Source organism: Stigmatopora nigra, chromosome 5 (genome assembly GCF_051989575.1).
Source record: "Stigmatopora nigra isolate UIUO_SnigA chromosome 5, RoL_Snig_1.1, whole genome shotgun sequence".
Taxonomy (NCBI): Eukaryota; Metazoa; Chordata; class Actinopteri; order Syngnathiformes; family Syngnathidae; genus Stigmatopora; species Stigmatopora nigra.
The window spans coordinates 592,393-729,739 of record NC_135512.1 but is presented as its reverse complement, the minus strand read 5'-3'; the positions used below and the strand labels follow the sequence as shown (position 1 = coordinate 729,739).

At 43.3% G+C, this 137,347-nt stretch overlaps 11 protein-coding genes and 2 long non-coding RNA genes across 19 annotated transcripts; 4 read left to right on the top strand and 9 right to left on the bottom strand.

Annotated features, from left to right (window-relative positions):
* Positions 1-22,280: 22,280 nt before the first annotated feature.
* LOC144197284 (uncharacterized) lies at positions 22,281-26,092 on the bottom strand. Its single transcript, XM_077717981.1, has 5 exons — positions 26,000-26,092; positions 25,804-25,843; positions 24,281-24,469; positions 24,047-24,164; positions 22,281-22,368 (listed from the first exon to the last, which is right to left on the bottom strand). The coding sequence occupies exons 1-5, from the start codon at positions 26,008-26,010 to the stop codon at positions 22,304-22,306; spliced, it is 423 nt and encodes a 140-aa protein (XP_077574107.1). The 5' UTR covers positions 26,011-26,092; the 3' UTR covers positions 22,281-22,303.
* An 86-nt stretch (positions 26,093-26,178) lies between these two features.
* On the bottom strand, positions 26,179-31,454 carry LOC144197195 (AP-1 complex subunit sigma-2-like). Of its 3 annotated transcripts, none has more exons than XR_013326486.1 (6): positions 31,332-31,454; positions 30,514-30,692; positions 29,909-30,017; positions 29,692-29,829; positions 27,189-28,010; positions 26,179-26,581 (listed from the first exon to the last, which is right to left on the bottom strand). XR_013326486.1 is itself a non-coding variant. In XM_077717844.1 (6 exons), the coding sequence occupies exons 2-6, from the start codon at positions 30,690-30,692 to the stop codon at positions 28,885-28,887; spliced, it is 519 nt and encodes a 172-aa protein (XP_077573970.1). In that variant the 5' UTR covers positions 31,332-31,454; the 3' UTR covers positions 28,017-28,884. The 3 variants fall into 3 exon arrangements, 2 of the variants coding, with proteins under 2 accessions (XP_077573971.1, XP_077573970.1); XM_077717844.1 differs by lacking the exons at positions 26,179-26,581; positions 27,189-28,010 and adding exons at positions 28,017-28,946; positions 29,474-29,504; XM_077717845.1 differs by lacking the exon at positions 27,189-28,010.
* Positions 31,455-32,027: 573 nt separating this feature from the next.
* LOC144196700 (retinoschisin-like) lies at positions 32,028-33,763 on the top strand. Its single transcript, XM_077717084.1, has 5 exons — positions 32,028-32,188; positions 32,533-32,558; positions 32,632-32,996; positions 33,245-33,440; positions 33,512-33,763. Exons 1-5 carry the CDS (start codon positions 32,146-32,148, stop codon positions 33,662-33,664), a joined length of 783 nt encoding a protein of 260 aa, XP_077573210.1. The 5' UTR covers positions 32,028-32,145; the 3' UTR covers positions 33,665-33,763.
* Positions 33,764-34,008: 245 nt separating this feature from the next.
* Positions 34,009-42,566, bottom strand: LOC144196699 (cyclin-dependent kinase-like 5). 2 transcript variants are annotated; one of them, XM_077717082.1, is made up of 15 exons: positions 42,525-42,566; positions 42,175-42,311; positions 41,410-41,530; positions 41,051-41,110; positions 39,573-39,663; positions 38,992-39,181; positions 38,847-38,927; positions 38,605-38,774; positions 37,193-38,162; positions 36,797-36,880; positions 36,450-36,564; positions 36,274-36,370; positions 36,105-36,213; positions 35,658-35,786; positions 34,009-35,584 (listed from the first exon to the last, which is right to left on the bottom strand). In XM_077717082.1, exons 2-15 carry the CDS (start codon positions 42,268-42,270, stop codon positions 35,252-35,254), a joined length of 2,646 nt encoding a protein of 881 aa, XP_077573208.1. In that variant the 5' UTR covers positions 42,271-42,311; positions 42,525-42,566; the 3' UTR covers positions 34,009-35,251. The 2 variants fall into 2 exon arrangements, with proteins under 2 accessions (XP_077573208.1, XP_077573209.1); XM_077717083.1 differs by lacking the exon at positions 36,797-36,880.
* Positions 42,567-51,895: 9,329 nt separating this feature from the next.
* LOC144196467 (uncharacterized) lies at positions 51,896-56,545 on the bottom strand. The gene is made up of 4 exons (XR_013326331.1): positions 56,481-56,545; positions 53,161-53,298; positions 52,745-52,918; positions 51,896-52,271 (listed from the first exon to the last, which is right to left on the bottom strand). It is a non-coding gene; the product is annotated as an uncharacterized LOC144196467 (long non-coding RNA).
* Positions 51,945-56,337, top strand: LOC144196465 (sex comb on midleg-like protein 2). The gene is made up of 12 exons (XM_077716658.1): positions 51,945-52,015; positions 52,075-52,309; positions 52,519-52,607; positions 52,670-52,913; positions 53,056-53,309; positions 53,596-53,695; positions 53,761-53,964; positions 54,035-54,199; positions 54,602-54,730; positions 54,810-55,004; positions 55,075-55,235; positions 55,844-56,337. Exons 2-12 carry the CDS (start codon positions 52,111-52,113, stop codon positions 55,973-55,975), a joined length of 1,872 nt encoding a protein of 623 aa, XP_077572784.1. The 5' UTR covers positions 51,945-52,015; positions 52,075-52,110; the 3' UTR covers positions 55,976-56,337.
* Positions 56,546-56,773: 228 nt separating the features above from the next.
* On the bottom strand, positions 56,774-59,771 carry rai2 (retinoic acid induced 2). The gene is made up of 2 exons (XM_077716659.1): positions 59,560-59,771; positions 56,774-58,886 (listed from the first exon to the last, which is right to left on the bottom strand). Exon 2 carries the CDS (start codon positions 58,823-58,825, stop codon positions 57,515-57,517), a length of 1,311 nt encoding a protein of 436 aa, XP_077572785.1. The 5' UTR covers positions 58,826-58,886; positions 59,560-59,771; the 3' UTR covers positions 56,774-57,514.
* A 1,341-nt stretch (positions 59,772-61,112) lies between these two features.
* nhsa (Nance-Horan syndrome a (congenital cataracts and dental anomalies)) lies at positions 61,113-85,904 on the bottom strand. Of its 2 annotated transcripts, XM_077716655.1 has the most exons (9): positions 85,313-85,904; positions 69,110-69,256; positions 68,589-68,707; positions 68,277-68,339; positions 67,011-67,182; positions 65,850-65,987; positions 63,482-65,299; positions 63,314-63,416; positions 61,113-63,111 (listed from the first exon to the last, which is right to left on the bottom strand). In XM_077716655.1, exons 1-9 carry the CDS (start codon positions 85,614-85,616, stop codon positions 62,583-62,585), a joined length of 3,393 nt encoding a protein of 1,130 aa, XP_077572781.1. In that variant the 5' UTR covers positions 85,617-85,904; the 3' UTR covers positions 61,113-62,582. The 2 variants fall into 2 exon arrangements, with proteins under 2 accessions (XP_077572781.1, XP_077572782.1); XM_077716656.1 differs by lacking the exon at positions 68,277-68,339.
* A 1,676-nt stretch (positions 85,905-87,580) lies between these two features.
* Positions 87,581-95,125, bottom strand: reps2 (RALBP1 associated Eps domain containing 2). Its single transcript, XM_077716944.1, has 18 exons — positions 94,975-95,125; positions 93,991-94,340; positions 92,966-93,089; positions 92,701-92,786; positions 92,353-92,455; positions 92,074-92,208; positions 91,944-92,007; positions 91,557-91,707; positions 91,084-91,159; positions 90,549-90,623; positions 90,368-90,419; positions 90,153-90,289; positions 90,018-90,076; positions 89,899-89,949; positions 89,762-89,836; positions 89,561-89,682; positions 89,083-89,176; positions 87,581-88,069 (listed from the first exon to the last, which is right to left on the bottom strand). Exons 2-18 carry the CDS (start codon positions 94,198-94,200, stop codon positions 87,953-87,955), a joined length of 1,731 nt encoding a protein of 576 aa, XP_077573070.1. The 5' UTR covers positions 94,201-94,340; positions 94,975-95,125; the 3' UTR covers positions 87,581-87,952.
* Positions 95,126-96,697: 1,572 nt separating this feature from the next.
* Positions 96,698-100,370, top strand: cltrn (collectrin, amino acid transport regulator). Its single transcript, XM_077716654.1, has 6 exons — positions 96,698-97,079; positions 97,893-97,951; positions 98,040-98,125; positions 98,224-98,340; positions 98,761-98,955; positions 99,343-100,370. The coding sequence occupies exons 1-6, from the start codon at positions 97,013-97,015 to the stop codon at positions 99,509-99,511; spliced, it is 693 nt and encodes a 230-aa protein (XP_077572780.1). The 5' UTR covers positions 96,698-97,012; the 3' UTR covers positions 99,512-100,370.
* Positions 100,174-124,191, bottom strand: LOC144196459 (cadherin-24-like). 3 transcript variants are annotated; one of them, XM_077716651.1, is made up of 16 exons: positions 124,100-124,191; positions 122,400-122,491; positions 116,807-116,901; positions 111,393-111,660; positions 108,729-109,023; positions 108,542-108,661; positions 107,868-108,035; positions 106,598-106,779; positions 104,961-105,217; positions 104,755-104,891; positions 104,383-104,504; positions 104,199-104,316; positions 103,366-103,677; positions 103,115-103,301; positions 102,219-102,564; positions 100,174-101,580 (listed from the first exon to the last, which is right to left on the bottom strand). In XM_077716651.1, the coding sequence occupies exons 4-16, from the start codon at positions 111,609-111,611 to the stop codon at positions 100,966-100,968; spliced, it is 3,078 nt and encodes a 1,025-aa protein (XP_077572777.1). In that variant the 5' UTR covers positions 111,612-111,660; positions 116,807-116,901; positions 122,400-122,491; positions 124,100-124,191; the 3' UTR covers positions 100,174-100,965. The 3 variants fall into 3 exon arrangements, with proteins under 3 accessions (XP_077572777.1, XP_077572776.1, XP_077572778.1); XM_077716650.1 differs by lacking the exon at positions 124,100-124,191 and adding an exon at positions 122,585-122,955; XM_077716652.1 differs by lacking the exons at positions 116,807-116,901; positions 122,400-122,491; positions 124,100-124,191 and adding an exon at positions 114,969-115,202.
* LOC144196463 (uncharacterized) lies at positions 122,352-133,942 on the top strand. Its single transcript, XR_013326330.1, has 4 exons — positions 122,352-122,494; positions 124,367-124,424; positions 133,360-133,719; positions 133,801-133,942. It is a non-coding gene; the product is annotated as an uncharacterized LOC144196463 (long non-coding RNA).
* Positions 128,986-135,459, bottom strand: LOC144196460 (sodium-dependent phosphate transport protein 2B-like). Its single transcript, XM_077716653.1, has 13 exons — positions 135,153-135,459; positions 134,418-134,471; positions 134,212-134,343; positions 133,564-133,692; positions 133,354-133,497; positions 133,065-133,176; positions 132,792-132,987; positions 132,282-132,377; positions 131,938-132,049; positions 131,257-131,424; positions 130,655-130,771; positions 130,228-130,352; positions 128,986-130,094 (listed from the first exon to the last, which is right to left on the bottom strand). Exons 2-13 carry the CDS (start codon positions 134,461-134,463, stop codon positions 129,558-129,560), a joined length of 1,914 nt encoding a protein of 637 aa, XP_077572779.1. The 5' UTR covers positions 134,464-134,471; positions 135,153-135,459; the 3' UTR covers positions 128,986-129,557.
* Between the last annotated feature and the right edge of the window lie 1,888 nt (positions 135,460-137,347).

Sequence of the window (137,347 nt, the reverse complement as noted above, 5' to 3'; positions counted from 1 at the left end):
TATGGGAAAAAATTAGTGATTATGGGAAAAAAATTGGGTGAATATGGGAAAAAAATTGGGGAATATGGGAAAAAATTAGGCGAATATGGGAAAAAATAAAAGTGAATATAGGAAAAAAATTAAAGTGAATATGGGAAAAACATTAAAGTAAATATGGGAAAAAATAAGTGAAAATGGGAAAAAATAAAAGTGAATATGGTAAAAATAATAATAATAAAAACTACCCTAAGGGTTACATTTTTTTCCTGATACATTACAATGAAATTGCTTTGGTGACTCACATCCAATCAGAACAAATTCAACATCTAAGAGCATCAATGGCGGACAATGAGTAGGAACAGCCCCGCCCACTTTTATGTCCCCTGACAAAACACATTGTCAATATTTGCCTGAGTGTGTAAACTCATCTAAAACACACACACACACACACAGAGTCAATACACCCCCCCCTTAAGTGTGGGTTTTGGGGGGGGTGTTAACAAAACCCCCCATTAGCAACTGGTGCTTGATGCTAAAGAGAGATTTATGCGTGGAAATGATTTATTTATTCAAGCAGAGGCGGAGAGATCATTAACCTCCGTCGGGGGCCCCGGGGACAAAGCGGGGACCCCCGCCGCACCCCCCACGCGTCAGTCGGTGGGGAGAGAGGGGGGAGTCGGCGTGTCCACGCCGTCGTCTGATTGGTTGTCATGTTTTATTTGGAGAAAAAATGGATTGATGTCTGTTATGGGTGGAGAAAGATGAGGATTTGCCTATTGTAGAAGTTTTTAAAATTAATTTAACTAATATTTAAGGTAATGTTAAATATTGTAGCACCATTTAAGCAAATTTGGAAACATTAGCTTATTTTAAACAATACATTTAGCTGATTCTAAATATTGTAATAGCACCTTAGCCAATAGTAAACATTTTAGCATGACTTTAGCTTAGTTTTAAACATTGTAGCACCACTTTGGCTATTTCTTTCAAACATTGTAGTACTGGTTTAGCTAATTGTAAATATTGTAGCACTGCTTTAGCTAGTTTTAAACATTGTAGCATCAATTAGGCTAGTTTTAAACATTGTAGCAACACGTTAGCTCATTTTAAACATTGTAGTTCCACTTTAGCTAGTTTTTAAAAACATTGTAGTACTGCTTTAGCTAGTTTTAAACAATGTAGCATCAATAGAGATCATTTTATACATTGGAGGACCATGCTAGCTATATTGTACACTTTATAGCTCATTTTAAACATTGTAGAAACACCAATTTAAAACATTATAGCACCACTTTACCCATTTCTAAACATTGTAGCATCACTTTAGCCAATTTTAAACCTCGTAGCACCACTTTAGCTAACATTAGCACCACTTTATCCGGCACCCCACCAGACGTATAAACCGTTCCGGTAAAAATTCCCACAACTATTAGCTTAAACTCCAAAAACACGGTGTCTCAAGTCCCCGAAATTGAACAGGAAGTGGCCCGTATTTCCCAGAAGCCTCGGGGGAATTGACCCAAATCAGCCCCAATCAGGAACGGGTACCCTCCACAGATGGGCCACGCTAAACGGCCACGGGAAAAAAAAGGGCGGGGCGGGGGTGCCGGGGGCCCGTTCGGCACCGCTGACAGCTTTAATTTCATTTGACGTGCCGCTTCGCCGCACGGGTTGGCGAGGGGGGGGGCGGGGGTGGCGTCGGGGGAGGTCTTTAGCGACGACGGCGGCGGCGTTCCGACCTTATCAAGCAAACACTTGAGAGCGCAACAAATCAAGGCTTTTATTGAGGGTAATAAACTTGAGCTTGCAATTGGAGATGAAGAGTTGAGATTTACGAGCGGGTGTCACATAATGGCCGACCCAAAACAACCCCCACAGACATCCCCTCCCCAGATGGCGGCTTATATTAACATCTAAATATGTGCTTACAACAACTATTTACGCGGTGGCAACGACGGCGGCGCATGATGATGAGCGCTGGCCAAAAATATCAAAATAGTCGTTTCCAGTTGATTAAAATGGAAGCGGAGGGAAGAAAATGGCTATTGATGATGGCGGATGTTTTGTCTTGTTGAGGGAAAAATGCTCGATTGGGTTTGAGTTGGGGATGAAATAGTGTGTGGGGGTTGTAGGTTTTGGGTGACTTTATGGTGTTTTGGGTCACTTATTGGGTATTTTTGGGGGGGCTTCCAGGTCACTTTTGGGAAAATTTGGGGCATTTGTGGTAAAATTTGGGTCATTTTTGGGTTGAATTTGGGTCACTTTTGGGTTAAATTTGGGTGACTTCCGGTAAAATTTGGGTCACCTCTGGTAAAATTTGGGTGACTTCTGGGTCAAAAAATGTGGGTAAATTTTGCGGGTCTTCTGGGATGCTTTTTGACCATTTTTTTTTGTTTTGGGTGATTTTTCAGGCTACTCCAAGTGACTTCTTGTTAGTTTTGGGTCATTTCCTGGTCATTTCCTGTTGGTTTGGGGGCATTTTTGGGTGATTTCCTGTTAATTTTGGGTCATTTCCTGGTTGTCATTTCCAATTGGTTTTGGGACATTTCCAGGTCATTTCCTGTTGTTTTTTGGGGCCTTTTCAGGTGACTCTTGTTGGTTTTGGGTCATTTTCAGTTGAATTCTTGTTGTTTTCGGGGCATTTTGCAGGTGACTTCTCGTTGGTTTTGGGTAATTTCCTGGTCGTCATTTGCTGTTGTTTTTGGAACATTTACAGGTGACTGTTTTGGGACAGATCTGGTTGACATCACGCAAAGCCAAGCCCCCCTGCCCCTCCCGAAAAACCCGCCCATTCTCCCAAAAACGGTCCACAAAATCCACTCCATGTTGGCATTATATCCTCACGTGAACTTTTTGGACGGTTGCCACCTGTCGGCCGACAAAGAACCCTTTCAACGGCGACCAGTGGTCTCCCGCCTGGAGGCGTAACCTTTCTCCCGCCTCTCCAAAAAAAAGAAAAAGCCTCGTCGCCCTTCCGATTGAGCCGTCGCCGCCCGTCGTCGCCGCCCGCCGCCGCCACCCGCCCGCCGTCGGCTTCCGCCGCTTTATCGGCCAGCCGAGGAAAAAAATGTCGCCGGCTTCTGCGCCGGCCCTGATTGCGCTATCGGAGGCGTCAGGGAGGCTCTTCATAAAAGGCCAGAGCGCCGGGGGCCCCGAAGGGGGGGGCACGGGGCGGCGTTTAACGGGACGGTCGCCGCCGCCGCCGCTCCCCCTTGCCGTCGCAGTTCAGGGTCGCCGCTTGGCACGCCGCCGCCTCTTTCCGACAAGGGGAAGGGGGTTGCCCCCCCCTCGTCGAGGTTTGTTTGTTCATCCTCGACCCGGCGCCCCCGTTGCCCCCGTTGGCCCCCCCCCACCGCCATCGCCGCCATCCCACCTCTGTGCCCTGGCCACGCCATATTGCTCCCGCATGGTGCCAAAGCGGTTCTGAATGCGCCCCAACTTCATTTAGGAAATGACAAAACTGTTTGGCTGTGACCTGCGCCCCCCCACCCCCGTTTTTGAGGGGGCGGGGCTTTGTTAACCTCCGCCAAGGCCAGATGTCAGACTCCTCTGATTCGCCTACTTTTCTGGATTTGGGCCAAAATAAAACGGGGAAGCGAAAACTGTTGTTTTTACGTTTGGGAGATATTATTTGCATATGTATAAACCCGCATTTTAGCCGGGTGCGCGGCGAATTTGATGGGGCGCCATTTTGACGTGGGATGAAAGTTTGTTTTGTTTTGTTGAAAGTGGCAATAAAAATATAAAATAGACAAGAAAAGGTTCCAAATGTAAAGATATTCATTCATTTTCTGAACAAGAGTTGCAAAGGGGTGCTGGAGCCTTTCTCAACGAACTACTTTGGGGGCAAGAGTGGCCGGCCAATCACAGGGCTCAAGTAAACAAACTAATAATCACTTGTAGTAAGGGACAATTTAGCATAAAATTAGCCTAGCATGTTTTGAGGATGAGGGGAGGAAAACCAGACTACCCGGAGAAAACCCACACAGGCCCAGCAGGAACATGCAAACTTCAAAAAATTAATTGGAAAAAATGAATTCCAATCACAAGCCCTAAGAAGACAAACAACCAATCACTTTAGCATCTAATTAGCCTAGCATTCACATTTTTGGCATGTGTTAGGAAACCAAAGTACCCAGAAAATACCTACAGAAGCCCAAAGCAAACATGATAACCCCACATACTAAGGTCCGAACCCCATAACTGTGAGGCCGACTTATTCTATAGAGTTGCAGGGGGTGCTGGAGCCTATCCCAACCAACTACTGGCACCAGGCCTTCAGGACTTTGTAGATAGCACCAAATTAGCATACAATTAGCATCCATGTTTGTGGGGAAAAGTACCCGGAGAAAAGCCATGGAAGCCTAGCGCGGACATGCAAGAAAGATCGAACACGGCACCCCTTTTTAACCCCCGTGTGATCAGGCACCATTTTTTTTGGAATCACATGATCCATCTGAAGATGGCGGCGGCGGCGGCGGCTTTGATGGACTTGAGGGGTGTCAAGGTCGCCGCAGCACGCAATTCCCAGGCGGAAATCCCGGGGTGTTATCGGCGTGACCTTCGGGGGGCGCCGATAAGTTTGTGAGGCAACAAACGCCAATCTTTTTTTTTCTTTTTTTCCGTTTGTTGGAATTGTTTGAAAGGCGTCGCCTTTGATGCTTTTTTTTTTGTATTTTTCCGCTATGTTGACCAGATAAAAAAAAATAATAATAATAATAATAAAAGAATGTGTGGCCAGTGGGAATTTGCGGGTTAAACTATGGATTGCAGGCAGGTTATGATTTGATAACATTTTTTTTTTATCTTGGTTCCGCACGCAAGGTTATTTGCTACTCCACAAATTCCATTACAATTCTATTTCTGTTAGATACATTTTTTATATCATTTATCTATTTTATTCATATTATTTTTTCTAAGATTTTTTGGCTTTATTTTTTAATTTAATGTCTTATAATGTTTTTATTAAGATTTTTTAGAATTAATAGATATAAAATACTAGTACTATAAATTATAGTATTTACACTAGTGAGAAAATTTAATATTCAAATTAAGAACATTTTAGTATACATAATAATAATAATAATAATAATAATAATAATCATAATAATAATAATCAAAATCAAGTAACAAGATGGTATACATAATAATAGTCTACTAAATAATCCATAATAAAATAAAAGATTTTTGGGGGTTTAAAAACATTCATTTTCTGAACCATTTATCCTCACAAGGGCCACGGGGGTGCTGGATCCTATCTCAGCCAACTATAAGCAGCAGGTAGGACACACCCTAAAATTAGAGCTAGGAACAAGTTAGCAGAAACTGGAGCACCTGAAGAAAACCGGAGTACCCAAACAAAACTGGAGTACCCAAAGAAAACCCACACAATCTTGCAGGAGATACAAGGGAGGAAACTGGAGTACCCAGATAAAACCCACACAATCTCAGAGGAGAACGTGCAAGGGAGGAAAGCAGAATACCCAAAGAAAACCGAAGTACCCGGAGAAAACCCACACAATATCAGAGACGATGCAAGGGAGGAAACCGGACTACTCGGAAAAAACCCACACAACCACGGGCAGAACAGGCAAATTTCCAACTCCAAATTCCACACAGGTGAACCGACTTGGATTTGAATCCAGGACCCCAAAGCTTCGAGACCAAAACACTAACCACTTAACCACTGTGCCACCTTAAAAAAAAATTAAACAAATATGAGTCTTGATAGCGCGCGTGTAAGCGTGGGATTTAAATATAAAGCAAAAAATGGGAGGCGGGGCTGCCGCAAAGAGAAGCGAGGGAGGGGGGTATGTGGGGGGTGGGCGGGGTCTTTGAGCAGAATGTCAAGGAGGTGCGACGGTGACAGCTGATTTATCCAATTCATTTGGGCCATTACTTTTCATTAAAGATCAAATGCAATGGGTACTTAGTGGCTAAGAGGCCTTTGGGGAGCTCAATGGCGGCAAAGAAAGAAGATTAAACTTTACATTCACAGCCCAAATTTCATTCCAAAGTCATCAAAAGGCTGCTGAATGGGGACGCCGCCGCCGCCGCCGCCGCCACCGCCGACACACGCGCCCCTTGATTGAAACGGAATTACCATATTTTTAATCTTAATTTTCCACACTGTTTATCTGACAGTGTCAATATAAAACACAAACAGATCATGAAAGGCGGCTATATTGACACCACAATCACCGGCGCCGCAGCCCGCCGTGATTAAAGCGCTGGAACCTTTGATTACATTTTCTTGGCTGACATTACAAATGACACGCCGACGCCGCCCGGACTCCGCCACCGCGCTCGCCAAATGAGCCCATCCATCACCGGCCGGGGTGGCCGCCCGGGCCACGGCTCCGCCCACCCCGCGCTTTCTACGGGTGATTCACGACGGCCACCGCCGCCGCCGCTAATGATGCCGAAAATGGGTGGGGTTTTAGCTTTAGGGGAAAAAATGGCGTCCCCTGCTTCGTAAGGAAGCGGCGGCGTAACCGTCGGCGATGGAGTCTGGACAAATATCGCCCGTGCAGGGTGTTCTGAAAAGGGCACCGTAACTTAAGAATGCAAGGGGGCGGAGCTAAAGTCATGAAGTTGAAGATAGTAAGGGTTTCCTTACTCTAGGGGGAGGAGCCTGGACAAGTCGACGGGGTGTTTCGAAAAGGGAACCAAAACTTAAGGTCTACTACGTAAGCGTCTCCAAAACAAACAGGAAATGTCCCAACTTTGTCTCAAAATGAACAGGAAGTGACCCAAAAATGCTCTAAAACCAGTAAAACATTATCCATAATTTACAAAAACTCAGCCTGGAATGTTCAGAAACATACTACATATGATATCAAATCAGTTATTGGCTTGTAAGTCCGCAAAACAAACAAAAAGTCACCTAAAATAAACAGGAAAAAACACAAAACGCTAACGCCTAACCCTCAAACCAGTATTACAAAAAGTCACTCCACAATGTCCTCCAGAATCAACATTAAGTTTCCCGTATTTCCTCTCTAAAATGATTACCCCAAAATTCACTGTTCAAAACCAACTCTTAAGTGACTCAGCAGTTACCCAAAAACACATAGGAAGTGACCTAAAAACCAAAAATAGCTCATTACTAGTCTTAGTCCCATTTTCATGTTCCTATTTTTGAAAACAAACAAACTTCCCACTCAAAATGGATTCAACCAATCACTTTACAGGAGAAAGTTTGACCCAAAATGGCTACTCAAGGACCCCTCTCTATCAAAAGTATTAGCTTTTTGGATTTGGAGTTTCCCCAAGCCTCCATTCCCCACCCCAAAAAAAGCGTAGAAGAAGAAGGAATCTCTTCTTTGTGAGTCCCATTGAGCGCCATTTGTCGTCCTTTTGTGGTCTTAATTATGTGGCGGAGTCGGATAACACAAGTTCTCCACTCGGCCATTATTCCACCGCACAAAAAAAAGGAGCGAGAAACGGCGCGCGCACACAAGAAAGCTGATCACTTTGGAATTAGCAAACATGATACCGACTAAGAAGAAGAAGAAGGAGAAGAAGAAAAAGAAAAAAGAAAGAGGAGGAGGAGGAGGAGAGGGAATCATTAATACCGTCAGGGATTAGAGGCGGTGATTAAAGGCGAGCTCGCAGCGTATGCAAATGAGCGATAGGCATTTATCAGCGGCGGCGAGCACAGCTGTCTTAGCGCGCGTGCTTTTCGCCTGATTACAAACCGCTTCAACTTGACGCCTTTTCTCAACAGGCACGTTGGGGGGCAGCCGTGGAGGGAGACCACGTCAAGGAGGGCCAGAAGGGCCTTGAGGGCCGTCAGGGCCCGCCCCCTACACTAAGATTTTTCTCTATTGCGTCGTGTCAACCACTTCATGTCAAAAGAGACATGAAGCCGCCGCGCTACAAAACAATAAAGAAAGGAATATGGATACAGTCGGCCCTCCATTATTGCGGTTATTGTAGAGTACAAATGGCCGTGATGAATGAAAAATTGCAAAGTTGGGTCACTGCTACTCAAAAAAAAATTTAAATCTTTTTTTTACTTTTTAGTCCCAGTGGAGGAAGGGGGTGTGGCTTCCGCTTAATAATAAATATTTATATGTATATATATTATTTTACTTTTTAGTCCTGAGTCCTAGTGGAGGAAGGGCGTGGCTTCCGCTTAATAATAATAATATATATATATATTTATTTTTTAATTCATTGCCGAGTTCTAGTAGCAAGGGGGCGTGGCTTCCACCTGCAAGTTTCAGCGTGGATTTTCACATTTTTATGAACTTACTTTTTTAAAAAAATAATCGTGAAGATATATAAGTTTTTCTATAAGCTATTTGGATGCTAAACTGTTCCTAGATGGATTGTTTGTCTGAATGAAGGATTTTTTAAATAATCAATATTGATAGAAAAATATAATTCGGCCAATTTAGAAAATTTTAAGGGTTTTTCCGAGAGTAAAAACGATTTTAAAGAAATATTTTGCCTTTTTTTTAACGAGGTAAAATTAAAATACACCAACAAATTACCCTTAGCCATGAACTAATGATCATTTTTCTCCTTGTGCCCTGTGATTGGCTGAGCTGGGATAGGCTCCAGCACCCCCCTACAACGAAGATGAATATATATTCATATCCGGACTCATTATAGCCACCTTTAAATCAATATTCTTTGCTTTTCAATTTCTTCTTCTTAAAAAAATCGTTTTTTGTTCCATTTTTCGCCTTGAAAAGGCTTTCCATTCAATTCAATAGTTTGTGGACATTTTTTGAATATTTCTATCGCACTTTTTTTTTGAAGCGTGCGCCCACACAGCCCATAATATTGTAAAGAGCGGTTTGTGTGTGGTGGGGGGGGGGGGGGGGGGGGGGCATTAATGATCCAAAGCGGCGATTGAATAGAGTGCATTGTGCCAAAGAAGGCATGTAATTGAAATATCCATAGCCCAGATAACATTGACTCTAAACGATAGCAAAAAAAGAGAAAAAGAGAAAAAAGTAGGAGAGTCGGCAGGCAGGCAGTGGGTCGCCTTGAACGCGGCGGTGGCGCAGCGTCTGAATGGAACGGCAAGAGAAAAACCCTGAAAAGGACTATTGTTGCTGCCGCAGGCGACCAATCTCTCAAGGACATCTAATTAATAGACAACAGCTGAGGCCGAGCCAGCGCATGCCCGCCAATCAAAATTCATTCCACTCTTGGACGCAATGTCTGCTTGATTTACGTACAAATTTCCACTTTAAGGGCTTTTTTTAAAGGAAGGCAGGGTTTTCTTGTGTTTGGTTGTTTTGTGGATTCATTGTTTTTTTGGTAAGTATGTTTTTGGAATTTATTTGTTTTTGGGAAATTATTTTTTGAATGAATTTGTTTTTTTGGGTTGTTTTAGGCGTTTTTTGGTTGTTTTTTAGTAAATTTTTCGGGGGTTGTATTTTTAGTTGATTTTTTTGGGGTTGTGTTTTTTTATTTTTATTTTTTTGGTTTTTTTTTACAAATTCATTTATTTTTGGGGTTGTTTTTAAGTCATTATTTTTGGCAAATGTTGGTTAAATACATTTATTTTCTGTTTTTTTTAATGATTTTCATTTTTTTTTTGTCTGGGTTGTTTTTTGAATTAATATCCTTGTTTTGTTTTACAAATTCATTTATTTTTGGGGTTGTTTTTTTTTTTAATTCATTATTTATGAACATTTTCCAGGCATTTTTTAAAAATTCCTTGGTTTTTTTTGGAGTTTTTTTTTTCTTAGTCGTTTTTAAAATAAATACATTTTTTTGGGGTTGTTTTTTGAGCAAACTATTTTGAAAACTACTTTTCAAATTGTGATTACTTTGTCTCCTCCTCCTGCCCTGCGATTAGCTGGCCACCAATTTTCCTAAGATAGGCTCTAGCACCCCCCGGGACCCTTATGAGAATAATCTGTTCAGAAAACGAATGAATTTTCCTAGGGACAATTTTCCACTAGAATCCCCCCCACAACGACCCTCATTCGACCCCTTTTGGTGAAAAAGTACAAGTTGATGGCGTCGGTGTTCGTATTGGCCGAGATTTGCCCCCGCCATCTTTCCCGCCTTGATTTTTTCCTTAATATCCCTTCATAGAGACGCCCGCCCGCCCGCCCGCCCGTCCATCGATCGGGTGGATCCGAAAATATCGACGCGGCGATGCTATGATAGCCGCATTTAGCCGCGGCGAATCGATGGCGCTGTTTAAACATGTCAAATTTGCGGCCCCGCCCCCCTGGCCGCCCTCCGACGGCCCGAGGTGTCCCCGGGCGCCGTCTCCGGATTCCCGCCGCCGTTTGGCCCGATCGATGAAGGGGCGCCGTGGAGTTAATGAGCGCGGGGGTCCCGCAGGGGCAGTCCATATTAAAGCTATTTGGGTGGTTGACAGCGCCCCCGCTGATTGATACCAAAAACGCCGCCTCGTCGTGAATAACAAAACATGGCGGTCAAAGGCAAAGGAAGTTGACCCTTGGGTCTTTTTTGGTGGCTTTTGTCGGGGTAGACGGTATTGACGTTAAGCTAACAATGTTGCGCCTTTTCAAAATAAAACTACCATCTTATTATTTGCCTATCTGTAATCATTTTTTCTATTGAGTTTATTATTTATTGCATTTATTTTAGCATATGCTAATTATTAATTACTATATTTATTTACAATTCCCAATAAAATGTATTTTTTAAGTTATTTAAATTGACTGAATTTTATTATTTTATCATTTTTTGCCCAATTTTATTTTTTCAATTTATTTATTTTGACTCTAATAAAACCAATAATTTTATCAATATGTTATACTAAATGATCTATCATAATTATTAAGATAAGAATTGAAAAAAGCAACCATGACTCAACTTTCCCATCATGCATCAGTGACAAAGGTCACCTCCCCCATTTTTTTGCGCCAAATAACAACAACAATTTGCTCTTCCATTTTTTTTTTTCATTTTAACAACCGACGGCGTCCATTGGCGTGGCGACTGACAAGGCCGCAGATTAAAAGGCCGCCGCCGTGGTGGTGGTGGTGGTGGTGGGGGGGGGCGCGGCCTCGTCTTTACGAGCCTTCCCCGGAGACCAATCGCTTCTTTTCCCCGGGGTGTCGTGAGCCTTTAACGACCGCCAGCCGTCGTTAAACAAACTTTGGCCTTTTCTTGTCGTTATTATGAGCAAATTCACACTTGTGAATACACATTTATTTACCAACGCCTGTCAGTCAAGTGCAGAAGTGGCTCAGTGGTTAAGTGGTTTGCGCGTGTCGGCCTCGCTGTTTTGGGGTCGTGGGTTCGATCCCAGATTCGGACCTTCCTGTGCATGTTTTCCCTGGGCTCGCGTGGTTTCGTCCCACTTTGCCAAATGAACAAACATGCTAAGCTAATTGGATGCTAACTTAGTCCTTTATTAAATATCAGATTAAACTTCACCAAAATGGAACATTCATTAATTCATTCATTTTCTGAACCTCTTATCCTCGCAAGGGTTGCAGGGGTGCCGCAGCATATCCCAGCCAACGACTCAAAGCTAGAGACACTAGCCTAGAATTAGCCTAGCAATAGCCTAGCATTAGCATAACAGTAGACTAACATTAGACTAGCATTAGATTAGTATTAGACTAGCATTAGACTAGCATTAGACTAGCATTAGACTAGCATTAGACTAGCATTAGACTAGAATTAGCATAGCATTAGCATAGCATGCATTTTTTGGTGAGGGATAGTCGGAACCCACGGGGAATCGAACCCTCGACCTCAGAATGTGAGACGACCTTTTCAACCACCATTTTTTTAATTTTATCCGCTTTCTTTTGTCCCCGCGACTTCCCGCACCCGAATATTTTCCACCGTGACATCGTAAATGGCATACGGGGCAAAAATTGGGTCTTTTTAAAGAAATAAATAAACACGGGCGGGCTGACGAATGACAAAATGAACTCCGACGTCTTGGCCTGGCGCGACCCGCTCGCTTTTCGCCTCCCGAGAGTTTTTTCCCCCTTTTTTTTTTGCGCGTGCATGCGGGAATCTTCTTAAAAGCGCCCTCTTAATCTGATGTGCTCCGTGCGAGGAGGAGGAGAGGGTGAAAGGATTTCCGGGGCTAAGAAAGCATTCATTGGCGTTTTTTTTACCCCCGTTGTCGACTAGCGCTTTGCATTTTGACACTTGCTGTCTCAGGAAGATGACAAACTTGCTGCTTTCACTTTTCTCGCTTTTTTTAGAGCCGGCTGTTTGGCGGCGAACGGGAAAATGAACGAATACGGGACTTTTACGATGAGTAGATGTCGCGAGTGCGGCGATCGACTGCTGCCGACTAGTGGGCGGGAGTGGAAGTGCAGCCGACTGTTGTTTATTTGTGGCAAAAAGACGTATAAAGGGAGAATGATCTAATTGAATATTTCAATATATTGCGGAATCCTAGCCCTTCACTTCCATTTTGGAAACATAACACTATTTTTTAACCCTTTTTCATGAAGGGAATATAAAATATGTATTTGGATATAACAAACACGATAGCGACAATTGTTAGGATGAGCCAAAATGGCCGCATTTTCACGATAATAACAATAAGAATGACTCACGATTCAGACGGAGATTTCCCGATTCCGATTTCCAGACATCTGATCCAATCCGATACGTTTTTCCGATTCTGATCAGATTTTCGACCTGTAAAAAAGAGTAAATATAAATCACTCTGTTTGACTTAGTCAATAAACGCATGACTTTTCAATCTTCAACTGTAAAATAAAAAAAATAGGTGACCGCACTCCCCCTCCCATCCACTAGTTGGCAGCACCCTCGACTAAACCCCATCCAACAAAATGAGTCTTTCACCACACCAAAAATAAAAGAAATAATTGGAACTTTTACGTATACATTGATTATATATTGTTATGTAACATTTTTTATTTGTTTGTTTTTGTTATTTGTGGACTTCGGACTATTTTTCGATGAAGTATGTGAATTATTAATAGCGTAAACACGACGCAATCATCGAGGGATTATTGTACTTATTATTTATTACCAATTTATTGATTGTTTATTGTTATTTCTTGATTAGTTTCTTGGTCTACTTTCTTCATTGTTGTTATTCGTTCAGCTTTAAATGTCCTTACATTTCATTCAATTTAATTCAATATGGCAAGATTTTGTCACCTGAAACATTCCCACCGAGAGGAATTTGTAAGTAGAGGTACCACCGTAGCGTAGCCTAGCATAGCTTAGCTTGTCCTACTTTGCGACCAGTTAAGAGGCGGATCTTATTTTGACGGTGCCTTTTGTGTCCCGCCTTCTCGTCTGGAGAGCAAAGCAGATTTTAATTGTAAGAAGAAGAAGAAGATGAGGAAGAGGAAGATGAGGAGGGCTCGCTCTTCTTGTTTTGGCGGCTGACAAAAAAAAAAGTGAAGAGTGGCTTTGCATGGCAAACGTGTTTAATGAAGGACTAATCCGGCGGCCCCGGCGCATTACGGCGAGCTGTCACCCGCACATTTCTACCAATATTAACTTGCCTTTACATTATCATCCGCTGCTAATTCCGCAATATTTAGATTTGCCGTTAACGACGGGAATTTTTTGTTTTGTTTAAAAAGTGCCACGGGAAGCCATTGGCTCTTTTATTTTAGCATCCAATTAAAAAAGACCTTACATTTTTTTGTTTTATTTTCAATGAAAAAAAATATATATACAAAAAAAATAGATATAATAAAGGAAAGGTTTTCCTATTATGGAGGACGCTGGAAACTCCACATTAAAAAGTTTAAAAACAGAATATTAATGATTTTTTTGATTTTTTTTTTGCAGATATAAAAAAATTTAAATTAATACCGAATGCTCCCACAAGTCTATATTTATATATTAGGTTTCCTTTTTTTATTATGAAATATAAGCAAAATTTAAAAATAAATACATAATTATTAAAAAAATACGAAAGATAACCATTTTTCCCCAAAAAAAAATTTGATGGAAAAAATATTAAAATCTAAAAATGAGAATAAATAAAGCTGAGAATTCAAAATATAAATCTAAAATGCAAAATGGAATGTTTCCCCTTTGTAATGGCTAAGAAAATATTCAATATTTTACCCTACAAGAAACCCATGAAAACCCACGTTGTGGCCAAAGTAGGAAGTGCGGCGTTATCGCTTTTTTTTTCCGAGAGAGCGAGAGAAAGAGAGATCATAATATTGCCATCCGTCTTTAACCTTTCTAGCCCAGCGGATTATGCGTCAAAGTCTCCGTCGTCGGCGGTAATAACCGTTATTATCGTCATTGTGGCCGAGAGGATTAGCCGCTGCTTTGAAAATCATTCCCGAAAAGAAAAAAGAAAAAAAGGAAAAAGGAAGGAGAAACTTTTACCTACTAAGCCACAGACGTCCGTCCATTGATGTTCACTGGCGCACTTCCCCATTGGTCCACTCGTCGTTTGCCTGAATAAAATCAAGGGGAAACCTCATTAAACAACGGGAAGTGACCCAAAATTAACAGGGAGTGACCTAAAATGAGTAATAAGGACACAGGTGTCAAAGAGGCGGCCCGGGGGCCAAATTTGGCACGCCGCATCATTTTGTGCGGCCCAGGAAAGTCTATCATGAGTGCCTACTTTCTGTTTTAGGATCAAATTCAAATGAAGAGTAATCATTTCTATTAAATTTCGTGATTTTCCCCCTTTTGTATCAATCTTTGTCATTTTTTAATCATTTTTTCCTGTGTTTTTAGTTCAAAATGGACTGCCATTGACGCTGACACGAGTCCAATTTGTGGGAGAAGGACGGTGGTCGGCTCCGCCCCTTTGGGCTACCGTGGCTGGGTCGAAGATGAGGAGGGTAGATGAAGAGGCCCAGATGGCATCTGTATTGTGGCTACGTCCAATCATCCGCTTCTTTTGTGGCCGCGCCTTTTTAAGAGCGCGGCAGCTGGCGCAACCGCCGCAAATGCCGCAAATGCCGACCTGCCCGCTCCACTCCAAAAAAAAAAAAAAAAAAAAAACCTGGATGCAAATTGTTGTTTTGTCTGCGCGGGATTTCATCAAAAAGCTTCGTCACCAACGGCGGGATAAAACACGCAAACAAACAAAAAACGCGATTTCAAGAAAAGGATAAAAAAATGCACAATTGTTTTTTTTTTTTGTATTGAGTCAATGATTCAGTGAGTAAGTGGTTTGAGCAGCGGGCTCGCACCTTTGGGGTCGAGGGTTCCATAACAATTTTATTTGAGTTTTGTTTACGTTTTGTATACGTTTTGTTTACGCTTAGTTTAGTTTGCGTCTAGTTTACGTCTGGTTTACGTTTGGTTTACGTTGTTTTCCATTGTTTTTCCATTGTTTTCGCACTGTTTACATTGTTTACATTTTACTTATGTTATTGTTTATATTATGTTTACCTTTTGTTCACGCTTTGTTAACCATTTTGTTTACCATTTTGTTTACCATTTTGTTTACCTTTTGTTTACCTTTTGTTTACCTTTTGTTTACCATTTTGTTTACCATTTTGTTTACCATTTTGTTTACCATTTTGTTAACCATTTTGTTTACCATTTTGTTTACCTTTTGTTTACCTTTTGTTTACCTTTTGTTTACCTTTTGTTTACCTTTTGTTTACCTTTTGTTTACCTTTTGTTTACCTTTTGTTTACCTTTTGTTTACCTGTTTTTACCTGTTGTTTACCTTTTGTTTACCTTTTGTTTAACTTTTGTTTACCTTTTTTAAACCTTTTGTTTAAGTTTTGATTATGTTTATGTCATTGTTTCCCTTTTGTTAACCTTTTACTAACCTTTGATAACCTTTTGTTTACATTTTGTTTACCTATTTGTTTACCTTTTTGTTTACCTTTTTGTTTACCTTTTTGTTTACCTTTTGTTTACCTCTTTAAGTCAGTCAATCATCCAATGACAGGAAAAGGAGACAAAACTTTTGCCCCATTTTTTTTTTGTCCCGGGGGGAGGTCTGGCCTCCCCTGCGGGTATAAAGTCGAGGAGATGCTATCTCGGGCTAGCGGCTAAAAGAGGGACGCTTCACGCGGCGTAATGACGGCCGGCCGATGCGTATCGGGCCGGAGAGAGAGAAACAAAAAGGACGTTTATCGGGCACGAGGCCCCACATGGGGGCCCTATCGCGGGAGGAAATCGGCCGAGGGGGGTGGGGGAATGCCGGAGGGGGGTTCTTCTTCTTCTTCTTCCTTTATCTGGAGGAACGACACGTGGCATTCCGGCACGGCAACAGATGCGACACAAAAGACAAGTTTGTTTAGAAGATGGCTTCGCCTGTTTGGAAAAGGACCGGTCCACCCACCGCCACTCAACCATGATTGGTCGCCCGTGTCAACTCCAGAAAGGGGAGGGGACTTGGGGGGGATGCTAGTTTTCAGGCAAGCTACGTAGGCTAATGAAGTGACGGCATTTATAAGCATTTAAGTAAAAATTTAGGGTTTTGGCAAATATGGATTTGGACTTTTGTCTCCATTTTCTTTTTTTTATCAGAAACTAAGAATATATATTAAAGTATAAGGACAATATATGTTAAAGTATCGATAAAAAAAGTTTTTCAGCCTAAAGAACAAGTCAAAAATGTCAAACCATTAATAAAAAGTGCGACTTATAGTCCAGAACATAGGGTAATTTAGTTATTGGTTTCTGCTGTGGGTAAATAGGCCACGCCCACATTTTTGTCCCAGCATGGGAATGCAGTTACATTTATTTTTCTCTTTTTTGACATTGCTCCACGTTGACACATTTGTCCCCGCAGAAAAAGCCGAGACAGGAACCCGCCTCCCTATCAAGATGGCCGCCGCATCGGCCCGGACGGAACGCGGGGCGATAAAGGGCGTCTTTCGCGCCGTAGACGACACGTAGAGCGGCGCTTATCGCCGCCCGGGGAGGACCGGGCTCAGGTTGTTACATTTGCCAGTTTCTTGTTTTCTTCTTCTTCTTCTTCGGGGGCCGCGATAAGGCGGCTGGGGGGCGGAGCTAAGTGCGGGTCGGTGGGTGCGGGTCGGCCACAAGACGGGCCGTGATCAACCCGCGTTTTAAAAAGAAAAACAAACACGGGAAACATCTGATATGCTTTTGCCACGACCAAAAAGAACCAAAACAAAAAAAAGGAAATAAAAGAAAGGAAAATAAACGGGGCGCTCAAGCGTGACCAATTTGGACATTTTTGGAGGGGAGGGGCTTCACTTCCATTTTGGAAACATAACACTATCTTTTTTTAACCCTTTTTCATGATGGTAATATAAAATATGTATTTGGATATAACAAACACGATAACGACAATTGTTTGGTTGAGCCAAAATGGCCGCATTTTCAGGATAATAACAATAAAAATGACTCACGATTCAGACGGAGATTTCCCGATTCCGATTTCCAGACATCCGATCCAATCCGATTCGTTTTTCCGATTCCGATCCAATTTTCAACCTGTAAAAAAAAAGCAAATATAAATCACTCTGTTTGTGTTAAAGTCAATAAACGCATTACTTTTCCATCTTCAACGGTCAAACAATAAATCGGTTCCCGCACTTCCCCTCCCATCCACTAGGCGGCAGCACCCACCACCAAACCAAATCCTCCAAAATGAGTCGTACACCAAAACAAATGAAATAATTGGAACAATTAAACACATTCCGCATAAAATAAAACACAAGTGCCCGCACTTCCCCTCCCATCCACTAGTTTGCAGCACCCTGGACCAAACCCAATCCACCAAAATGAGTCGTACACCAAAACAAAAGAAATAAATGGAACAATGAGACGCATGGCGTGTTTAAGAAGGAGTGCGAGTGATCCCAGCGTCAAAGACCCCCCCCCCCCCCCCCCCCTCCTCAAAGCGCCATCCTTGTCTTTTGAGCACGGCGGCTCTTGTTTAATTGTGACAGTAAACTGCTGGCTGTTACGGGCTGTTAAGCGGGATTTAAAACTTGTCAGACAAGACATGTTTGAAATTGCTTTAAATAAGTGCACTGTGTTGCTGTCAAGCGCCAGGCTTAGAGCGGCGAAATATCCCCGCAATTGAAGCACTCACGGCGACGACGCTTCGGAGAGGGGGGGGGGGGCCCGGCCCTGGCCCCGGCCTGGCGAGGCAGCAGCACCCCCTGCCTGGCGTCGCCGGGATTGCAGCGCTTGGACTTTTCCCAGAATGCCCTCTGAAAACGATCCAAGCTCAAAGTAAATGTATTATGTACTTGTATTTTTCAAGGTTAGGCAACCATATTGACTTGAGGGTGCCGTAGACAATACATATTTTTAAATGTTATTCCTGTGAGGGCCATGCTTGGGGGCCAAATGTGGGACGCCGCAACATTTTGTGCGGCCCGAGAAAGTCAATCATTTCTGTTTTAGGATCAAATTCAAATGAAGAGTAGAAATGTATTTTATATTTCCTGATTTTCACCCTTGTCATTTTTTAACCTATTTTTCTGTGTTTTTACTTCAAAAATCATTTAGTAAAATCTAAAAATATATTTAAAAAAAGCTCAAATAAACATTATTTTAGATCGATACAAAAACTGGATATTTAGGTCTTTTAATCCATTTATTTAAAAAAAAAAAAATCAAAATATTCTATTTAAAATGGTCCAGCCCAATTGACATGTATATTCAGTCAATTAGCAATAAAGAAAGCAAATTCCAATGATAAAGCACGGCACCAAATGAAGACGATGAACGAGAACAATAACCCTTGAAATCCCTTAAAGTCGTCGAGGAGTGTCGTTGGCTCTCAATCCCTTTGCCCCCCCCGGGGATTACATCAATTCTCCAAAAGCCCGTCAAAAAAGGGCAGAGTCTGATCTACCTCTCTTTCTTTCTTTCTTATTTTCAAGGAGAGGGTGCAAACCAAAACCCCCCCCATCCCTCCCCCCCCCCAAACCCCAGACGCTTATCGGGATTAGACGGTCCGGCGTTTTCGGGGAGCCCGGCGGTTATTAGCACCTTCTTACGGTGGGCGAGAGAAGACTTCCAATATGATTTGCTTATAGCTATTAATATGTATGCCTTAAATAGAAGCACACCGCTAAGCAGCTTATGATATTATGAGGAGAATGTTCCCTCAGGGGCACGCCGTGGCACGCCGTGGCACGCCGTGGCAACGCCGTGGCGGCGCTGACAGCCGCCGCGCACACATTTAGTCGGGATGGGCCGTACTTATGTCGAGCACCCCCCCCCCCAAAAAAGAAGCAAAAATGGGGCAAAACGCTAAGAGGAGGGGAAAGATGGCGCCCCCGTGGCGCCTGCTCTTCGATAAGCGCCCGACGGACGTCAATGAAAGACTTCTTTGGGCGGATTTTACCCGCCAGATAGGACCTCTTTTTTTTTGCCCAGACAATGTCCGAGCTTGTCCGGGTGGGGGACCTGTCATGGCGAGACGCCGGGCTTAAGGCGGCGTTACGTGTTGACGGCGGTGGGGGAAAGAAAGATTAGGGACGCGGGGAAGGTGTCTGGGTGCGTGCTTTGCTTTCTTGGGGTGCTGCTGGGTAATGCCCAAAAGGCTTCAGTAGGCCTTGACCACGACAACAACAACAACAACAACAACAACAACAACAACAACGTGGCTTTTCATTAGTGTGGAGATGTCGCAAGTGGGGAAAAAAAACTAAGGGTTGCTTGAGGGTAAGGGACAAGTCGGGTTGCTTCGGAGGTCACGTAAACCTTGATTTGGACTATTTTAGATAGTATATTTAGGTTGTTTTTTTTATAAATGGATGAAATGAAAAGCCCTGAATATTCCGTTTTGTTGTAGATCCAAAACAATGTTTATTTGAGGTTTCTTTAGATATATTTTTCGGTTTTACAAATGATTTTTGAACTAAAAACACTATTTATTAACATTATTGTTTGGAAAAATAGGAAAATCAGGAAATGTAATATACATTTATACTCTTCATTTGAATTTGATTGACTTTCCCGGGCCACACAAACTGACACAGTAGGCCACATTTGGCCCCCGGGCCGCCACTTTGACACTATGGTTTACGCGGTGGCGTCGGGGACGAGCTTCGGTGGGGATGACACGCAAAAGCATGGCTGATCGAGACGATCGTCTGGGCTCATTTGAGATAAAAGCGGCGGTGGCGAGTGAGTGAGTGAAAGAGTGTCCACGGCAGGGAGGCAGGCAGGCCGGCAGGCATTATGATCGCATTTAGCCCCAATTGGGAAGTAATGAAGAATGATGAAAGGTGGGGAGCGCAAATGGACAAGCGGCACGGCGAGGCACGGCGAGGCACGGCGCCTGGCCGCCAATTATTATTAGCGCCATTACGGCAGGTGCGCACCAGACAAGGCCGTTTCAAGTGGCGGCACAAAAAGAGGCTTTTAGCTTTTGCCTCACGTCTCGGCGGGTGGGCAAGCGGGGGGTCGCGACCTTTAAGCAAACCATGGGGAGACGTCATAGACCTATGCGTGCGAGTCGGCCGGCTCTGAGAATGACTGAGTGTGTGAGAGAACAAGTGACTGTGTGAGAGTGAGAGAGAATGTGTGTGAGAGAAAAAGAGTGTGTGAGAGTGTTTGTGAAAATGTGAGAGAGAGTGTGTGTGTGTTAGAGTGTGTGTGAGAGTGCGTGAGAGTGTGTGAGTGTGTGGGCGAGAGTGTTTGTGGGAGAGTGTGCAAGAGTGTTTGTGAGAGTTTGTGAGAGAGTTTGTGAGAGAGTTTGTGAGAGAGTTTGTGAGAGAGTTTGTGAGAGAGTTTGTGAGAGAGTTTGTGAGAGACTTTGTGAGAGAGTTTGTGAGAGAGTTGGTGAGAGAGTTGGTGAGAGAGTTGGTGAGAGAGTTGGTGAGAGAGTTGGTGAGAGAGTTGGTGAGAGAGTTGGTGAGAGAGTTGGTGAGAGTTGGTGAGAGAGTTGGTGAGAGAGTTGGTGAGAGAGTTGGTGAGAGAGTTGGTGAGAGAGTTGGTGAGAGAGTTGGTGAGAGAGTTGGTGAGAGAGTTGGTGAGAGAGTTGGTGAGAGAGTTGGTGAGAGAGTTGGTGAGAGAGTTGGTGAGAGAGTTGGTGAGAGAGTTGGTGAGAGACTTTGTGAGAGACTTTGTGAGAGACTTTGTGAGAGACTTTGTGAGAGACTTGTGAGAGACTTTGTGAGAGACTTTGTGAGAGACTTTGTGAGAGACTGTGAGAGACTTTGTGAGAGACTTTGTGAGAGACTTTGTGAGAGACTTTGTGAGAGACTTTGTGAGAGACTTTGTGAGAGACTTTGTGAGAGACTTTGTGAGAGACTTTGTGAGAGACTTTGTGAGAGACTTTGTGAGAGACTTTGTGAGAGACTTTGTGAGAGACTTTGTGAGAGACTTTGTGAGAGACTTTGTGAGAGAGTTGTGAGAGAGTTGTGAGAGAGTTGTGAGAGAGTTGTGAGAGAGTTTGTGAGAGAGTTTGTAAGAGAGTTTGTAAGGGAGTTTGTGAGAGAGTTGTGAGAGAGTTGTGAGAGAGTTTGTGAGAGAGTTCGTGAGAGCCCATCCGTCCCATCTGTCAAATTTTCAATTGTCAATGTGGCCCCCGGTCCCAAAAGTTTGCTCACCCCTGTACTAATTCATTAGCGCAATCATTTTTCTTAGCAGGGCTAACTCTAAAAAGGTATTTATCCGACCACATTTTCACCCAAAAAAGCAGCGTGTACACCACGGAAAGACTTTTTTTTCCCGTCCTAAGCCGCCGCGTAAATACAAACAAGCGTCCGGCGGAATTCCCGTCACGAGCGATTGGGCGGCTAAGAGGGCGGGAAATCCTCGGCCGCAATATTCCCGGGCCCGCTAAATCTGGAACGCCAAATAACGCCGGCCGAGCAATTTGCGCCGGAAGGTCATAGCAAAGTAAAAAACGCCGCCGCCGCCGCCGGATTGCCGGGGAAAAAGAAATAAATAAAGAAAAATAGAACGAAAAAAAAAGAAAGAAAAATGCTTTTTCTGAGAGAGAGATGAGATATGACGGGAGATGACTTGACGGCAGAAAAAAAAAAAAAAAAGTAATGAATATCCCCGGCGCGCAATGCCGCCACGCCGCCACGCCGCCGCCACTTTCGCCAAACTGTCAAGCGATAAAAATTATATTTCCGACGGGCGATAACTGAGAAAAAGGCGCACAAAAGCAAGAAAGGACACTTCTTAATCCTGTTTGACATCCAAACAAACAAACAAAAATAAAAAATATGAAAAATTGGGTGGATAAGGTTCATTAAGATCACTTTTTTTTGGAATGGGGAGGTCGGCAGGAATTGATTAGTTTGGATTTAATAGGAAAGTTATCACTATTTTTGTTAATAAAAATTATTGTTGATGATTTAATGACAAAAAAGCACTGAAATTGTTTGAATTTTTGATTGACAGTCCGCAAACAATTAATATATTAGATTAAAAAAAAACATTGAATTACCTGTAAAGTGTAGTTCTTTGGTTTCCCATTTCAGGTTGGTCTGTTTTCTTCTTCTGTGGTGTTTTTTTTCTGTTTTTGTTTTTGTTGGCGGCCATCTTGGAAAGGAAAACAAAAAGTTGAATTAACTTAGCATCTTATATAAGAGTAGTAAACAATTTTCAGCTATTTTTCTCCCATTATGAGCTTTTCATTTTCTTCTTCTGTGGTTTGTTTTGTTTTGTAACAGCGGCCATCTTGGAAAAAACAATAAACATTTGCACGCTTAATTAACTTACCATTTTACATAATCATATTAAACAATTTTCAGCAAATTTATGAACTTTTAATTTCTTTGACTGTTTTTTTTAATTGGCGGCCATCTTGGGAAAACAGCCATCTCACTTAAAATGACTTAAAATGACTTTTAACTATTTAAAAACAAATTTTTTTACCTGTAATGCACTCTTTGTTGGCATCCTTTTCACATTTGTCTTTGTTTTCTTGAAACAAATGACGACTCAAATTTTCCGAGTTTAAACGCCAACAAATAACGGCGACCAATCAAAAAGGAGAATCCCGACTATTGACTCTATTGACTGTGTTCCTAACAAAAAAAATAAATAATGAAATAACTCAAAATAGCGGAAGGAATGGACGTTTGCGCGGCGGGAATTGAGGACGGTTTGCCAACGTTGCAGATGAGAAAAGGTGGATAATAAAAGCGCGGTTGTGGAGGCCACCTGGCCGGGGAATAACGCCACAATGGACGCCGAACAATCCCCCCCCATTCAAGCCGACTTGAGGGACCTTGGCGACAAAGTGCGTGAAAGCGCCTCCTCCGCGTATTGGCTGCCCGAATCTTTTGTCTGTGACAATATCAGCCCCCCTCCACCCCCCCGCTTTGGTGAAGAAAAAGTTCCTTCCCAAAGTTTGACGCGTGACTCGCGGGGAGGAGGATGCCGTCAAGGGCCATCATTTCAAAGATGGCCGTCGACCAGCAGGTTTTTGGGTTTCAGCGACTTTTGGGGTGTTGCCCGAATTTATTATTATTTTTCTTACATTTTTACGTCATCCAATATGGGAGTGGTTTTCACATTGGCATGACGGTTTGGGGTCGAGGGTTTGATCCCAGGTGGGACTCATTTATTAATGTATTACTTATTTATCATAATTATTTATTTCTTATTAAAATTATTCATTCGTTATTTACTAATATTATCTAATGATTATTTATGGTAATTATTTATTGATTATAAGCATGTACTAATTATTTATTAAGATTATCTAGTGATTATTTATTAAGATTATCTAGTGATTATTTATTAAAATTATCGATTGATTTATTAAAATTATGTTGACTATTTATTAAAATTATCAATTATTTATTAGATCTATCTATTGATTATTTCCGATAATTATTTATTGACCATTTACCACAGATACATATTGATTATTTATGATAATTATTTAAATTTTTTATTATAATTATTTATCGATTATTTATTAGAATTTTTATCTATTATTTATTGGTTATTTATCTGTTTGTTGTTGTTATTTGTGCAGTTTCCTAGTTATTTATGTTGTTAACTACTTATTGATGACTTATTTATTTATTGTTATTTATTTGTTTTTTTATATCTGGTGCATTTTGTTGTGATGTTTTAAAACTCATTCTACTTGTATAATGACTATAAAAGAATTCAATTCAATTATTGGATGAATAGTGGTGAAATTACACCGTCAACCACGAGAGGGTGCAAAAGAGCAACCGACAAATGTAACACTAACACTCACCTGAGTGACATTGTCGCCCTTTCAGTCCCGGCAGCAGATAAGACTTGTTATCGTCGTCCAAGCCGGAGATTCGGCCTCCATTCGGCATCGCCAAAGTACCGCCGAGACGCCGGATTTCCTACCGGGCAACAGCAGAGGGCGACGTGTCAACAAAGTAGGCAAATCCAATATAATGCCGCTCTACCATAAATACTAAATATATATAAAATAGATAAGTGGTGCCTTTTGACTGACCTTTGACATTCCAGCCTGAAGGTCAAATGGGATTTGGACGTCTAGGGGCGTCCGTGGTGAATGATTTGAGGCTCCCGGAATGAGAGAAGATGAGGTCAAGATGATTATTGACTCGGATTTAAAAGGCTTGAAATTCGGGGCTTCGTTGGAGGGAGGACACTGGGAGGATTCTTGGTCTGTCACTGCCTTCTGGTGGACAAAAAGAAAAGTGACATTCGTTATACCTACTCTCGTACACTTTTTGACTGAATTATTTTTAGATGTTTCTTTTCGTGTATATTTTTTAAAATGCCTTTTAAAATTATTTGGTGAAATCTTCATTAATATATTATTTAAATGAAATATATGCAGTTATTATTTAGTGTAAAATTTTACACAAACGTTTTTAAAGAAATGTAGCATTTTATATATGCACATTTTATAAAAAATATGGTCTTACATATTACATATAATGCTATATTTTTGAAAAGTTTTAAAATCGATGAATATTTAATTTTTTCCTAAAATAAAAAAGCATATTTGTCAGTATTTTAAATAATTTTTGATAAACTAAATTTCTGATTTCGAGTTTTTAATTATAAATAATGTTGGGGTATTATATTTATCCAAAACATTTCTATTGTGGTATTGTGTATAGTTTTGTCAAGTTTGTGTATTTTTGACGGAAAACATGCAAACATTACATTTTTTTACCAATTACTTTGGATTTTTCGGGTATTATAATTATTATTATCATAACATTTAGTTTTTTTCCACATTTTTTTATTTTCTGTCCATTAAGATTGAATTATTTACTCCAGTTTTTCAATTCATGCGTTTTTAATGCATATTTTCTTCCTCTAAATCCCATTAAAAGTATTTTTAAAAAGTTTACGTGGCCTCAAAAGTCAAGTGCATCTTGTTCTTTGGGGGAGGGGCTTAAAAAAGGGAGCCCGGGGACCCCCCAGATTTTCTCTTAATGCTCAGCCGAGCCGAAAGGAGACAAAGGAGCGACATGGGCGACACAAAATGGCGAGAATGGCGTCTTTTATCTTCATCTGACAGGCGCGCGTGTCACGTTCCAAATGACGGTGGCAGCAAATTGCTTTTGTCGCCAGCAGCCGTCGTCGGGCAAATTATCTTAATTGTGTCACGGAGAGTTCCGACGCGTGGAAACACACACGTCGTGGCCGTCGGGCTGCTCCACGGCGCTCTTATTTTATTTTATCTTCTCACTACCACCACATTTCAAACTCCAGAAACCTTTTTTATTATTTTTCTTTCATTTTTCCTATCAAAAAACTTGTTTAACGGCCTCAAAATAAACCTTTGGTGAGCTAAAAATGCCTCAAACTCAAAAGGAAACGACTCAATAATGCCAGGAATTGAAAAAGTGGAAAGGAAGTGATGTCATTGTAGCCCAAATTCAACAGGAAGTCACCCAAATATGATAGAGATACCCAAGAATACCCTAAAGTGAAAGAGAGGAATGCAGGAAATGCTTTAAAATTTGAGAAAATATAAAAATAATGTCAAAAACTTACCAGGAAGTCTTTGAGGAACAGGAAGTGACCCGGAATTGACCTAAAATTATCAAAATATGATCAAAAATATACGGTAAGGAACCTTGGATTGCACCACATTCATCAGGAAGTGACCCAGAAATGACCTAAAATCACCAGGAAAGAGAAAACAACCCACATTCACCAGGAAGTGACCCAAAAAAATCTGCTAACTCACCAGGAAGTCATCGAGGAACAGGAAGTGACCCGGAATTGCCCTAAAAATTATCAGAATATGATGAAAAATGCTATATACTCAACAAGAAGTGACCCGGAAACGCCCTAAAATCACAAAGAAACTGTCAAAAATGTACAGGAAGTGACCTCAGAACAGGAAGTGAAAATATAGACCAAATGTCCAATGTCATATTTTAATGGCCAGAGTGTGGCGACATTGTACAGCAGTGCTTTCCAGTGTAAACAAAAGTCGATATGAAAACATAAGAAATGAATTCTTTGGCTATGTTCTTGTAACATCTTTGATTTCCCTTTCAACATTATTAATAATTATTAATATTGATAATAATAATACAGTAGCCAGCTTTGGTTTTGCGTGACAATTCCCTGCTCGAACGAACGCGTAATTGCATATAAAAAAGTGCTACAATGTTTTCGAAGAGAAAACAAACAAACAATAGATACCTAATATTTGGAGGGGGCGTGGCAAGTTAGGCGGGAAGGGGCGGGGCTTGTGCCTGGAGATGTTTTTCTTTTATGTGAGTCCAATTTCCTCCAAGACGCTGCGTGGCGGTTCGCCATCCTGACATACAAAAAAATAAAGAAAATTGGCCATTGGGGTTTGATGATGTCATCATTATGGGACAGACGTACGGTGTAGTTTTTGCAGGCACATGCCACATGGAATTTTGACCGTTTTTTTTAAACACGGCAAAGATGAATTTAGAAATCATGCCCTTGTTAGAAAAAGTAAATACTATTCATTTGAAAAAAAAACATTAAAAATGTATATTAAATATGTTTTGCAATACACTTTTTTCGGCCATTGTAAGTTTAAAAGATAGATAATTTTGTTATGTTAGCATAGTTGGCATTACAGATTGACTTATTGTTAAATGTAGCATTAAAAGACAAAATAAATAATATTAAAATCAAAATGAAGTCAGTTCAATAAAAACTATATTTTTTATAAATAAAATGAATAGATCAAAAATTGTTGAAACTTTTGGAATTAAAATATAAATAAACACTCATTTTAATTAGCTTCATGCCTTTTTGGTTGTAATGCATATTTCAAGCTAATAATTTAAAAACTATTAATAATAAAATATTAAATATTAATAATAAAAATAAATAATAATAATCATAATCATTGATGGCAGCCATTTTAAGAGAAATCTGGCACTTACTTTGGCATCCTAATTGCAGCATGAACAGAAAAATTCAAGAAAAAAACATTTGATTAGCATATGGACATTGCTAGCGCATTACAAAAAAAAAGCCACAATAAGAACCAGAAAACATTTATTTTTCATAAAACTACAATTCATGAAATATGCTCCTATGGCACCAAGTGCTTATTAAAAAAGCTTTGGCTTTAATATGCCATCAATTCTACTCTGTTAGACAAAATATTTAAAATTGGAATCACATTTTTTTCATATTCATCGGTGCAAAAATCGCAAAGTTAATTATTTCATAAACGCCACGTGAAAAATATTAAGATTAAGATTTGCAATATAATATAGAAATATAAGATGATAGGAGAACTTGCCAAAATAAAACAATGGAATGAATCACGGAGATTATATATAAAGTACTTTTCTACTAACCAAAAATTCAAAATATGAAAAAAGTTCTGGAATCAATTCTTTTTCTAAGTAGCGATACGACCGTACATCCCAAAATACTACAAACAGTCGCTATGGATGTAAAAATGTCTCAAATCAAATAACTATCCCCCCAAAACTAAAGTAGACGATGCAAACGTCAACTCGCGAGTACTAACGAGATGTATAAATGGACATGTCATGCCTGTGGTGGGCAGCGGGAGGCGCTACGTCCACAAACAAATGCCAAGAGCAAAGGGGGGTAGGGTGCGGAGGGGGGAGTTGGCGGGCGGGCGGGCATTCGGGTTTTCGGGCGGCATGCAGCATGCGTGGCGCGGGCAGCGGCACCAACGGCAAACCAGCCGGTCAGTACACGGGTACGTTAAAGTACTCGTTACGGGGCTGAGGGAGACAGAAAGACAGTTTTTTGGCCATTTTGACAGTACTGAACGAGAATGTTTTTTTGGGGGAATGGGAGACCAAAAGTCTGGGCGACCAAACGTCCGGGCGGCCAAACGTCCGGGCGACCAAACGTCCGGGCGACCAAACGTCCGGGCGACCAAACGTCCGGGCGACCAAACGTCCGGGCGGCCAAACGTCCGGGCGGCCAAACGTCCGGGCGGCCAAACGTCCGGGCGGCCAAACGTCCGGGCGACCAAACTTGGATACTAAAGGATGCAGAAGTTTGCCAGACTGGGGAAAAACTGGTCCAAGAACAAGATGAAAAGCAAAGGGGCGATAGCACTAAGAAACGGGGCGCTGGATCCGAAAAATCAGATAGCTGGATCAGGAAAGAAGAACCAATGAGAAGGTAGAACTAGAACTAGGTAGAAAACCAGACGGGAACCATAGAAGCAAGGGACTAAGAAGTAGACAGTACTAAATGTAAACCAGACTAGGAGTTAGTTTTGTACACTGGAAACCGGTCTTAGTTCCAAGTCTTGCTAGGCTAGGAGACGGAATTTCAAGAAGAATTGGTCTCTGTTTTGGAGTTGGACTAGTTTCGTAGTTTAGTCTTGATTTTAGTCCTGACTACCAAGTCTCAGATTCATGTAGACTGGACTGCCAAAAATGGTGATCTTGATGGGGTCTGAGTCTGGTATTAGACTTCGAGAACTACTGCTATCTAAAGGGGTACTTTGGACTTGACTAAAAACTGACTACACAGACACGGACACACAGAAACCTAGTCATGGTTTTTGGGTACAAGAGGGACGTACGAAACGCGCTACAGGCTACTTCCAGCTAAAACTAGCACCCTCAGTCGGCGTTCACCTCAACGCTTCAAGTTCTGGAACAATCCGGAAGTCTCCGAGGCGACGTTAGCCACGGCCATACCTGGGAGTCAAAAAGTTTCAGAAGCCAAACGGGGTGGGGGGTGACGTAGCTACTGACTTTTACCCCGCTAGCTCGACGCCAGGAAGCGTTTTTCCAGACGAAAATGTCGTGTGTTAACGACCGGCGAGCGTTTCAAAGTTAAAAAAACGGCAAAAGATGCGAGCGGCGTGGTTAGCTAGCGTCCATCCGGCATGCCGTGCGGCCATTTACCCGCATTACAGGAGCTCGTCGTCGGGCGAGCCGCCCCAGTCTTGGCTCTGGCTCTACGGGCAAGACAGGCCGGCCAATCAGAGAGCTGGCGTAAAGCCAACGCCGGCACTCGTTGAAATGTGTGTTTCACTAACAGTATTTTATAAGCCTGGTGGGCCGCTAAGCGTGTCATTTTTTTGTGGAATGAAAACCCCATAATATGAAAATATTTTCTAGATATCTACCACATTTGCACATATACTGTCACATGACTACTACTAGTTACTGGCTAGTTATCTAATATTAACTAGTAAGTACGAGGACTAAAGAAAGTGTACCTGCAAACAAGCGTGTCTGAGAGTCTATGTTCTGCATATTAAAAAAGGTGAAAGGAATATAAAAGGAATTATAAAAAGGAAGAAGCTAGAGTGCGATTCAGTATGAGAGAAACAGCTCCCCTACAGTACGGGAGTGGAATTGCAGTTTTTTTTTTAATCTAAAATTTTCTTCTACACTTAAGTGTGGCAACGTAAAATGGCCACTAAAGATCACCCACCTCCTGGAGCAGGTCAGCCTGCTCGATGGCCTTGAGGACGTTCTTCTTGGACGTCTCCTGGGCTTCACCACCCAATAGGAACTCGTCCAGGATGAAGTAGGCTTTCTCAAAATTGAAGATGATGTCCAGCTCGCACACCTTTGTGGGGGACAACCAGAGCCGAGGGTTAAGATGGGAGGGGCGTCGCCGATTGTTCCCCGGGGGGTGCCGCACTCACGCTTCCAAAGTATTTGTCCAGCAGCTCCACGTATCTGTGGATGATCTCCAGTGTGATCAATTCGTTGTCTTGTTCCTCGATGGCGCAGCAAAAGTACAAGCTGGCGTATCTGCGGGTTATCAAAACAGAATTTTTACATTTTTGGAGAAAAAAAATGTTGGAATAGCATTTGGATGTTCTAACGCTAGCTGTCAATCAATTTTGGTATTTTTATTACTACTTTACACATTTAAAAAAACAAAAATCAACACTACGGGTGCGACTTGTAGTACTGACACAGCACTTTATTTTTGGTTTTTTTTGCAGGTGACTATTTGGCCAGTGCGCTCTCAGGTTAAGCCTCTCTCTTCCTGCCACCCGGTAGGGAACTCCGTAATCCGGGATAATCCCTCACGCGCTCGCAAAGCATGTGACGAGTAGCTAATAAAAACAGGAAGCCTTAACGGATATTACACCACGCATCACAAAAGAAATAGACACCGCTAATAAAGGCACTTTCTGCCATTAAAACCTGGAAATGACGTACGTTGCACCCATGACTGGTCACCGGTCAATCATTTCTGGAATATTTTTAACAATATAGCACTTTGGTGGCTTTCGCTGACCTTTTGTAGACGATTTTGATGTCTCTCCACTCCAAGAAACTGCACATTTTGGCTTTACGGGCTAAAATGGTTTGAACCAGTTCCCGCGTGATCTTTTTCTTCTCCTTATCCGAAATTGGAACGTACCACTTTTGCAGGCGTAGTTTGCCCTGCCGGCTGAAAAGAAGCATGAACCGCATCTGAAATAAAAAATACAAATTTCTTATTATAATCAAAATAAAGATGAAAAATCAACAGAATTCCGTGTATATATTTTTGTTGCAAAAATATTATAATATATAGATATAAAAATATTAATACAAGTTGCCACACAATGGTACGGTCCGAATTCATTATCACGTTAACATGTGACTCGGTTTAAGCCTTTTTAATTCCGAAATATGATATTTTAATGAAAGTTTTATAAATTGGTATAGACTCGTACCATTAACACGTAAACCAGTGACTCCGTTTAAAGCCTTTTTGTGCCAAAAATGTGATATTTTAATTCAAATGTCCAGGTAATAACGGTACGGACTAGGAGCATTAACACTGTTTAAGCATTTTTCTTTCCAAACTATGACATTTGAATTAAAGTTAATATACAAAGGTATGGACCCGGAACATTAATACGTTAATACACTACGACGACTATTTATAAACAACATTTAAAAGTAGCTTTGGGACGAAACAAGCTAACGGGGAAGTGTTGAGGCTCGAGTAGTGCCTCATAAACGCCGTTATTCGACGACCACCAGGGCAGAAACAACAAAAACATACTTAAAGATATAAAACATTCACTTTATAAGCCTCCGAATGACATTTTGTTGGTTTATTACCTCGAATTAGGACGCCGTTTTCTTCAAAGGGGACGAAGAAATCAGACGGGCGTCCGCAGCTGGGGAGACCCTTACTCATCAACAACCGGTAGCTAGGAAGCTTGTGATTGGGTGAGAAACTCCATGCTTAATTCTCATTGGTTCATACATTCTTCCGTGTATATCATGTGGTATGGGTTGCTAACCAACGTTGCATGGTTATTTTGGATGTCGATCAAACTCCTGAGAAGCTGATTGGTTCACGCAGTACGGTACTAAAAAAACGTAAACATTTTCATTTATCATCAAAAGAGTCCATTTAACAAAATAACAAAAATGCCAATATACATTAATTAAATTATTTTATAGTCATTATTGATTTTTTGATTATTGTCATTATATTTTCACCACGTAGTTGGTTTTAAAAACCTATTTATTATCTAGTATTATTAATTTACCGCTCTCCAATGAAAAAAAATGAACTACTTTTATCAAATTTCAATCTCATTTATTGTTCTAAAATGATGTTCTTTCCTCCCAACACAATTGCATTCATTTTACATAAATGACATTTAAAAAAAAGAACCCAGGCATAAAATCCCATGACATAATTGACCATATAATCCATCATTACACCCAGAAAAGGCCATTTGATCTTGAAATTAGGCTTCTGTGCTGCCTGTACACACAGAAAGCAGGATGTGTCGCTTATTTAGCCAGTCAGAGAGCCAATAAAGCGAATTACATCAAACCCTCACGCTAGCGGATTAGCGTAATCTCAATCCCAATCCGACACTCCGCTCGCATTCCATTCCTAGTCCGGCCGAGCAGCGACATGGAGGCCAGAGTCGTCCTCTTCCTTCTCGTGTTCACTCACGGTAAGTCCATATGCTTCATTTTGACAGCCATAAAAATGTTTTAAAAATTAGCAAATTCGTCAAAATCGTATTTTTTATGGGACGGAAACAAGTGTAAATTGAGTTAATTTGAATGCTTTTATTGTCATTATACAAGTATAATAAGGTTTAAAATGCATGAACAACAACAAATAAATAATCAATAAATGATAACAATGAATAAAATCCAATCCATCTTGACTCCGCCCCTTTCCTAATGGCATACACCCCTACGACTCGCTACCTATATCCATCCACCTCGTTTAACCGCCTTCCAAAACCCTTTCAAAACATCTTTTTTCCATCGCACGCTCACTCGGACACAGCCTTGACCGCGGTCCACTCGCAGGAGGTAAACTCCTCCCCCCTCAACGCCGACATGGCACCACCCACGGGTGTCAAACATCCCCTTGCTCTACCTTCAGGAGGAAGAGATCCTACAGGTGGAGGAGGAGGAGCTACAGGAGGAGGATCAGCGGATTCTGGACTCCTGGACTCCCGCCAGTGTTCAGGCGTGCACGTGCGATTGCGAGACCGGCGCGGCGTCCACTCTTTTTCCCACCGCCCCGGCGCCCACTCGCTACGCCCTGGCCACGCCCCCACCCAAGCCCGAGCCGCCTCGATTCCGGCCGGCCGCCTGCATGCCGGAGTGCCCGTATCACCGAGCCCTGGGGTTCGAGTCCGGCTCGGTGACAGCGGAGCAGATCACTTGCTCCCATCAGGACCAGTACAGTAGCTGGTACACGTCTTGGGTACCGCATAAGGCCAGGCTTAATAACCAGGGATTTGGGTGAGTCGCCCCAAAATGACCGTCAACTAAGCTAACGCGCTAAATGCTAAACTCTCATCCACCAGTCCTTCATTTTATTGCATTTTTTTGTTTCAAAATCAGTTTTCAGAACTCCAATTAAAGAAATAACTACCTTTGGGCAATATGGGCGATTGCCTAGGGTGCTACCCATTTTGGGGGGTGCATGAGCACCTCTTTTGGAACCCCCATCCACCATTTAAAAAGCAACAATACCTTCTCCTCACCAGGTGCGCTTGGCTATCCAAGTACAACGACCTCCGCCAGTGGCTCCAGATCGACCTGCGGGAAGTGGGCGTGGTCTCGGGCATCCTGACGCAAGGGCGCTGCGACTCGGACGAGTGGATCACCAAGTACAGCGTCCAATACCGAAGCGTGGAAACGCTCAACTGGGTCTACTACAAAGACCAAACGGGAAATAACAGAGTACGTCAGACTGTCATAGGTCAAGAGTCAAAGTGGGCGTTGCCATAACTGAACTTGCTCCGCCCCCACAGGTGTTCTACGGGAATTCGGACCGCTCGTCCACGGTGCAGAATCTCCTGCGACCGCCAATCGTGGCACGCTACATTCGGCTCCTCCCCTTGGGCTGGCACACCCGCATCGCCGTGCGTATGGAGTTGCTGATGTGCATGAACAAGTGCGCCTGAACGCAACACGGACGGGAAAAAATGACGCACTTTTGTAGCCAGAAAATCGCATTATTTTAGTTTTTCAGGCTGTTTTTGGGGGAAAACATATTTTCATGTTAAACAACATTTCCTGATATTTTAGGCCTAAATAAAATATAACAAGTGAATACATTGTCAATAAAAACAACATTAATAAACTTACCAAAGCAGTCAAATTCAAAATGCGGCCATATTTTTGACCTTTAGACCCCAAGTTATCACAAAATTCGCTTCAGTGACCTTTGACCTCAAAATTTAATGATCATAAAAATCATTATGGGACATTCCTAAAATAAAAAAACATGACATCAGCACTTTTTTTCATAAGTTTCCTCTTTATTTGAGCTCAAGTGTTCCACATATAAACATTAAATGTGTTTTTAAACGGGAAAAATTCAAATAAACTACCAGTGTGAAAGTAAAACAATTTAAAAAATGTAACACCTTTATTTGTTATGTTTCCTTAAAAATAATAAAGTGTGAAAATAACAAGCGACAAAGGCTCCTCCCATTAGTAGTATTAATATAATACAGGGATTCTTGTCGCCGGGCAGAATTCATGACCACTTGAAGTTTTTAGACCAATAGTAATTAACAATTGTACAATTAAAAGGGCCAAATCATAAATTAAGATAATTAACCAGGCATTTTGGAAGATTATCAACTCGCTAAAGTGTATTATGACGACGTGAGGTGGCGTTACCGCGGTAACCAATGACCACTAATTCTACTCCAACTAAAAATACATTGCATCTACCATTTATCTAACCATTTGCATTATATATATATTATATATATCTTTTATGATACAAATTAAAGTCATTATACAAAGTCTATCAAACATTGGAAGCCTTTTAAAAAAAAAACATTGACTTTTGACCTCCATTTTGTAAGCGTTGAGTTGTTTTTACCCGATGAACCCTCGTTTTTAACCGTTTATGCTGTTTTTTTGGTGTGTACACGTTTTTTTAGGGCTGCCACTATTTGATTAATTCACTATTTTAATCGTATCAATTGTATAATGACAATAAAAGTGTTCAATTCAAAGAATAATGCCCGGTGTGTTTTGTCAAAAAATAAATACAAGTAAAAAAGGAACACTGTGGTTTTCCCATGAATAATAAATAAAATCACTTAAAAATATTCTGGGTTTTTTCTACTATCAAAATGGCAAACACTAGTAATGGATGATTATTCTACGATAAAATCATAATTTCTGGCAGCCCTAAAATGTGTATTCCTATATTTGTGAACGATATATGAAACACATGAATCTGTAAATTTGTTTTTGTGGCGCTCGAATGACTCGATATTAAATGAATGTTCTCTAATATAATAATAATACCATATTTTCACAACTATAAAAGTCTTAAAATTTCTCCAAATTAGAGAGTGCGCCTTATAATCCAGTGCGTCTTATATATGGAAAAAAAATAAAATGTGGCATTCATTGAGGGTGCGCCTTATAGTCGTGAAGATACAGTAATAATAATAATAATAATATAGCATGGCATCGTGTAGAAACATAAGAAATAATTTGAGTTCAAAGACGGGGGTGACTTGCCTTCACAGCGCCGTCTCTTTCAGATCGTTGAGATTGGCCATGCGGGAGCGGGAGGGGCGTCCGAAACCACCGTGGCCGTTTTGCCCCGCCCCCTTGACGCCCATCTGCTCCGGATACGGGTTGCCAGATCCAGAGCCGTGCCAGCCGGCCTCGGGCGGCGGGTAGGCCGACTGCCGGCTCTTTGACTGCGGCGTGTTGAGGCCCGGGTGGCCACGCCCCTCCGAGAAAGCCCCCTGGGGGGCGGGGCCGGGCGGGTAGCGCACGTCCGGCGCCGTGGTGTGATTGGAAGACGACGACAGGTGGAGGAGTTTGCGGAGGGATTTCAGCGGTTGGCTCTGGACGGGACGGGAAAAGGAAATGCGTTACCTTGGCTTTTCAAAATAAAAGCTGGCCAAAAACGGTACGCACCGGAGAGTGGGCGTCGGCCATCTTGTCGGCCCACTCCTTGTCGCGATCGCGGCTTTTGTCGCGGCTGCGGTGGCGACCGCTCGGGTGGGAGCGTGACGACTTTTGAAGGACCGCCTCCTCGCTGGGAACCTGTTGAGAAATGGTGCATTGTGGGAACTTTTGGAAAAAAACAATGTTTCTGCATGTTTATATTGATGAAAAATTCATTCTTTCAATTTCAGAACCGTTTATCCTCAAAAGGGTCACAGGTGGTGCTTGATCCTATCTGGGACAATTGGGGTTTAGGCTCAAGCACCCCCCGCGACCCTAAATGAGGTTAAAGCGATTGGAAAAAATGAATGAACCAATGGAAGGAGCCATATTGAACTTATTGAACACTTATATGAACTTGGTGCTTTTTGTAAGTGGAGCACATCTTTTTTGTGGGCGGAGTTTCTTTCCACTGACCATCTGAGGCTGCTTCTTCTTCTTCTTCTTGATGGATCGAAAGAAGCCCTGCTTCTCTTTCTCCTTGGACGGCTCTACCGCGTTCAGCACCACCGTGTCCGGGCCCGTCCTCAAAGAAGAGAGTCCACGTTTTAAAAGAGGCGGAGCCAAACCCAGCGACTCGGCCTACCAGGGATCGAAGGTGGGTTGGCGTTTGCCGTCACCCGTGGCCCCTCGACCTTGAGGTCGCCCGTCGTGGAAGGAGTTGTCTGGCCGAGGAGAAGGAACTGTTCAACGAGAAAACACCGCTAGCATTTTAGCTAACGAACCACACAAAACAATCCATCAAAATGCGATTGCTCGTACCTCTGTAGAAGCTCCCCACTTTCCGAGGCATGGACTCGCTGTAGATGTTGCGGTTCTCCTTGGACGAGGCCCCGCCCCCTCCATCATCGGACTTGGTTTCGTGGTACAACCCCACCTGGGTCACAAATGCTAGCACGTTAGCGCCTGGTAGCCATGTGGTGCTAAAATGTAAACAAAATCTAATTTATGAGAATTTTCTTTCAATTGTGCTTTGAATTTCAATAACATTTATTTGTACGTCATCCAACTTTGAATGGATTGGATGTGGCGGCCATTTTGAGGGGAAAATGTGCAAAATAGCAAGCGGAGAATGAGGAGTTGAAAAAGGACGCGAGAGAACCAACAACCTCGCTTTTTTGTCTCTGCGGGTGAAAGTTGTCTCTGGTGGAGAGTCTGCCGTGGGGAGTGGTCTCGCTGGGGGATTGGTCGCTCTAATAAACATACACACCCACACAAAATGGCTGTATATTAAAAGCAGAAGCGCATGCCACACAACTTCAAATCACGTCCATGTTAAGCGAAAAGCCACAAAAGCAGCAAAATAAATTAAAAAAGCCAAGATTGTATAAAAATTAAAATCTAAATATTATTCATGTATTTTTTTGTTATTGGTATTGCTTCTACTCAGCAAAAGCTGCTGTTATGGATACCTCGCATCACCCTCCTGCAATTACCTTCAGACAGCCACTAGGAGGCAGACCACCACCCAAACATCTATTCATAACGCCTCCCACGTGACTTACCCGGCTCATGTCGTCCTCCCTGGACACGGAGTGGCGAGGCAGGGTCCGGTGCTGGAGCTGAGGGGACAACAGCTGCAGGCTGCTAGCGCGGGTGGGCACCCCCTGTCCCACCATCAGCCCATCGTCGCCCCCGTGTGTCCGCTGGTGGTCCCTCCGCACGTACATGGAATGCCGGTGCGGCCTCTGCTGGGACGAGAAGGGACTGCTGTACCCCTGGGCGTAGATTTCACGGGGCGCCGACAGGGAGTGGGCGTGGATCCGCTGCTCCCCGCCCTCTTTGGGGTCCGGGCCATCCGGCGAGTCCTTTCGCCGTGTGGATGAACGTCGGTAGGAGGAGTCTAAGGTGTTGCTCTCTCGTTCGGCGCGCGTGCTCCCTCGTCGGTCGGAACGGCGAACCGCCGGGCTGCCGGGCGCCGTCAGGTCCAGGCAGCTGGACGGGAAGTAGCGGGGGGCGGGCTCGTCGGCGTACAGGTGGACGTCGTTCAGGTTGCCCACCGACTTGGCGTCGCTCAGAGTCCCGTGGCTTTTAGACGGGTTTAGGTAGGAGAACCTGGGAGTGAGGTTGTCCGGGTAGACGCCGCCCCCGCCGCCACCACGGCGCCCGTGTTTGTCTCCTGACTGGAGGGTGCTGGTTTTCCCCTCCACGAAGGAATGGCGGTGCTGTTGTGAGCGGAAGTTGGGTTTGGGGTACTTGGCGCCGGGGCCGTCCGAGGCCTTTGGCCCCGCCTCCAAGTCGGCCTTGCCGGCGTCCAGTAGGTGTGGGAGTTCGGCGCCGTGGTTGAACATGGGCGCGCCGTAGTTCTTGGGGTGGAGGGTGGGGCTAAGGTTGATGGGCGCCGGCAGGTTGCCGTTGAGGAAGCTAACGCCAACGCCCTCGCCGCTGTTGCCGTGCGGGTCGTCGTGGCGAGGGAGGCTGGAGCAGTCGCGGGTGCTGGAGCGGTGGCCGCTGGAAGATTTCAGACCGTGGCTCCTGATTGGTCAGGAGACAAGTCAACAAATGGGTTGTTATACTCTAGGTTGGTTGTCACTATGGTAGAGTTTGCATGTTGTCCCTCGGTCTGTGTGGGTTTAACCGGGGTACTCAGGGGAATCCTTTCCAAAGACATGCATGCTAAGCTAATTGGGATGCTAATGTGTTGCTAGTTATGAGTGATTGGTTGTTTGTTTCATCGTGCCATGTGATTGGCTGGATAGCAATTCAGGGTGTCGCCCAACTCTGGCCCGTAGTCAGCTGGGATAAGCTCCAGCACCCCCCGCAAGCCTAGTGTGGAAAATTATTATTTTTAATTTTTACAAATTATTTATTACCTACTTATTAATGTCCATATAACTGCTAAATAGGGCAATTTATAGTTCAGAAAATACGGTAATCGGGTTTGTCGACACATGACCAAAAATCCCAGAGGACCGACCTGGTGGTGGCGCCGTCGCCGTGGTGGGGCTTCCTCTTGGAGGAGCGTACCGGCGTGGGGGTGGGCGTGGGGGGTCCGGAGCGCTCCACCATTCGGAGAGTCTGAAAAGTGTGGTGGTTGAGGCTCTGCTCCGTCAAGAAACGTTCGGCGGGGTTCAGTAGGAGAAGGCTCTAAAAAACAAAACAAAATAAACAAAAAAAGAAGTTCCATGGCCGCCATTGGCATGTGATGGTGTCCACTACCTTGAGAAGGTCCAGCAAAGCCCCGCCCATGATTCCCAGGTATCGGCGTTCCAGCGTTTGCGGGTGGTTTACGGCGGGGAACTGGAAAGATGGACAACAGGGAATTGGCACTCCGGGATTGGCTGACATTTAGATTTTTCCTTACCCGGAGTCCGTGAAAGCGAGGGTTACTGTAGAAGAGCTTCATCTGCTCGGGTGGGAGGGGCCCCAGGACTTTTTGGATGGTGAAGAGCTGGTCGATTTCACTCTCGCCCGGGAACAGGGGTTGACCGTCGCTCAGCTCGCCCAGGATGCAACCCACAGACCACATGTCCACCGCCTTGCCGTAGGGTGCCCTGAAAAATTGAAACAATTGTCAAAAAAATAAAAAATGAAATCAAAAAATTGGACTGAAATGTTGTTTATGACCAAAGGTCAAAAGGTCACTTTTTGGGCTAACCTAGCCCAAGCTAATAGCACTAATTTGCGTTTTAGCCAGCTAGTTTAAAAAAATTAGCAAGATTAGCATTATTTCTAATGGATTATTTTTAATTTCAGACCCCATAATTAAAACGACTTTGAGACCCTTGACGTACATTCGAATAAAAAAAAACAAATATCAAATTGCTACTATTACTTTGTTTGGGTTTTAGCTAACGCACGTCAACACAGCTTCAAACAAGTGTCATTCAAAAGGAAGTGAGGTCGTTACTTTCAAAATAAAGCAACGTGAAGCGTATGACTTACCCGAGAAGGAGTTCCGGCGAACGGTACCACCTGGTGGCCACATATTCCGTGTAGTTGGCGTCCGTTCCTTCCGAGAGATTCCGAGCGAAGCCTGTCGAGAGAAGACAAAATGAGCGACGACAGGATAGACGGATAGACGAACGGTGGCCACCCGGGCGGGCCGGGACATTGCGTCCTCATTAAAAGGATAAAATGGGTCAAACCATGGGGGAAATAAAAGCCCCGGCCACCATTGCGTTTGGAGATGTGCTTTTCAGAAAATGAATGGTGCCTATTCTTTAGGATTATAATTATGATTTTTGATGTTTATTTGACAAGTAAATCTTTTTGTTGTTGTTGCAAATACCTTTTATTTGTTCAATGTAACATTTCCCAATGAATAAAAATAGAAAATATTGCTAACCTGTCATTTTATTTCACATTGAATCTATTTAACAAGGTTGCCAGTTCATTTTAACTCATATTTTGCCTTTTTATATCATCATGTATTAGGAACACACTACATTTTTACTCAAATAAAAAACATTTCTTGAAAAAAATTCTTTTAAAAATATATAATTAAACATTTTTTATTTTATAATGAGTACAAACGACTTTAAAAAAGGAGTTGGTGTCACATTTTTGCTGGAAAAAGAGAAATTGAAGATAAGAGGATGCAGAACTAGCAGGTCCTTAGCCTATATGTAGCATATCTCCCGTGGCCAACAACCCCCTAGTATCTGGCAACCGAAATCTGGCAACAGATTGCCCGCATGATGTTTTCCATCGCCTATCCCCTCTCGTTCGGTTGCCAGATTGGCCATGAGCTCCATCTTTGCAAACTCAGGCGTACGGTAAGCCAGCTCCAGAGAAAGAAAGCCCACCCCACATGGCGTGCAATTTATAGTCCAAGAACCATCTAAATATGCATCCAAGATTTCCAGAAATATCAATTATGGCGGTTAATAAGTGAATACAGTAATCCCTCAAATATCGCTGTTAGTGTAGACTGGGTCACCTCTATTAGAAAAAAAATTATAATAATTCATCATAATTCTGCCTAAATTTCAGTGTGGATTTTCATTTTTAATGATCTTTATAAAAATACTTTCTTTTTAAATAATTAAAAGTGTGTAGTAGTGAATTCATGAAAAGTGAAGATGCTTTAATTAAGGGATTACACTGTTTTTATATTGTTTAATTTAATATTTGGGCTTTTATAACCCTCTTTGTGCTATTATGAGGTAGACAGCGCCGCCCTAGTGGCCAGGGGCAAAATTAGGAAATGTAATATACATCTATATCTATCATTTTAATTTGATCCTAAAACAGAAAGTCGCCACTTCACATTTACTTTCCTGGGCCGCAAAAAATGATGCAGCGGGCCAGATTTGGCCCCCGGCCGGGTGCTTTGAAACCACTCTAATGGATCAGATATAGATTGGAAGCAAAATCCAGGACGGGACCTCAATGGACATTCCGATTGGACGGCGACTTACCGAAATCGCACAACTTGAGGACGTCGTCGGAGCTGATGAGCAGGTTTTCCGGCTTGATGTCTGAAAAAAAGAAAAAAAAGACGAGAAGACGTCCAAACGTCATCGGCTAAAAGGCTCCAATTTAAAGAAACACGAATGTTGACAGATTGCGCCGCAGGGAAAAAAGGAAAGAAAAAAAAACCCTGACTTATTCATCAAGGACAAACCGTGGGGAGATCCCGGCGGCCATTTGGACCGCCCAACGCCATCTGGCTCGCCGCACTTCCTCGAAAAGTGTCGGAATGGGTTGGAATGGGCCAAAGTGGCTTAAAACAAAAAATGATGTGAAATTCCAACGAGTGGAGACGACCCGGATTTACCTCGGTGGACGATGTCGTGCTTGTGGCACCAGTGGATGGCCTTGATCAGCTGGTAGATGTAGCTTCGCGCTTTGTCCGCCGGCACGCCGTTGGGCAGCTCCTCCAGGAGCTCCAGCATGTTCTACACAAGGAGGTTTTAGGATGGAAAGAAACTATTGAGCAACGCTTTTCGGACCATTTTAGTTAGAATATTTTAATAAATGGATTAAAAGCCCTGAATGTTCATCTTTTTATAGATCTAAAACAATGTTTATTTGAGCTTTTTTTTACATATATTTTTAGATTTTACTAAATGATTTTTGAACTAAAAACACGGAAAAAAAATGGATTAAAAAATGACAATTATTGATTTAAAAAGGGGGAAAATCAGGAAATTTAATATAAATTTATATTAATATATTTTTAGATTTTACTAAATGATTTTGAACTAAAAACAGAAAAAAAATGGATTAAAAATGACAATGATTGATTTAAAAGGGGGGAAAATCAAGAAATGTAACATATACATTAAAATATATTTTTAGATTTTACAAAATGATTTTTGAACTAAAAAAAATGATTAAAAATTGACAATGATTGATTTAAAAGAGGCAAATGAGGAAATTTAAGATCCATCTATACTCTTCATTTGAAATTGATCCTAAAACAAAAAGTCGCCCCCCATGATTGACTTTCCCAGGCCGCACAAAATGATGCAACGGACCAGATTTAGCCCCCGAGCCACCACTTTGACACAGAAAAACAATTCTTAACTCAAGAGCTCACCTTCTCCACGTACTCAAAGACCAGGTAGAGTTTCCCTCTCCGCCGGAAGGCTTCTTTGAGCTCCACGATGTTCTCCTGCTTGAGCGTGCGGAGCATTTTGAGCTCCCGCAGTGTGGTTTCTTTGACTTCGTCATTTTCTGAGTCAAAAACATAGACCCACTGAGTTGAACCTTTCCAAAAAATTGTGGGTTTGATTCCCGATGGGTTTTCAATGTGTGGGGTTTTCAATGTGTGGGGTTTTCCGGGTACACTTTCCTCCCCCTCCCCCCAAAAAAAACATGCATGCTAAGCTAATTGTATGAAAATTATGGACACTTTATGAAATATATAACTTAAAATAAAAATGTTACCTTCACTGTCTTTGAATTTCTTGATAGCCACAATTTCATTTGTGTCCTACAAAACACAAAAAACACATTTGTAAAGTTCCTAGACAAAAAGTACATCAACTAGCAACATTTTTATGTTAAATTCCATAGATTTTTTTTTTAAAAACTGTAGAAAATGGGGGCGGCACAGTGGATAAGTGGTTAGAATGTTGGACCAACGGTAGGGGGACTTGGGTTCAAATCCAGGTTGGTCCAATTGTGTGGAATTTGTATGTTTTTTCCTCACAGAGCCGAGTATATCATAAGTGGGTCCTCCATTTTGTGCCTGGGGGGGTTAGCATCCCTTAAAGGGCGGCGCCATTTTTAGCCGAGACCCTCGCCCTGGTTTCCTCGCCCTCATTTCGAGGCCCGCCGGCATTTGAGCTGGGAGTAACGCTAACGGCAAGCAAGGTGGCCAAGGAGACACCGTATTGAAAATGAAAATGGGGGCGTCAAACTATGATGGGATGGCGGGCCTACTCCATCTTGTGTGTGGTTAGTCAAGTGTACAAATACGTAACAAATATTGATTTAAGCAGAGGAATGCACACACAATGAAAAGGATTTTGTCCTTTGTGGACACACTAGTGAAACATTGACAGCGCTTCAACTCTCAACCCTCAAAATACCGATGACATCATTTCTCTGCTTTACGGTAGATTTAAAAAGTCACTTAGCCTTGAAAAATGATTTATAATTTTTTGTATTTTGAGTTTTTTGGGACTTTGAAGACCCCCCCACCCCCCCCCCAAAAAAACAAAGGGTGACACTGGTTGTCCAGGCGACCATTCGGTTCATCTCCTGCAAAATACGTTGAAAATGTGAATGAAAAGATGTTGTAAGTGTCAAAGAATCCATTGAGTGCTTTTTGGAAGACGAGTGAGTCAACATCTTATTTTTGGAGCGCTGGCGCTTGCGTAAGTCGTTTTCTTCGCAAAACACGGCTGTCGAGCGGATATAAAAAAAAAATAAAAAATGTTCCGTATCCATCCGCTGGCCTTTTGGAAAGATGATTTATGGAGGCTGCCAGAAAATAATAAGTGGGTCAGCCAAAAAAAAGGGGAGGGATTTAAAGAGGTCACCTTGACTTGGATGGAGTGGGAATGGCAAGTTTTAATGGAAAATGCCCCCCCCCCAAAAAAAAAATCAAAGTAAAATCAAGAAAATGATTATTTTCTCTTCAGACAATATTTTTCTAATATTTAAACCTAATTTATTCGCCCCCTAAATTATAATAAGCCTTCTTTGTGGTTTTAATGTGGGATAATTTTGTTCAAATTGGGTAAAAAAAAGACATTGGGACGTGTTTTTGTTCTATTTTTGCGTTTCCCCTGCATTAAAGTCAGTATCGCCACACCAAAAATGTGCAATGGGGACATCACAAGGTTCACGGGGGTGCCGTAGCCTATCCCAGCCACCGGGCAAATTCTTTTTAAACAAAAAACAGAACAAAAATTGGATTAAAAAAAAAACTTTCTCAGACCACACAAACTGATTTTGGCGGACCAAATTCGGCCCCCGGACCGCCACTTTGACACCACTTTTCATTCAAACACATTGAAACGTTGCCAAATATTTCTCACTATGTAACCCAGTCAGGATTATTCCTACTAATCTTTTTACGGCGCCCGTAGTAAACAATCTTTTGTTGATTTCCAACGGGCTGTCGGTGGGATTTGTTGGGGTCTTAAAATAAACAATAAAAGGGCAGCTGGTGCGTGCGTGCGTGCGTGGAAGCCAGCCCACTCGCAATAAACACCGCCTAGCTAGCTTTTTAATGCTTAGCATTAGCTGTGGCCACCCCCGCGAAATTGCCTTCTATTTGCGTCCATTTCCGCTCGCTTCGTCGTATTGTAATTTGCCCACGACCGGCAGCTGCGACCCATCCAGTGGCATTTGGCTCCGCCTCCTGGAGGCTAGCGACGTACGGGCCCATTCATCTCGCCGCGCCGTGCCGCCGCCGCCGCCGCTTCCAGATGGCAGCGATCCATTTTGAGCCGCGGCCAGAGTTTGGGCGCACGCTGCGTCGAGCTGAGAATTCAACCGCGGTCGGCGTCTATTAGCAAATTTCCCGCCGAGCGAGAACGCCGGGCGCCGCCGTGTCGCCGTTCGCGTTTGTTTTGTGATGCTGGAGCTCGCCACAAAATGAAAAAAAAGTCGATAATTAGTATTATACGGTTATACAGTGTTCCCTCGCTACTTTGCGGTTCAGCTATCGCGGACTCAGAGCTTTGCGGATTTTTTTGGAAAATAAAAAATAAAAAAATTACAAATATTACATTGAAACAACATATTTTTCATTTTTTTTGTTATAACATGAATTTCCCTGTCTCTACCCGTATTTTATATGGTGTCCTGTATACAGGGGGGTAAAAAAATCTTAAAAATTAAAAAAATATATATTAAAAAAAAATAATAATATATATATTTTTTGGAATTAAATTCAAATGAATCATTTTTGAAGGGGAATCCCTACTTGGCGGAAATTCACTTATGGCGGGTGGTCCCAGTCCCCATTAAGCGCGATAAGCGAGGGAACACTGTACCTCTACTTATGAATGCCTGTCGGTATCGGATCGTTTCAGGTTACAATTTTTTTTATATGCAGATGAGTTATTTGAGAGTTTGTGTTTTGTTTTTAGTTGGTAGTTGAGTGAGAACAACATTTGAGAATTGACATATAAAGTACACGGCTACTTACGAAATGTTCAAGTTATGAAAAAAGGTTGGTAAGTAGGCATTGGTGGTTTGGTTGTTTCTTACCTTGTGTCTGCACTTGAGAACAACACCATAGGCACCTGCAAAGAAACAGAACAGGGTCAAAATGTATCATGGTTAATCATTCATTAATCATTGAATCATCGTCAATTATATGCGGAAGGCTGCTAACCTGCTAGCCTTTGGCATTAGCACTTTAGCAGCAAATTAGCATTGGAAGCAAAAGACAGTTAAATACTTTTCAGACACTTATACAATCTTCTTTGATGAATTATAATACAAAAATGTCAAAATAAACTAAGGCGACTATATCCCATGTTTACCTTTTTTTTTTTATTATGTCAAAAAAAATTACAAAAATAACAATGAAAAGACCAAGAATTGTATTTGGTTCAAATGAATTGATTTACTATACCAACAGTATGTTCTTAATACTATGAAATTATATTACAAAATAATATTAAAATAAAAAATATATCTAAATGTCCAAATACAAATACAATTATTTTATACATTTTTTCTCTATTAGTTTGATTTTTTTAAATATAATTATTCATGAAAAATAGAAATAAAATATTTTATATATTAAAGGAAAACTACAACATATTTTATGACTTTAAATTTTCGATATATATATATACATATTTAGATATATACAGATAAAAATGTCCCTTATTACGAGTGGATGTCCAATCAATTTGGAGAGGGAGTTTGGCAGCAAATTTGTATTCTATTGATATATTCAACGTGTACTAATGTCCAATCCATTTCTGTCGAATGAACGGACGCCCCAGTTTCAAATGATTGGACGCAAAATAGGTCGCCAAACAAGCGATAAGAAAGGAGAGCGCTCTCTTTTTTTCTCTCCCCGTGCTTTTGCCACGTCATGCTGGAAACGCTGGCACATTTTGATGAGATTTGGATTTATTTCTTTCTTTCTTTCTTTCTTTTTTTTGGCACTGTGCGTGTTGGCATGACAACAACACCGGCGCCAACCAACACTGGCTGCCCGCAACAATAGGTACCACCTTCACTGTGAAATTGCCTCCCAGAGAAATATGGGCTCAACAAAATAGGGGGCGACGTTGAGTCATGTGACCCCGCCTGCTCACGATTAGCATAAAATAGCAGATTCATTTTTTCTGGGTTTATCTATTCTGTTTTGAACACACTCTGTTGACACAAAGTGTTTAATGACATAAAGGCTTAAAAGCACACATGGAAGGTCCACGTGAGCAATTGACAAGCATTGACTGACCTCAAGTTGGCGGAGGAAAAATCGATCAGAACGATGTTGTTGACATGATTGCCTTGAAATTGACCCTAGTGACACTTCCTGTCGACTTAAATGACACCCATTTCCCAAATTCTTTGATTTTTTGGGGGGGTTATTTTCGACTCAAAGTGTGCGGATCTAACTTTGTATTTTCATACAGAATTAAATGCTTTCATTTTTCATTTTTTTTCGAATCCAAACAAAATCCAAATTTGAATCTAAACTAAATCTAATTTGAATCTGAATCTAATATAATCTACATTGAATCTGAATCTAATATAATCTACATTGAATCTGAATTTAAATTTAATCTCAATCTAATCGAAAATGAATCTGAATCTAATCTAAATTGAATCTCAATGTAATCTCATCTAAATTGAATCTCAATCTAAACTAATATGAATTGAATCTCAATCTAATCTGAATTGAATCTCAATCTAATCTAAATTGAATCTCAATCTAATCTAAATTGAATCTAAATCTAATCTAAATTGAATCTAAATCAAATCTTAATTGAATTTAAATTTTATACTAATCTAAAGCCAAAATGAATCCAAATCCAATCCAAATCCAATCCAAATCCAATCCAATCCAAATCCGAATCCAATTCCAATCCAAATCTAATCTACATTCCACACAACTCACCTTCACCCACGATCCCAAGGACCTCAAATTTATTCATGACATCGCCGCTGTCACGCCTCTTCACGGACTCAAAGCCTCATGGCGCTGGGGCAGGAGGGGGCGTGGCCAGCCGCAGGCTCCCGTCAAGTGCTGCAGCCCTCGCCGCATGGCCCTCACCTAACCAAACAACAACAAAAACATCACCCTCATTTAAATGAAGTCAAAACATGTCTTGAGGCACTCATTTTTAATCAGGCAAATTTCTCGCCACCTCATATTTACCTCCCCATTCCTTTTTAGCGCCAAATTAAACAGCCCGGACCCCCGACGGAACACCTGAGGAACGCCACCGCCGTTGCGTACGTAAGATTAATCAACACCAGGCGGTCCCGCCTTTCTCCAGGGCCGGAAGAGCAGCGGCGGCGCGGATGATTGCGCGGGTTCTCGGCGCTTTCGCTAGCGAGCGCGCGAGTGAGCGAGCGAGTGACTCATGCGTGGTGAAGAGAACGCCAAGTCTGTGCAGGGAGCTGAAAATATACACTAGTTTTAATCTTCTCCCTTCACGTAACAAATGCAAAATTCCCCGAGGTGAACCCGGCCGGCAAAAGGCGTACCTTTTCCACATTTTCTTAGATTAAATTAGATTAAACTTTATTCATCTTGTACTTGGGAAAATCACTTTGTTGCAGCAGCAAGAAATTGAAAACACACACACAGAAAAATATTAGATTAACGAGCGCTTTTCTCTTTTTACAATGTTACAATGCAAATAAAATATGTATTTTCTTATGACCACAATATAGATTTTTGCTTATTTGTGCATGTCTAATTGTTTCTTTATTTCTAGTCTTTTGTCGTGTTTTTTCCACTTTCTCCTTACTACTGCCTATTTGCGAATTTATATTGCATTTTTAACATCAACCTTTGATATTCACATGTATATGAATGGATTTGAGCCAAGATGGCAGCACACATGGGTGCAGTGGCTCAATGATCTTTTACCAATTTCGTCTTACACAAATTACTGCAATAATACATGTTAAATTGTGAGAATTATTGTGTAAAACGTTTGAAATCGTCTGTTAAGCTACCATTTTGTAGAATAAAAGTCAATGACTTAGCTTTTACATGATAGCTAGCATGTTTACCATACAAGTTATCATTTTGACTTGATTTTTTACCCACATTTTTACCTGAAAACGATTTTACATGAAAGCTATTGCAGTTTTACACAAAAGTTATTGTGGTTTTACATGAAAGTTATTGTATTTTTACATGAAACCGTTAGCATTTTTTTTTTACATGAAACCGTTAGCATTTTTTACATGAATCCTTCGGCATTTTTACATGAAACCGTTAGCATTTTTAAAATAAAGCATTAAACATATTTAGATGAAACCTTCAGCATTTTACATGATTTTTGTCACATTTTAAATGACCCGCAATACATTGAATACAGTGAAATTAATCCAAAAATTAAAGACGGTTTAGTCATGAAAATTGTGTTGAGTCATTAGCATGCTAATTAGCATGTTTATTGCCCGTAACCCTTTAGAAAATAAGTGGTTTGGCAAAAATGATTGAATGAATACATCTTCATTAGTAGATAATTGGACTTATTCGTTTGAATAGAGAAAATGAACAATAAACAAATACGATAAAGATTAATAATCGGAAAAAGAGAATTAGAACAGGACCTAGCTTCAAGTTACATTTCACGCCACATTTTGCGTTACATAGACCAAATAATGATGGGTTGAATTTTTAAACAGCTAAAAATACTAACCAACCACAAAGTGTAAAGAATTAATAAATGTGAAATGTAAAACTTACCATTTTTACTTAGGCAATTAGGTGCCCCCTCGAAAAAAAAAGCCCCTTTACCCGCCGTTTGGAAACCTTGTTTGGCGTAGGTACATTTGCGCATGCGTGGGACGCAACTCCCACCTGAAAACATCCAACTAGTGACTCCAACACAACACTAACAACGAACTCTCTCAAATGTCCTCGCGTGAACCTCGCTACTAGCACGCCATTTCGCCTTGAATTATCACCAACGAAGCTGAAAATGAAGCGAGTTGTGTTTCCCTCCCCTACGTAAACATTCCTGGCAGGAGCGAGCCGCACGGTGGACGCTCGCCTCCTCCTCCTCCGCATTCGCTTCGACCCCAAAAGAAGACAACTAAAAGTACTCACTCGGTCAATTTCCACGATGCGAAAGCTGAAAGTGGGCCCGTCCATTCACCCACTGACGGAGGAGCTCTTCTTCTTGCATGCGGTCTGCTCCCAATGAATCCACCGACTGACTGGCTAAAGTGAGGTTTTGACAAGGTGCTAGCTACCCGTTGCCACGGTAACTTCTTTGAGTGGCGACAAGACTCCTCCAATCACAGCAATCACTTGGGTCCCGCCTTTTTCAAAACTAACCAATCCGAGAAAGCAATGGTCGCTCTGGCGCGAGTATGTGCGACGGTTTTTTCTTCATTTTTTACATGAGTGGGACATTGTTGTCCTAATTTCTCAATTACACAATTCATAACATCATACGCCACGTTATAGACAAACGCACTGAGTTTATTTGACAGCTCTCTTTCGCTAACATGTTTAATTGTTGGAGTGCTTTGCAGTCCTTTTGACATATTCTGAACATTATAATCAACCCTGGTTCTGATGTCCTACCTTAATTGCTGGGGAATTGCCATTCTCTGATGCAATATTCTGGTATGAATAACTATGAAATGGTATTAAACAGTTAAATTTAGTCGCCAAATTCATTTTCTACTTCCAATTACCTCAAAGTACATACTCTATTTATCTAACAACTCTGAAGTAAAATGGCCGACAACAGTCGACGCTCGTCTCCGTTGCCTCATACCGCCCATCAGATAACACATCGTATCGGTTTTACGATCTACAAATCTCTATAAGTTGAGAAGTGAAATATAATTATTTAAAAATATACTAATCAAACTCTTGCTAAGCACTGTTGAAAATGTAATTGGATTTTGATGAACAAATATAACGATTCATAAAAGTTTTCATTAAAATCCGACCCTGGGGCACAAAGATCTTCTATACTGAAGATGAGCTCTCCCTACAACTTAACAGAAACCCAAACTCACGCTCGGAAGCTGATTGGCTAGCAACAACAAAAATAGATTCTAATTGGCTTAGCGTCTTTAGTTCCGAATTGTTGATTGGCCAAAGTCTATCGATTATCCAATCAGTCATCAGTTTTGCTCTATGGTCGTCCAATTTTTGCATATAGTACATGCGTGGTGCTCTCTCTTCAATACACTCATACACACAAAGATTGGAGGTAAAAGGGCAGTTGGTGATTAAGCGAAGAAAAAAAAGTGCTCTCATTTTTCCTCTTTTTCCCAGGAAAGACGTCACCGGTAAGTTCCCATGCCTATTAAACAACACATTGGACGAGGCACTATTGAATAAAATACTAAAAGAAGAGTTACATAAATGAATTATAATAGTGTGGACGACATAGTTATCTCTAACGTTCATTAAAGAAAAGAAAATAGCTAAGCTAATAAAAAAACGCAGCTAACTTGTCAACACGGGGTGCGGCTATTACCTGGAGTTTTACTGTACTACATGGCGTAATATGACACGTCATAGTCGTGTCCGGATATCTATCATTAAGTTTATTATTAATTATTTTGCGTGAGAACGGTACAATACTATCGAATATGAGTCGGTTGGTGCATATAAAATGCACATTTTGTCATTGTATAACGTTACATAATTCTACTGTACCGCACTTTTCACGTTTCAGCCTGACCCACGTTGGGACGTTTAAGTCTTTCGTTTTAACTTTAAAAGTGGAAATGAAAGTAATATCACTCGAGTAAAGTTACAGGAAAAAGATGTACAACTGGAATTATTAGTTATGTGGCTGGAAATGTAATATAAACAAGTCGTAATATAGCGTAATACGTTGCATTGCCGTCTATTACAGTTATTAATAGAGGAAAAAGTATAATTACTATTGAGCATTTCTTGTTACATATGTTTTGAGAAAAAAGTATGATGAATCATAACATTTAGTAAAATTAACTTGACTTTTGTTTTTTTAAAGGAAAAAAGTAGTTTTGGGTGTTTTCCAAGTGCCTCCAGTATTAAGCATTGCCATTGGATGTGAGACAAAATGGGAAAAACGCCACTCAAAGGTAAGAAACAACAATATTATATGATTTTTCCTAATCATTTCAATAACTGGTAGCTATTCAAAAGTTGAAACTTAAGCCTTTATAGAGCAAGTGACTATTTCAAGTAAATAAAATAGGTAAATATTTGCCATGAGTAAAAATGGATTGACATATAATGCTAATACTTTTAATTCAATTTTATGGTTTTATTTCTACTTCCTTTTTCAGGTGTTTGTGACTGGCTCAATAATATATAATGTGACTTTTATGTAATATTTGACATGGTGTTTTTGATTATCATATAATATAAAGGACTTTGAATTGACTTGGCTTGAATTGTTCAAGTACATTCAGGGTTAAAAAATAAAGGATGAAAGGGTTAATTTGAGTATTTGTCTCCAACCCAAAAATAAATACATAAAAAATCCTCATTCTTATTTTTAGAACAACGGGATGGCAAAAAAGACAAACCAACGACTGAGACGACGCAAGAAATAACCAAAAGTGAGTTAATGAGTTTGACCTTTGACCTCCTTAACTCTAAAAGCAGTCAAAGAGTTAAACGTTAATCTATCATGATTCAAATGTAGGTTTTTAATTCATTTTTCCTCCCCCCCACAGATTCTTTCACCTGGGAAGAATATCTAAAAGAGACGTCGTCGTTACCGGCGCCGCCGAGTTGTTTTCGACAGGTGCGATCGCCGTCTTGTTTGTTTTTTCGAGGGTGGTCTGACCTTGTTTTCATGGGCAGGCTGGCGTCCCGCCGTGCAACGAATTCAAGGTGGGAATGAAACTGGAGGCCCACGACCCGCGCAACTCCACCTCGGTGTGCATCGCTACCGTCATGGGCCTGACGGGGGCGCGTTTGCGCCTCCGCCTGGACGGAAGCGACAACAGCAACGACTTCTGGAGATTGGTGGATTCCTCCGACGTGCAGCCCATTGGAACCTGTGAAAAGAAGGGGGATATGTTGCAGCCGCCGCTAGGTAGGTTGCTAGCTAGGTTGCTAGCTAGGGCGCTAGCTAGGTTGCTGGCTAAGGCGCTAGCTAGAGCGCTAGCTTGTCGTCTAGCGTCAGGTGGATTTTTGGAAATGCGGGGATGCTTTTCAATACAACTGTAGAGTATTACAGAATAACTCCAACATAGTTCATTTTCAACAGGTCTTCATTTTTTTGTCCATGTGTGTCAATTTTAGGATTTCGCATGAACGCCTCATCATGGCCGATGTTCCTGCTGAGAACCTTGAATGGGGCGGAGATGGCCCCCGCGTCCGCCTTCAAGCAGGTATGGAAGATGGGCGGCGCCGGCAAAGCATTCGCCGCGATGACCCGGCGATGTTTTTTTAGGAGCCGCAGAAGCCCCCCCACAATGCCTTCAAAGTAGGCATGAAATTGGAGGCGGTGGACAAGAAGAACCCCCACCTGATCTGCCCGGCAACCGTGGGCGAGGTGAAGGGCGACGAGGTCTTCGTCACCTTCGACGGATGGAGGGGCGCCTTCGACTACTGGTGCAAGTACCACTCGCGGGATATCTTCCCCGTGGGATGGTGCGCGCTCGCCAAGCATAGTTTGCAGCCGCCCGGCAACAGCGGTAAGCTCGGGGAAAAAAATATATTCATAAAAATGTGAAAATCCACATTGAAACCTAATCCTAATTCGCAATCTTTTGTTTAAGAGTTTGTCCTAAAGACGAGTTTTTCTAAAATAAAAGACTTTTCCACATTGCATTGCAGTCTGCCCGACAAAGACCCCGCCCACCCCGACGCCATCGCCTTCCAAGACCAACCGGCGCCCCCCGCAGCCTCCTTACAGACTCCCCAACCCGCTCCCGCCATTACCCGTCAGGAAAGGGGTGCGCGGTCGGCGCCCCAAGAGCGAGACCATCGCCCTCCTCAAGGCCGCCGCCGCCCAGGCCGCTGCCGAGACCGCCGCCCAGAATGGCCAGTCCAAGCCCCACAGGAAACGAGGGCCCAAACCTGGAAGCAAGGTGAGGATCTTAAACCTTAGAAGGGCTCTCATTGGCTGTTGCTGCAATATGTCCAATTTGACACGCGTGTCTTAAAGTATTCATACAGAATTTGCACTGAAGATTTTTTATAATTGTTCTACACTAATTCTGCTACACTGGACATAGATATATTTGAATTGTTTTTGTATTGCAAACTGTAAACTGTATACAGTGTTCCCTCGGTTATCGCGGTTCATGGGGACCGACAAGTCCATGAATGAAGCTAAGTCAACAATAGCTAACTCGCTAATTTCTGCTTGATCAGCGCAAAACCAAGATTCTCCAAAGACCTCCGCACCCCCGGGGGGCCCCCATCCAGATTCAGCGCGGCAGCCCCGCCAACATGCCCTCGGTGGTCTCCACAGGTGGCCCCGCCTCTTTCCCTCCGCCATGTTTTTCCGCCACATAGCCTGACTTTCTTCCCCTTCAGCCTGCGTGTACGTCGACAAAAAGGCAAACTGCGGCCCCCACCTGGACCGAAAACAAGTCCGGCACCTGCCGGACCACTTTGGCCCCGCCCCCGTCAACTCGGTGCTCCAGCAGGTGGTCCAATCCTGCCTGGATTGCGCCTACCGGCCCGAGGTTCTGCTCGGCGCTCTTCAGACGCATTCGGGGAGCGGAAAGGCCGTCAGGGGTGAGCGTTTTTTCCGACCAGTCTGGAAATGGCGCTAGTTGAGCGGTCTTTTTGTCTTTTGGACTTGCAGTGAGGATGGACGGTGGCATCCGAGCGGTCAAGCTGCCGGCGGCGTCCAGCACCGCCTCCGTGCTGCGCTTCTTGGAAACTGTGTGCCGCTATCTACAGTGCGACAAACTGTTCAGCGCTCAGCCGTTTAGCCGCTACGCCGCGTCCTACGACGGGACCAAGTCGGGTAAGGACAATCAATTATCTTGATATTTACAGTAATCCCTCGATTATCGCGGTTCATGTGGAGCAGACATAACCGCAATAAATCAAAAACTGGCAAATAGGGTCACCCTTATTTAAAAAATAAAAATAATAAATAATAATAAAAATATGAAAATATATATATATACACACACACTACATAGATATATATACACATACATATGTTATACACATATTTTGTGGATATATATATACACATACATATACATATGTTATACACATACATACACATTTGTGTATATAGAAAATATATATATATATAAATATTTTATTATTTATTTATCTATTATTTATTTTTGTGCCCTGCGATTGGCTGAAAGTTGTAACCCTAGAATTGACAAGTTGTGTTTCGTCCCCCCGCTAGTAAAACAGGAAGCACTCGACTCTCACTCGCCGTCTTGCAACGGCAAGCGAAACCACGCCGGGATTTCCCCGCCGTACGCCGCGCCGCTGTCACCGAAACACCACCGCGCCAACATCCACCCTTCTGAAGGTAACCAATCGACCTCATTTGAACATTTATCCTCTCAATAATACTACCAAAACAAGACTAAACGTGATTCTTTTTTCAGCTGAGACGCTTCCGCACGAAAACGCCATCCCTCTGAAACGCCACATGACCTCGGCGTCTAATCCCGCGACACCCCGCCCACAAATGGCACGCAGCCGGTCCGAATACCACCCATCCGGCGCCATCCCTGCACCCCGCCGCCTCGCGTCTAATCCTGCCGACCTCCCGTCCACGCCAGCGCTTCGGTGCATGGAAGGTGAGCACCAGTGTTTTATTTTGAAAGGGTGCCCCTTTAGATAAGGCGATGATTGTGTGTACCAACGCAGCTAGCTCCACCACCGGCCCAGAAAGCGGTATTGCATGCAGTGAGGGCCGGCCAACGGCGGGTAAAAACCCCGCCTCCTGGTCCGTGGACGAGGTCATGCAGTTTGTGATGGACGCCGATCCCGCCACCTTGGGGCCACACGCCGAATTGTTCCGGAAACACGTGAGTTTGCGTTTATTTAGGTTTTATTTTTCAGATTTGGACAGCTATCAGCGAATATATTTAGGGGACTGACACTAATTAAAATCCAATGAAGATCGGTCATTATTTAGATCAAGTGTCAAAGTGGCCGTCCGGGGGCCAAATCTGGCCCGCCACATCAATTTGTGTGGCCCGAGAAAGTCAATGAGTGCTGACTTTCTGTTTGAAGATCAAATTAAAATGATAAATGTAAATTAAATTGTCAGATTTTACCCCTTTTATATCAATAATTTTAATTTTTTTATCAGTTTTTTCTGTGTTTTTAGTTCAAAAAAACATTTTGGAAAATCTAAAAATATATATAAAAAAGCTAAAATAAACATTGTTTTAGATCTATAAGAAACGGAATTTTCGGGGCTTTTAATCAATTTTTAAAATAAAATCAAAAAATCAAAATATTATATCTAAAATGGTTCGGCCCTTGTCTGACCCCCTTGTTCTATTGCAAAACTATTCTAAAATCTTGAATGATGTCGTAATTCGACCAAACGTACATTTAATGATTATTTTTTCCTCCTCTTTCTTAATACACACGCATCAAAATGAAATATGTCTTTTGGTTTCGGCAGGAAATCGACGGCAAGGCGCTGATGCTCCTGCGGAGCGACATGATCATGAAGTACATGGGACTGAAATTAGGCCCCGCCCTCAAGCTCTGCCATCACATCGAACGACTCAAACAAGGCAACAACGCAACGTAAGCACTTCCATCGCGGGTCAAAGTTCAAGCCTCATTGGCGGCCATTATTTCTATTGCCATCAATGGCTGTCAATGGCAATTGTAAAAATGTAAATATGTACTTTTTTTTTAAATATAGCCCAGTATAAGATGTCCTCACATTTTACGCAGTTAAGAATCAAAGCTGCTATTTTAAGATTTTAACCATGGAATATTTCAGATGGCTTTATAGATGACTTTATATATTTTTTAAATACTTTTTCGGGGATGTAAACGTGCCGTGGAATGTACATTTTTTTTAGTAAATGATCCTATTTTTTTAGGCCAGATGTTACAAAATATGACAGTGTTAAATCTGTATTTACTTATGAAATGATATCATAATAAAAAGTTTTAAAAAATTAGCAAGTCATTGATAAAAATACTCAAAATCATAAATGCCTGAAAAATGTTTCTAAAATAGTGTAAAAACTCTTTAACTTTGCCAACATAAGTATACTAAATAGAACAAGGAGGAACATACTCACATGACCAGGTGAAGCTGGGACAATCAAATAGACTTTGAATCAAGAGAAACCAAGTTAGGTTGAACTGACAAATATAAAAAAAAAAGGATTTAAACAAGGGCAGGAAGTGAATCTTGATTGGAGGAGGGATGATGTGGTCACAGCTGTGTTGGCCTGGGCAGGGCTTTGTCACAGGGGGGTGGAGCCACAGCACCATGTACCTGTAGTGTAGAGGAAAAGAAACCACACCCCTTCCTACATAGTGTGACAGCCATAACATTTATTAACTTGCTTTAAAAAATACCCAGGATGCATCAGATGTAAAGAACTTTATTTAAAAACAAAAAAGCGGGTTAACACAGTCATTTGAATGATTTCTTTCATGACACACTTCATAAATATTTTTTCACAAACAATAAATTAGCCAAGTTGATTCGATCAGATAAAGAAAAAAACATGTACAATATAAATAATAATAATAATATTAATAAATATGGAGCTGGCGCGTAAGGCTTATTTTTTTAATGATTTTTTTTAATCTAAACTACAACCACAAAGTGCACTCGGGAATGTAAACAAACTAACAGCCAAGTTAGCGTCAATGCTAACTCTAACGCTAATGGCAACACCAAAACAAAATGGCCTCTGTAATACACAAAAACCATGATGACAAAAAGTGTTTTGTTGTTGCAATTGACAAATTGCAACAACAAAGTACAACTTGTTGGAATTATTAAAAAAATAAACAATAAAAAATGAGTTCAGCTCTATTAACAAATCATAAGTTTTGATCCCAGATTTCAGTCTCCAACTCATTTTTTATCCACGAGTGAAATTAAAAAGTGAATTGTTGCAGGTTTAAGAATTGTCAAGTTGGGTTATCTAGATGTGCCTTGGCTCAAAGGCTGGGGAAATAAGTAAGGCAGGCGGATGGAAGGAAAAGCCCTTGAATGTGCACTTAAAGCGACCCTGCTTTAATGCTTATTTGGACATTTCATATACGACAACACGAGCCGTGGTCTAAACGCAGCTCGGGCGGGGGGCGGAGTCACCACTTACTTCCTGGGAAAAAGTGCCGCCAGTCTCTGCTTCTTGATTGGCAGGAAATGGATCTCCTGTGTGCCCACTTTCTTCATCTTGATGGCGCCGCCGCTTTTCCCGCCGGCGGTCACCTTCTTGGAGGCCGCGTCGGGATCGAGCCGCGATGGCGACGGCGCCGGGCCGAAGAGCCGGGGTGGCGCCCCCTGGCTGCCGTCACGTTTAATGGAGAAGTTCTTGGTGGAGACCCCCGACAGGCCCTTGATCTTCCCGCACAAGATGGCCGCCGGGATGGCGTCCTTGACCGAGACGATGACTTTAGCCGCTTCCGGGTCGGGAGCCGAAGCGCCCACGCCGCCGCCGTCCGACGTCCACTTTCGCTGCCGGTTCAATTCCGCAGACGCCAGACATCCCGGGATCTTTGAGTCCAAGCTAACGCTACGTTCCAGGGACCGGGTAGCCCCCAGCGAGGTGGTACCGCCCCTTTTCCGGGAGGCGGGGATTGACAAATCCAGCACGCTGTCCTGAAGCGGGGGCGCCGGGAACTCCTGCTTGGGTTCAACGCCGCACGGCCGCCGCATGGAAAGGTCCAGAATTTGAGGGGATGCGCTCTGAGGGTCCGAGTCCGATTCCCGGGGAGTCTGGGTACTCTTGCTTTGTGCACAGAGGGATTTGGACAACTCGCTTTTGGAGTCTTCCGATTGGGGGACCGGGATGGGCAGTGGGATGGGCAAGGGGACCGGAAGAGGAATGACCACGGGGTACGGGACTAGGAGAGTAGCGGGTGGGACTAACGGGGCCAAGGGGGACGAGTACGGGAAAAAGGGGGAACCCGGAGATTGGCAGGGGGGCGGAGCACCCTGGGGCGGGAACAAGTCTTGCAAGATGGCGGCGAAGGCGGGGTTTTGGAGGAGAGAAACTAAATTGGCGTCCGGCGTTGGACCTAGCCCCGCCCCCGATGACTTCTGCTCCACGAAGGACAACGAGTTGGAACAGAGGAGGTTGTTTTGTGGGTCCAAGACCAACGGGAGGGAGACCTGGTTGGGGCCTGTTAGCAAGTAGGGCGCCGCCCCCACGGGACCCAGTTGGGCCCCCGTGCCTGGCGCCATCTGGAGGTGGATGGGGACCATCAGTGGGTTCTCGCCCAAGCATACGGGGTGGAGGACGGTGGTGGACATTTTCAGGGCGCCGCTGCCGTCCGTCGTCGCCGAGCCGGGTGTCTCCGCCTTGTTTAATCCCGTGGCGCCCGACCGGGGGACACCGCCACGCTCCTCTTTCTCCGGGTTCGGCGTGGCGTCTGAGCGCGACGACTCCGAAGACGCTTCCATTGTCGTGAAGACTTGGCGTGGCGCTATTGGCGACGCCCAGACATCCTCCCGCTCGAGAAACCTGGAAGACAAAAGACCTGGTCTTTAGCGAGACCTAAAATGGCCTCCAAATCAACAAGAAGTCAACTGAAAACAACAGAAAATGACTTAAAAATGTACATTTTGCCACAAAACAATAACCAACCACCCTTAATTTCAACAGAGATGACCTCAAGTAACCCAAAAGTACAGAAACTAGCCTTAATTTACCCGGAAGTGACTTCAAAATGCCCCCAAATCAACAGGAAGTAGCCCATCATTGTCCCCAACTTATTTCAAAAGCATTCTATTTAATTTCTCGCTTGCAAATACATAGCATGAACTATTTCTTTAAATTCAATGTATGTGTCGCGTGAGCAGCCGCAGGAATCGTTTAGCAGTCACACGCACGCACGTCAAACGGGGGCGCGCCTCGGTTGCCATAAGAACACAAGATGAGCACCGGGTGACAGTTAGCCTAATTGCTAACGCGACTGCTAATTCACTTCATCACGTCCACCAGCCTCGCGTGGGGGGTCGCACAAAGGCAAGTAAGACACTTTAACGGCAGCGACGATCATTTACGACGAGATATGATTCATATTCAAGCAACAATGTTATTTTAATTAAAAAACAGACGTCAATATCGTAGCCTTTTGCTTCCATCGTTCGTTTAAACGTCGTCCCATCACTAAAAATTGGACGATACCACTCACCTCCTAGACAACAGAAAAAGAAGCAAAAGGGCACAAAAGCCACGAAGAATAAGAAAAAAATGAGGTAGAAGAGGAATCCGTCTGTGGTCTTAAGGCGACGAGTTAAAAAAAAAAGAAGAAGAAGAAGGGTTAAGGCTTATCTCGTCATTGCGGGGCCCTTTTCTCGTTGCTGGTCTGTGACGTCACGTGAGGGTTGCGTGCGCAGTCTCTAAACTGCCCCCGCCCCCTTGCAAATCACAAACAATCAATGGAAAAAAACTCACGGGAGAAATGGACAATATTTACTAAAATAGATATTATATTCTGTCATTTACCTCATTTTCTGATATTGATGACGCCAGACGTTCAATCTATTTTGACTGAAAGCTATTTTTAAAGATATTTAAACGTATTTGTTGAGATATATAATGTAAACATTGAAAACAAAACAGCAATGTGGACCTTTTTATCTTCAAATGTTTATTTTTAATGTCTTTCTTTGAATTATTTTGACTTGTTTTATGTTTTATCTTTAATGTGTTTCTTTCAATTATTTTCAGTTGTTTCATGTTTGCTTTGTCAAATGTTTTATTTTAGAGTCATTTAACCTCCCTTTTTTCGTCCTGTTTAAAATATATTGCTTTATTCCTGTATTTTTAACGTCATTATCCTTTATATTTATAAAATGTCAATTCAGGCACAAAAGGGGTGTAAAAAACAACTTTTTTTCTTCCTTTTGCCAATTTGCAAGCCAGACAGACGTCCGTATTGTCATTGCAAAATGTCTATCTATCTATCTAACCGTGATTGGCACATGGGAGGTGTTTGTTTAAGGGAGCAGATGCTTGTGGGGTCCCCCCTGGGGTCCCCCCGGGGTCCCTATCAGTCCCAGCAGCCTCGGGTCTTGCCTGGGGGGGGACCCCTTGTCCACTTTTGCCAATGCTTGATTGCACTATAATGATGAGGCTGGGTGGTGGATGTGCTAACATCTGCCTACTCCCCCCATCTTGATACAGAAAACACGTTTACAAGTATGTGTGTCGACAGTGGTGTCAAATATACGGGCCGCGGGCCGGGTCCGGCCCGTCTGGTGGTTTGGTACGGCCCGAGGAAGAAAGCTACATTGTATAAAAAAATATGAATTTTCTTTACAGTCTGTAGTTCTTGTACTATCCGCTAGGGGCTGCAGTGTTTTAGTACGTGCAGATAACATGAAAGCAACACTGAGGCGGGACTAGGACCACCTTGACCTGGTAAAAGATTGTTCATTATATATTGTTCATAATGTAAAAGGAAAATTATGTTAATAAATATTTTGATAATTTACTCATTTTTTGCACTAATTATTTTTTTTAGTGACTAATACAAAAGTGGAAAAAAGTGGGCTTATTGTTAGTTCTATGTCATTTTGCAATGAGTTTACTGGTCCGGCCCGCTTCATCTCAAATTAGGCTGCATTCGGCCCGCCGACCAAAGTTTGACACCCCTGGTCTACGACATCATCATTTTTTAAAGCCTTACTAGACTATGTTGCCATGTTGCATTGAATCCAAATAAGACAAGAAGCCTTATTTCTCAAAGAAGTCCTTTTATTTTCCACATTTGCAATCCAACAATGTTTTTTTCCTAACAAAATAAATACAAGACTTTTTTGTTCTCCCCAACTCAGAAATGTACAACACTTTCAAGTCCATGTAAACACTTTTTTCCCATTTTTTTTTTGTGGCCACAGCTTTGTACAAAAATACTAAAAACATCCACAGGGTGGCGTTGTAGTCAAAATTCCGTGGAGGAAATACAGCAAAGATTTGGGTCACAAAAAAAACTCACTAAAAAAAACAAAAAAATGGAATGACAAAATCCTTAGCGTACCTTGTTAGCATCTTAGCGACGATACGGATAATTGACGATAAAAGTAGTATTAAAAAAAGTATCGTTTTCAGAGTTATTGTGCGTTTGTGACTTCATTTTTTGAAGCAATAAATCTGAATAAAACTCATTTGATTGCGCGCATGAAAAAAGGGCGGGGCTTAACCAAACACGGTCCAACGCGCGTTAACGCTCGCTTGCTAGCTCGCGTCAACGTTTCCAAGCTAACACACCAAGTCAACCAAAGCCTAAAAAACAACAACAACAACAAAAACAATCGTTATTTCGACTTTCAAAACGTCCTTTTAAACGATTTTTTCTTCGTTTAATTTTTTTAACAACTTCCTCCCGCCTGTCTGCACGTACCGATTCTTTCTTCTCACTGTGATTGGCTGAAAAGATTGGATCAAAAAATGCATTTCATCTGCCTGTTGATTGTCGTCTTGAAATCATTAAGTTCAAAATGTCACTTTTGTTATGAAAAATATTTTTGGTGACTTTTTATCAACCCATTAGGATAAATTTAGTTAAATTATTTTGTACATTTTGTGAATTGATATCTGTCATCGGCATCTTATTTTTGTAACATGATTTTTTTTTTTACAGTTTTATGACTTGAGCATTAAAAAATATTTTTTTAACCAAAAAAATGGCATTATTTTGAGTTAAAACTTTTCCTTATTTTAGGGGAAGGGTTAACATCCTCTAAAAAATGTGGGTTTGTCTCTGGGTGGAGTTTGCATGTTTGCCCCGGGCATTCATGGGTTTTCTCCGGGTATTCCACTTTCTTGGCTAAGCTAATTGGATGCTAAATTCTTCTTTTTTGATGGGGGTAAAATCTTCCCAAAAAATGTGGGTTGTCACTTGGTAGAGTTTGCATGTTCCCCACCGGGCTTGCATGGGTTTTCTCCGGGTACTCCAGTTTCTTGGCTAAGCTAATTGGGTGCTAAATTGTCCCTAGATTGGTCGTTTATCTCCTTGTGCCCTGCGATTGGTCGACTATCATTTCAGGCTGGCCCAATCCTGGTTCCCGTTGTGAGCTGGGTTCAGCTCCAGCACCCCCCGCGACCTTCATGAAGGTAAACAGTCCAGAAAATGAATGAATGAATGACCCAAAAATGTCACAAAGGGTTCAAAAGTAGCAAGGCGGGATTATTGGTTTCCATGGCGACGGCTCAGGCAAATCGAGGGCGCGCGGGGGTGTCGTCGTCACGTGGACCGCTACCGTCCGAATTCTCCGCCTCCCCCTCGGAGATGGCCTGCATGGGCGCCGAGTAGAAGCGGGCGCGGGCGGCGTAGCGCCCGCCGTTAGCGGGGGGCGGCGCCCTAGTGCGGCCGGCTCGAGTTTGAGGCCACGCCCATGTCCGGCCCACGGGCGAGAAGGCCTCGGGGTCCTCGCCTGGCTCCGCCCCCTCGTCAGTGGGGCGGGGGCTCTTGAGGATCTCGGTGGCCGACATGCGGTAGCCCGACTCGGATCGGCTGCCCTTCTTTAGTAGGAGGAGCTTAAACTCCTCGTTGGAGGTGCTGGATTTTTTGACGTTGCGGTAGATGGGGCCGGGGGTCTTCTGGGGGCCGCAAGGTGAGGTGGGGGTGGAGCCTGGGGAGGTGGGGGCGGGGCTGGCGGCCGGGCTGGAGTTGGGGGCCGTCCCGTTTCTGGGCGACAGGTCGCCAGAGTCCTTTCGACCCAAAACTTTCCGCTTGGATCTGACCGACAAAAATGGATGGTTAAAAACTTCAAATTTAACTTCAAAAATAATTAATAGCGGGACGAGAAAAAAAAAGGGAAAATAGTGAATAGTGAAGATGTGATCATTGAGGGATTACCGTCTTTTAAAAATGGTTAAAAATAAAGTCAACTACTTTCATAAATCAACAGCATCATGGACTTGCAGGGGCGGCCACTCACCTGTGGATGGCGGCAAAGAGGTCGTCCGTGGTGCGACTTTTGACGGGCGACGAGAAGACGGCGCCGTCGCCATGCTCGGCCTGTGACGTCTCCCTTTCCGCATCTGCGCCAAAACCATACAAAGCAGATGAGACAACATCACGGTGACCATTCCCGTTGCCAACTTACCTTTGTCCTCCTCCACGGCGTCTTTGCTTTTGACCTCTGACCCATCCTGACCTTTGTCGCCTTCCATCGATGGGCCGTTGTCCGTCGAACTCGTCGTCTCGGGGTAGAGATCTTCGTCGGGTGGCGAGAGGGAAGACTCTGCTTCGTCGTCATCGTCCAACGGCGGCGTCGTTGTCTCGCCATTGACAAGCTCCTCGCCGTTTCGATCCGAAAGCGGCGGCTCGCCAAAAACATCCACGCCGTCGTCAAAACCCAGGTGAGCTTCCTCCACCTCGCCGTCTTCCGGCGTGATTTCTTCGTGGTTGGCCGTCTCAAAAGCCAAAGACGACTTCCTCTCCGGTACTTTGGGTTTCCGTTTGGTGCCACTGGGCGACGGCGGCCCGGGGAAGAAGACCACGGGGAAGTTGGAGGACTCTGATTGGCTGGAGTAACCACTAGATGGGCTGCCTAGACCGCCCAATTTGGCGTCGCCGTCGGCGGGGGTTAACGAAGGCGTGGTGGCCCCGGAGTCGGAGTGGGACTCGGCGCCATCCCGGGACTCCACGCGCTCGGTTACCGTGGCGCCGGTAGCCGTGCTGGAGTCGGACAGGGAGCGGTAGGGGTCCCCGGAGGCGGGGTCGTGAAGTAGCCACAGCTCGGCGTAGTCTTGGCGGACGGCGCCCTGCCCCCTGAAGGAACACGCTTCGTCACCCTTGAAGGATCCTTCGTCAGCAAGTGGAAATAACAAGTCCCTCCCACAGATGGGCGCCATCTCCACCTCCTCCGGCCGCACCGTCCCCAGCGAGGAGCTCCGGCGAGGTGGGTGCGGCTTGCATTTGGGTTTCCTCAAAGCCAAACGGCCATGGCGGCGTTCCGAGTACCCACAAGTGAAACTACGGCTTCCGACTAGACCGTCGATGGGATCGTCTACGAGGCCGCAGTCAAAGTGCATGGAGGTGTAGTACCCCTCCGTGTCCTCCGAGTAGCGCGAAAGCGTGTCGGCTTTCTCCGACGGCGGCCTATCGGAGAAGCTGCTTTCGCAAGTGGCCATGCTGGCGAAGCTGGGGCATCCCAGGCTATTCTCCGCCTCCCCGGACGGCGCCGGGTAGTTCCACTCGCATTCGCCCTCGCCGCCGGCCTCCTCCAAAATATCCATGGCGGTCGAGGAGAAAGACCCCGCCCGTTGGCCGCGGGGTCCGACGGCGGCCAACAGAGGGCGCTCTTCGGCGTTGAGGGAGATCTCCGAGTCGCAACGGGCTAACGGCGACGTCTCCGGGGTCTCCGAAGTCTGCGAGGGGCAGGCGGAGCCTCCGCTACTGCCGCTCCAGTTGCCGCTGGACGAACGCCGTTCGTCTTTGTGGGCGCCGCCCGCCGACGCCGAGCGGGCGGGGCTTCCCAAGGTGTCGGAGCCGGACGACGTGTCGCCGCAGCAGACGACGACGACGCCCGCCGCAACCGGGCGGAGCCTTTCAGTCCAAACCCGCTCGGGTGTAGCCGAACGCCCCTCGCCGCCGCTTTCGTCCCCGTCCTTGGACGCCGATTCTTCCGCCTCGTCCGGTTTGGGGCGTGGCAAGCTACGTGCCCGCGGTCGGGCGGCGAAGACGCCCTCGCCGGAGTCCCGAAGATCGGCGATGTCGCCGACCGAGCGGGAGAGGCAGAGTGCCGCCCCCTGGTGGCCGCGCTGGGCCCGGATTCTCCGGCGAGATGGCGCCCCAGGGGTGAGGAAGTCCTCCGTCTGGCAACCCGAGTCTCTGGTGAGAAGGTGAGAGGACGAGTCCTCGTCGGATGGGCCGGCGTGGACGAAGACGCCGCTGCCGTCCACCGGGGAGCCGTCAGAGTCTGGCGGAGAAAATAAACAGAATTATATACACCAAAATGATATTAGCTTGTCTATTGTTGTTGTTTTATTGTATTTTCGATTAATTTATTTTATTTTTTAATCAGCATTTTTTTATTTTGGGGTATTATCTGTTTATTTTTTGCATTCATCTATTTTGTCATTTTGTAATTATTTATGTTTTTACATAGGGCAGGCATAAAGCAAATATTTTTTATTGATTTAATTTTTTATTATCTATTTTAATTTTCTGTATTCGTCTATTTTGGCTCTTTTTCTTAACTTTTCTGTATTGTGGAGTAAGAAATTAAAGTATTATCATCTCTAATATTTCCTAAAAAACATTCACCCAAATTTCAAAATATTTCTTTTAAAATAACTAGTGACATCCACCAGCCTCAAGATGTCGCCAAATAGCCAACTTCCGCAGTGAATCGCGCCCACAAGACAATCAGCAAGAGTTTTCAACTCAAAACTCATCTTTTGACGTCAATAGCGCTTTGAAATGAACTTTTTTTAACGAGCGCTAAGGAAGTTAGAATGACGACTTACCCGCGGCGGCGAAATCCCGCAGCTGGCCGGGAACGCCGGCCACCGTGCGGCGCCTCCTCAGCCGTCTCCGGCGCTGGAGCAGCGACTGCGAGTGGACCAGCGAGCGGCGGGCGTTGGCGTCTCTGTCGAAGCCCACTCCTGCCAAAACAAGGACACGTCAGAGGGGGGAGGAGGGGTTTGTCCCCCCCGGCAGGGGGCGGAGCCCGCCTACTCTGAAAAGCCAGAGTAGCCCCAAATGCTCTTTAAAATAACATCCAAAAATTATGAATATATATTAGTCATACCTCTACTTACGAATGCCTCTAGCTACGAAAGTTTCAAGTTACAATATTTTATATATGCAAATGAGTGACTCAAGATACGAAAACGATCCAAGTTACAACACACACACACAGGGGCACATTTTCATAAACTTTGTATATTTTAAGACATTAATATATAATTTCCTCCTAATTTTATATCATTTTTGTGTGTTTTGACGTGCTAGCCGCTCAAGCCGCCGGGCCACCATTTTGTAAGAGAAAAAAAGTTTTCTGGGTAAAAGGTTGACACGTCAGCCATGACTGGCAAATTTGCCCGTCAAACTCGATAAAGGCCACACAATGCGCGCTCTGTGAAAGGCTGGCTGGCGCGCACGCCAAAAAAACGCTGTCAGGATGAAGTGCGGGAGGGAGAGGGCCCATCAAGTGGCCGCCCGGGGCGCCACAAAAGAGCGCCGCACTGTAACACCCATGCCCATTGGTTCTGTGCCAATGGCTGAAAAGGATCGCCACGGCTTAGTCATTGACTTCCTCTTACTCCGGCACCCCTGGAACTTAGTCTGACACCCTTGAAATAGAGGATAAATTCAAATGATAAAAATAAAAAAAATTATATTGGGGGCAACCTGGTGGTTAAGTGGTTAGCGTGCCGGCCTGACGGTGGGGGGATCTGGGCTCAAATCCAGGTTGATTCACCTGTGTGGAGTTTGCATATTTTTCTCCGGATACTCCGGTTTTCTCCCACATGCCCATAAACATACATGCTGGGCTAACTGAATGCTAACTTGTGACAAAAACATGCATGCTAGGCTAATTGTATGCTAACTTGTTAGTAAAACTTGCATGCTCGGCTAATGATGGATTTTTTTTGCAGATCATTTTGAGAGATGGACTGACTCACCGGTCACGTTAATGGGGATGACGCTGGAGGCGACCACTCGCGAATCGCACTTCATCCTCTCCTCGGGCGTGGGCAACGGCAAAGCTCGCGACCAATTGGTGCGTTTGTCCAAGGTGCTAGGTTGGTTGGGGACGGGGACCCCTCCCGGCCACTCGGGGTCGCCGCACGCCACCTGAAAACACACCCAGTCGTCCGTCAATTGCCACCGAGCGACCATTTATTTTAAAAACATGTCATCATAATAATAAGCATAAATAAAATAAGAGCTGGAAAAATATTTTGTTGAATTTAAAATATTCCCTATTTTTTAACATTATGTATAAAAAAGACGCACCAAAAATGACTTAACTCTAACCCAACTAAAAAATAGTATAATATATTTTTGTAGAGGGACATGAACACATTTATTTACATTTTTTTGCCAAATCCAATCCTTTGAAAACCACGAGATTGGTCGCGGGATTTTCCTAAATCCAATTCAATTCCAGATCTTTTCATCTTACCTCTAGATTGGACGAAACAGAAGAGCAAAGAAGCAGGCCGGCAGCTTTTGTGTTCTACCCGGCGACTAACGGGCGGCCATTTTTTTGTTTTTTTGTGTGTTTAAAAGGCAACAAAAGATCGCCTTGGAAACTTGTCCCGGCTGGCAAAAAGTTGGACAATGGAGGCGGCGCAAAGAAGAAGAAGAAGAAGACGTGACAGGAAGTAGTGGGCGGAGCCACAGCTGCATTTAGTAACACTTTAGTCACATTTTTTTTTACAGAATGCACGCGAATGCCACGCTTGGAAACATTGGCTATTTTTGCATGTAAAGCCAATGATGTCTATTTTTGATCTGATTCTAGTCTTTTTTATGTATATTCATTGTCTTTTTTATATTTTTGCCAGATTTTTGAAGTATTTTTTAAACTAAGCTTACTTTATTTAAACAAATAAACAATACAGTTAAAAGTACACTACGCTTAATTTTTGGTCAAATAAATAAACCAGAGAATAATAATAGTTTTGCCTATTTTTTACATAAAAATAAAAAAATGCAGTTAAAAAAAACGTTTAAAAAGGTCATATTTTTTAAACAAGTTAATTTTCTACAATTTGCCTCTTAATTATATATTTTACAAAAATGGGTTAATAATAATAATGATAATGTAATGAAAATCACTTCTGATTAATAACAAGAAAAAAGGCTTCCAAAACTTCAGTGAGGAAGAGGAGGAGGAAGAAGAGGAAGGGTTACAAAAGGGGGAGGGGCTACAAAGGTGGTACCTTTCTGTTCCAGGGGGAGAAGTGGCAACATTCGGTGGGGGAGGGCGGACGGGAGCTTTGGAACTGAAGTCGACAAAAAACACACACACACACACAAAAAATCCACAATGTAAACACAACAACAACAACAACAACAAGACAATGGACACAACACAAATAAGTCACAAGACACATACATGGAAGCCAAAAAGGTTGGTTTAACATTCCTTGAAATGTCTTGCTATCATCACTTAAATCATTTACAACAGTTGAACCGCGAAATGGCGAGGGATTACCGTATTTTGTTGTTGTTGAATTTGGAAGCAAACTTACCGGCGTCAATGTCGCCCCCTTGCGGGCTTTTTTGGAAGTGATTGGCGTGGACAGGTACAAAGGCATGGGCGGCAGGGCCGAGATGGACAGGCTCACCCGGCGCTCTCGTCTTTGACCCCCTGAAAACACAGCAAAAAAAGACCAATCATTTAAAAATGCATCTTTTATTTATGTTTCTATTTTAAATGTATCACCTCAAAAACTACTTTACCCAAATGAAAGGTCACATTTAACTGAATCTGTGCGAGTCTTTTTGTTCATTTTCCAAACCACATATCCTCATAAGGTTCGCAAGGGGTGCCGGAGTCTATCCCAACTAACTACAGTGGCCAGCCAATCACAGGGCACCAGGAAATAAACAACCAATCACTAGGGTCAATTTAGCATACAATTATCTTAGCATGGATGTTTTGAGCATGTGGGGGGATATTGATGTAAAGCCTTACATGTCCACTAGAGGGCAGAAATAAACCAGGAAAAAAAAAGGCTGAGATTTTCGACTTTTGGGAGTCGATACCCACCTGCGTTCCGTTCCCAAAGGCGGGCGTCCCGGTGCAGGTCTTGAACGCACGGCGGTCGCGTGGCCGGGCGCAAGTGGTTCCGCTGCTTCTGCCACGGAGACCGGAAGTGACACGTCAGCTTGCTTTCCGCGTCCAAATCCGACACGGCTGCAAAAGAAAAGAGGGCCACAAAAAATGATTCGACGGGCCAGATTTGGCCCCCGAGCCGCTACTTTGACACCAGTCCGCCAAAAGTCAACAGAAAATACTTTAAAATGCACCTGAAGTGACCAAACAGCCTAAAAAATACCCTAAAATCAACAAAAAATGACTGAAAATGATCCAAAATGTAAGCAGAAAGTAACCCGGATGGCCCCAAAACATAGCACACTTGGCTCCTCCTCCTCATTTGCATACGGATGATAGTTTAAAGCCCAAGAGAAGGAGGGGAGGGGCGGAGTCAATCAAACTGTGCCTTTACCCTATTGTTTTTTTTAAATCCAAACTTTTGCCCGTGGGGAAAAAACCTAGCTTGCGCTTGCTAGCATGACGACACAAAACAAGATGAATGGGAGGGTTGGCGCCGCTCAATTACCTGGCGGTCTGTCTTTGAACTGGCAAAGTGCCCTTAACAAGCACCCCCGTGTTTTACCCCGGCGACCTCTCGCCCGCCCCCCCCGGCGGCTCAACAATGCGGCAACATCTGCCGACCCTCCCCCCGCCCGGCTCGCTAATCTGTTTACGGCGTTAATCCAAACGGCGCTTTGACCGTAACAAAGCTTCAAATATTGATGTCACTCATTCACCCCCGAGATTTGAGGGTCATGTTTGAACAAAAATACTAAGTCAACTTAGCCTGTCGCCATATGCAAGTAGGCTAAAAAGCACGCTAAATAAAATGTGTTAAAATTTGGCCTGTTGTTTAAGTAGGAGCCTCAAATGACATTTCCAGAGGGTCAAAGGTCGTCAACAAACTGTAAAACTAACTTTCAGAGACACGGAAATCATAAGAATCGTAAATATTGTACATCGTTAGCATTGAAAAACATTTCAAGTTGTGCTAATCATAAATTTTTTCATGTTAGTGTTAAAATTTGGACGTTTATAGAGGGTCAAAGGTCGTCAACAAACTGTAAAACTAACTTTCAAAGAGACGAAAACCATAAGAATAGTAAACATTGTCATGCCTTAGCACTGCTACATTAAGGCTAATGGTGAAAAACCATCACATTTTTCATATGTGAATTAAAAATGAGCCGGTTATTTAGATATAAGGCTCAAGTTACTTTCCCAGAGGGTCAAAGGTCATCAAAACACTGTAAAACTAACTTTCAGAGATACAAAAATAGTAACTATTCTACAGTGTTAGCATGGCTACATTGAAGCTAATGTTTTAAAACCATTTAAAGTTGTACTAACTACTTTATTTTCCAAGTGTGTGTTAAAACTTGACCTATTGCTTATCTAATTATTTTCCCAGATGGTCAAAAGTCGTCAATACACCATAAAAGTAACAAATATATAAAAAAGAACAAGAATATAGTAAATATAGTACACCATTAGCATTGCTAATGCTGAAAAAAACAATGTACTATAATGTATGTAACTATTATTCCTCAGTTTAGTTAGCGAGCCACATTTTATTTTTGGCCCAAAAAAGTAAACTTCCCGCTCGCCATTGACGGCGCCGGGCGTCCAATCAATCCATCGGGACTGGGAGGGACGGACGAAAGGATGTCGGAAAGATGTGAATAGGGAGGACGGCGTTATATAAACGTCTGAGTTGGCGGCGGCGGCCAGCAGACGGTGCGTGAAAGCCAGAAAGACGGAAAAAAAAAGTAGACGGCGAGCGAGGACGGCAAGCGAGGACGCCGCTGCGGTTGGACAGCGGACGTCGGACGCTCCATTGGCGGATGAGCTGGAAATGAACAGCCTGTGGGAAAGTTTCGGCTTTCAACCGGCGTTGCTGCTAATTACAGACAACAATAGGACAAAAACAAGATGGCATCCAAGCGTCTATTTTGCTACCGCTTTTGGGATTGGACGCCAGCAGTGGAGATGAAAAATTTGCAAGGCTGTCATTTTTAAAAATGGATTTAATAAACTGAATTAAAAGCCCTGAAAATTCTGTTTTTAAAGATCTAAAACAATGTTTATTTGAGCTTTTTTTTTTGAAAATGTATTTTTAGATTTTACAAATTGAATTTTGAACTAAATACAGAGGAAAAATGGATTAAAAAATGACAATTATGGATTGAAAAGGGGTAAAATCAGGAGTAGTAATATACATCTATACTCCTACAAAAAGTAGGCACTCATTTACTTTTTCAGGCCGCAAAAAAATGATACGGCGGGCCATATTTGGCCCCCGGGCCGCCACTTTGACACCCCAAAAGTATAATTGGTTATTTTATTCAGGACAGTGAAACAAAAATCAAAATTGACATGTAAACTACAGCCCCAACTTACAAAACCAATACATTTCGTAAGTAGAGGTACTACTGTAGTTCCAATAATGTAAATTGTAACCAAATGCTTCCATAGTTTAGTTTAAAATAATAAATAAAAATAGTAAATTGTAACATAGCCACCCACGGGTGACCTGGTGCCTAAATCTCCAAAAGTTGCCAGGTCAGCCCGCGGGTTGCCATGTAAACGATTGGCACGCCAGCACCTGCTTTGTCCTCCTAGTCGGAGGAGGAGAGGCCACCTATCGTGTTACCCCATGCGCACATTTCCCAGAAGGCTAGTGTTTCTTACAGCTGTCCGTCAAACTCATCACCAACAACAACCGGACGGACGAGCGACATTCATTTTGAAAGGCGCCAAAATACACAGGTCGACGCTAATGTTGTTGCCGAGTTTGACACGCTAGGCTACGTCGTTCCTGAAGCGATTGTCTTGAACGAGGGTTCAAACCCAAATTCCCTTCTGTCCGATCTTTGTACGGGTTTAGTCTGGAATGGCTAAAAAAAAAAAAATCCCACAAAAAGTCAAGTTTGAAGCAGATGTGAACCTCCCGCTTTTGTTTACCTTTCATTTTGCTTCCATCTGTCTATCATCACGGGCCTGCCGACCATATATGGACATCCCTCGGGGGACACGCCCCCTCCAAGGCCAAGTCTCTGCGGTCTGCATGGCAGTGTTAAAAAAAAAAGAAGGAAAAAGTCCCAGGGAGTACTACTATCCTCCGAAGGCCGATCGGAGGGTAAACGTTATGCTTTAACTCTTTAATGCCTGAATTCATTCATTTTCCCAATCGCTTTCTCTTGACAAGGTTCGCGGGGGGTGCTGGAGCTGCCCTGAATTGGAGGCCAGCCGATCGCAGCTGCACCAAGAGACAACCAATCATAGCTTGGAACAATTTTGTAGACAATTAGCAGCAATCAATCATAGCTAGCAACAAGTTAGCATTAAACTAGCCAATATAATTAGCATGAGGTGACAAATAACTCATCCCTTGTAGCTAAGAATAAGTTAGCATCCAATTAGCAGCAATGACTCATAGCTAGGAACAAGTTAGCATCCAGTTAGCAGCAATCATTCATAGCTGGCAACAAGTTAGCATCCAATTAGCAGAAATACAATTAGCATGAAGACTCAAATAAGTCCTCACTCGTAGCTAGGAACAAGTTAGCATCCAATTAGCCTAGCTTACATGTTTTAGGGATCTCACAGGCAAGCGGAGTACCCAAAGAAAACCCAGACAAGCCCAGGGAGAACATGCAAACACAGTGAGGACCCAGCTGGGACCAAACCCTTGACCCTAGAACTGCGAGACCGACACACCAACCACTTCACCACCGAATTGCCTCATTATTTTTCATTACCGTTTTTTTTTAACGCATCCATGAAAAGAGCCACCTATGGCTCGCCAGCCACAACTTCCCTACCCCCGCCTTAACCTCTCCACGGGTTTTCAAGCGCTGGTCTTTGAACTAGCAAAGAACCCTAGAAGAAGATCGAGTTACCGTCCAAACAAGGTGGGTTATGTTAATCAATTAAGGCATTTGACCCCCCCCCCCCCCCCGACCCAACATGGGGCCCCCCACTCTCCAGTTTCACGCACCGCCGCGACTTCCCAGAAGAAAATACCTCGGCGGGGAGGACGACACGCTCCACCGAGAGTCGGCCAAATCCTCTTTTGGGACCTCCCCGCGTTACGTAAGACCGCAAAAACGCCATCCCATAAAAACGAGGAGTCCAAAGACAACCCAAACAAAACCCCCACGGTGAATTTCAAAAGTCACAACGCGGGTTTGAACGAAAACAAGCCAGGGAGGAGGTCAGGGGTCATCGGCGCCGTCCCTTGACCAATAGGAGGGGCTTTGTGTGGGAGGGGGGCGTGGCCTGGGTGTATTTTTATTTATTTTTTCTGGGTGACTGCCTTCTTTTCATTGGCTTTCGCAATTTAGGGACATGGTTGGCCAAAAAAAAAAAAAAAAAAAAAAAACAGAGGAACTCCGGTTCGGAAATCCGGAGCCGGGATTTTGGCGACCGGTCGGGGAAAGGAACGGCACGGGATGGGATGGGGGGGAGAGGAGCCCTGTGATGAGAATCTGCCCGTGATTACAGACTGGATCTTAGAGTTGGTGGCAAATGGATGGGAGGGGCGGGGGTTTATGACGTCTTGACGTCACCGTGTGCAAATTCACGCAGGGGCCAATCCCAGATGAGAGGGCGCCACGTAAGGAATGTTTCAGTTTGTTTTACAAACAACAACAAGTGGGACAGATGGAAAGACATGTCAAAAATCAGGGCCTGAACTTGGGCCAGTGCGGTGGTTAAGTGTTTGGCGCATTGGTCTCGCAGTTTTGGGGCCGTGGGTTCGAACCCACTCTGTGGAGTTTGCTTGATCTGTCGTGGGTTCCCTCCGGGTACTCCGGTCTCATCCCGGAAACATGTATGCTAGGCTAATTGGATAGCCATAAGGGTGTAGCTGTTTATGTTTGTTTTGGGGGCCATTTTGGTTTTGTCAAAATTTTTAAGTCATTTATTTGTAGACCGATTTTCAGGGTTAGGGTATGTCAGGTACTGGGTTTTTGTAGTTTTTTGGGGGAGGCATTTTGGTTAAAGTTTTGTTTGTTTTTTTGGAGTTATTTGTAGATAGATTTGTCAGTTTTTGGTGGGTTTCAAAAGGTTTTTTGGGCGGTTTTGTCAAAATTTTGCTGGTTATTTGGAGTCATTTCAGAGATAATTTTTTAGTGAGTTTCTAGGTTTTTGTGGGAAACTGTGGTCTATCACATCACTTCAAAACCTGCCGTCCCAGCCGTCCAATCGCAATCAATCCCAATCCATATTTGTAAATAACTCCAAAGCGTCTTTTACGGGAAGAAATAAATCCACGGTGGACTTCAAAGCCTCTCAAGCCCCGTTTTTCGTCCGTCCAGATGCCCGCGTGTAATTTTTTCAAGATGTTAGCGGCTAGCGTAGCCTTTCTGACCACTTTAATGTTTTATTACTGGCGCGCGTGCGTGCGCCAAATCCCTCATAACCGCGGTTGTAAACGCCGGCGTCCAATCATCAATGATGTATTTGGACTTTCACTTTCTCAAGGGTTTGAGGAATGTGTTTTTAGTTAGCATTAGCTTTACTGCTAGCCTGGAAAACTAGCCAAAACAATTCGCAAGAGGAGAACAATAACAGGACAGAAATTGTTTTTTTTAAATCACATTTTTGGACAATTTTAAATATAAATATTTTATCATATGTATCAGATTTGGGGGATTTTTTTGTATTGGATTATTTTTCATTTTTATTAAAGTGTTGATTTTTTATAGCTTATTTTTGGGGAGTTTTATTCGAATATTTGGTTGCTTTCAAAAAGAATTTAATGGCTAAGATTGGCTAATTTCAAAATTAGTATTTTTTTCATTTACATTTTCATATTTATTCAAATTTTGTAAATATAATGACAGATTAGTGGACTCCAACCATCACACAATTTAGCCAATCACAAGGAGACAAATAACCAATCACTCAAAGATAGCGTGATGCTAGCACACAATTAGCATAGCGTGCATGTTTTTTGAAAAACAGGAGTACCCGAAAAAAACCCACGTAAGAAAACATGCAAACTCCACACAGGTGGACCAGCCTGGATTTGAACCCACGGCCCGGAGCTGCGAGGCCGAGGCCCTAACCACTCAAGACACCGCCCCAAAAATGGTCCGATTTTTACAAAATCTGCAAAAATTAAAACGTTAAAAAAACCCACCGGCCCGATTTCAATCTCCAGCGCCGAAAATTCCCTTAACGCGAAACACGTGTGACTCGTTTTCAGGAGATCCCGACTGGTGTTTTCGGGTTGTGTGAAACACGGCCGCCGTGTTTTTGCGGATTTCCACAGCGCGGTAAAAAAAAAAAAAAACCTGGCGCATTCCGAGACGGATTACGGCGTAGCCATTTCTCCCGTCTTGACGGCGGCGGGCGGCTTTCTCGCTCCCGGGTGCCAAGTGCAAGTGCGCGCGCGTACGGCTATTTGACGGAAGGGCGGGTGCCATCTGGGACTCCGCAGATGGCGCAAAGTGGGACAACACTGGGTGGGACAACGGGTGAGGGTGGGGGGGGGGGGGGGGGGTACAATGGAGATTACCCATGTCTCATCTCTTTGTTTGAAAGGCGTCTAATGGACAAGGGGGAGGGGCCAACTTCTTTGATTTCCCAATTTCCGATGTATTTCAATCAAATTTTTTTTGTGATTTTTTTGTAAGTAAATGTGAGTATCCACAATGAAACTTGCAAGTGGAAGCCACTCCCCCTTCCTCTGTTTACTATTAGGACTCAGCACTAATGTAAGAAAATATATTATTATTATTACTACGACTACAACTACTACTAAGACTACTACAACTACTACTACAACTACTACAACTACTACAACAACTACTACTACTACAAGTACAGCAACTACGACTACAAGTACTACAAGTACTACAACTACTACAAGTACTGCAAGTACTACAAGTACAGCAACTACGACTACAAGTACTACAAGTACAACAAGTACTACAAGTACTACAAGTACTACAAGTACTACAAGTACTGCAAGTACTAAAAGTACTACGACTACTACTACAAGTACTACAAGTATTACCACCACTACAAGTACTACCATAAGTACTACCACAAGTACTACAAGTACCACTACCACTACAAGTAGTACCACAAGTACTACCACTACAAAGCCCTCAATTTGCGTTTTTTTTGTTTGTCGTGTTTTTATGCGCATACAAACCCTCGATTCACTCATTTTTTTTTTGTGTCCCTCAGAGGCGGCTTAGATGCGAGTAAATACAGTATACGCACATTTAGCAACATCAATAATCATGTGATATAATAGGCCAAGTGTAAAATTGACCGTTTGGGTGACGCTCTTTCTTACAGTGCACTACTTTATCGGCGTGACAGCTAGCGTAGCGAGCGCCGCCGCCGCCGCCGTAAATCCCTTTTAGGACAAGCCGGCCGACGCCATTCGGTGTGACGGCCAACCAACCACTCCACTGTAAAAAAAGGACAAGTGTGAGACGCCGTCACGCTCAAAAAACCTTTGCAAATCTCCGGGAGCCCAATGCCGGCCCACCGACATCCTTGGCCAAAATTGGACATTTCTTCTTTTGGGAGCCAACGCCGCCCGGACAACGCCGCCGGCGGGAAAATTCCTGGCGACAAACTGTTTTTTGGGGGGAGGATTGGACGTCGACGGGGGGATAAACTCAATATAATTCACAAAAAAATTAACGTCAACTCAATTTCATGTGGGCCGGAACATTTTAGATAGAATATTTACTTTTTTTTTAATAAATGGATTAAAAGAAGTGGATTAAAAGGCCTGAATATTCCCTTTTTTCTTATAGATCTACTTTAGCTTTTTTAAATATATTTTTAGATTTTACAAAATTATTTTTGAACTAAAAACACAGGAAGAATTGATTAAAAAATGACAATTATCGATATAAAAGGTGGAAAATCCAGAAATATAATATACATCTATACACTTCATTTGAATTTGATCCAAAAACAGAAAGTTGACACTCATGATTGACTTTCATGGGCCGCACAAAATGATGCGGCGGACCACATTTTGGCCCCCGGGCCTTGGCTTTGACAGTTGTGGTCTAAAGCCTTCCATGTAAATTTGTACGGTGAATAAGGGTCAAAATGTCCGTCGATGAAGACAAGCGCCTACTTGAAACTCTCAAACTTGGCTTCGTGTGTGGTCAGCTTTGGTGCGGTTTTTCTGCGTGGAATCCGATTGGCTGGCATTCTTGGTGTCATTCCTCAAGGCTTTTTTTTTTTGCTTGTAATCTGATCTGCCCACTCTCCTTTTACTTCTCTTTACAGCCCCTTAATGGCGGTAAGACAGGCCAAAATGGCGGAATTTGCTCAAGACGGATTTTTTGGGCTGGATATTATATCATATATATTAATATTATTATTATTTATATTTATTATATATTTTTTTCTTTTTCATTCGTTGGGTTACAATGGGAGAAGGGTCAAAATAGGGCTTGCGTGCCGGGAATGGCCCGGTAAAGGGGATTTGATCGGGTCCACGGGGGTGTCGTGTCTGACGTTCATATTAAATATTTTCTTTTTTTTTTTAGAAAAAAAAAACGGATGTGGTAAGTGGTTAAACCAGTCGGCCTCGCAGGTCTGGGGTCGTGGGTTCGATACCAGGTCAGTGGAGTTTTAAATGTTTTCTCTCGGCTTATGTGGGTTTTCTCTGGGTACTCCGGGTCCTAACTAGTAGGCTAATTGTATGCTAGGCTAATTGTATGCTAGGCTAATTGTATGCTAGGTCAATTGTATGCTAGGCAAATTGTCCTTGGCTAAGATTTATTGGTTCTTTGTCCAATCGGGCCCTGTGATTGGCCGGTATGAGCTCGTATCTGGGTTAGGCTCAGGCACCCCATGCAAACCTTGAGGATAAACGTTTCAGAAAATGAATGATTAGCTGTACATAAATGCTCATCTTTCGTCCAATCAATGGCGGCCAATAAATGAACTTTACAGTTGACTACATTAAATTTCCTATTTTGGGCAGATCTGGTTTGTCTATCATCGTCGGAAAACCGTTATAATGGATGACCGTTCGAGCACGGCGGCCGGGATTGACGGCTCGTTAAAAAAAAGGGGGGGGGGGGGAATAAATCCCCGACGTTTACGACTTTTCCGCCGACACGTCACTCGGCACTCTGTACTCTGTCCGGGGCATTTTGGACTGTAATTGTGCGCTGGGAAAAAGCGAAAGTGTAATAAAAGCCATGCGTGGGCTCCGGGCCAATCGAAAGAGGCCCCGCCCACTGGGCTCGGACTTCAGGTACTTTCCCAGCCTTTCAATTCGACGCTATGTTAATGCTATGACGCAACTCTTTTCAGGGTTTTTCCATTTTTTTAGGTCAAAAAGTCTTTACATTTCCAAACTTCAAAAAAAGCATTAAAATATTAAAAGTGTCATAAAAATGTTTAAAAAGTGGGCGTCTGTTAATAGAAGGCAATGTTATGCTAACAGCTAAGCTAACAAGCACAATATTTTCTCGCATATCAGCCGTATTTATAACCAAAAAATGACGACTGAATCAAAGGTATGACTTAAGTGTACAAGACTTGCTATACCCTTTCCCACCAGTAGATGTCGGTAAAGTAACATTGACTATCTATTGGTTATTTTCTGTTTTGCAGTAAGAAAACAAACATCCCTGGATGAACTAATTGAATGAAATGAGTGTTTTTGATTCAATAAGTATAAGTTTTCATAATATTTTCCCTTCAAAGTAACACATTTGTACTCCCAATTAAAGAAAATGTGGAAATATTCTTGCAAAATTATATCATTGGAACATTTACAACTTAACGGTGTCACCTTTGAGTTTTTTTGTGGGTTGCTCAAGGCGCGGCGCTCCCGCAGGTGGGCCTGATTGCCCCGGGCTACCCAAAAAAAAAAATACAAGAGGGAGAAGGAGGGTCGGCGGGCGGTTTGTGTTGAGCTGTGTAGATTTCCACAGGTCGCCACGGAAAAGAATGCAAGACGTCATAAACGCGCCAAATGAGCGAGGCCAAACAAACGGATGATTTACAAAGAGCGCCTCGGGGAAAAAACGCGGCGACCGCTCCCCAGGCCAAAAAAAAACAGGCGGAGGAATGAACGATAGGTCACCTTTAAATTCACAATAGAGATGTTTTGGTTTTAAATATTGGGGAAATTGTTTTTTTTTAATTACGTTGTTAGACATTTTTAAATATTAATATTATTATTATACGTATCAAATTTGGGGGATTTTTTTGTATTTGATTATTTTTCATTTTTATCAAAGATTTGATTTTTGTATAGCTTATTTTTGGGGCGTTTTAGTCTTATTTTTGGTTCCTTTTAAAGTTTTATGGATAAGATGTACTTTAGATATTAGCATTTATTTTTTTATTTACATTTTTATATTTATTTCAATTTTGTAAGCATAATGACAAATTATTGGACTCCAACCTTCACACTATTTAGCCAATCACAAGGCACAAGACAAACAACCATTCAAAGCTAGCGTCATGTTAGCACAACAATTAGCCTAGCATGCATGTTTAGGAGACATGAAGGAAGCCAAATTATCCAAATAAAACCCACATAAACCCTTAGAAACTCCATCCAGGACATTCCAAACACGGGATTGAACCCACGGGCCAAAAACCACAAGGCAGGTCTGCCAACCACTTTACTACCGTATCACAACACAAAATATTCATTGACGATCAATGATCAATTATCATTGGCTAGCCTCACATCACCAAATCACACAGTGGATTAACATACGTGTCCAGCTTTTATTTTGAAGTCCCAACCCGTCAAAATAGGAAATGTCAGGGTGGCCTTTCAACTTAAAGTACTTTGGCCTCCGCACGTGCCTCCCCAAATTTGCAAAGTGGGCTTTCTCGTCAAGAGGTGGGGGGGCCTTGGCTTCAAACCCGGATTTCAATGGCCGGGTGGGGGGGCGCCGCCGCCGCTGCACAAATCTGCCAGCCATTACACTTAACATTCTTGCGGCCCTTGTGAGTGCTTCTGGGATGGGGGCGGGGCCACGGGGGGAGGGCGGGGCCACGGGGGGACAGGGGTCTCCAACTCGCAATCCCTCCCGGAGTCGTTTTGTATATTTTCGGCAGTCCGGGTTAACATTTTGGCTTTTAAAAGCGGGCCGGGCCTCTTGAAAGGAATGCAGGTGGGAAAAAAAATATATAATATCCAAATAAAACCCCCCCTGTAGCCGCCACTCCTTCAGAAGAAAAGCTCCCTCGAGAAAAGCCAAGCCAACGAGCGTGAGAAGAAGTAAAATGAAATCTCCAACCGTGTGAAAAAGTTCGGGTGCCTCGATTTACCGCCACACAATATGCTTAGCATGCAATTTTTCCCAAATGTGGGAGGAATACCCGGAGAAAACCCACGCAAGGTGACATCTAAACTAAAAAAACTCGAACCCGGCAGGTATGGAACCCCCGAAATCAAAGTAAAAAGAGACGGACTATGTCAACATTCATTGATTCTGTACTGTGTATCCTCACAAGGGTCACGGGGGTGCTGGAGCCTATCCTAAATGCCTGAATTGCACACATGGAGACAAATAAGCAACCAAGCAAAGCTACAAACAAATTGACATACAATTAGCCTAGCATTTAAACATTTTTAAAAACATACTGTCAATGATAGGGTTGAAAATGTCAATTCTTAAAGCACAGGTACAGGTGTGTCAAAGTGGCGGCCCGGGGGCCAAATGTGGCCCAGCGCATCATTTTGTGTGGTCCGGGAAAGTCGACCATCTGTTTTAGGATCAAATTCAAATTGAAGATGTATATTACATTTCCAGATTATCCCCCCTTTTTACATCAATAATTGTCATTTTTTTTCCAAAATTTATTTTGTAAAATCTAAAAATATATTTTAAAAAAGCTCAAATAAACATTGTTTCGGATCTATAAAAACAGAATATTCGGGGCTTTTAATCCACTTCTTTTAATCAATTTATTAAAAAAAATTGAAATATTCTATTTAAAATGGCCCACATGAAATCAAGAAGAATTCCAAAGAAATGAGAACGCGGGTAATGGGAGTGATTTCAGCGGGCCTTTTTGTTCCAGCACAGGTGCTCGCTCGCTCCACGGGCCGAGGGCACGATGACGGACGGATGAGGAAAGGTTTTTCCTTTTTCCTTTTCTTTTTTTTTTCCTTCTTTTTGTTCCGCTCTCCCACAGCTCGCCGCGCATTCCAGTCAAATCCCAGTCTAAACACCTGGATGAGCAAGGCCGCAAAAATCACCAGCGCTTCCTTCCTGTTGAAAAACACTGGGTGGCATGTTTGCCCAACCGCCAGCACGGCCGCCTCAAAACTACTCAATGGGTACGGCCCCACCCAGACATTTTAAAGGGGCGGCGTCCTCCATTCTTCAGCCCATTTTCTGTCAATTTGACGTAAATCGATATCTGCCAATTTTTTTCATCCCACCCCTCTTATTTAAACTAATATCTACATTCATTTATTTTCTGAAGTGAAAAGGGTCAGGGGGTGCCGGAGACTATCCTAACTGACTTCAGGGTGAGAGACAACCTAAATGAGTGACCAATCGCAAGGGGACAAACAACAAATCCCTGAAAGCTAAAAGCTATGACCAATTTAGCATCCAATTAGCCTAGCTTGCATGTTTTTGGAATGTGGAAGTGAACTGGAGTACCCTTAGAAAACCCACACAAGCCCAGGGAGAACTTTACTCAAAAATGGACGAGTGGTTAGTGCATTGGCCTGACGGTTTTAGGGTTCTGGGTTCGAATCCAGGTCGGTCCACCTGTGTGGAGTTTGCATGTTCACACTGGGCCTGCGTGGGTTTCCTCTGGGTACTCCAATTTCATCCCAGATTGAAAAGACATGCATGTTAGGCTGATTGGACAGTCTGAATTGGCCCTAGCTACGATTGGTCGTTTGTTTTGTGTCTTTCAATTGGCCGGCCACCGATTCAGAGTGTCCACTGGGTTAGGCTCCAGCACCCCCGCGACCCAAGTAAGGATAGAACAGTTCAAAAAACAAACAAATAAATTTCCGATGGCATTGTCCACCAAAATGAAATCTGCCCGACGACAAGTGATGGCTAGCATTCAATATCGCATCCGGTTGCAACATATTGCTATTCGTTAGCTTTCCAATATTTTTGCAGACTCCAAACAAAGAAAAAATGCGCAGTCAGAGAACGGCACGTCACCCCGAAGGAAGTAAGCATGACCTCAGTGGAATCCGGAACAAAAAAAGCCCCCCAAAAACAGAGGGCTGAGAAGAAAGAAGCCTTTGAAAAGGCGCTCAGTCTCTAATTAGCGGGGGCCACTTTGCTAACGGCAGGTTGTCCAGACCTGTCCAAAAATGCCTCTTGGTAATCAAAGAGCTCGTTAGATGTCGTAATACACGCCCACGTTTGTCTCCTGGCCAAAGGTGGGAACCTCCACGTAAGATAATGTTAATTTAGGGGGGAAAAGGGGGATTTCTAGGTGGCTTTTGGTCTATTTTGAGGGAATTGTGGATCACTTCTCGGTCATTTGGAGGCCATTTTGGGTCACTTCCACATGATTTTGGGGAATTTTTGTGTCATTTTTGCCTAACGGCAGCTTTAATTGGATGGCAAGACCTCAAAAGTCAAATAAAACATGCGCTAATGAGAAGTCTATAGTCTGAAGTATTTTTTAATTATTATATATATTTTTAATGTTGTGTTTAATCAAAAAACATTTATAAAACTACTTTAAAATTTCAAAACAATAAAAAAACTGAAGGATTTCCTGTTTCCTATTTTATTTTGCAACATCAATACATAGTTGAAATAGATATTTCCTCTTGGGTTGAACGCTGCTATTTCCAATTGCCACGAATGCATCGCCAGCTCCTTTCCAAAGAGCCCTAGATGGAATTAATGGTGGAATTCCCAGCATGCCTTGCTGCAGGCAGCCTTTGTCAAAAGTTATTCATCATGAAATATGACTTTCCCGCTTGATGCGCCACACGTTTATGCCATGTCGTCATTTATCAAACTTTCCTTTTGCCTTTTTCTTGAAACTGCAACATTAAAATATGATTTGTTTGGTCATATTCAGTTGAAAATATGAAAAGACTTTGGTGGGATTCCAAAGAGAAGCTGCGGGTGACTGGAACGCGCCGACCTGCCAACTGCGTAACTTAAAACCCCAGTCGGACGGACGCAGGGAGGGACGGCAGACGTCTGCTCGTCTGGCCGTCCAGACACGTGCCGACCAACCCTCCCACTACAAATACCATTGGACGGCGAGCAAAATCTGTTTCTTTGGTTAAGATGCACTTTGCTAGCAGCTAGCTCAATGCTAATAGACGTCCAATCTATTTGAAGTGGAAGGTTTGACAGCCAAGTTAAAAAATATAAATAAAAAAATCGACTATTAGCTGTCCAATCCATTTGAAGTGGGAAACTTGGCAGCAAAAAGGACAAAAATACCAAATATGGCCTGTTTTTGTTTTTGTTGTTGTTGTTTATGAATTTTTGAAATATTTGCTCCCCACACCCCGTGCGTGCGTGGCCTTATTTACAGCGATTGTTATGCAAATGAGGGCCGGCTTTAAAGGTTGTGGGGCCCCGCCCCCTTTTAGTCCACCCCCACCTGACAGCATTCATGTCAAAAGAACTATTAAGGCTAATTAGTTGACTTTTTGCCGCTTTGCGTTTATCCGTTAAGGCGTCACGTCGCCCTTTTGACACCACTTTTTAAAAATATACATATTAATATCATATTATTATCATATATTTATGATAATGCGCAAAGCCACCCACAACCTGAAATATTGGGCTTTTTTAAAAAATAAAATAAAGGATTGCAGAAAACATTTTGCACTAATTAACTTCTCTTTAAACTTTAAACTCTTTTACTAAATTATTTTTTAACTAAAAAGACAGAAAACTGCATTACAAATTCCAATTATTGATTTAAAAGGGGGAAAATCAGCAAATGTAATATACATCTATATCTATCCTTTAAATTTGATCCTAAAACAATAAGTCGGCACATCATTGACTTTCCTGGGCAGTACAAAATCATGCGGCGGGCCACATTTGGCCCCCGTGCCACCACTTTGACACCAGTGGACCAGAGTATTATTTTTTTGAGCCACCTCTACCAAACCGAGGGCATCCCACTGGGCTTTCCAATACATTAATACCCCCCTCTCTCTTAACATGACCCCCCCCCCCACTCCTTTACCATCACCCCTTCACTGTCACTACTAGGGTGTTTTTGAGGGGGGGTCTTGGTTTTTAAAAGAGCCAGGCATGACCACACGCTGTGTTATCTGGGTCATGAATTCTTAACTGGCAGCCATGCAGAGTTCAACCTGTTTACGTGAGGATTGCCAGAAAAAGTCACCCTACTACTACTACTACAGGAAGCACTTTGCCTGCCATTGACGTCCATACAAGTCCAGTTTAATAGAATATAAGACTCAAAAAGCCACCAAATGGACCAAAAACAACCCAAAATCAATAGAAAGTGACCCTCCAGTGCCACAAAACCAACAAAGCGACCCAAAATCAACAGGAAATGACCCTTAAAATAAGCAATAGTACATATATCCATCATGTTAATGGAGCTAGAGATAAAAAAAAACATTCAAAAGGGAAATACAATTTATATACGATTAAATGAATTATATTTTTATCTTAAAATGAGTCATATAGAGAGAAAGATGAACAAATAGGGCGTAATCATTCAAAAATATGAAGAAAATAAATGAATCACATCTTGGAAAATAAGAATAAATATTCCAAACTCCCTAAATCAGCCAAGATATCTTTTTAAAATATAGTCTTAAGTGAAACTATTCTAAATGAAAACCAACTAAACGAAAGAGTCATAAAATGAGTAATACGATTTAGTATTATGAGCAATCAAAGATAAAGAAAAGTAATAAATGAACAATAGAATGGATTCTTATGCATGATAAGTAAATAAATCATCCACTAATCTAAATAAAAAGTATTATTACTAAGCACGGACTACATTATTCAATTTTAAAGTTGTCAAAAGCCACCAAAAGTTGAACCAGACGAGCAAAATACAGCACAAAACGACTTTTCAACAAATAAAAGTGACTTTCAAAACAAATACTGCAAAGTATAGTAGTCATAGTATACTGTTAAATAGTGTAGACTGTAGTACGTATGAGAAGGTGTGTACACTCACGGACTGGCTCCTGTTTGGGGTCGAGTTGGCCGCAAGTGTCCTGGAGCCGTCCGACCTTCCGCTGGAGCCCGCGTAGACGTCGCCCGGTGACGGCCAGGTCGCCCTCCAGCTCGGCGAACACCGAGCACGCGTGCTTGGCCAAGTCCGACAGTTGACGGAGGCTCCGAGCCAAAGCCGCGTGGCTAACGGCCAACAGGTCTCGGAAGAGCGGTCCCGACTCGGCTCCCGAGTCCAGCCTCTCCGCCAAGTCTCCCTGGACTCGGCACAGGGAGCGTGGCTCCACCAGCCGCTTGACGAACGGCATGTCGCTGCTCCTAAATCCGACTTTGACGACGACGACAACGACGCCGCCGCCCGGCTCCGGCGTGGTGGTCCGCTCGGCGTGGTGGCTTCAAAAGCCCCCCGTTCTCGCCCTGGCATCGGACCGAGGCGCTCCGGTCGTCTGCCTGAGCCGAGACTTTTTTCCTTGCTTTTTGTTTCTTCTTCTTTTTTTACCACCAGAGCGGCGGCGGCGGCTCACGAGTCAAACTGGAGGTGCTTTTTAAAAAACTAAAAGTGGGGATGATGGGAAAAGGCGGAGTGGAGCCGGATGGATTCGGCTAGCGGTGGAGAGCCGTGGTGGTGGTGGTGGTGGTGGTGCCTTTAGGGGCACTCGGAAATGGAGGGTTCGGGGTAGAGGAAGGGGTGTGGTGAGTTAAAATGGCCACTGGAAACATGAGTATGTTTTTTTACGTTTGCGTGGGGGAAAAATGGTTTCCTCCGATAAATTTGGATAGAAATTATACGTTTATGAGAAGGGGAAAATGGTTTAATCCGATGAATTTGGATAGAAATTAGACAAGTGCCAAATGCGAGCATCTGATTGGACACACATGATTTACTGGATCCGGGTCTGGTACTCGAGCCACTACTTTGACTAAAAAAATGTGGTTAAAAAGTTTGTTTTAAAAAAATGGTTCATTTTAAGGTATTAACTATTAAAGAGATCCATTTTTAAAGAATATTTTTGGTTAGCTAGTGTCAAAACGGTAAAATATTTACTGTTTTTAATCAAAAAGTACATTGAAAAGTATAATAGAATTTGTACACCCCCCCCCCCCATTTTCATTAAGAAATGAAAACTAATGAGAATATACTTTAAAAATAGTGAATATAATATTGAACGATCGCCGTCAATGTTGGCTCGACGCTAACGGATGGTGGTTAGCGACGGCGCGTGGGGGTTAATCTTCCCATTGAGATCTGCTGAACGAGTGTTTATCTAAATCCCGGGCCAAAGCTCTTCCTGTTGCCGCGCCGGCTAACGCTAACGCTAGCGCAGAAGTGCAAGCTCGGCAAAGCTGGGGTGCCGCGTGGCGTCATGCTTTGGAGCGCCACAAAAGGGAACGCACAAAAGAGGATAATCTGAGCGCTCGCTCGAGGCCCCCCAACCCGCGCGCGCGCAAGCTAGCCGGCCCGGCCGTTGGCTTTTTCTTTAATGCTTTGCGTTTCTTTAGCTCTCAATGACAACTTTGCTATACTATACATTGTCTCCTGGAAGAGTGTTGTCATTTTCTATTGTCATTACATCACTTCCTGTTGATTGGAGTCCATTTGGGTCACTTCAAGTGGATTTTGATTCATGTGTGGCTATGTGGGTGATTTTGGGTCACTTCCTGTTAAATTTTGGTTACTTTGGATTCATTTTGGGCTACTTGTTCATTTTGGGTAACTTCCTGTTCATTTGGGTCACTTCCTGTTGATCTGGGTCACTTTCTGGGTCACTTTGATCAATTCCATGTTATTTTCTATGCTTACGAAGTCACTTCCTGTTCATACAAGTCACCTCCTGAAAAACAAAGTAAACAAAAAAAACAAAAAAAAAACTATGCTAGCATTTTACGGGGTGTCACCCACATATCCGTACGTAGCAAAGGGTGACAAATGGACTTCCCTTTTAGCCGCAGCTGCTTTGACACTCCAAGCGCTATTTGGGACGCCGGAACGTACCATTTGGAAAGAAAGGGGCCGGACTACTTGACCTTTTTGACCCTATTAGCCTCCAACAGGCTAAACGTGAGCTAACTTTGAGGGCGCTGTTTGTCCAATCCATTCCGAACACCCATTCGACTATTTCATCGTGATAAATGAAGCGCAAGTCTTACCCACGAGAAGACATTTTTAACTCTTTGACTGCCAGTGACGGGGGAAATCGGCGTCCAATCCATTGCGAGTGGGAGGTCGGCAAAAGGTCGCTGGCTTCTCGGAGAGAAAAAATATCGCATGAAGTGAGTAACAAAAAATAGTCTGACTTTATTGAACAATTGGTGCTAGCATGCTAGCATCGTTAGCATGCTGTCGTCATACATTCCCAGTAAGAATTTTTGCATAGCCTTTCGGAAGTTTTCACTTTTGAGTTTTGTGCTGGTTGACCACCATTTTGTTTTTCATCAGTTAGCGCTATTTCCGAGTTAGCATTTTTTTTGGAAAGTTTGGCAGGAAATAATCCACCAAAAGCAATCATAAGGTTTCATGTCGGTCTTCTCGTCAGGGTAGCGGGGGTGCTGGAGCATATCCCAGCTGATTTGGGACAGAACAAGATTGGTCGCTAGTCGGTCGTCCAACTAAATGAATGCATTTTTTAAAAAAACTCACTTTAATTCAGTTGGAAGCTAACGTTAGCTTGTTGGGGATTTGGAGATTGGTCGCTTGGACGTCCGCCGAGGGGCGCAGGAGCTCCAGTTGGGTTTCCAAGGCGACCCGCTCCCGATTGACCGCCTGCAGTAACAAAACAGGTCATGTGACAACACCTCTCGACCAATGGCAGATGGTTACATGAAATATTTGGTCAAGTTTTGAGGCGCTTTCCCATCTGATTGAATGGGGAAGTGTCCCAAAACTTTTGGGCGTCCATACTTGTCAATCACTTCAATACTATGACTAGATTGTATTGATTTTTCTTCCTTTTTAATGTTACATTCATTTGTAAAAGTGAAAAATATTCATAGTGGATCGATATTTATTAATATTATTTTTTTCTCTTATGAAAAAATAGTGCTTATCAGTATTGTAAAATAATTTCAGATATATGACACTGTATATATTGTATTATTTTTATAAAAACTAAATGAATAAACTTATTAAAAATATTTTTCCAAATACATAAATTCCACTTCAAATGGCAGCAAATACTAAAATAATAAATCAATTTTCCATTTAGTCGTGCACTTTTATTCTGAAATTCCTAGAGCAAATTACTTTATGGTCTCTCATACGTTGGTGCAAAAAAAATACTACTAATAATTTGACTTTTTACTAGAGACTAAAAATTGCGTGGCAGCTAGCAAGGGGTCGGAATTTAAAGCCGACCTCGACCCCGCCCGCCCCGCCCGCCATTCGGAACAGGTGACGACGAGGCTTGCGCTCGCTGGTCTTTCCGACGGGCCATCCTCGGGCTCGCCGCTCATTTTTTTTTGTGGGGCGGACAGTCGAGAATGTCGCTACCCGTTTTGGAATTGGAGGTGAGCTAAATAAAGGCGCCTTTCTCAAATTCCCGCCATACAATGGAAGTCCGGGGATGGCAGATGCTAACCGCTAAGCTGCGCTTAAAAAACTAAAATACACAAATATATATATTCAAAAAGATTGCCGTGCAGTTAAGAAAAATGGTAAGCCAATCAAAAAGGCCCCAAAAAAAATCAAGTGTCAACATGTAGGCCCTTTGGCCTGCCAGTGGGTCCCATATGGCCCCCTGGCGGTGGGTTAGGGTTAGTCTATATTTTTGTGTGTACCTTGAGTTGCTGCTGGAGTTCGCTGTTGAGTCGACTGAGGACGGCGTGGGCTTCCTTGTTCTTTCGGATGGCCGTCTGGACGGCTCGCTCGTGCCTGGCCGCAAAACAAAACAAAAAAAAAAAAAAATCCTTTCAGCTTCCAAACGGCAAAACGGTTAAACTCCGCCCCTTTACGCAATCTGCTCCTTTTGTTCTTTTCCCACAGGATTTGGTGTCTTAAATAAGTAAAAAGATCCAGGTGGCTAGCGCGTCGGCCTCACACTTCAGGGGGCGCGGGTTCGATTTTTGCTATATTTGGAGTTTAGCAACAGCTAATCGAAGAATTGAGATTTATTGTACTATTAAAACATTGAAATAACAAAATATGTCTATTTTTAGTATGAATCTGAAAGAATGGCCTCTAAACATATCAATTATTGATGTCTCTCTCGGACAAAATGTTAACCCATCCCCCTAACCTAGCCTAGCATGCACTTACTTTTGCACGTGTTTCACAAAATGGCCAGCAGGCGGCTCCGAGCGCTCCACGTTCCGGTCCTCCGTCGTCCGATGCTTTCTCCGGACGGGCTTGTGGGGCGGAGCTTGCTTTTTTGGTGGGTCCTGGAAGAAGGAAGCGTTTTGAAGCGTCACGGGAACAGGTCACATGACATTAACAAGTCCAGGTGAAATATTTGGCGACCTCTCTCGAATCTGTGGCGCTCGATTGGAGCGTGGGGCGCCGGCCGCGTTCTTGGAGATTCTCGCCACTCTCGTCCTGGAAAAAAACATAGTCGTGAAAATACTGTAAATATGCGAGAAAAAAAATGTAAAGCTCACCTCTTCTCTGAAGCGACCAAAGTCTGCAAAGTTGAGCTGCCGTACTTTAGCCTGAGAAAGATGAGCGTATTTTAGCATTAGCATCGGACGTCCATCCGTGTCGATGGCGGCGAGCGAACCTGCGAGGCCGGCGGTCTGGGGGGTAGAGCCGGGGGCGTGGCCGACCATCCGCTCGTTGCTGCTTAAAAAAAAGTGCAATTAATTTCCGAAAAAAAAATCCCCAAAAAGTTGGATTTCTATGAAGAGAAGAATACCTGGCGCCCCCTGCTGGAAGAGCTTATTAAGGTCCAGCGAAGAGGCTCGGGAGTGGCTCTTTTGGGGTCGAGGCGGCGGTACGGGAGGTTCGTCCGCCTTCCGCATGGCGTCGTCGGCCGAGGTGCTGGAGTACGATCTGGGGGAGGGGCCAAAATTCCGTCATTTAAGCGTCATTGCGCTGATTTAGCGACGTTTCGGGCTCTATGTTTGCCACCTTTGCCGGGTTTTGGTCTTGGGGCGCCGGTCCGGGTCCAGCGAGGACGCCTCTGTTGGGGAGGAAGGCATGACAGTGGTGGGTTAACTCATTAGGTGCCATTTTTTCATCTAAATCATTCATTTTAAATGATATGTATGTTTATTTTTAGGCCAATTTTGTGGCTGTTTTATGGCATTACCTGGTCTGCTGGAAAATGTGTCCAGTTGCAAAGTCGTTCCTTCTTTTAACGTCTCCACGGGGCCAAAGCTACATTCTGAAATATAACAATCAAATGGTTAGCATGTAAAAAATAAAAAAGTACAAAATGAACTTGGCACTCAAATCAGACTTTTTAACCAATTCAAAACCATGCATTTTTCAATAATAAACATTTTTAGTAAGCAAGCTATCATATCTTACCAGAATGCCAGTCACATGACAACAAGAAGAAGGAAGCCCTATGCTATGGCTAGCATGCTAGCTTTTCTTTCCCTTGAAGAGTGGGCGGAGCCAAGACAGCTGAGCCAGGAAGACTCATTCCACCTCACTTCATTTTTAAGCCTTTTCTGGCACTTTTTTTGCCTGGGTTTGTGTCCAAAATGTGCTCAGATTCTATTTTAAAGTCACGTGATGTAGTATATATAGCAAGAAATTCCTCATCAATTATGTATACAAACAGGGGTGACCAATTCCAGTCCTGGAGAGCCCTTATTTGTTCTATATTATTTGAATACCTTGATTTTTGCATTCTTCGTCTTTGGGATCCTTTTTGGTGTTGGCTGGAATTGTTGGGGTTTTCATACATTGGACCTGACACAAGGAACATACAAAAAAAATGGCACAAAATGAATTAAAAGTCAAAAAAATTAATGTATTGACCAAATGGCTCCCTCTACTGGCATGGGTCTGGCACTGCATATTTTTTTTAAATGAAGTTTTTGACTCAAAAAATCATTTTGACTGGATTTCAAATTAGATTGGACGCCGCACATTTCCTCAGTCCAAAAATCCCTAATTTATGTGTTTTTTATTTAAAAATCTTGATTCCCGTACTTAAGGAAACATGGAATTGACCTAAAAAGATCATGTAGAGGACAAAAAGGAAAAAAAATCAGAGGATAAAGACGGCGCGGCTTTATTTGCTTGATTATGATTCGCTGCCACTAACAGACAATTTTTTTTTAAAAAGGATCAATTTTTGACTCACTTTCTCATCCAAAGATCCCAACGCAGGCCGCAAACCAGGAGGAAGACTCTCAGGGAGAGGGTAGCCATTTTTTCGCGCCACAATCAGATGGAAAGCCCAGCAAAACTCGCTAAACGTTAGCGCGCCGTCCTGATCCACGTCGCTGAGTTCCCTGAAAACCAAAAAAACATGAAACCAAAGTAGCCAACAATGGTACCTCTACTTACAAAATGAATAACTTGTAAATTTTTCATTGATTTAGCATTATTAGCTCCATAATCTTTAATACCAGCCACTATAAACCCTTTAAAAACACTAAAAATATACATTTTGGATGAAATATGTATCCAAAAAAACAACATGAGGTAAAGAAATATCTAAATGTGGTAATTTATGATTAATACTTACCAAATGTGGGAGAGTTCTGGTATGGGAAGTTTGGATTTGGTGAAAAAATTCTTTGCGACCGCACCTGTGAATATTTTTTTTAAAAAAATGTATTCAAAGTATATTTAAATATTGTTTTTTAAAATATTACCTAGTATGAGAGCACCCAAATCGGGCTGAAGGCTTTTAAACTGATTGGTGTAATATTCCAGTTGTTCCTGAGTGATCCTCCAGGGGTCGTCAACGTCGCACTCCTGCTCCGTCGTTGATGGGGTCAACTCAATGCCTGTCATTAACAAGAATAGACGTCCAATTCAATGAAAGTAGGAGGGATGGTGCTCGACGTCCAATGGATTATGACAACAAGTACTTTTGCAAGATGACTTATGACTTCAATTCCATTTTTTGACACATTTCGAAGTGAAAATACCTGCATGTGAGTCGACCATCTGTCTTTTTCTGGGTGAGTCGTACGGGTAGGTATGGTAGGTCTTTGGGGAGCAAGGAGGCGATTGGCCTGAAGGGGGCGCTTCCTATCAAACAAAGTAGCACACAAAAAAAAATCTAATCAAAATGTCGACAGGAAAATTAAAGCATTTTATCATTTTTCCAAGACATAATAATAATGATCTTAAAACTGAAAGTCGGCACTCATGGTTGATTTTCCCGGGCCGCACAATATGAGGCGGCGGGCCAGATTTGCCCCCCGGGCCGCCACTTTGACACCTGTGATTTCTAGTCTTAGCAAAGTTGAAAAGAATTCTGGAACCAGACGTACCTTCTTGTCGGAGTCCAAATCCCAAAACTTGTGGGACTGGATCTCGGGGTCGGCTTGAATCCCGGCGAATCTGGGCAGAGGTAGATCTGCAACGGAGAGGTTTGAGGGTTAAATTCCAGGTGGCCCCAGTTTACAAAAGGTCTGCCCACCCCTGATATAGTCAATCAATAAATAAATAGAAAAAAAACACATGCTGCCTGGCTTTAAGATTACAGCGCAATCCCTTCAAATTGGAAATAATCTCTTAATCTGTTTGATTCCTTACCGGCCGAGGCGCACTCCAGGCGGACGGGAAGACCGGCTTGGGCGGCGGCCAGCAGCTTGAGGGCCACGTAGAACTGAGCTGTGCCGAAGTAGCCCGCCCTCTTGGCGCCGGATACCTCCATCACCTGCAAAGAAAAGGAAAATGCGCCCCAAAAACATGAGTTCAACCATGGGTCTGTCTTCTAACCACAACAACTGCATTACACAAGATGACTTGGTTATTAAAGTTCCTAATCTCAAGCGGAATGTGATCCAAGATCCGCTCTTAACCGGATTTTTGTCGCGAGTTTGAGCGCCCGCCATGGCAAATTCTCTATAAAAAGTATTTTCCACTTAAAGTCCAAAAAGCAAACCAATAAACAGGGCACAACTCGACATTGTAAAAAGTTCCAAAAGGACGCCCGGGCGGGGGTGCAAGAGTCAAGTAGCACGCATCCTGTCCGTGGTGTCAAAAGGCCTGCCGTCAATCATGACGCTTGAGCGCCAAGCGGGAAGGAAGCGGCGTGAGCGCCGTGTTACACTTCCTGACGGGCGCACAATGGGTCGGCGGACCCCCGGAAAAGTTGACTTGTCTCAGCAAAAGTGGTCAAAACAGAGCGTTTATGTCTAACATTAATATGATTTTTTTTGTAAGGGAATACTTTAAGCAAATATTTTGTATTAGGCATAAAAAAAACTATTTTACACACGATGGAATTTGATAAATGAACCGACAACAATCGGTCAAAATGTATGGACAACTATCACCATTAATACCAGTTAAAAAAATAAAATAAAGAAAAACTGCTTCTGTTGACGCTAAAAAAGTTTTAGGTTGCAGCACTACTTGACGCTATTAACAGTGTTCAATGCAAAAAATTGCACTATCTGTTGCAAAATCTATCAAAATTCCTGTAAATTAACCCAACTAATAATTAAAACTGTATGAAAACGCGGCATATAAATATCGCGATTTAAATTGGCCCATACAATAAGACATTTTTCTCCCAGTACTACCAGTTGTGAATAGTAAATATGTTAGCTCACCTGGTGCAGCATTTCAGCGGGGAGCCCGGACGCCTTGAAGAGCTCGGCCACCTTTGAAGAGGACAGCTGACTCCCGGAGGAATCCGCCTGAGCGGCCTGACACAGCCCATGCAGACCGGAGTAGTACCGCCGCTCGTGTTCGTGCAGCGGGATTAGACCTTCCAGGTACCCCGCTGCAGCTCCTCCGCCACCGGCGCCTTCCTGCTCCATGGGCTCGTCTCTGACCACCGCTACAACCGACAGTTCACTCTCCCCACATCGCCGGCAGCCCTTCCTCACCTTCGACTGCGGATCATCCGCTGCTCGTGTTCGTCATGGAACCCCCACCAACCTGCAGTACCGCGCCGGGACTGTGGGTTGTGGTAGAGAGCCGGAACACTGTTTATTCATCGTGTTGGCAAGCTAGCTTGTTGTAGTTTTCTAGCTATGCTAAGAGGGCTAGCTAAATTGTTATATACCACGGAATTTAAGTGTTTCAATTACAAAACATAACAATTAAATAAAAAGTAGACCTTTATCTACCAAGGTTAAAAGTAGAGATATATGTTGTTTAGCGTCAATTAAAGGTATATTTGTCCGGACAAAATGCAGTGACAAAACGGAACTGCGGGGAGGCTATAGAGCACCGAGTGTTGCTACCTAGCTTCGTTTTTATGCTAAGCTAGTTTGAGCTTACTGTTGTCGATTCCTAGCTATGCTACGACGGCTAGCTACATTGATACATACAACGGGATTTCACGTTTTAATTACAAATAAAAGAAAAATTAAATAAAAAGTAGACCGTTATATATTAATTGTATAAGTAGAGATACGGGTATATTGTTTAGCGTAAATTAAAGGTACATTTGTTCGACCAAACTGCAGTGATAAAACGGTACAGCAGGGAGGCTAACGGTGACATGGTAAATTTATTATCCTTAACAAATGTGGGCCTTTGCCATTAGTGCAATTTTCAAATACTCTTAAACATACATTTATACTCACATGGATTCACAAAGTCATGTTAAATTTTTCAAATAGCTAAATTATTCTCATTACTGACAAAATTAAGACATGTAAACCCCACAGAAATAACTCACTTCTTAGCTAATATAGCTTCAGTTTGTTGTATGGATATAACACGTGTAGCAAAACGCATCATTTGGACTGTGAGCCAAGTGTGACTACCGTTATCGCTTTTGGCCATTTTGTGTCAGTGCCGTTCGATAAATTTAAAATAGGCAATGGAAAATGCACTTTAATATAACTACAATTTACACAAACCTTCAAGATATTTTAATGCTAGACACAATAAATCAACTGCATGTATAGAAGTAATGTTATGTGTATTTTTAAAATACCCAGATTGAACCAAGGCGTCTATCTCACTTTCTATATATGATGTCTGGTTCGTAGTTTGACAGATGCCACTTAGCTATGCTACATCTATTTAACCAGACCGATATTCACGTAAAATTGACAGTGTTTGTATTTAAAAACAACGACATACTGTAAAACAATTCATTTAAATTATTCTATCCATTAGAGAATCTTACGAGTGGTAAAATAAGTTGTATTTTCTTCAATCAAATCACATTTCCTTCTGCAGCAGAGAAGCACCGCCCTCGTGTGTCCATGAAAAGAAGTACACCCCTGCAGGACTTTCTTTTTAAAAGCCCCAACAATAATTCACCTGTGATTCACTTACTTCAATAAACTTGAATGGAAAAGAACTGTGCAGCACTATTCATTTTTATGTTTATTGTTTCTTGTCATGTGGGATCACAAAGTTTAAGTGGGTTTCAGTTTGACTTGTAAATTTGATTTTTATTGTGGTCGACTTGCACAACCTTGACGGTGATAAAACACAAGTAATGAGAGCATTAAAAGTGCAAGATGCAGCCTACCTTGAGCCCAGCAATCATTATACAACAACAAAAAACAAACGCAATAACCGTGTGTTTGTTTCACTATTGATTCATTCATCATCTAAACCGCCTATCCTCCCGTGGGGGGTGCTGGAGCCGATCCCGGTCAACTAAGGACACCATGTTGGGGACCCATTGTCAACCAATCGCAGGACAGAAGGAGACAAACAACCAAACATTCATAGCTAGGGACAATGTAGAGCATGGTGTCAAAGTGGCGGTTGGGGGGCCAAATCTGGTCCGCCGCATCATTTTGTGCGGCCCGGGAAAGTAAATGATGAGTGCCGACTTTCTGTTTTAGGATCAAATTAAGAATAGTTGTATATTCAATTTCCTGATTTTTCCCCTTTTAAATCAATCATTGTCATTTTGTAATACATTTTTTTCAGTGTTTTTAGTTCAAATATCATTTAGTAAAAGCTAAAAGTATATATAAAAAGCATTGTTTTAGATCTATAAAAAACTGAATATTGTGGGCTTTTAATCCACTTCTTTTAATCCATTTATTAAAAAAAATCAAAATATTAAATATAAAATGTCCCACATAAAATCGAGTTGACGTTAACGCTAACCCGGGTCCGACACCATTGATGCAGAGTGCTAAATTAGCTTAGCATGCATATTTTTGGTCCATGGGAGGACACTGGGGTACCCAGAGAAAAGCCACAAAAGTCTGTGGAGAACATCCAAGTCTTTTCACAAAGACATAAATCCCTCCCACCTGGCTCCGCCCCCCCCCCCCCCCACTTGCGATCAACAATTAACCGATTGCGAAATGGATCATTAACTGAGAGCACGCATCTCATTTGGCGTCCAATCGTCGTCACCATAGGCGCTTCACCTTTGGTCGAAAAAGGCGTTTACGAGAAAATGATCGGCGCAATCTCCTCGTGGTCTTCGGCACAAAGCGTCCGAGCGGAACGTTTGCTACGCTTGACGGACGCATTGTTCCGTGCTGAGTAAACAGCCACATTTTTTTTCTTCTCGAAAACGGGGAGGTCGGCTCTCCCCCGCCAAAGCTTCAGCAAACACTTTTTTTTTGACCACTTTTTACAGTTTCCTTCTTCAACAGTGAGAAGCGGTTGTGAAGTGTTAAACAAGGGCGGACGTGGAAAATGTTTGGGAAACTGATTTTCGGGATTTTGTGGGTGATTTCGGCGGGTGAGCGTCTTTGTCTACCAGGTGAGGACATTTGACTTTTTATTTGACCTTTCTTCAGGTTGTTTGACTTCCTAAAACAGGGGTGTCACCCTCGGGTTGGTTAACGTCAACGTTAACGCTGTTTTTTTAATATAAATGGATTAAAAGAAGTGGATTAAAAGCCCTGAATATTCTGTCTTTTATAGATTTAAAACAATGTCCATTTTAGCTTTTTTAAAATATATTTGTAAATTTTACAAAATGATATTTGAACTCAAAACATAAAAAATGGATTATAAAATGACAATTATTGATAAAAGGGGTGAAAAAATCAGGAAATCAATACTCTTCATTTGAATTTGATCCTAAAATAGAAAGTGGGCACTCATGATTGACTTCCCCGGGCCGCACAAAATGATGCAGCGGGCCACATTTGGCCCCCGGGCCGCCACTTTGACACACATGTCCTAAAAGTTTAGATTACAGTTGAAAACTATTCAAACAAAACTAGGCGAATTTGTTTATCAACTTCTGTACCACTTATCCTCACAAGGGTCACGGGGGGTGCTGGAGTCTATCCTAGCTAACTACAGGCACCAGGTGGGGGAGACAGAGAATCAGTCGCTGACCAATCACAGGGCAAAATGAGACAAACAACAAATCATAGCTAGCAACAAGTTAGCATTCAATTAGCCTAGCATGCATGTTTTCGGGGATGTGGAAGAAAACTAGAATACCTGGAGAAAACCCACGCCAGCCCGGGAAGAGAACACACAAAGTTCCGCATTGGGGATCGAACGGACGACCCTAGAACTGCGAGTCCGACCCACTAACGTCTGTCTCACTTTCATTCAGACGCTTCAGATGGCTACAAAGTTCGCCTGAGCCTGCAGACGGCCCTGGGAAGCGACGCCGTGAGTCCCGCCCACTGTGGTGACCCCTAATCGCCACGGCGACCGCCAGTCAATCCCTTTTAACCCTTGACCTTCCCGTTTATTGCAGTACGCTTGGACCCCCAATGAAGTGTTCCTGTTCCGAGCCACGCTGGCTTTCGCCATGCGGAATCATCTCCCCGGTTTGGAATTCGGGTCAGGGATTGGTCGGCGAGGGATTGGTCGGCCAGGGCCTTCCGTGAACGCCAAAAAAAAAAATCCCGTTTGATTTGTTGTTGTTGACGTTTCCCCAGGGTGGACGACGTGGTGGTATGCGAGGAGACGCCACGGGTGTCCTTCTGGTTCGTGGTCAGGCGACCCGATGACCCCGAGCGCCTTGTGGGCGGGGCCGAGGTGGAGCTGGCCATCAGGTGACCTTATCTTTATGTCAAGGGTTGGTTGGCGGGCCGCTTTAAGGTCAACTCAATTTAAATTGGGCCATTTTAGATATCATATTTAGATTTTATTTTTATAAATGAATTAAAGGCCTTGAATATTCACTTTTTTTATAGATCTAAAACAATGTTTATTTCAGATTTTTTTTAAATATATTTTTAGATTTTACAAAATGATTTTTGAACTAAAAACACTGAAAAAATGGATTAAAAAATGAAAATTATTGATGTAAAAGGGGGAAAATCAGGAAATGTAATTATCATTTGATCCTAAAACAGAAAGTCGGCACTCATCATTGACTTTTTTTGGGCCGCACAAAATGAGGCGGCGGGCCAGATTTGGCCCCCGGGCCACCACTTTGACACCAGTGTTTAACGTCTTTTTTTCCGTGACAGAAAATCCCGCAAACGCATCAACAGCGCTTTCCTGCTAACGGACCGGACGCTGGAGTTTGTGGGTATCGCGCCCACTCTGACGGCGCCGGTGGCGCCCGCCACGCCGCCCTGGCTCATCGCCTTCGGGGTGGTGATGGGCGCCGTGGGGGCCGGATTTGTCGTACTGGTGGCCTCCTCCATCATTCAAAAGAGAAGGTGACGTTCCGTTTTTTGCTGTTTTTGGAAGATTCATTCATTTTCTGAACCGCTTCATCCTCATCAGGGTCACGGGGGTGCTGGAGCAAGACACGAGGACACAAACTACCTATTAATTTTTACATGTTCTTGCGTGGGTTTTCTTTGGGTACTGCACCTTCCAAAAAACATGGATGCTAGGCTAATTGGATGCTAACTTGTTGCTATCTACGAGTGATTGGTTGTTTGTGTCCTTGTGCCCTGCGATTGGCCGGCCACCGATATTTGGGTGCACCCTATCTTTGGCCAGAACTAAGCTGGGATAGGCTCCAGCATCCCCTGTGACACTAGTGAGGATAAAGTGGTTCAGAAAATGAATGAATGATAACAAGACATTTTTTTCCATAGAGGGAAGAAGGAAAACGTGGCAGAGGACGCCACAGAGGACGACGACGGCGAGTCCGGGACGTCCAAGCGTCTGGAAAATGGCGGCGCGCGACGGCAGGCCGGCAGCTTGGCCAACGACGGTTTGGCCAACGACGGCTTTTCCGACGACGAGCGCGTGACGCAAATGTAATCGAGTTTTTTTTTCGGGAGGAAATGGGAAATACGCTCACCTTTTTGTATCTTGTGACGAGAAGTTGGCTGGGGTGTCCAAACTTTCAGGAGAAAAATTCGGCAGCGACCAACCTAAGAGGATTAAAATCGGGTAGAAAAAAACTGTATTTAAAAAATAATAATAATTTAATTCATTGTCTGCCACTCGTGGTGAAAGACGTCCAATTAATTTTGACTGTGAGGGTCGGCAGCGGTCAAATTTGATTGGACGTCCATCACCGTCAATGGCAGTGAAAAATTATCATTAAATGTCTAGAATCATTTGTGCATTTTAAACAAAATAAAAATATAAATATATTTATTGTGATTGGCTGGGAAACCATTTCCCTGGGGAAGGCTCCAGCACCCCCTGTGACCATTCAGAGGATAAAAGTATTTATTTATGCAAAAATACTAAAATCTACCTAATTTCCAACATTGAATGGAAAAAAAGGGCTATTAGCTCTCTCTAGCGTTCAAGATGAGAAGTGCTGGCCAATGAAAAGTGGGCAGGGGGCCACAGATGGCCCGTTTGCCATAGTTTGGACACCCTTGCAATATAGTATACAATTTTTTGTTCTTTTTTTAAATAATCACAACAAACTGATTTTTGATCCACTTTTAAATCCATGTATTAAATTGATGATTCGTAATGGATTTGCATGAAATATGAATAGACACATCCATACAGGCATATTTTTCAAAGACATGTTTTAGAGCGCACGCTTTAAAAAATGCTCACACAAATTTGTGAAGTGTTTTTTTGGTGGAGTGATGACAAAAATATGTGGAAATGGTCCATTTTTATCCAAAAATAAATACATATTTTGAAACTTCAATTTGCCAAGAAATAAAACGTGTCTGACCTTTAACCTCTTGACCCACAAATTCACCCATTTTATATTTGAGTTTGATCTTTTTTTCTTAAAAACGATTTCTGCGGTAATTGAATATTAATTAGCACAAGTTCAGAGGTCAGAGAGATTGGAAAAGAATTTTTGGAGAAAAACTTTGGTCACCAGGGGCCTTGTAAGCCCCGCCCACTGCAACCTAAACCAAAATAAACGTTAAAATAAACACGGCGGCGACCAATCAAATCGTTCCGATTCCTATCCAATATGGCATTCCGCTCAATATTAAACGAGGACCTATTTTTCGCACAATAACGCTTTCAAATCAATATTTCAATAAAAGTGAATTTTTCATACGTTTGGTGATGAAAGCCCCAGTGAATTATTAAATGGGCGCTGTGTAAAGTCGAACATTTTTGCCCGCATTTGCCATTACGGTGGATGTGAGACCACAATTTGTGGATGGGGGTGACGGAGCCGCTTCTTGGCCATCTTTTATCCGGGGTGGGATTTTGTGGGTGTCATTTAGTAAATCGGGGCCAGAATTCCTTAAAACCCGGCCGGATTGGGGAAGTCCTCTTCCTCAAAAGTCCCACTTCTGGACCTCCTTTTCTGGGGTCTCCGGAGGAGGAGGAGGAGGATCCACCTGAGGGTGGTCTGGATGGGGGGGCCCAGGTTCCCCTCCCTGCCGGTCCTTGGCGCTCTTCCTTTCCCGGATGAGCTGTACCAAACGCTGGAATTTAACGTTGAGCTCCTCCATGCCCCCTGGGGGCGTCGCGGGCCCGGCCCCCCGGGGGTCTCCCCCGGCACCCCCGGCGTCCTCGCTCTCCAGCGAGCTCAACGACTCGGCCCGGGAGTCGCGTCCCTCGAACTCGTAAGTCCGCAGCGAGTCGTACGGCGGCTGCGAGGGGTCGGAGGTCACCCGGTTGAGACGGAAGTTGAGCAGGTCCTCCACCCTCGGGGGGCGCCGCAGGGTGCCGTTCAGCGAGCCCACCACGCTGTACGTGGCGGCGGCGGGAGGGGCGGGGTTGGTCGGCTCGGAGGCCGAGGGGAGCGAGCTGTCGGTGTCGTCCTCCGCCGCACCCGTCCGATTGGCCGACGAGCCGCCGGGGCTCTGGTGGGAGGAGCCACTTGGGTCGGAGCTGCTGAGACTGGCGGCGGTGGCGGCGGCGGCGGGCTGGACCTCCGCCAAGTCCGTCTGCGTGACAAACCAGACCGTGTCTGCGCTTAAATGAATTTTGGGAAATGAAGGAGGCGGGGCTAAATGATTTTTAGGGGAGGAGCATCCACTAGTGGGCTGGATTAGGTTGTAAAAGGGTTGGGGGGGGGGGGGGGGGGTTGATGAAGGGAAGATGATGATGAAGATGATGAAAACAGTCTCATGGCAAGCCGGTGAAAAGTGGTTAGCGTGTCGGGCTCGCAGTTCCGTGGTCGAGGGTTCGATTCCCGTGAGGAATTTGCAAGTTCTCCTTGGGCTTGTTTTGTTTTTTTCCCAGGTACTCTGATTTCCTCCCACACCCCCAAAACATGCAAGCTAAGCTAATTGTATGCTAACATGTCCATGGTGATCAGGGATTGGTTGTTTGTCTCATCGTGACCTGTGATTGGCTGGCCAACAATTTAGGGTGTCCTCTACCTGGTGCTTGTAGTTTGATGGGATAGGCTCCATCACCCCCTCGCCACACTTGTGTGAGGATAAGCGGTTCAGAAAATTAAGGAATGACTAATTTATTTAGCAATCTAATAATAATGAGTGTTATTAGGAATGTCATATTTATAATTCTCAATATTTATGACACCATAAATTAGATCTAAAGTAGTGGTAGTAGTCCTCACCTGAACGGGTTCTGGGTCCATCTTGGCGCCATCTTGGCTCCTGGCCATCCACCGGCTCAAGGTCTGACTGGCCAACAGCCTGGCCCGCCCCATCTCGGGAGGGCGCCGGATCACGGCGGGAGGGACGCCCACCTGCCGCTGCTTGGCCGCCAGGGGGAGCCGCCCGGCGGCGCCGGATTGCAAATAGTAGTCGGCCAGGACGGGCATGGCGTGGACGCCGTAGCAAAGGCGGCCGTAGAGCGGCGCCGAGCCGGGACGCCGCTCGGGTTCGGGGCCCGGGTGGGGGTTGGGGCTCACGCTGTAGGTTCTGACCCGGGGGGGCGGGGCACTCTGCTGGGTGTACCATCTGCGGAAAAAACAAGAGGGAAGAAAACATGAAACATGAAATAACCCATTTGAATTTGACTCAGATGTGTACATATTTGCAAAAATACTTTTCCCTAAAAGCAGTATTTACATTTTATTAGCTTACTAGCATAAATGTATTTTTTATGTGAAATTAAAAGTTTTGTCATCGATTTCTGTCTGTGTAGTTCAAGCCCGTGTTCAGTGAGCTTGTTTTTTTTTATTCATTTTGCCCACTTTTTAGTTTGTAAGGTTATCTTGTCTTGATAATGTGACCAATTTTATACATTCCACTGGCCTCCCTCCCATTGGCTGGCTACCAAAAACAACTCTCCATGTTTTTTGTTATTGTTTAGATGAGGTTTTCTTTAGCGTGGTTAAAGCAACATTGTTTATTTAAAGTATTTCAAATGAAATTCCGAAGCGGGGCCTGTTATCCAAATCCATGACTCATATTTGATGTTATGCTAAGTTGTTTTGAATTCAGATTTGGCCCCCGGGGCCGCCACTTTGTTACCTGTGGTCAACATGATTCCGGGTTTGATACTCACATGTTCCTTGGCGCGTGTTGTATCCGGTGCATGCTCTGCAGCGCCGCCATGTCGAAGGCCGCCGTGTCGGCCTCGCCGCCCCCCTCGTCGTCGTAGGAGATGATGTTCTCCCGCACGTCGTCGTCGTCCGCCGACGAGTGGGCGTCGCGTTTCTGACGCCGCATGGACAGGGACAGCGCGCACACCACTAGAGGGCCAAAGGAAGCCATTGTTTACGGGCCAATCATTTGAAATGGGAAGGGCGGACTCACCCAACAGAGTGGTGACGCAGGCCAGCGCCGCCATCAGCATGACCAGCGTGAAGACCACGGAGGGCGAGGCGGCGGGGGCCGGGCGGCAGGCGGCGCGGCGCTCCCAGCGCCGGCCCCGCGCGCGGGAGCCGCGCTCCTCCGTCCGCATGCCGCCGCGCAGGCACGGGCAGACGGTGACGGTGACGGTGGCCGTGTTGGCCAGGCCCGAGGCGCCGTCTCGCAGGACCACCGGAACGTGGAGGCTGACCAGAGAGGGCGCGTAGCCCGGTGCCGCCTCCAGGGCAGAGCGGAGGACCAGGCTGGCCGTGGACCCTGAGGAGAGACGGCATTTTAAAAAGGGAAATGGGGAAAAAAAGACTGGCATCGAGTGGTTAGCACTTCAGGCTCGTAGTTTTGGGGTCCAGGGTTCGATCCCAGTAGGTCACTGCTTGAGTGTGGGTTTTTTCTAGGCGCTCCACTTTTTTCCCCACACCCCCAAAATAGGCATGCTAGGCTAATTGTAGGCTAACTTGTCCCTGATTGGTTGTTTGTCTCTTTATGCCTTGCCATTGGGTGTCCAGGTTGCCTGGAATAGGCTCCAGCACCCCCACGACCCTTGTGAAGATAAGTGGTCTAGAAAAATAAATGAATAAATATTTATCCTTCCACAAACCCGGAGAAAACCCACACAAGCCCGGGTAGGACATGCAAACTCCACATAATGTGGGCCCACCCGGGATCAAACCCTCGACCTTAGGACTGCGAGGCGACCAGGCAAAAAAAAATAATAATAATAACAAGGTATATAAATATTTGATTATAAGTGGTAAATGGCCGCTGCATGGTATCCTCACCGCCGCTGTCCTTGATGGAGAGGTTGAGGGCGGAGCTAGACTCGGGCGCGATGCTGAAGTGGACGGGCGCGTCCTGCCATCCCGGGTCTCTATCCACGGCACGTAAGACCTGAACCACCTGCGGGACGAGGACGCCGCGTGACTCAAAAGGGCGACGGCGACCGGAAACCAAGGTCGAACCCACCTGTCCCGGGGGGGTGGAGTCACAAACCGACGTGGCGTAGTGGCGGTCCAACTCCGGGGCGTTGTCGTTCTGGTCCAGCGTTTCTATGGCAACCACCACCTTGGACATCAGATCGGGGTTGTCTGGGACGCAAACGGAAAACAGGAAGCATAAGCACAAGCAGTACAAGCATATTCCGGAATTTGCATACCGTATTTTCCGGACTATAAGCTGTTTTTTGAAATTTGGGCATTTTAATATCTATAGCCACCAATACAAGTACAAATATATGAAAACCATCTAAATGTATGAGGATATTCCCCAAAATCTTTATACTGTATTTTCTGGACTATAATCTGTTTTTTTCCCCTGAAAGTACCCCGCCACACCCACCTCTCTGCGTGGCGACCACGGTGAGGTTATGCCACTGTTCCTGCTCGCGGTCCAGCTCCATCACCGTGCTGATAAATCCCGTGTCGGAGGCGATGCGGAAAAGCGCTTCGGGGTCCGACCTGGGGTCGATGGAGTACCTGAAAAAAGACGGGGTGAGCAGGCACATAGATCCAGACCGGCAACCGTCCACGGCACCCCCCGCAAACCTAATGTCGCCGCTGCGTCCCGTGTCGGGGTCGACGGCGTGCACGCGGCCCACCGAGCAGACGGGCGGGCAGTTTTCCGACACGTCCAAGTGGTAGCGGGCCTGGGAGAAGCGGGGCGGCTCGTCGGCGTTGAGGACCATGACCCGGACCATGGCCTGGTCCTTGAAGGGACCCAGTTTCAGGTAGCGGGGGTCCACCAGGGGGTTGGCCACCTCCACCGTGAACGAGTAGGAATTTCGACTCTCGTAGTCCAGCAGCTGACGAGGTCAGATCGTCAAATGTTTGGGACACTTTTTGTGATGGACGTCCAATGGTGTGGCGTCCCATCATCCTTCTGCACTGACTTTAAACTAGTTTGTCACTCAATACCGTACACTCACTAATACAATACAAATGCTTTGCTAATACTATTCTAATACTATACTAATACTATACTATGCTAATGCTATACCAAACTAATGATATGTTGTACTATGCTATACATATGCTATACTAATGCTGTGCTAATAATATACTAATGCTATACAAAGCTATGCTAATACTATAAAAATGCTATGCTTATACTTTACTAATGCTATGCTATACTAATACTATACTAATGTTATGCTAATACTATACTAATATTATACTAATGCTATACTATGGTATACATTTTCTATACTAATGCTATGCCAATACTATTCTAATACTATACTACTGCTAAGATAGTACTATAACAATGCTGTGCTAATACTATACAAATGTTATGCTAATACTTTACTCATGCCAGCCATACTATACTATATCAATCTATAATGTTATATACAGTAATAATATATGCTACACTATTCTATACTAAACTATTAATGCTACAGCTAGCCATTATTTACATAATGAAAAGTATTTCTATGCCATGAACAATGACAAACATCCAATCCTTTGGTGTCCAATCACCTTTCTTTCGGTTACGCGGATATTTTTTTTTTAATCTTTATTTGCGCTTTCTTTCCAACGGACGCATGCTTTGAATTCTTTCTCATTTGAGAGCAGATTTCCACACTTCATTTGAGATTAGCTGTACGGTCGTTATCTGCGGACGTCGTTAAGATCTAAAGCTCAGAAAACACAATTTGCCGCTCATTTGATACATTATTTAGCGCAAATTGCAGATAGAATGAAGGAAAAGCTTTCAACTTGCATTTAACAAACATCACTCTGGATTTTTTTTCTCTGTAACGATGCTTTTTGGCAATTAAAGAAAAAACATTGGAGTGGTTTGTGTATTTTTTACGACTTTTTGTTTCTACACATTTTCATAAGCGTAACATTATTTTTCCATATGTTTTATGATATAAACATTGACCAAAATGCCTAAAATAGGATGGGTCAAAGTTGTATTTCCGCTTTAATAAACGTTAGCAAGCAGGATAGCCTAAACTCTCTTTTACACGCTAACTTCTGCGAAAAACTGAAAAAATCACTCTAAAAAGTACCTTAATCCTATCAAAAAAATGTTTTCTGTGTTTGGGAAATTTCCTTGATTGCAATAGCAATACAGACACAGAAGACATTGTAGAGCTAGCTAAAAAAACTGGAGCTAAACACATTGGATAGGGGCCGAGTCGAAAAATGGAATTGAAATATGAAAAATGACTGACTTTGTTGAGCACAATGATGGCTTCTCGCTCCCTGGCGCTGACGTTGAAGGTCTGCGCCTCCTCGGCGTCCATGATGGCAAACTCCAGCAGGGCGTTGTCGCCCACGTCGGCGTCCGTGGCCGTGAGACGACCCACTTCCACGCCCGGGGCGGCCAGCTCCGACACGGAAAACGACCACGCGCCTGCCAAAGTCACACAAAATGTCAAATTGGAATTTCTAAATGTTGGAATATCTACTGCATCCCCTTTTGAATGAAAACACAAAACATAAGAACGATATACCTCTACTTACAAATACCAAAAAAGGTCTGGAACCAGTAAATGTTGTAAGTAGAGGTATGACTGTATAATCCCTTTATTAAACAAATCAAGTCAAACTTCAACCGAAATCCACTAACCACTACTCCACTGCACTATACTTTAAAACATTTAATTAAAAAACAAGCCTAAATTATCATTTTTTTAAATTTTAAAAACACCTTCCCCATTGAATTGCCATCCCAAAAGCGAGCATTTACTTTAACGATCCCCCCCGGGCTAGGAAATGAACGATCCCTCATTTGGTGTGGCTGGGTTCAGCTCGGACGCCTTTAAAGGACGACGGCGACGACGCCACGACACGGGTGGCTGGCTCGCTGGCTGGCTGGCTGGCTGGCTGAGCGCCATTCCCCCGATTAAAAGCAAATAAATAACATGGCGGCGCCACCGTGTTAATATTAAATAGCTTCTATAAAGCCACGCACGACCCAGGAATACATCACGCCGAGGGCTTTAAACACCGTGACGGACGGTCGGGGGGGGGGGCGCCCTGGGGGGGACGATTTACCGCCTGCGGACAAACGCCGGGCGCCATACTTTGTCTCGTGCTAAATTAGCCTAGCTTAGGAGGAAAGCAAAGGGAGTACCCGGAGAAAACCCACGCAAGCACGGTGAAAACATGCAAGTTCCACCCACCTGGGATCGAACCCAAGACCCAAGACCGGGCCATCCACAAAAGGACGGATATACCGTATTTTCCGGAGTATAAATTGTAATTATTTATGAATTTTTGGCCAATGTATATGTGAAATTATTATCTTTTATTTTTATTTTGACTGTATTGCTCATTTCAAGCAGCCCCACAGTTGTATAAAAATAACGAAAAATTGTGTAACATTTTTTGTGTGAAAAAAAGATCTTCATTTTGGACACTTTGGTGCTATAACGGGCTAACTGGCTAATTGTAATCTGATCTGAAGTGCCTGAGGAAGGAAAAGGGGGCGGGACTTACTGCGTCTAAAGTGCGGCGGGTTGTCGTTGACGTCGCTGAGCCGGACGGTGACGGTGGTGGTCCCGGACAGGCCCCCCAGGTGGCCCCCCATGTCTCGGGCCTGGAGAACCACCACGTATTCCTCCTGGGTCTCGCGATCCATGTTGGGCATGGCTGTCCGCAGGATGCCTGAAGGCAAGTAGAAGGACCAACGACGTCAAAAATTCGCCCTCTTGTGGTGATGCTATTTATATATATTTTTTAAATCCCATTCACCACAAATTTCAGGAAATAAAACGAGTTGTATGGTTTTTTTTTGCCAAAAAATGTGCAAGCCCAACAACAATTTGATAAAAAATATCCCCTATTTATTAGCTCAAAAACTATCGGACCATACGTGACTAAAAATGACCCAAAAATATATGTATTCAGCAAAAAAAAGTGCAATTTTAACAACAATTTGCTCAAAAACCACCGGAGATTCACTAAAATTAACAGAAAGTGACCCCAAATGTGACTCAAAAATGACCCAAAAATTGATAAAATTTTTGCCCAAAGGTAAGCAAAAATGTCAAAATGAACCAAAATTGACAGGTAGTGACCCCAAATGTGACTAAAAAAATGACCCAAAATAAAAAAGGAAGCGCATTGAAAACATCTGTTTTCGATTTTTTTTAGGGTTTTTCACCACCAACCTGTCTGAGGATCGACGGAGAAATAATCATGTCCTTCGGTGATGGCGTAGACCAACTGGGCGCTGATCCCGTACGCGGGGTCGTCGGCGTCCCTGGCCGTCACCTGGATGACCGACGTGCCTGCGTCGAAAGGTCAGAGGTCACGCGAATCCCACGCGTGGCTACGACAAAGTAACCTGGCGCCTACCTATGTCGGCCATTTCCGGCACGGTGGCCACGTGGGGCTCGGCGGGGAAGACGGGCGGGTTGTCGTTGATGTCCTGCACGCGGATGACGAACTGCGAGGACGGCTCTAGCGCCCTGCCCGTGCGCCGGTCGGTGGCGGTGGCCGTCAGCCGGTACTGCTCCTTCTCCTCGCGGTCCAGGGACTTGGTCACGTGGATGTTTCCCGTGCGGCCGTCGATGACAAACACCGAGCCCACTCCTTCGCCCTCCAGCGTGTACTCGGTCCTCCCGTCGCCGCGGTCCATGTCCGAGTGCAGCTGACGGGCGCCAAAAAAATGGCGTGCGTTACTTTCACATCAAAAGATGCTTACAAATAGAAATATCATAAAATTATTTTTTCAGGATATTATATTGCACCATTCTCTTATCGAAATGCCTCTCAATCCATTTTTGTCAGTGTGGGAATAAACAACAAGTATCTGCACTTCCACTCCCGTCCACTAGTTGGCAGCATCTCTTAGACAGCTGTATTAACTTTGCAACTTTTTTTCGTATACGGGATGAATAAAGCTATCCAAACAAAGTAGTATTTGTGCCCAGACGTACGAGGGCGCTGTTTCGCAGCTCAAATCCCACATGACATTTTACTGAGCCACCCAATTAAGACTTATAAATTGCCATTTTTTCATTTTTTATTATTTGATTTTTTAATTAAATTCCATTATTACTACAATTTTTATTAATTTTCTAGAGCGCCGGATGAAATTAGTTTTATTGAATTGAATGCTTTTATCTACTTTGACGGCCCGTTGCACAATAAAAGGGGCGGAGCCAGTTTGACACACAAAAAACAAAAAATCAAAATGGATGACGTAATCACAGCGATGAGCACGATGCGGATATTTTAGCGCACAGAAAGCCGATTGCGTGACGTGCTCGGTCGGCCAATTAACAAAGCCGCGGCGCCAGGTGCTAACGGGCGCTCGTTAGCTTGGCGCTAACTCATTAACGCGCACGCTTGAAAAAATCTGACAACAAACAATATACAACATATATAATTATATGTATTCATTTTCTCAACTGCTTTATCCTCACAAGAGTGGTGGGGGTGCCGTAGCCCTCTCCCAAGTGACTTTGGTTATCAAAGCGTGCTTCAGAAAATGAAAAATATATCAATATTTGTCATTGAAATTCCACACTGGATGAGTCTTTTTTTTATTCTGAGCAAGATACGTATTATAATAAGGAAATAAATTGCCGGGCGGGCGGGCGAGCGCGTGCCAACAGATTAGTCAGCGTTCCGACCGGGATCCTCAAACCGCTCGGCCGCTCGTCCTTCCGCCCCGGGGGTGCCGCGTGCGCTCCTTTTAATCTCACCAGGCTTACTCACGAGCCTCCCTCCGCATATTTAGCGGACAGTCATACGGAAGGACCCCCTATTATGGGATGTCCTTCAAAAGCGACTTGGGAATTTTCTCGGAAAGGTCGCAGGGGGTGCCGGATCACAGCCCGGCGAACTAGGTAGGCCTAAGTTAGCATCCAGTTAGCCTAGCATGCATGTTTTTGAAAAGCAGAGTACCCAGAGAAAGCCCACGCAAGCCCAGGTAGTAGTAGAGTTTTATGTTTAAAATATATTATTTTAAACATTATTTATTTAGTTTCATATCTACATCATTTGTTTAAAAAAATATTATTTTAATAATGATTATTATTTATTCTATTTCTACATTATTTGTTTAAAGAATATTATTTAAATTATTATTGTTATTTCTTTTAATTCATGTCTACATCATGTTTAAAAAATATAATTTTAATTATTTTTATTTTTTATTTTTATTTGATTTTAATTAATTTATTATTTTAATTGTATTTTTTTACTCTTTAATTTATTTCTTTATTCCTCGAAACAAAAATTCAAGGACCAAAACAACCTAAAAAAATGTCAAATCCATGAAATAAAATAAGGTAATATTTTTAGACGTTTATATCCGTCAATGGCGGCGTCCCCTTTAAATGTCCTTTGTGAGCGGCGTTCAACATAAAAGCAAAGTACATCTGCAGCGGCGGATAACGTTGCGGATTAAAAAAGAAAAAAAAAGTCAGACTAGCGCAGCCGACAGTTTGCTTGATAAGCGATATTTCATTTATATAAATATATACATTTCTTTTTTCTCATATCTGGCAACCTCGTTTTTTCCAGCAAAGCCCCCCACGGGCTCTTAGACGTGCGTATGCGCCGCATAGGACAGACGGACGGCAGGAGGGACGGCAGGACGCATTTCCAGCCCCTGCTAAACAAAAGTGGAATACTATAACTAGGCCCCGCCCCCCACGGATTTTAAAGCCACGTAAAAACGTCAATTCCATTCTTATCTGGAGGCGCCACGGAGGGAAGACATTTTGGAGACGGCTTTTTTTTTTAAAAAAATCTTTGTGCAAAGTTATCAAAACACATTTGTTTAGGGGGGAGGGGCTTAGATAGGGGAGGGGCTTCGTGCAGCCAGGGGGGCTCCGAATATTCAGAAATAAATTGAAGATATATTACTACTACTAAAAATCACCTAAAAAACAACTAATATATGGAAAGCATAAAAATGGAAGAGAAAATACTAAAGATTTTTTGTGTAAATACATTCCAAAAAGGCTGATTGGACGTTGACAAGTGGATTGGACACATCTTACTCACCCGTCCAATGAGCACGGGTTCCGGTCCTCGGTACTCCTCGATGACGAAGAACTGGTTCCACAGCCAGCTCCTCTTGCGCCGAGAAGGCGGAGCCATCCCGTAGTGGACCCGAGGATGGGCGGAGCTCCCCGGGACGCTCAGTCCTTGAAAAGGCGGCTTTCCCGCCACGTCCGGCCAGGCCACGCCCCAAAAAAGGAGAAAGACGACCAGTCGTCTCATGACTGGGCTTTCGATGGCGTCCTATCCATGCCGTCCGTCCTCGGGTATTCTGAAAGGGGGGAAAAAAACAAGGTTATTTAGGAAAAACTCAAATACATTCAAATGACCCAAATTCTGGGCGGAGTCAGAAATTTTGACGCTGTCAATAGCGTTAGGCTGGCAATTCTGGGGTGGAGGGTTCCAGTGGCAGAAATGATGAGTAACGGTGACAAGTAAAAAAATGGCTTTTTTTTAACTGGCAAAAAAAGATTGGAGAATAAAAAAATAAAAAAAATCCAGTGGTGGAAATGGTTGTTGAAAGTTTTCATCCTTTTTTTTGTTGTTGATAGTGTCGGGAATGGCCTCGCATATCTGCCTGCACTAAATAAAAATACATCAAAATCGGATTCGGTCACTTTTATAGACATGGGGCTATCGTCATAAATGGAGTAAAAAAAATAAAATACTGGAAAAAGGACAAGCGGGGCCAAACAGAGCAGTGAACTTAACCAATCAGAACGCAGATCCTGTAATCCCCGCCCACCCAGCACGTTTGTGGAAAAAAAGCACATTTCCAACACCATACATACATATATGTATACCATGTCTATCCATTAAAAATGGTTTTAAAAATAAGATATAAATACTTTCTTTTTTATTCACGGAGGTGCCGGAGCTCATCCCAGACACCAGGCGAAAGACATTCTGAATTAGACGACAGCCAATCAACACACACTGCACAGGGCCACCTGGGATTGAACTCTCGACCCAAGAACCGCAAAACCCACGTTCTAACCACCCACTAAAAACATGAATTCATTCGTTTTCTGAACTGCTTTATCCATAACTAGAGTCCGAGGGGGGTGCTGGAGCTTATCACAGCTGACTTTCAGGGACAAGGCGGGGAATTTGGTATACAGAGAACATGCAACCTACACAACAGTGGATTGACTTGGATTCGAACCCAAAACCCCAGAACTGCGAGGCGGATTCACGAACCACTGCTCCACCGTGTCACCTGCATTGAAAACAATGACTTTTAAAATCTTTTTTGTCACGGTAACTCTTCCCAAAAAGTGAGTTTTCCGTTTTTTTTTTTTTTGGGGGGGGGGGGGGGGGGGGGGTTCCGGGTGACCTCTCCCCCCCTGAATCGGAGCACCTCCACCCAATTTTCCGGCATGCGTTATCTCCCCCGTGGCGCTCACGCGTGGTGGGCGGCGGGGCGTTATCGCGGCGGCGTGCAAACAGATCCCAACGCGTAGATTCCGCCACGCGGCAGCGGCTAAAACGCGCAGCCAATAATAACCGAGGGTAAACAAATGCGCTTTGAGCCATTTACATGCAAATGAGGCCCAGGTGGCTTTTTTTTCTTCCCGTGACGTGGTAAAACAGGATTGCCACCGTGCCACGGCACCCCCGTCACTTCAGTCAAGCGGGGTGAAATGAAGCGTTTCAAATGCTAGCGCTAATGAGCGTATCGCAACATTGTTGCTAATTTTTTAAGTGTTTCAAAGTGGCGGCCCGGGGGCCAAATGTGGCCCGCCGACTCATTTTGTGCGGCCCGGGAAAGTCCATCATTAGTGCTGACTTCCCTTTTAGGATGAAAATTAAAATAATGACTATAGATGTATATTAAACTTCCTGATTTTCCCCCTTTTTAATCAATAATTGTCATTTTTAATCAATTATTCTGAGGTTTTTAGTTCAAAAACATCTTGTAAAATCAAAAAATATATTTAAAAAAAGCTCAAATAAACATTGTTTTATATTGATGAAAAACTGATCTTTTAATCCACTTATAAAAAAAAAAAATCTAAATATTCCATCTAAAATGGTCCGGCACCCTTGGATTATTTGGTCATTTTTTTGGTACCAAAATGACAATTCCTTTCCCAAGTCGAGTCACCAACCACAACATACTTTGGAATACTTTTTGGGGTTTAAAACATATGATCTACATGCATAAAATGTGGGCCAAACCCCCCTAGTTAAGTTGCCAAATAGGCTTTGGCTCTTTTTTCAGGGCGTCTTTTCCATTTTGAGCGGCCTTCCCTCGTAAGGAGCCGCTTTTCCTGGCGGATTAGCGCAATTGTGACACCGTTTATCATCATCCGTATGTAACGTCGGGCGCTAAGCGACGTCAAAGCCTCTTTTTAACCCTGAGAGAAGGCTTGGCGCGCGAGGAAAGTGCATCTCTCCTCAAGCACTTTTGTCTCTCTCCATTGTGCTTTTTGAGCAGGGCTTATCTGGTGGCTTTTGTGTCATTGGCCGACTGGCTAAAAGCGCCATTTGAGTGGCGACATGACTCCAAATGGCAAATGGTTGTTCCCGCTCGCACTTTGCTACGCTAACGCTCACTTTTTCCATCCGTAAAAATAGAAAAGCCCGAGATGGGGTCACCGGCCGGAACGAATCGGGTTAATGGTCCGAGTGCACCGCAGGCGTTGGGGGTGCTAAAATCCGGCTCGTCTCGTGAGGTGTCCCCGTCAGCGACCTTTGACCCCACTCCCAAATGGGGAGAGGGGGGGGGGCGGGGACATCTCGCCCGTGAAGTTGGACAACGTCCCGTTAGATTTTGCTATTTTTTGGCAGCACGGTGTGGGAGTGGTTAGCGCCACGGGCTCGCAGTCTTGAGGTTTCGGGTTCAAATCCAGGCAAGTAGACCTGTGTGGGTTTCCTCCTACATTCCAGAAATGTGCATGCTAGGCTAATTGGATGCTAACTTGTTCCTAGCTACAAGGGATTGGTTGTTTGTAGCAACCAATCAGACTCATGACTGGGGACAAATTAGCAGACAATTAGCTTAGCTTGTATGCTTTTGGGATGTCCAAGGAGAAGATGCAGATGACACACAGTGAGAAGCCACCTGGAATTGAACCCTCGACCCCGGGACTTTGAGTTGAATGCACTCAACAAATGGCGGAATGAATAAGGAACCTTAAAGGAACCCAAAGTCAATATAGTGCAGGTTAAGCGTACAAAACAAAGCAAAAAAGTACACATTTTCAAAACAACGCAACCCTTCTACAGTGATCTAAAAATGTGAATTTCCTGCTTACCTTTCCCAAAAAAACTGACTGTAAAGCAAGCGCACATTTTGCACAAAATTATCACACACAACATACACACACACACACACACACAAACTTACCCACACACACAACATACCCACACACACCCACACACACACAAACCGGCACGCACATCTGGCTGTCCTCGTTAGTGCTCACCAAGTTAGCGGAGCAAGGCAGTAAAAGAGCCCGCAGCGCAACCTTGTCTCATTAAGAGCCCGCCTGGACCAGATCATAATAATCATCATAATAATCATAAAAACAATAATAATGATGGCTATCCCATGAAATATATAAAGTGACCTACTTGATCTTACGCTGCCGGCGTTTGGACGCCTGCGGGTGATGCTACGCGTGCGATGACCACGTTGACCGGCGTGCACGTGGCAACAAAAAAAATCAAAATAAAAATCGATTGAAAAATGTAAAAAAAGATATACTTATAGTAGCGCTAAATGGACGTATTTATCCGTCCGGCGCTCAGCGTAAGACGGCGAGCTGGATATGAGCTGGACGTGAGGTCTGTCCCTTTCACCCGGTCTTCCAGCCTTCCCCCCTCTCTCCCTCCCTCCCTCCATCCCTCCCTCTCATTTTGGCATCTCGCTCTCTTTCCCCGGTCGGTGCGTCCGTCGGTCCGTGGCGCGTTGGCTCGTCTTTTCCCTCCATTAGTCGTCGGCGTGCGGGAGAAGCTCTAAAAGCTTGCTATTTTTGAGGAAGAACGCTTTCCCGAGCATTTAAGGGGAGGGGCGGGGGTGCGGGGGGACGCGTCGCTAAACATATCTCGCATGCACTCAGCGGGGTTTGAACCCAGTTCACTTTGAAAAAGACGCTTTTTTTTGGTATTGAGGTCTTTGGTTCGGACTTGATTCCAGACAGAGGCGGTGCTAATTCTTTTTGCCAATTATCCCCCCCACCTCAACCCGCACAAACTCCGCCCCCAATATAGAAACTAGAGATTACAGTTGTTAAAGTGGCGGCCCGGGGGCCAAATGTGGCCCGCCGCATCATCTTGTGCGGCCCAAGAAAGTCAATGATGAGTGTCGACTTTCTGCTTTGAGATCAAATTAAAATGATAGATATAGATGTATATTACATTTCCTGATTTTCCCCCTTTTAAAACAAATATTGTCATTTTTTAATCCATTTTTTCTGTTTTTAGTTCAAAAATCATTTTGTAAAATCTAAAAATAAATAACAAAAACGCTCAAATAGATTTTAGATCAATGAAAACGGAATATTCAGGGCTTATAATCCAGTTATTTTAATGCATTTATTAAAAATATATATATATCTAAATTGGAGGCCCGCATAAAATGGAGTTGACGTTAATGCGCCCCCGCGAACCAACCCGAGTCTGATACCCTTGACCAATGCAAAAAGGACAGAGAACTAGAGAACTGACCAATACGCAGCAAAAATGTACGGATACACAGGTTTTAAAGAGACAGACAATGGTTGATGACCCAATTACAAACAGCTGGGCAATGGGCACTCACAAATTCTTGCAAAAAAATAAGACTAGAAAAAGACAGGCATTGACAGAGCACTCCATTTAAAGTGGGAAAGATGGCAGAAAATGAACATTAGTGAAGTGTTTTGGTTTGAATATCAATGGCATGATCAAGCCACAATCACATTGCAATTATACGTCTTATCAATAATGCATCAATTGCATTATAAGAGCGGAGCAAGCCGCCACTTTTCCAATTTACAAGAGTGGGCCAATCAATAGTCATACTCAAGAGTCAAATTCCAAATGTTAATTACTAAACGCTAAAAACAATGCAACAATCGCCCACAAATGATTCTTTGCTCATTTCAAATTGTTTTCACTCTCTGACAAAAGTTTCAAATGTCTGCCACACAATGGAATACTCTTTAATTAATAAAAGATTTTAAAAATTTAAAAATTATATAGTATAATATTGGAGGAACGGTGGGTAAGTGGCTTGCACATTGGCCTAGCGGTTTTGAGTCGACGGTTCGATCCCAGGTGTGGGCCACGTGACGGACTACTCTTGCTAATCATTTTTTTTTAAACCCCCCGCAACTCTTGTGAGGATATGCAGGAGGAAAAATGAATGAACTCGCGTTCCAAAAAACATGCTAGCTAGGCTAGCTAGTTAAATACTCTAAATTGCCTACCTTAGGTATGATTGGTTGTCTGTCTGTATCGTGCCCTGTGATTGGCTGGCCATCGATTCAGGTACTTGTAGTCAGCTCCAGCACCCCCTGCGACCCTGGTGAGGATAAAAGCAGTTCAGAAAACGAATGAATATCGTAGAATAGCGATTTCCCGACTCACGCTAATTGCTGTCTCGCCAAAATCGCGATTTTAATCAATATTTTGTAAAGTTTTGTGAGGTCACCCAAATAGTGAAATACCCGCATTTTTTGACGATCATTTTGGGCGCCGTTGGCCGACGTCGACGCGGACACGGAGGCCCGGCCGGCAGAGTTTGCCGGCCGAGCGGGAGTCGTTATTCAAGGGCGCGCCAAACAACTCTGGAATTTTACCGCTGGCCGGCGTTTTACACCCGCGTGTAATTCGTCTCCGCGGCTTCACACTTCTTTGATGGGATTTTTAATTCCCGGCTGGTGGAATACTTTTAATGAAGTGAGCGTTTTCCCCCACAATTTATGTCCCGCCGCCGCGCTCCGCTAGCTCGCCCGCCTTATTACCGCCATCAAGGCTAGCGGATAGCGAGGCGGCGCGGGAATCCCGATGGGGGCCAAGCGGGGGTGAATGACGCCCCGACACATCGGGCGGCGTCGAACATTGGCGGCTATGGGCGCCCCGTAGCGAAAGCGAGGAGTCTTGACTTGCCGCTAATCCGCGCGGATTAGCGGTTGGTTAATCCCGGACCAAAGGTCGAGAGATCTCGGGGACGGTTTGTTTATACGGGGGATTGTAATATGATTTCTTTGCGGAAACAAAAGCGTCTTACAAAGGGTTTAGTAAGCAATCCCGTCGCCGTTGGACCAAAGCTTTGCCGTTAGCCTAGCCATTGGAGTGGGTGGTTGGGAAATGAAGCAAAACGCTCATCTTTAGCTTAGTTTAGTGCTAGCCTGAACAATCAAACAGCAAAAATACAACAGAAAGACTATGGCTAGTGTGCTAGCATGCCACGAAAACAGCAATACAACAGAAAGCCTATGGCTAACATGCTAGCATGCCGCAGAAACAGCAAGAATACAACAGAAAGCAAAGCCTGTGGCTAGCATGCTAGCATGCTAGTAGAACGCGAAAATCTGCAACTCATTCTGCGTACATCATTTTCTGTTTCGAGATTTTTTTGTGGGCGGGGCCTGAAATAAGTGTAATCAGGAAATCATTTTATAAAAATCTTCTGACACTTTTTTATTGTTTTATGTCACAAATAGTATGCTATTAAAGTCGGTTGGAACATTGGCTCCCTCTACAGGCTCAAACAAGAACACTAATTATGCATATTTATTTGTGATTAATTCAAGAATGATTTCCAACAATCTCTTGTACATACACCACTAATATTCAGATGACATATATACACATTTTTTCCATGAATAAATTGAAAAAAAAGATACATTTTTTATAGTGCGCAAATAACACAATTAGAATTTTCAATTTAGCCCGCACGTCTTTGAGCGTTCTCTCAGTTCTTGGAATAAATGAGCGAAAAGGTCATTAGCCGCCGCGGCGTGACGGAATCGCCAAAATCCAAATGGGGGGGCGGAGCCAGCCTTTTTTTGTTTTCTTTTTTTTTTTAGATAAAGAGGGTTTTGTGGTGGGCGCAAACAAGGCTCTTTACGGAAGGCAGCGGCGATGTGTACACGCGATGCAACGGGATGACAAACACAGTCGCCTGCCCGCAGGCAAGCAGGCATCTGCCAGGGCTCTTCATTAATTTATTATTTGCTGAAAACTTGTCATAGCACGTTTCGCCAGCTCCGTCCGGAAGGCGGACACACATTTTTTGCCGCGCTACGTCGGGGCCTGCCGGCTCCTTTTAGGGCATATTTGTACTGGAAAATCCCATAAAAAAACTACATTATTCAAATCATTACGATAGGTCTTTTGGTCACTAGCGTAGGGGGTCCATTAAAAAGTTAGCATTAGCTTAGCTCGCTGACGTTGCTGTAGTTTGTAAAAGGGAAATTCATTTTGAAAACCCTCTTCCAGTTGATTTTTTGGGGTCACTTCCTGTTGATTTTGGGTCATTATGAGGTCACTTCCTGTTGATTTTGGTGCATTTTCAGGCAATTTTCGAATATTTAGATTTCAGGTCATTTCTACATCACTTTCAGGTCACCGGTCACTACCTGGTGCTTTTGGGTCATTTTTTGGGTAACTTCCTGTTGCTTTTGGGTAATTGTGAGGTCACTTCCTGTTGGTTTCGGAGCACTTACGGGATAACCTTGGGCCGGCATAATATCTCCGCTTTCAGGTGGCAGCGTTTGTGACTCAGTCACTTCCTGTTGATTTTTGGTCTCTTTTGGGTCACTTCCTGATGATTTTTGGCCACTTTCGGGTCACTTCCTGTTCATTTTTGCCCACTTTTGGGACACTTGCTGATTTTGGTGCATTTTCAGGTCATTTTCTAATACTTATTTTGGATTTCTGCATCACTATCATATCACTAGTCGCTTTCTGTTGCTTTTGGGTCATTGTGAGGTCACTTCCTGTTCGTTTCGGGGCACTTGCGGGATATCTCGGCTTTCAGGCAGCGGCATTTCAACGTGTTTCCACTTTTTTCCAACATCTTCTGGCCACATTTTTATAGTCGCTCATTTTTAATCGGGCGCCTCGCCGTCCCTCCCCCCTCGCCACCATCCGTCACCCGGACGCCGTCCGCCGAGCTCCGTCACCGGGCGATGGCGGACTCCGGCTCGGGGTGCCGTGAGCGATGATGTGAGTTTTGCGAGATGGAGGAAAGCGACCGGCGCGTCTATCATCAATCTGGCGGCTCTCCGCCGCCCAAATGGACCGACGTCGTAGCTTTTTGCGAGAGGAGGCGTCGTCATTCACGGGCGGCTGACATAAAGGCCGTCGCGGGATCGGCGGCGGACGCTCCGGCGTTTACCGAAAATCGTTGAGCGCCGTTGACAACAATAAACGGCCCGTCTCGTATTGAAGGAGCCTGGCGTCCAATCCGTTTAGACTCGGGGGAGGGGGGGATTGGTCTTCAAAACTGACTGAATTACTATCACCGTATTTTCTCGCATATTATCCGCCTCCCCATATATAAGCCACACCCTAAAATGGCCTTAAAATGGTTGAATTTGACAATCTCTCCCGTATAAGCCGCCACCTTAAAACTGCCTTAAAATGGTTGAATTTGACAAACAACAATAAGTGTATGAACTAATTGATCCTAATAATGTGCTTTTGATGCATTCAGTATAATTTTCCCTCCAAAGTAACCCATTTCTACTCCCTATTATATTAAAAATGGCAAATGAATGACCCAAATGCTATTTTTTTTTTTGCTTCATCTCAGGTTATATATAAAAAATGTCAATGGGAAAATTAGCCCTTAAGATCTGGAAAAAAATCCTACTTAGGAAATGCAAAAATGCCCTCCAAAATAAAAGACGCCGGTTCCGTATTTAGCGGGAAATGCGGGATGTGAGAAACAGATGTTTGTGGCGTCAAGTGCATATGTAAATGGAGCTTGGCAAAAAGGCTGTGCACTTAATGCACTTAATTGCAAGATAAGCTGTCCTTTCATGATGACTATTAAAGGCTGACGACAGCTGGCTTAAATAACAACTTGATGGCTTTTAGAACAGCGGGTGCGCTCGCAAATACGTGTGTGTTTATGTGTGTTTATGCGCCTGTGTGTTAAGATGCAGATTTTCCACAGCAAAGAAAAACATGACATCCCCATGAAGCTCCGCCCCCTTTCTTAACACTTGCCACTTGATACCTATTCCAGTTTTTTTTTATCTATTTATTTATTTCAAATCAAAAACTACAAACTACAGGGAGATGGTGTATTATAACTTTATGTGGGATTTGACATCATGGTAGGTTATTGAATATAATGAATAATTCATGTTTTGTGGGAGTTTAATTTGTTTCAGGAAGGGGGAAAATACATATTAATGGATATATATATATATATAATGTCAGGAAAGTGTCAAGTCATGAATGGTTTAACGCTTGGCGGCGTGGCGGAGGATAAAAGCCAGGTGGCCCGCCGCAAACGTGACTGGGACACCCACTGTGCTAGCAAAAAGAAGCGTAGCGCTAGCGGGGCAAAGCGCAAATGGACATCTGCGCGCAAGCGGCGAGGAGAATTGCCGTAAAAAAAAACACTTGCGCCGTGTCATCGGCGATACGGAGCCCGACTTTCATGTCCTAAATGTTTCCCTTGGATATTCCGAGGGGGGAAACGGCGCCAGATGCTTTACGCAGAACGCTATCAGACTCGGCTTGCTTGCTTGGCGGGCCGCATTAACGTCAACTCCATTTTATGTGGGCCGGACCATTTTAGATAGAATATTTTTTTAAATAAATGGATTAGTAGACCTGGATTAAAAGCCTCGAATATTCAGTTTTCTATAGATCTAAAACAATGTTCATTTTAGCTTTTTTAAAATACATTTTTAGATTTTACAAAATGACTTAATACTGAAAAAATGGACTAAAAAACTACAATTATTGATTTAAAACGGGGTAAAATCAGGAAATTTAATTTACATCTATACTTTTCAATTTAATTTGATCCTAAAACAGAAAGTCATGATTGACTTTCCCGGGCCGCACAAAATGATGCGGCGGACCAGATTTGGCCCCCGGCCCGCCACTTTGACACCGAAAGATACGACACATTGTTATTGGCCAGATCGCAAAATTAGTTCCAACCGTCTCTGTAAACAACAACATTAGAACCAAAACGAGGCTTTTTTTTTTACATCAAATGGCTTTTTAGCAAATCGGATTTCCGTCGCACTGGAACGTCTCGAAAGCGTTTGGAGTCCATTTAAAAAAGCTCAAATGAAACGTTCAATGTTGGCCGCGCCTCCCGGTTGTTGCCACGCTTCTCTTTTATTTTTTTGTGGGCCACGGCACTTATTGATTGGCTGATTGATGCCGGTTCCTTCGGGGGGCCCACGAGAAAATACGTTCGCCTTCCTGGCCGGCGCGCTCATCAATCTGTTCGCCGTCTCGTGAATAGCACTTTCCCGCCGTCGCCTAGCTCGGGGGCTCAATTAGCGTCCCAAAGCGTTCGGGTGGGCAAACCGTCGGGGACGGATGTATAAAAAAAATGTTTGAGGGAAACGTCTTACCTTGGAAATTCGTGGCGTGCGTGGGGAAATCAAAATTGCGGCGGCGAGCCTTCATTTGCAATTTGATTTCCCTCAATGCTAAACGGAAAGTTTTCAAACGACTAAATTCGGCGTGTCGCATTGAAATGAGGGATTGCCAATAAAGCTTTTTTTTGTTACGCAAAGGGTTCTTGTAGAGATTTAAATGTCGATTTCATTCTTAAAAATAAGCTTTCGATGCATTTTTGCAACTTGTTTTAATCGTTTAATTGTCATTGTATTGCTTTGTTTTGAAGTGTTGCATTTATTTGTATTGATAGTTTTTGGAGCATATACTGCCTCCTGGTGGCAACCGTGAGAATGACAGAACTCTTGTCTACTATGACTACATTTTAAAACTTTTTTTTCTGTGAGCGTCATAAATTATCTAAGCGAACCTTAAGCATATAAAACAATGTTAATCGAATTGAAATCCATGTCTTACCGGTTTCTTCGTTGTTAGGACCAAGTCGTGTCTTTCTTTTTTGATGTGTCTTTCTTTTTGGACGTGAAGAGCTGCGGTCGCCATGTTGAGCTCTGGTAAGCAAAGTTATATATTTAGCCTTAAAGCATATATAAAACAAAAACACTAGTAATATAACTGAAATGGCTGTCCAAACAGCTTCTTACTTGTTAGGACCAAGACGGGTTCCGTATTTTTTTAGGTGAAGAGCTTTGGTCATCGTGCTGAACTCTTTATGCAAAGTCATGTACTTAGCCATCATGCTAAACCGTGTTCGAACACGTTATTTTGCTAAACTACGTCTTCTTCAAGTATTCACAAAAACTAACCAGACTTATAGACGCGTCGAATATCCGTGTCGGGGGTTAAACTATCGTTGTTGTGTAAATATCATGCTTAATGAGCGATTAGCATTAGGCTACCACTAGTCGCAGGTGCATAGTATGCTAGCGAGCGGTTAATTGCTACGCTATCAGATGCATTCTAAGTGCGTAGTATGCTATCTACTGTAGAGTTGAAAATGTGCGGCTAATTTCAATCACTTGCGTACTATTGTCACGCTACGTCATTCGTTTTAAAGTAACTATAATATGCTCTTAACATATAGAGTAGTATAGAGTAGTGTACAGAATGCAAAGGGGATTTTTTGATGAATCTGCTAGGTCAGTCTGCTATTCTACTATATAGATATCTATGTGTACTTGTGACGTTTATTTGTACGCGACATGATTTAAACGTCCTTTTCATTTAAAATGTGGAGACTGGATGTGAAAATAAATCTTTTAATGCCATTGACGGTGCAAGGTGTCCAATCTTTTTGATTGGGAGGGGCGAATGCTTTAGATAAGATGGATTGGACGTCTTGTGCCGTCGAAGGGAAGAAATTGGTTAAATAAATGGCTTATAAAAGGGTCACGCAAGTCGGTTGTGTCCTTGTTAGGATGAAATTTGAAGGTAGGTTGTCATAGCAATTTTTTGATTGACATCTAGGTGAACCAGTCAAAATTGAGCGGAGGAAACAATGTCAGATAACGTTAATACAGAGTGATTTGTTGTTTTTTTCCCAGTTTTTCTGGTCCTTAAGTCATATATTTTTGGTCAGTGAGTCTGTTTTAAATCTTGACCAGTTGCCTGGGATGGCTCCAGCACCCCCATGGACACCCGAGTGGTACACAAAAAGAATGATGTATTTTTCCCAAGATTAATTGGACGTTTATATCCGTCAATGGTGCTGATTTATTCCGATTGGCAAGAGATATTTTATTTTTTTTTATCAACGCCACCGCCATTTTCTCATTACGGCGGTCACATTTATTAGCCCGGGGGTGACGGATTTACTCAGGCGTAATCGCATCGCCTGGCGATAAACTTAATTAAAGGCAGCCGTCGCCGCTATAAAAACAGGAAGTTTCATTGTGACCGCTTTTTATTGGGATTATTGTTGTTATTATTAATAACAGTTCATAGCCACAGTCATCTGTTATTTTTTCCATCCCTATTGTACGTATATGTAAACGATATTTAAAAAAATAAATGATGTAAATAATTTTTTGGTGAGATATTTGGGAAAAATAAATTTGAGAAAATTAAGAGCTGAAATGTTGATTTACTGTACAATTGTTTCATTTAAACACATGAAAAAAATATTTTTTGAATGAAAAGTAGAAAAAATGAAGGTTTACCCGTCTTTTCCAGTCCAAACCGGTCGCGGCAAGCGAGGATTTTGTGGAAAGAAGTTTATTTATAAAATGTTTTCAGACGTTTGACCTCCTTCGATCATTCCGTCGTTAAATTATTGAAATATGTGTCATTGCAAATGGGTCGCGATTAATGAATAAGACATTAAAAGGGCTTTTGCTATTTCCGGAATGCCACAATATGATTTTCATTCTTTTTTTCCCCTTTGCTGTTGTCATTGAAACTCTTGCTGTTGCTTTTATTGCCACTAGATGGAGGTGTTTCTCTTCCATCAGGCAGACTGTTTTCCTCATTGGAAACATAACAAAAGTAAGTGCATTGGAATTGATTCATTGTGTCACAAATCCAATAATATGTCATTCAAAACCTTTTGTACTTCTAAATGAGTCACTTTAAGCTTTCATGGTTTTAAGAGTTTCTGTTTTTAATCGTCTTACTGATTTATTAGCATTTTAAAAATGTTTTTCACTTTGTATTGCTTTGTTTTTAAATGTGCTATTGGAAAAAAATATGATTTTTAATGACGTTTTGGTTTTAATTTAACTTTAAAAAAACACTTTTTGGCTGCCCAGATTAAAATTTGGTGACCGTTATGACCCCAAAAATGTGGAAAAATGTGCTTGACGTCCAATTTATTTTGACTTTCAAAAATATAGAACATTAATGATCTTATTATAACTCCAAAAGTAGCACGGATAGCGTAACATTAGTGACAAAACACGTGTTGCGGCTTTTTATGACACTTTTGATGACATTTTGCTTGTGTAATCATAAGTAAGCACGCCCTCCACTTAAGTACAGAACACAAATTATGCAAAATTCTATAGAAGTCAACTTAGAAAGTGACATTTTCCCATTTTGATCAGGCAATCATCTTTTTTTTGTTTTCATTCTAATTACTGTCAATCTTATTGCCGCATTTGAATAACTTGTCTTCAAAGCACTTAAATGATAATTATTTGGATGACATAACCATATATAATAAAATGAAAGGCCATCCAACACATTTTAATTAAAACGTCTTGATAAAGTTGAGTCTTTATGCAAATAAACTTGAGAGAAAAGTAATTTCATAACTTTCAGGCAAAGGAAGGGAATATTTATTATTACTTATGATTAAGCCAATATTTTAACTGTCAAAATAAACATTTTTTGAGGCATTTTTGACCTGAAAATAACTATTTTTTTAGCCACTTTATAACAACAGCCATACCTCTACTTACAAATGTCTCCATTTAGAAAATGTTCAACTTACAAAAAAAAAAAACAATTGCAAGTAGAGATAGGACTGAATTTTATTTTTATTTCCATTTTATTAGTAAAAGTTGGTAATAGATTTATTTTTCATTTAGCAGTTTATTTCTGTCATTTTTTTAGCTTTTTGTGTAAAAAGAAAAACTCTAAATGCAAATTTCATTCATTTTCTGAAGCGCTTATCCTCACAAGGGTCGCGGGTGGTGCTAGAGCCTATCCCTGCTTGTTGGGGGATATTTTTGGGAAGAAACTAGTCTACCCGGACAAAACCCACAAAAGGGTGGGGAGAACATAACAACACCAGATAAGGGGATTGAACCCACGGCCCCAGAATTGTGAGCCCGACACGCTAACCACTCAGATCGCCCATACCAGTATATTTCCCAAAAACAAAACAAAAGTGTTAGCATCTTCTGTTAGCATATACGCGGTTAGCAATATCAGTATCGGTGGCCAGCCAATCGCAGAAGAAGTCAACCTAAATGTTGTTTTATGTTATGATCTTGAATTGGCTGATTTATTGATGTTATTGTTAAAAATGTTAAATTCCTCAAGCCAATCAGAACCAAAAGTATTTTTCCATTTCTTGCAGTCAGTCACGCTCTATTTTTTTGTGGATGTTGCGGCAAACAAAGGCAAGTTGATAAAATTCCCGGGTTGTTCATTGACCGGCTCACGTTGCCGCGTTTACACGGATTTCAGCCGTCTGGAAGGCAAACGCTGAACTCAACGCGACCTCCCATGTTGACCACGGGTGACCACCAGTGACCCCATTAGCCATTAGCCATTAGCCAAAGCAACAACATGGAAGAAAAAATGCGAAATATGCTATCAACCTCGTCGACTTCATTTTGACATTTTAGCAAGCGGCATCCGACAAAACCCAGACATTAGCCAAGCAACATTAGCATGTCGGGTCTCACAGTTCTCCCACATGCTAGCATGCTAAGCTAATTGTACGCTAACTTGATCCTAGCTACGAGTCATTGATTGTTTTGTTTTTTCGAGCCCACCAATTGAAGATGGCCCTCCCCTGCCTGGTGCCTATAGCTGGCTGGGATCGGCTCCAGCACCCCCTGCGACCCTTGTGAGGATAAGCAATGCGGTAGATGCAACAGCTCTTTTAGCAAAATCAACAAAATGGAAAATAGGCTGTCAATTTATTTGCGTTCTGAATAAAAATGGCTCCACGAAACGTTTAAGCGTAGTATTTAGTACAGTAATACCTTGAGATACAAGCTTACAGCGTTCCGGGACCGAGCTCGTATGTCAAATTCAAATGAAGAGTATAGATGTATATTAAATTTCATGATTTTCCCCTTTTTAAATCAATAATTGTCATTTTAATCCATGTTTTTAGTTCAAAAATCATTTTGTAAAATCTAAAAATATATTAAAACAAACATTGTTTTAGATCTATAAAAAAATGAATATTAAGGGCTTTTAATCGAGTTTTTTTAATCCATTTATTACAAAAAAATTGAAATATTCTATTTAAAATGGTTTGACCCCCCTGTTCTATCCAGTTTGAAGTGTGTGGTCCATTTATCTATTTTTACTCGCCCGATGCTATCGCTACGTGATAATTTCCAAGAGATTTTGACCCGTGGTTGCCATGTCATATCTCCCATCTCCAGACGATGCTAAAGGTTCTCCTGACCATCCCATTTCAACAAATTGGACATCTATACTGGTCAATGGCAGCGAATGAGTCACGCGTTGACTTTGGAGCGACGTGGAAATCCAATAAGTTTTTTATTAGCATTTAGCCGCCGTCAAAACATGTTGCAAACGTGGACGCATTTTATTGTTTGACGATCCCGCGTGAACACGATAGCGTGGCGTTTATTTGATCGTCTTTTCAATTTACTCGCTTGTAAAACGCCAGGTTCGCTCAGTTCAACATGGCGGAAAGTCGTCGTGGCAACCGCCTTTCAAGCTAAATGGCTTACATTTTTAAAAAGGCTCCGATGAATAAATAAAAACGTATGATCTACTTACCCATTATTCTCTCTCGCAAGGGTGGGGCTTGAACCCACATTCTTAGGACTGCAGGGCAAACCACTTGTCCACCGTTCAGCCGAGTTGAGACATGTATTTGTTTTAAAAATGAAATTAAAAGTGCACTACAAATACCATTTTTTCCCTCACTTTTTACAGCGGTGCCTAGATACAAGAGCATCTGTTAAGCAGAGGCACCGCTGTAAAAAGTGAAATAAAAACTGAAAATGCTATTTGTAGTGCACTTTTAATTTCATTGTTCAGGTTATGAAACCCATTTAAGATGAAAATGAAGGAATTAAAATAATAAATAATAGAACATGGAAAATATTTGCTACTAAGACGTTCAAAATACAGTTACAAATGCTCCTAAATACCAAATATTCACAATACAAAACCCAATCCCCCTTAAACGTTAATACATTTCCTGTATCCGTTCTTTTATTTTGAAATTCTCCCACTACTCTTTGTTTTCCAATGAGTGCAATTGATAAATATCCCCCAAATCTCTTCTCAGACTAAAAAGAAAAATGTAAGAGGACCAAATGATGATCTGAAGATGCGCGGAGGGTGCTAGAGGACACTCGTAAACTTTGCGTTCAAAGGCACATCAGATATGAAAAGCTATAAATGTGTTATCAATCCCACCTGTGCATGTTGGCAACCGCTTATCAAAATAGAGCGCGACCATCTGCACTCATAAATTCTAAAAAAAAAAAAAAAAAATTGTTTTCCCCCTCCAAAATAAGACATTTTTGTAGCTTTCCCTCCCCAAAAATGTCTTCAAAATATCTAACTTTCATATTGGCACTTAAGCACTTTCAGACTAAAAATAACCATGAAAATAGAAACCTGTATTAGTTCATTTTCTGAACTGCTTATCCGCACAAGGCTCATCGGGGGTGCTGGAGCCTATCCCAGCTCACTAGTACTAGGCAGGGGGCACCCCAAATCAAAGGATACAAAGAACCAATCACTTGTCGCTAGGAACGAGCATTAGCATACAATTAGCCTAGCTTGCATTTTTTTTTCAGATGTGGGAGGAAATTGGAGTACCGGGAAAAAACCCACACAGGCAAGCCGGGGGAGAACGTGCCAACTCCACACATTGAGAACCCACCTGGAATTGAACCCACGACTCCAGAACGGTAAGCCCAACATGCTAACCACTTCTCCAATGCGCTAACCACCCCCCCCCCCCCCTCTGAGTCGCCCTTTTGAGTATTTACCCTCAAAATAACCAACTTAGTTTTTCTCTACCATTAGCATCGTCTGTTAGCACATTAGCGGTTAGCAAATAAGTATCGGGAACCCAAAAATAGCTACCGATGCTAAGCTAACAAATATCCCATCATACAATGTGGACACCCACATGTGACTTATATATTAAGAAACAGTTTTTTTAAAGCTTTTCAGATATCGCCAAACCTTTTTTTAACCGTATATTTAAATGCACCTTATTGGCTAAAAAAGACAGTATTCACATCCAATTAGGATTGAGAAAAACAACATAAAAGAAGATAGCAACAGTCAAAGTTTAATAAAAAAAAGTTAATTTTTTTATTCACAAATATCATATCTTAAATATTCAAGGATATCAAATCATTTCTCATACACAAATAAATCCATACCTGGAAATATAACATTTTTTTCATAAACAAATCCAGTGTTAGTTTAGAGCCCTCTATAGTTCAATCATACTAAACATACATAATTCAATAAAAAAAAATGACAAACACGTCGCAGAACCAGCAGTTTTTCAGTTTTGCGATGGAGTGCATTTTGCTCCATTTCCATTGGTTGGAAACGGTGCTTTCAATGGCAGCCAATCAGCTCGTAGGAACCTTTAAATCCAGCAAAAGCAACAAAAAAACATCCCAGAAAGTTCCTCAAAATCAACAGTAAATGCCGGAAGTACCATAATAAAATGACCATGAATATGGAAGTGAAAATGGTCAATCAGGGGGCGGCTTATACGCGAGAAATTGTATAATTCAACCATTTTAGGGGTGTGGCTTATGTGCGGAGGCAGCTAATCTGTGAGAAAAACGTACCCAAAACCAGGAATAAAATGGTCCCGCCCACATGAGATTGTGGCTTGAAGGTGGCCCGCTGACCATGCTCCGGCACCCCTGGTCTAAACTGCGCCAGTGCAGGACAACCCCCAGGTTTCATAAGGCGAGGTTCTTAAAGTTGAGTCCCTTGGATGACCTCGGCGTCCGAGACCGGTTCGTGACGGAGCTCCAGGCTCTTGCGGCCTCGCCCCTGGCTTTCCGATTGGTCCTTCTGGCAGCAGTCGCAGCAGTTGCAGCACTTGCACATGCAGCAGCAGTAGTTGTTACAGCACCCCAGGAAGGACGTCACCACCCGGTCCCAGGGTTCCAGGGAGCGCAAGGCCTCGGGCAGGAAGTTCCAGGTACGCAGGATCCCCGGCAGGAAGCGGGGACAACGCGACTGCAGGATGTTGACCACCACCACGAAGACCACCAGGACCAGGACCGGCACCCCGATGCCCACCAGGACTTGCCAGCCGGCCATGGACAGGCCGAAGATGGCCAGGGGCAAGAGGAGGAAGCAGACCACCAGGTAGACGGCGGCGAACCAGCGGTACTGCGCCGTGCGGTTGCCCAACCCTCGGGCCAGACGGATGGGTAAGCGGGTGAAGGGGATGGGGTACCACAAGAGGATGCCCATGATGTTGAAGAAGAAGTGGCAGAGTGCGATCTAACGGGTGGAAATGGAGTCGGAAGAGTCAAACACAAAGGAGTCGGTCAAAAGAGCCAAAACATAAAAGAGCCGCTCATCAGTCAGATGAGCAAAAACACTAAGGAGCCAGAATTCGGCTCTTCTCTTGTACCTGTAGGGAGTTGGCTAGCGTTCCTCCCGGGCTAGCCATAGCCGCTAAAATGGCCGTGGTGGTTGTGCCGATGTTGGAGCCCAGAGTTAGCGGATAGGCGCGCTCCAGACTGATGACGCCGATACCTGGCGGGAAACGGGGATTTCGGGTTAGAGACGGGGGCGGGGTCTCAAACTTTGGTCCTCAATGGCCAATGGGGGACCTAAGTGGAATCCGTCAAAAGCCGCTGCTATATTTTTCAAGACATCTCACTGGTTAATCCAAATCTAACAAAAGGACAACCCGGCGGGTGAGCCACGCCCACTGCCCATAGTTAGCTTGGATAGACTCCAGCACCCCCGGGGAGGAAAACCATAAGGTAGTAAGACTGAATGTAGTTTTGCCAACTTCTCGAGGCCCAATTAGACGAGCTAACGGCTAAACTCACCGACCAGTGGCGTGATGGCGGATGTGAAGACGGAGCTGCTCTGGACGATGAAGGTCATGCCGGCTCCCACGGCGATGGCGATGTAGCCCGTCACCCAGCCGAAGGGGAAGGGGAAATCTGGAAACCCAAATAAAAGCCGGCGGGCTGAGCTGAAAACGCCATTTTATGCCATGGCAGCAATCCAACTAAAAAACAATGATGACAATGTTGTTTTTGCTCTGGTAAAAAATAAACTAGTAAATATACGGCCATCTTGTGTCTTGCCATGCCAATGTCTTGTGGCGGGCGGCCATTTTGGGTCTGACCACCAGTGGTTAGAAACTGCCACGGCATCGGCATTTAGTAATAGCCAAAATGTCATTTTCAAGTGTCGATGTCGATACACTCCTTTATCTGAACGGCTAGCGCCATCTTTTTGTCCCCGAACATTCCCGTCGCAAATCGGTCCAATCCCGAAATACGACACGATTAGAACGTCAGGAATTTCTTTGCCTGCTTTGCTCATCAAGCAACACCACCAAAAGTAGATGTGCCGACTATCAAACAGGCCCAAAACAAGGACAAACGTGGACAAACGTGAACAAACGTGGACAAACTCGAACCTGTGTTGAGGACCTTCTTGATGACTAGCGCCACCTGGCCTTTCAGCATGGAATTGAGCAGCTTGACGATGAGGATGAGGCAGGAACACAGGATGAAGAGCGACATCCCCAATAGAATCAGACCCACCGCCAAGTCGGGAAGGTTAGCGTCCACAAAGATGTGCTCGCCTGTCAGCCAAAAAGAAAACGTTTTCATAAGGTTCGCGGGAGTGCCGGAGCCTATCCCAACAATCTGCACCCTGAGTCATTGGCCAGCCAATCGCAGGGGACATTAAGAAAAACGTCCATTTGCTCATAATGGGTCAATTTAGAGAGCTAAATTAGCTTAGCATGCATGTTTTGGGGTATCCGGAAGGAAACCGGACTACCTGGAGAAAACCCACGCAAGCCAGGGGTAAAAATGCAAACTCCCATTAGTCAAAACCCAGCTGGGATCGAACCCTCGAGCCCGAAATGGCCTCCCCTAGCTTGCGACTTAAGTTCCATCGTTTTTAGCCGGACTGGGATAAAGCGCTATTGTACGTTAGCGCTGGTTAGCGTTGGTTAGCTTCTTGGATGTCCATGAATGGCCTCATTGAGCAAGTATTTGCAATCAGGATCCAGTAGAAAGGTGGGCATTGTCCAAAAGTGGAGGGGGAGGGGCCCCGTGAGCTCCTGTTTCTTTATCACTTCTTGACTTACATTTCTCAATGTTTTCCGTCCAGGTCTTGTTTAACATGGCCACGGTTTGATTCCCCTCCTCCCAGCAAACAACGCCAGCTGGGCACCAATCCACCGTTTCATTCCAGAAGGTCTTTCGGGAAAGGAAAAAAAAAGATATATTTTTTATCAGTGTTTACCTAATATATGGAAGTTCCTCTATCTACAAATGCTCCTACATGTAAAATATTCAGGTTAAAAACCCTCTGAGATAGTACACAAAAAATGAAAAAAAAAAGGTGGTTAGCGTGTTGGCCTAGCGCTGGTGGACCTGGGTTCAAATCCAGGTTGGTCCATTTGTTTGGGGAATGGTGATAGAAACTTACGATGTTAGTCTCCGTCTTGCACCAGATTTTGATGAGACTCCTGTTCCTGGCGGACGGGTCTCCGGTGGCGATGGCCGTGATGACCGATTTGTCCAGCTGAGAAGAAGAAACTAACTATAAACTATAAACTCTCAAAAAAATCTCCACACAAACAACATTCTTCTTTAACTCTCCTTTAACTATTTCGGAGCCATTTTGGAGCCACTTTGAAGCCACTTTGGAACCACTTTGGAACCACTTTGGATCCACTTTGGAACCACATTGGAGCCCTTTTGTATCCACTTAGATGCCACTTTGTAGCCACTTTGGAACCACTTTGGAACCACATTGGATCCACTTTGGATCCACTTTGGGACCACTTTGGAACCACTTTGGAACCACTTTGGAACCACTTTGGATCCACTTTGTAGCCATTTTGGATCCATTTTGGGAGTCAAGTGGCTTTTCAAACATTTTGATGATGAAATCTTCAAGCGGCCGCTAACGCTAACACTAATTGACGCTCCCTACCTCGATAATGGAGTCGGTGAGCGGGGTGGTGATGATCTTCAGGAGGTCCGGCGCGTCCTCGCCCGACTCGATGTTGAAGGAGCCAATGATGAGGTGGGTGAGGCGCTCCAGCACCCTGGTGGCCACCTCCAGGGGCAGCAGGACCAGCACGGAGAGCCAGTTGAAAAAGTCGTGCACGGTGGCGCCGGCGAAAGCCCTGGGAAGGACGCCCGTCGTCTTTGAGAAGCTCCGCGGGGCGGCCATTTTGGGGCAGGCTTCAAGGAGGGTTACTACCTGCGAAACTCGTTGCGGTTGCCCGCCTGCATCATGGCCACGATGGTGTTGGTCACCGAAGTTCCGATGTTGGCGCCCATGATGATGGGGACGGCCGACCGCACTTCCAAAACTGTCCAAAAAAATGGGGAAAAAAACCCTCATATTTCAGTGAAAATTCACATTTTGGGGGCGGCTTATATGCGAGTAAAAAACTATATCGTCCCACAAATGTCCAATTTCTCCCAAACGATGAGCTAATTTGTCGTAAACGGTACGCTAAGACCTCCCCCAAAAATCTTCTACTCACGTCCAGAAGACACCATGCTGACCACGATGGAGGAGGAGGTGCTGGAGCTCTGCACCAAAACCGTCACCAGCACGCCGATGACCAATCCGGCCACCGGGTTGGACAGGATGGCGTTCTCCTTGAAGATGTCCCCCGCGGCTTTGCCTTCAAGCGCAAACAACCGCTGTAGTCGGGGACACGAAAAGGGGGAGGAGCTTCCCGATTTCTTACCTCCCACCAGCTGAAAGGCGGAGCTTAGGACATCCAACGAACAGATGAACAAGTAGAGAAGAGCCAGTAGCAAGGCCAGCTTGACCACGCCCGTCACCACACGCAAGATCTTCCCTTTGGTGTCCAAGTCTGGAAGAAAATCAGGTAGAAAAAATGGTAAGAATGTGTCATTGTTTAGTTTTTATTTGTTTTTTTTTTGGTGCTAAGGTTGCATGTTGCTTATTTCCCATCTGGTAGTGAGCTGGGATGGGCTCCGGCACCCCCGTGAACCTCGACGAGGATAATCAAGATGAGTGAGGGGTGAGTGATAATATTTATTTTGTTTTTGTCCAAAAGTCAAGGCTAGAATAAGACCAGAATCCATGTTTTATAAAAAAAAAAAACACTATAACCGACTAAAACACTTGAAAAAAATCTCACCAAAAGTACTCACATTTGAACAAAACACCAAAAATACTATAATTCAAACATAAATTTGGTAAAAAAAAAATCTCACCAAAACCACCCATCTCAACAAAACACCAAAATTCACCAAAAATACTCACATTTGAACAGAATACTTAAAAAATCTCCCAAAGAATCTCCCAAAAAACCTCCCTGAACAAAACCCTTGAAAAAAAAGACCCCCACCTGAAGCTAAAATCTCACCTGACCACTTGACCCCCACGTCTTTGAGCTCGGGCAGGTCCCAGGGATCGTCCTCACCGGGCTCCTCCTTCACCAAGTCCACGGTGGAGTAGGACGCTAACATGCCTTCCTCCGTCTTACCATTGTTGTCTTCTGCCCTCAAAATAAGAAGCCACATCAGCAAATTACATTTCCACGGATCCCTTTACATTTTGGGGGTGACGTACCAAAAACCGATGAGGATTGCGTCCCCACTTGCGGTCTGGGACCCATCGTCGGATCTACAAAAAAAACCATAACATAAACACATTGAAATGAACTCAGATTAGGATGCAAACACACTCAAAAATACATTTCATCTAACCTTAGCTATTAGCGAAAAAGCATTTGCACTGACTAACGCACTGGTGTCAAAGTGGCGGCCAGGGGGCCAAATGTGGCCCGCCGCATTATTTTGTGCGGCCCGATAATGTAAAAAAGGAGTGCCCACTTTCTGTTTTAGGATCAAATTAAGAATTGGTGTATATTCAATTTCCTGATTTTTCCCCTTTTAAATCAATCATTGTCATCTTTTAATATTTTTTTTCTGTGTTCTTAGTTCAAAAATCATTTTTTAAAATCTAAAAATATATAAAAAGGCCCAAATATATATATATATTTTTAGATCTATAAAAAACAGAATATTCAGGGCTTTTAATCCACTTTTTTGTTCAAAAATCATTTTGTAAAATCTAAAAAAATGCTCAAATAAACATTGTTTTAGATCTATAAAAAACGGAATATTCCGGCCTTTTAATCCACTTTTTTAAATCCATTTATTTAAAAAAAACTAAATATTCTAAAATGGTCCAACGTGAAATCAAGTTAACGTTAAAGCGGCCAACCAAGCAACCAACACACACCCTGACCTAAATTTAACTCAAATGACTCTACGTATGTGAAGGTATGGGTGTACTACTCACCTGGATGATGTTGTTATCCTTCTAAGTGAATGATTCCCGCCCGCGTCTGCCGTGTCTTCTTATCAGCCCGGCCGGCCGTGTTGTCCAAAGCGCACCTGGAGCACCTGCTACTGCGAGCAGGGGGCGGATCGGGGGCCTCCTCTTATAGCCCCGCCGCGCACGCATCGCGCACGTAGGGCGAAGGTTAGCGCACTCACACGCACGGCGCCACACGGCGCCACACGGTGGCACGTGATGGCCTCAAGGGAGCAAGCTTGGAATCCTTCCTTGTCATTTTAGATGATCAAAGTTTTGGCGGGTGTGCACTTATTTCCTGCCAGAAACAAATAAATATAGGAATATATCTCAGGTATTTGCGTTTAATTAAGATACGTACAGTTTAACTTGGGAGTGACGCGGTGCACAAGTGGTTGGTGAGGCGGCCTCGCAGTTTGGCGATCGAGGGTTCGATCCCGGTGGGTCCTCACTTTGTGCGGTTTGCATGTTCGCTGTTTTTTATGTTCTCTGATTTCCTCCTAAATTCCCCAAAACATGAAAATGCAAATTTTGAGTTAATGTCGGCACGGTGGAGAAGTGGTTGGGGAGACGGCCTCGCAGTTCTGGGGCCGAGGGTTCAATCCCCGTGAGTCGTCACTGTGCAGTTTGCATGTCTTCCTTTAATGGGTTTTCTCCGGGTACTCTGGTTTCCTCCCACATTCCAAAAATAACATGCATGCTAGGCTAATTGGATGCTAACTTCAATGAAACTCCACCCCTTTTTTGAGAGTCTGTCATTATTTATTTCCTTTTTAAAAATGTTTAACATTTTTCTTTTCTTGATTAAAAACAAAATAATTTCAAAGATAAACATTATTTCCCTCATATTTTGCAAGTGACCCTTATTATTATTACTATTATTATTGAATTTTTCATCCATTCCAGCCAATAGCCTTCATCAAAACATATTGAAGTGCTATCTTTTTGAATTCCTTCCCTTATTGAGATAAAATCCAACACATTTTTGACATTCTCTGCACATTTATGACACATTTAGCGCAACGATTACGTGTTGGAAATCAACATTAACAGCGTGGAAGAAAAGTTAATGATTTATGTGGGTGTTGCCGGCCAGCCGGTTGGCCCATTAAAATAAAGACAGCGCTCGTAATGGCTCACCTATAAAAACAAAAAAATAAAAGCAGGTTCACTGGGTTGAAGTAAAAGTTATCATCTTTTAAAAGGTGATATTATGACTTGTTTTATAGTCTATAATTATAGGCCGCCTTTTTAGGAAATGTGCCAGCATTCTTAGGAAAAAAAATCACCTTTAGATGCAAAGTCCATTTGAAAAGCATTGCCCCATCCAGGAATTAGACCGAGCCCAACTCTATGTTAAATTGTATTGAATTGAACTGAGTGCTTTTATTGTCAAAAATAAGTCATAATCAACATAATAAATAAGTGGTAGTCAATATAGTAGTCTTTTTGAAGGGACTCAAGTCATGTTTCTATTGAAAAAAAATGTTTATATCTGTGTACCGGTAAAAAAAAGCCAACTTTTTGAACTTTACCGCTGTCAATCAAAGCTTGACCTTTGACCTTGACATGTGGAGCTCATCCAGCCCACGGCGTAACAGTCGGCTAGTCACTTATTGACTAACCCGTTAAACGGCAGGTTTCCTTCCAGGGAGAGGGGGCTGACCTTTGACCTTTGGTATCTAGCCCCAAATATTGGAGTTAAATATTTATTTATTTATATTTACATTCTGAAAATTAAAAAATAATCAAAAAATGATTGACAAAACAATTTTAAGGAAATAGATTTTTTTTAAATTGTTTTAACTTGAAATAATTGGTATAGTATTAAAAATTGTACTTATAATGACAATAAAATCCATTAATTCCATTCAATTAAACTGTGAAAAAATGTGTTTAAAATTGATGCTACAAATTAAATTTAAATGATTGTTGGTCACTTTTTTTAAATGAACTGTAGATGAATAAAAATACATATTGACATCATTCCTGCTGAATGCATTTTTTTTTAAAACGCTTGCAATACAAATATGAACCAGCAGATGTCAGCATAGTATTTTTCATGACTTTCAACCTGAGGAGTCTTATGAACTGATCATTCTTTTTTTTTTTACTTTGTATGTATTTTTTTTTAAATACTTGCTTGTTTCGGGGATCATTTTATTTCTTTTTTAATAAAT

What these genes read in the sequence shown, in the direction of transcription:
- rai2 (XM_077716659.1), bottom strand. Translation starts at nt 58,825, where the DNA reads ATGGAAGCGTCTTCGGAGTCGTCGCGCTCAGACGCCACGCCGAACCCG.
- LOC144197195 (XM_077717844.1), bottom strand. Translation starts at nt 30,692, where the DNA reads ATGCGGTTCATGCTTCTTTTCAGCCGGCAGGGCAAACTACGCCTGCAA. An exon ending in ATCAAAATCGTCTACAAAAG is followed by an intron (nt 30,018 to 30,513) that starts GTCAGCGAAAGC and finishes GATAACCCGCAG; the next exon opens with ATACGCCAGCTTGTACTTTT. An exon ending in TGGACAAATACTTTGGAAGC is followed by an intron (nt 29,830 to 29,908) that starts GTGAGTGCGGCA and finishes TCCCCCACAAAG; the next exon opens with GTGTGCGAGCTGGACATCAT.
- LOC144197284 (XM_077717981.1), bottom strand. An exon ending in TTCAGGCTGGAATGTCAAAG is followed by an intron (nt 24,165 to 24,280) that starts GTCAGTCAAAAG and finishes GTTGCCCGGTAG; the next exon opens with GAAATCCGGCGTCTCGGCGG. An exon ending in AGGGCGACAATGTCACTCAG is followed by an intron (nt 22,369 to 24,046) that starts GTGAGTGTTAGT and finishes TTCCTTTCCAAG; the next exon opens with ATGGCCGCCAACAAAAACAA.
- LOC144196459 (XM_077716651.1), bottom strand. Translation starts at nt 111,611, where the DNA reads ATGAGACGACTGGTCGTCTTTCTCCTTTTTTGGGGCGTGGCCTGGCCG. An exon ending in CCCGCCGCACTTTAGACGCA is followed by an intron (nt 106,780 to 107,867) that starts GTAAGTCCCGCC and finishes TGACTTTGGCAG; the next exon opens with GCGCGTGGTCGTTTTCCGTG. An exon ending in CTGCGTCACCACTCTGTTGG is followed by an intron (nt 103,302 to 103,365) that starts GTGAGTCCGCCC and finishes TTGGCCCTCTAG; the next exon opens with TGGTGTGCGCGCTGTCCCTG.
- LOC144196465 (XM_077716658.1), top strand. Translation starts at nt 52,111, where the DNA reads ATGAAACTGGAGGCCCACGACCCGCGCAACTCCACCTCGGTGTGCATC. An exon ending in GCCCTCGGTGGTCTCCACAG is followed by an intron (nt 53,696 to 53,760) that starts GTGGCCCCGCCT and finishes CTTCCCCTTCAG; the next exon opens with CCTGCGTGTACGTCGACAAA. An exon ending in CAACATCCACCCTTCTGAAG is followed by an intron (nt 54,731 to 54,809) that starts GTAACCAATCGA and finishes TTCTTTTTTCAG; the next exon opens with CTGAGACGCTTCCGCACGAA.
- nhsa (XM_077716655.1), bottom strand. Translation starts at nt 85,616, where the DNA reads ATGCCGTTCGTCAAGCGGCTGGTGGAGCCACGCTCCCTGTGCCGAGTC. An exon ending in CCCCAAACAGGAGCCAGTCC is followed by an intron (nt 69,257 to 85,312) that starts GTGAGTGTACAC and finishes TTTCTTTTGCAG; the next exon opens with CCGTGTCGGATTTGGACGCG. An exon ending in AGGGGGCGACATTGACGCCG is followed by an intron (nt 68,340 to 68,588) that starts GTAAGTTTGCTT and finishes TGTCGACTTCAG; the next exon opens with TTCCAAAGCTCCCGTCCGCC.
- cltrn (XM_077716654.1), top strand. Translation starts at nt 97,013, where the DNA reads ATGTTTGGGAAACTGATTTTCGGGATTTTGTGGGTGATTTCGGCGGGT. An exon ending in CTCCCCGGTTTGGAATTCGG is followed by an intron (nt 98,126 to 98,223) that starts GTCAGGGATTGG and finishes ACGTTTCCCCAG; the next exon opens with GGTGGACGACGTGGTGGTAT. An exon ending in GAGGTGGAGCTGGCCATCAG is followed by an intron (nt 98,341 to 98,760) that starts GTGACCTTATCT and finishes TTTCCGTGACAG; the next exon opens with AAAATCCCGCAAACGCATCA.
- LOC144196700 (XM_077717084.1), top strand. Translation starts at nt 32,146, where the DNA reads ATGGAGGCCAGAGTCGTCCTCTTCCTTCTCGTGTTCACTCACG. An exon ending in CCGCGGTCCACTCGCAGGAG is followed by an intron (nt 32,559 to 32,631) that starts GTAAACTCCTCC and finishes CTCTACCTTCAG; the next exon opens with GAGGAAGAGATCCTACAGGT. An exon ending in ACCAAACGGGAAATAACAGA is followed by an intron (nt 33,441 to 33,511) that starts GTACGTCAGACT and finishes CCGCCCCCACAG; the next exon opens with GTGTTCTACGGGAATTCGGA.
- reps2 (XM_077716944.1), bottom strand. Translation starts at nt 94,200, where the DNA reads ATGGAGCAGGAAGGCGCCGGTGGCGGAGGAGCTGCAGCGGGGTACCTG. An exon ending in CCAGACCGCCGGCCTCGCAG is followed by an intron (nt 89,950 to 90,017) that starts GTTCGCTCGCCG and finishes CATCTTTCTCAG; the next exon opens with GCTAAAGTACGGCAGCTCAA. An exon ending in GCGCCACAGATTCGAGAGAG is followed by an intron (nt 89,683 to 89,761) that starts GTCGCCAAATAT and finishes TCCTTCTTCCAG; the next exon opens with GACCCACCAAAAAAGCAAGC.
- LOC144196460 (XM_077716653.1), bottom strand. Translation starts at nt 134,463, where the DNA reads ATGGGTCCCAGACCGCAAGTGGGGACGCAATCCTCATCGGTTTTTG. An exon ending in AACCGCAACGAGTTTCGCAG is followed by an intron (nt 132,988 to 133,064) that starts GTAGTAACCCTC and finishes CGTCCTTCCCAG; the next exon opens with GGCTTTCGCCGGCGCCACCG. An exon ending in GACGGAAAACATTGAGAAAT is followed by an intron (nt 131,425 to 131,937) that starts GTAAGTCAAGAA and finishes TTTGGCTGACAG; the next exon opens with GCGAGCACATCTTTGTGGAC.
- LOC144196699 (XM_077717082.1), bottom strand. Translation starts at nt 42,270, where the DNA reads ATGCTCCGCACGCTCAAGCAGGAGAACATCGTGGAGCTCAAAGAAGCC. An exon ending in GGGAGGACGACATGAGCCGG is followed by an intron (nt 36,881 to 37,192) that starts GTAAGTCACGTG and finishes TATGTTTATTAG; the next exon opens with AGCGACCAATCCCCCAGCGA. An exon ending in AGAAGAAGCAGCCTCAGATG is followed by an intron (nt 35,787 to 36,104) that starts GTCAGTGGAAAG and finishes ATTTCTCAACAG; the next exon opens with GTTCCCAGCGAGGAGGCGGT.